The sequence below is a fragment of the Emys orbicularis genome, chromosome 4 (assembly GCF_028017835.1).
Source record: "Emys orbicularis isolate rEmyOrb1 chromosome 4, rEmyOrb1.hap1, whole genome shotgun sequence".
NCBI lineage: Eukaryota > Metazoa > Chordata > Testudines > Emydidae > Emys > Emys orbicularis.
This window is the reverse complement of record NC_088686.1, coordinates 100,076,335-100,220,513: the sequence shown is the minus strand read 5'-3', so window position 1 is coordinate 100,220,513 and position 144,179 is coordinate 100,076,335.

Sequence of the window (144,179 nt, the reverse complement as noted above, 5' to 3'; positions counted from 1 at the left end):
CATAAGCTCATACATTACACTACAGTTACTGACACATCATCTTTCTTTCTCTCTCTCTCCCTTTGTCTCTCTCTTTTAATACAGCAATAATACCAAATGGCGAGGAAATATTTTGTTGTTAGATACATCAATGCAGATCCAGAATAATTCCATTGACTTCACTGGAATTACTCCGGAAGTTCATTGGTTTTTAAAAAGTTTACAATCGTTTGTAATCTTTGGAGTAATTGTTCATGGTAGTATTTAATTTCTCTTTTTAATTAAATGTTTCTGTAGAATACTTGAGATCCATTTTAGGAAATATTTGTTCTAAAAAATAAGACTTGCATTTTCAATATTTGTCATAACAGTTGAAAACATGAAAAAAGTTTGTTGTTGGCTAAACTGTGTTTTACAGGTGAAATTATATTCCGTTATTCTATTGGCCACCTTCTTGTCATTCTCTCCCTAAAATGGCAGAAATGAGTATCCACTGCTTCCTGTTACTTTCAAGAACACATATGGCTTCTACAAGTTCTGATTTGATCTATTAATGGGCTAGCACATCAACTGCAGGAGTAATGATAGAAGACTTTTAACAAAATTAATAATGGGCCTGCCTCTGTCACCCTTACTTATGTTGTCAGTAGCTACCGGTGTGGTGCTCTGCTCTTGTTCGATGATGATAACAGTCGGCTGAGTGCGTGTTCCCTCTGTGTACTGCCCCAGTTCTGCGCAGATAGCTGACACAGCAAACTCCGAGAGAACCCCCAAAGACCACAGACTCTAGTAAGGGATGAAGGAACCCGAGCCAGGTTTATTGTCAAACGAAGCACAGTAATAGTTTCCTATAGACTCTACAAGACATACTACGAATATGTGCCCCCTGGCAATGGACACAGCTCAGTCAGTGGCAGGACACTCCACTACCCCCTAGGCCGGACAAAGATGTGCATTCCGAGACCTACTTTTATACAGTTACAGGACAGATTACTCATCCCTACTGATGTATTGAGGTACAGCCCCTTGACTCATTAGGGTGCTGTCTCCCCCTTTGATCATGTTGTTTCAAACAGATTTATCCATCATGCTGTCCTTTTGACCCTGTCTTTAAGATGCACCTGCCTGTTCCTCGTTATCTCTGTGGAGTGTTCTAATGCCATCTTGGCACAAGTTCCTCTTATTAGCACTTATGTGTGGATGCACCTGCTTCTAGCAGCCCTCTTCTTGCCAACTTCTGTGAGTGGGGCCTGCCTCTGGCTCACAGCCCAGGTTTTGCTTTGCAATGCCTGGAAGTACTTTGGTTCAGGCTTCAGGCCTCAGACTGGGCCTCTGACACAAGAGTTTATGTTTCAGGGCCTCATCTTACTACAACTTATACTGGAGCAGATCCTCAGCTGGTGTAAATTGTCCTGGCTCCACAATGGACTCCACTGAGTGATATCTTACTCTGTGGGTAGTTCCACTAATTTCAATATTTAACACGGCTACCCCATTTACTCGATACTCTGGAAATCATGCCCCTTTCAGATGTCTCATGCTTGGCACCCAGAATCACTAGTCACATTTGAAAATCTTGGCTAATGATTTTAAGTAGAAGGGAATACCTATTCTGAGATACATACAAGTTTTGAAGACACATTTACAGCTATATATAGAAACTTATTTTTTGTGTTTTGAGGCAAGGTACTCTGAGGACATTTATTCTATTACATGGGAATATGGATGTGGGAGCTAAAATAAATAGAATAAGTAGTGGTTTGTTTTAGAACAGTAGGTAGTACACTAGGTTCCACAGAGTAGGTCAACGAGCTGCACTGTAGTTACTGAGTTATTTTCAGGTGAACTTTTGCAGTGTGCTGTAAATAATCTAGCATTAAGGTTAAGCTCTAAGTGTATCAGCACCCGTCAGATTTTCAAAAGTGCTCAGCACCAAACAGCTCTCATTGTGACACCTATAGCCAAATTTTCATGAAAGCTTAGCACCCAGCTGAGCTCTTCTGAAAAGCTGCCCATTTATTTTGTTGCCTAAATGGGAGCTGAGCAATTTTGAAACTCTGTCTCCCACTTATGGGTGCTGACCTTTCTGAAGATTCTGGTCTAAATCCTTTGATAGACCAAGTATGGATCTGATCCTTCTGTGGGTTCAAAACCTCAGGACTAGAAGCACATCCAATAGTACATACAGCAAGGCAAAGTGTGTGAGCAAAGTCATGAGCCAGATTTAGTCATGCATGTGTGGCTTTGGAATGACAGAAAAGGCAGTTGTGAATGTAATGGGACCAGTCATGGAAAATGCAGAGGATGCATCTGCACAGGCAGTGGGGAGCTGGAAAAGAACGTTTGACATGACTGTAAAGAGAGAGAGTCTGGTTGCTCCCAGTGCTGTGCACAAACATGTCTACAGAAGAAACTAAAGAATGCTGCAGGGGCTAGGAATGACATACAAAGTCACCAATTTTAAATGCTCAGTGTATTGTAGGTAGAGTCACTTAGGAATGCAGAGTAGACCGTTTTTCCTTCCAAAGATTCAATGTGTATTGTCAGTTCCCCCCTCCTCCCACCTTCCAATGTGTGTTTTCAGAAGAGGCTGCTGGTGCACTATAGAAAGAGAAAGTAAACTTGGGTGATTCTGAAATTTGGCTACTATGTCTGCTACTTGTGCTTGGAGTAGAGTTCAGTCTTCTTTCTTTCTTCATTTCTTTACCTTAGACTTTCCTCAACCATTGCCGCCAAGCAGCTTAAAGGAAAGTGAATGGTATTTCTTTATTTAAGTGTGGGCTGAAAAAATCCCGCGCGTGGTTGTCCAAGATTTCTCTTGTTTTATTGTAATTTTCGTATTCTGTTACACTTTATGAGGTGGAATTTGAAACTGGGAGGAAGGGCTTTAAGGGTCAGCTTTTCAAAAGGTCTCAGTACCCAGTTTTCTGAGCTCTTTTGAAAATCTGGCCATCGACATCACTCTGGGAACTGAGCACTTTTGGAAACCTAGTTCTTCATTAGGTGCCAAAATGGGACCTGAGCTCTTTGGATAATCTGGTTTCCATTGTGAATACCGAGGAGTTGAAAATCTGGCCCTCAACTCCTTTGAAAATCTAACCCCAAATAACCAGTATACAATGGCTCAGCAGTTTGCATGTGAATCATCTGAGTTCATATGGTCTTCTTAGTGTATGCACAACATGCCTCAGGTTGCATGTGACCAGGATTCATCACCAAATTTGGTCCGCTGGATGGATCATTAGCTTCCCCAGCTTGGGCCGTGTACTGATGGGGAGTGTGATGTGAACGCTGATCCATGCCCTGCATATGGTGAAAAGGAAAGAGGCATTTAGCTGTGACTTTTAGATCTAAATCTGAACTTCGCCATCCCATTGTTTGTATGTAGGATTTTGATTTATTACTTCTGTCTCTAATTTGAAGAGCTCTATGCCAAAATGACTGTTTTGTTAGTAATTAAAAGAATAATTGTAAGCTTCATTAAAGGATACCATTATATGAATACACTGTGGTTCCAATCCGTGGCTTTGGCTGGGGGGACACATAACAGATGGAGGGTAGTGTAAAGATTGGCTTTGTATTCTTCCAGTTCTGGAGAGGCTGAATGTTGAGTTGGTAAGAGCAGGCTATAGGTTACTGAAAATTGCTCCATGTGCAAGTAGCTCCAAGGAGCCAAAATGTTATCTAGGTTTCGCAGGGCGTAGGGAAGCCCTAACCAAACCCTTCTTGATCTGACCACATCCCCTACTTTGGGGGAAGGTATGGAACTATACTGGTTCCATACCACCAGAGAATTCCCCTATGCAGGGATGATCCTCCATGGCCAGATTGCCCTGATAGTGCCGTGCAAAGAAGCTGTACTGGGCACAAAATCTGGCCCTGTATGTAGAGTTCTATACTCTAATAGATATTAAACCTTTTACCCATGTATTTATGAAACAGAGATAAAATAGTGCTGAAGTACAGAGATAAAATAGTGATGAGAAGGTACTACAATAATTATTCAGGTCCTTTTAAATAGCGATTCATCAGTACAAATACAAAATTCCAAATATGATCTGACAGGGGGAAATAAATTAATTTACTGTATGAGCAGTTAAGTGTCCAAAGAGAAACATATTTGGCATCTGGCCAAATTGCTAGTAGCAGATTAGCTTTCCTAACACTTTGTACTCAAAACAAAACTGATTTTTCTTGTTACAGATGGCAAAGGAAAATAAATTATGTATGTGTGTGTGTGTCAGTGTGTGTGTAATATGCTTTTTATTTTATGAAAATTGAAAGGGACATAGGATTTGCTCTATAGCCAGCTACAGGTTGAAACATATTTATACCTTCAAAAACAGAAAATCTTGAGATAGAAAATCCTTGGTAGTGTTCTACTGCTGTCTGTGTTGACTACTTCCTGAGAAATTAGGGTAGGAACTATGGTCCTATAGTAAAGTAATGGGACCTGGAAGCTGGGAGATCTGGATTTTTGTCCACGCTCAGCTACAGCTATGTGACCGAGAAGTAGTGACTTAATTTTTCTGTGCCTTGGTTACCCAATAGTGTTTTCCAGCTTTACAAATATTATCGGATTAAACCAAATAGACCCTTGGCAAATTCCTTCATAGTCTCAAAAGGAAAATACTATCAAAATATCTGAGATTATTTGATAGATAACTGTGAAGTATAAATCATCATCATCATTGTGTGTTAGACTTCTAGAATTCACTACTTTGTGCCAAGCTCAAATATATCACATAAGATTTTTGTGAACTATTCAAGAAATTAAAACTGAGGAAAATTTTGATTTTATTGTCAAAATGCTTTTCGGTTTACATTTTTTCAGTTTTCTGACAAAAATTCGATTTCTTTTTCTGAGAAAAGCAGACACTTTCTGCAAACATTTTCATTTCGTCCAAAGTCCAATTCTTCATCAAAATGTGTTTTTTTTTTAATGGAAAATTTTTGATCAGCTGCAGTTAGTAAGTACCTGTGACCTTTTGGGGACCACCTAAGATGGTACAGGGCTCTGTCACTACCTGCCCTGTAACTTCAGGGCCCCTTTGTGCTATGTAGCTACGGTTCAGATCCCTGACACTAGTAGCCAGCCCACAAGAATAAGGTCTCACCTTGGCTCTCACTAATCTATTATTCCTTGCAGGGTGACATCAACTTCTGAGTCATCCCAAATCCATCCTCTACAAGTTCTTAAGCAGCAGACACTCAGACCATTCCCTTCTGGTTTGTTGTTACCCCCAAAAGCGTGAAACCAGTCCCCCAGAGAGCAGCTTACTTTTACACTTACACGCCGTGCAGTTTGCACAACAGGGACCTGCTTGAGATAAAAATAAACAAAAAGTTTATTTAATAGAAAAATCACAGATTCAAAGATAAAATAGTAAGGGGAAAGCCTACATATACAAGTTACACAGAAAGCAAACATAAAGACACAACCTCAGGCTTTATGCTTCCATATTAGATAAAACCCTTTTGTAATACAAGTTACCTATTGACATTGAACACTACCCCAAGCATACCGCCTAGCTATAGGGCGGATCCAGCGTTCAGGGACAGCTTCCCGCCTGGAGACTGTCCCTCAGTTTCTGGATGACAAACCTCAGTTCCAACCTTGGTTTTCTTTTGTTCCCTCTCCTGGCATAGTGATTCATGATTCTCTCTTGGCTTGATAACCAGGATGTCACAATGTCTTCCCATTAACTCTAATGGTTCATCATTGTCTTTTTCTGAGCCGGACAATGGATGGATACTTGGAGCCAGTTTCATGTAAACACCTGGCATAGGAGGTGCCTCTCCCTGCTGTGAGGCATAGTTGAAGTTGTAGTACACATTATGAGCACAGTTTTCTATATACATAAATACACAGATTCATAACCACAGTCTGTATACATATCTCCTAATGACCATCAAGTTCAGAACACTACAAGCTTTCATAAAAGACCATACTCAATATACTGTTATAGTGCAATAATACAGTGTGCAATCAGTTGGTTCAGCTGCTCATTTTGGGAGTTTAAACCTTCTGTTCTCCCTTTGGATGTCTGGACTCTGATTATCACAGCACCCCTTGCTTTCGATGTTGGTGCTAATAAATTATTTTACATATTTAATTAGAGGGGAGGTTTATGCACTAGCCGGTACACTAAGTGGCAGATATTTGGCTTCTTATAAGTCACCCCTGCACTGTTTCAACTGCTATAAGACAGCAGCTGAAGATTCCCCTAACATGGGGGGCCTTGAGCTGGCATAGCCAATCCAGGTCCAGTCTTTCCAAAACCTCCCAGCATAGGGGGCATTTAGGGGTGGGCTGAGGACAGGAAGGGGATATCTCAGGGTTGGGGCTGAGGCAGTATGAACTTGATGATCCTGGGGGAGGCTGGGGGTAGAACAGACCTCCTTGAAGGCCACTATCTGCAGGGGAAAATCAGAACTGCCCCAAGGCTGCTCTAACTTGTTCTATGAGTTTATTCAGCTCCTTGCAGCCCCCAGGGTCAGTGTGAGCAGAAATGTGGTGGAAAGTCACTTATACATTCTCCTTCCCCTAATTGTCTCCCTGCTCCTGGTGTGTTCAACATTGCTATGGTATACCCGAGGATATAGCTCTATGAGCTTGTCAGTTAAGACAAGCTTGGTATATTACTGTATTTGTGTTGTATACTCAATATTATGGTATGTAAAAAATCAAAACCAATGTGTTAAAAGCATGCAATATATATGTTTAACTACTGTAGATTTAATATATATAATGTATTGGGGGGGCAATGACTAATTCAATATCACTAAAATGAAAGTACTAGAAAAAGTTCAGTTCTAATGATATTGTTCAAGTTTCAAATATAGTCAGAGCCAGTTTAGATATTTGAGGCAACAGAGACAGAGCTCTATCTGTTGTTTTAGAGCTTTTTTTCATATTGAATGTGTAAAAATAAAGACGGTAGAGTACTTACATATATATGGAGAGAGAGCTTGTGCCAATGGCTTATAAAAACCCATTAAAATTCTGGTAGCTACGCAATCTATGATTATCATGAATGTATCCCCTGCTGCTTCTGGTCTAAAAATACATAAGGAGTTGTCATAGTTCTTTAAAAAAAAAAAAAAAGTTGTGAGGATTGTTTTTGTAGGACTTCTCTGTTTAAAGAAAGGGTTTGTCCTGATGATGAATTAAATACACCTGACTGGCCAACCCACTAAGAATTCCCATTCAGTGAAATTCACTCTCTATATTCCTCTCCCCCTCTGTAAAGTGGGTATCTGGATTACTGACTATGGCATTCCAATTTAGGGAGATTCATTAGCATTAACAATGGGAAGTAAATGACTGGTAAGGACTTGTCTACACTAGAAATGTTTATTGTTTTAACCAGACCAGTATAGTTTTAGTGGTATAACCCCCTAATGTGGACACTGGTAAACTGGTATAAAGGTGCTTTACACTGTATAGCTATTCCAATATGGGAAGGGGAATAAGCTGTACTGCTATAAGACACTGTTATATTAACTACATCTACACTAGGGATTGTACTAGTACTCTGTTGGTTAGAGTATGATTTTTACCCATAGTTATAACAGTATAACATTTGGTGTGTAGACTAAACCTTCTATCTCTATCTACCTCTTTCTTTTTCTCCTCTTTCCCAGCCTAATTTCCTTCTTTTCTCTATTACTCCTTTTCTCTTTCGCCTGGTGTTGTCTGCTTAACCCTTTTTACAGTGTTGTCATTTTCTCTCCTCCTTCTTAAACTCTTCCACTTTTCCTCTTCTCTTCCATTCTCATTTCTTCTGTACTATTTTCCCCATTCTGTTAAGCTTTTTGGAATTTTCACTAAAGTTATCACCATTAAAAGGCAGCCGTTGCTGCAGTTACCCTAGAGAGATATTTGAGACACAGCAGCATTTCCCTGTACTATGTGATCATGTGCTAACTGTGGGTAAATGTTTAAGTTTTCAGTGATGATTGTTGTACCGCCTGCCAGGCTACTGTGCTGAACAGGTGATGCAAGAAGCTTCCTCTAAGCCCGGGTCTACACTACGAGTTTAGGTCGAAATTAGCAGCGTTAGATCGATTTAACCCTGCACCCATCCACACGACGAAGCCATTTTTGTCGACTTAAAGGGGTCTTAAAATCAATTTCTATACTCCTCCCAGACAAGGGGATTAGTGCTGAAATCGACATCGCCGGGTCGAATTTGGGGGTAGTATGGATGCAATTCGATGGTATTGGCCTCCGGGAGCTATCCCAGAGTGCTCCATTGTGACCGCTCTGGACAGCACTCTCAACTCATATGCACTGGCCAGGTAGACAGGAAAAGCTCCGTGAACTTTTGAATTTTATTTCCTGTTTGGCCAGCGAGGCAAGCTGATCAGCACAGGTGACCATGCAGAGCTCATCAGCAGAGGTGACCAGGGAGTCCGAGAATCGCAAAAGAGCTCCAGCATGGACCGAACGGGAGGTACTGGATCTGATCGCTGTATGGGGAGACGAATCCGTGCTATCTGAACTCCGTTCCAAAAGACGAAATGCCCAAATATTTGAAAAAATCTCCAAGGGCCTGAAGGACAGAGGCTATAACAGGGACCCGCAGCAGTGCCGCGTGAAACTTAAGGAGCTGAGGCAAGCCTACCAAGAAACCAAAGAGGCAAACAGCTGCTTCAGGTCAGACCCCCACACATGCCGCTTCTATCATGAGCTGCATGCAATTCTAGGGGGTGCTCCTACAAATACTTCACCCCTGTACGTGGACTCCTGCAAGGGAGTCTAACGCAACAGGGATGAGGATTTTGGGGATGAGGAAGATGAGGAGGAGGAGGAGGTTGAAGATAGCGCACAGCGGGCAAGCGGAGAAGCCGTTCTCCCTGACAGCCAGGAACTGTTTATCACCCTGGAGACATTACCCTCCCAACCTGGGCTCCCGGACCTTGAAGGCAGAGAAGGCCCCTCTGGTGAGTGCACCTTTGTAAATATAATACATGGTTTAAAAGCAAGTGTGTTTAATGATTAATTTGCCCTGAAGACTTGGAATGTATTCACGGCCAGTAAAGCTACTGGAATGCAGTCAAGCAACATCAGTTCTTTATCTCTCTGTGTTCCTCAGGAGAGTGATATCATTCATGGTCACTTGGTTGAAATAGGGGAATTTTATTAAGGGGACATTCAGAGGTGGCCGTTCCTGCTGGGCTGTGTGCCTGTGGCTGAAAAGAAATCATCCCCGCTGTTAGCCACGTGGTGGGGGGAGGGGTGAAACGATCATCCCAGAGAATTGGGTGTGGGGGGGGTTTAGTTGGGTTTGTGCTGCACGTTAACCCGAAAACCTTAGCCCCTTCTTTTAAATGGCCATTTAATTTTAAATGGTCAACCCAACTCTCCCTTTTTTTCCTCCCGCAGCTGCAAATGTTTCAATGCTACCACTATCATCTCCATCCCAGAGGCTAGTGCAGATAAGAAGGTGAAAAAAACGCACTCGCAATGTTCTCTGAGCTCGTGCAGTCCTCCCGCACTGAAAGAGCCCAGCAGAATGCATGGAGGCAAACAATGTCAGAGTCCAGGAAAGAACAAAATGAATGCGAGGACAGGAGGGACGCGTGAGATGAGAGGTGGTGGGAGCAAGAGGAGCAGTGGCAGCAGTGTGATGAGAGGAGGCAGGAGGCAATGCTGAGGCTACTGGAGGATCAAACTGATATGCTCCGGCGTATGGTTGAGGTGCAGGAAAGGCAGCAGGAGCACAGACCTCCACTGCAGCCCCTGTGTAACCAACCGCCCTCCTCCCCAAGTTCGATAGCCTCCTCTCCCAGATGCCCAAGAATGCAGGGGGGCGAGGGGGCTCTGGGCACCCAGCCACTCCACCCCAGAGGACTGCCCAAGCAACAGAAGGCTGGCATTCAATAAGTTTTGAAGCGCAGTGTGGCCTTGTCCTTCCCTCCTCCCCTCCTTCCCTCCTCCACCACCGCACCTGGTGCTTCCCTCCTCCACCACCCCTCCCAGGCTACCTTAGCAGTTATCCCCCTATTTCTGTGATTAATTAATAAAGAATGCATGAATTTGAAACAATAATGACTTTATTGCCTCTGCAAGTGGTGATTGAAGGGGGAAGGGGAGGGCGGTTGGCTTAAAGGGAAGTAGAGTGAACCAAGGGGACGGGTTTTCATCAAGGAGAAGCAAACAGAACTTTCACACCGTAGCCTGGCCAGTCATGAAACTGGTTTTCAAAGCTTCTCTGATGCGCAGTGCACCCTGCTGTGCTCTTCTAACTGTCCTGGTGTCAGGCTGCGCATAATCAGCGGCCAGGCGATTTGCCTCAGCCTTCCACCCCGCCATAAACGTCTCCCCCTTACTCTCACAGATATTGTGGAGCACACAGCAAGCAGTAATAATGATGGGAATATTGGTTTCGCTTAGGTCTAACCAAGTCAGTAAACTGCGCCAGCGAGCTTTTAAATGTCCAAATGCACATTCTACCACCATTCTACACTTACTCAGCCTATAGTTGAACAGCTCCTGACTACTGTCCAGGGTGCCTGTGTATGGCTTCATGAGCCACGGCATTAAGGTGTAGGCTGGGTCCCCAAGGATAACTATAGGCATTTCAACATCCGCAATGGTTATTTTCTGGTCTGGAAAGTAAATCCCTTGCTGCAGTCGTTCAGACAGACCAGAGTTCCTGAAGATGCGAGCATCATGTACCTTTCCCGGCCATCCCATGTTGATGTTGGTGAAACGTCCTTTGTGATCCACCAGTGCTTGCAGCACCATTGAAAAGTACCCCTTTCGGTTTATGTACTGGCTGCCTTGGTGCTCCGGTCCCAAGATAGGGATATGCGTTCCGTCTATCGCCCCACCACAGTTAGGGAACCTCATTGCAGCAAAGCCATCCACAATGACCTGCACATGACCCCCAGAGTTACTACCCTTGATAGCAGCAGCTCAGTGATTGCGTTGGCTACTTGGATCACAGCAGTCCCCACAGTAGATTTGCCCACTCCAAATTGATTCCCGACTGACCGGTAGCTGTCTGGCATTGCAAGCTTCCAGAGGGCTATCGCCACTCGCTTGTGAACTGTGAGGGCTGCTCTCATTTTGGTATTCTTGCGCTTCAGGGCAGGGGAAAGCAAGTCACAAAGTTCCATGAAAGTGCCCTTACGCACGCGAAAGTTTCGCAGCCACTGGGAATCATCCCAGACCTGCACTTTGCGGTCCCACCAGTCTGTGCTTGTTTCCCGAGCCCAGAATCGGCGTTCCATGGCATGAATCTGCCCCATTACCACTGTGATGTCCAAATTGCCAGGGCCCGTGCTTTGAGAGAAGTCTGTGTCCATGTCCTCATCACTCTTGTCACCGCGCTGCCGTCGCCTCCTCGCCTGCTTTTGCAGGTTCTGGTGCTGCATACACTGCAGGATAATGCGCGAGGAGTTTACAGTGCTCATAACTGCCACGGTGATCTGCGCGGGCTCCATGCTTGCCGTGGTATGGCGTCTGCAGGAGAACAGAGTGGCAGCGGAAGCGAGACGATGGTTTGCAGTCCTACTGCACCGTCTGCTGCCAGAGCAGGAGAGCAGAGTGGCAGCGGAAGCGGTCGTTCGGTCATTCGATGACAATGGTTTGCAGCCCTATTGTACCTTCAGCTGCCAGAGCAGGAGAGCAGAGTGGCAGCGGATGCGTGATGATGGTTTTCAGCCCTATTGTACTGTCAGCTGCCAGATCAGGAGAGCAGAGTGGCAGCGGAAGCGTGACAATGGTTTGCAGCCCTATTGTACTGTCTGCTGCCAGCAGCCAGGGCCGACGAGAGGGGGGGAAGCTGGTGCAAATTACCGGGGCCCGGCGGTCCAGAAGGGGGCCCGGCTTCCCCCCCCTCATCAGCCCTGTTTAGCCGGTCCACCCTTGCTGGGGGGCCCGAAAAAATTTTTTCACCGGGGCCCGAACCCGCTCTTGGCGGCTCTGCCAGCAGCACCCAGGACACAACAGCGGCTGAGCTGAGCAGGCTGCATGCTTGCCATGGTATGGCGTCTGCGCGGAAAAAAGGCGCGAAACGATTGTCTGCCATTGCTCTCACAGAGGGAGGAGCGACTGACGACATGTACCCAAAACCACCCGCGACAATGTTTTTGCCCCATCAGGCAGTGGGAGCTCAACCCAGAATTCCAGTGTGTTGCGGAGACTGCGGGAACTGTGGGCTAGCTACCCACAGTGCAACTCTCTGAAAGTTGACGCTAGCCTCGATACCGTGGACGCACTCTGCCGACTTAATGCAACTTAATGCGCTTAGTGGGGACACACACAATCGACTGTATAAAATCGCTTCCTAAAAAATCGACTTCTATAAATTCAACCTAATTTCGTAGTGTAGACATACCCTCAGAGGATTGACAGGAACTCTGCTGCTGAAGGTGGCTATCAGTGCTGCCAGAGACTGACATATAGCCATATGGGGGTAGTAGGGTGGGAGAAGCCCTTCATCTTAAATATGCTGGGCCTGCTACTGTGTTTTATTTAAATTGGGGTGGGGGTTAAGGAAATGATCACATGAGTACTTCTTGTTCTTCTACAATGTGATAATTTCTTGTTCTAGCTTTTCAGATAATTATAACAAATTGGCCATTCAGGGAGGTCCATCGAGAGGCAATGGCACCAATTCATATATCTCTTGGGTGGGGTAGAGGGGTAAATTCCGGTCTCTTCCTCCCTGTCAGATTCCCCATTCCAGTCCCTACTCACTTCCCACCTCACCAGCCCCACCTCCTGCAGCGACCCCAGGTCTCCCCTGACCTAGGGAGTCTCCCCTCTCTTTTACCCACACAGTGCATGAGAAGTGCTACCAGGAGCTGAGTTCTCAGCAGACTCCCCTCTGCTTCACTGCACAGGATCAGACTCCCCATGTGCTATGTCACAATGCCACTCACTGAAATTTGGCCTGGCCGCACCCCTTCGCTTGTACAGAGGGTGGCTGGGTCAGATTTCACTGATGTTGTGACCATGCAGTTGAGTTGATGCTCCAGACTGCTCTGGCAGCAGCTGTACTGATTTAGTATGTGACCACTGCTTAAGTGGTTGGGCCATTCTCTGCCCCTTGCCCCTGCACTGGCTCTGCAGCCTATGTTACTTTGAACAAGGGCAAAAACCATGGGGGTGGGGGCAGATTTGCCACCTCAACCTCCCGCTAACTGGCACCAGAGAGGTACCTGAAAATGAGATATTATGGAATTAATTGTCAGAATCCCAGTGGCTTCCAAAGAGTGGCAACCATCCATCTCGAAAGACGATGTTGTAAGTGCGAAAGCAATTCAGTTACTGTGTGTCATGCTGCAGCATCATGAATGGCTAAAAAGTCCAATTGTTGAGCAACAGCCCTTGACACAAATAGTGCAGGCGTAAGCTCAGGGCCAGAGAATGAAGCTGATGCTCTACTAGTGCTTGAGGCCTGCTGCACTTTCCTCTCTCTCAATCATCTCTCTTCAGCCTCTTTGATTCCCTGGCATAGATCAGACCTCCCATGTAGCCTATTGCTAGCTATATTTTCCAGTCTTGCAGTGTTGATGTTGAAGTTTTTCAAGTTCCTGTTGAAAACGTCCTTGTAGGTTTGCCCAGTGGCCCTGGAGCATCCTCAAGTTCTCCAGACATGAGCTTCTTTGGAATGCATCATTCATTTGGTGCAGATGACCCAGGCAACTGAAACATCTGTGCTTGAGAATAGTGATTATATATCTCAATTTTGCTTTCTCACTTACGTCAGTGTCAGAAACTCTGGTTTCCCATGGCGAAGAGGGTATGGAAGGTGTTTAGCCTCCTCTCATGCTTGCTGTAGTTGGTCCACATCTTGCCACCATACAGCGGCATGCTCAAAATGCACATCTGGTAGACCTGCATCTTGATGTTCATTATTAGTTCCCTGTTATCTGACATATGCTTGGTCAATAGGTCAAATATGGTAGCTGCCTTTCCAATGCGAGAATTAAGTTAATAATTAAGAGATACTTTACCCAATACAGTTGATTCTAGATAGAAGAACTTGTGTGCACAGCTTCTAGTGTGTTGTTAGTCAGGTGCAGTCAACACACCTTGTGCCATAATAATTGTTTCTTTAGACTGATGTTTAGTCCAAATTCATCACAATCTAGTGCAAAGCTATTGCAAGGTTGCTGAAGCTTCCCTTCACTCTGTGCATTGAGCACTGCATCATTGGCAAAAAGAAATTCTCTTATTAGCAGGTGTTTGACTTTGCTTTTCGCTCTGAGACATTACAACATTGAAGAGTCTTCCATCTGATCTTGTATGGAGATGTACGCCCTCAGTACCACATGAGAAAGCATGACAAAGTAGCAAAGAGATGAACATACGGAAGAGTTCTGGCACCAAAATACATCCCTGTTTGACACCACTGTGGATCTCAAAGCTGTCAGAGTGATCGCCATCATACAGGACTTAGCCTTTGTGACATTATGGAAGGATCAAATCAGACTTAGGAGAATTGGGGGGCAACCAATTCTCTCTAGAAATAGTTCAGGGCTTCCAAACAAATTAGATGGTAAAAGATGTAGGATTTCTGTATTGTGGGATCCTGGGACTGTTTCATACACATCACTGTATTTCCTTCCATTAATTACATTGTGATTTATCGGTGCTGTCCAAAGAAACAGCATGAACACACAATTACTGACCAAGCATAAAAATAGAGAACTAAAAAAATGCTTCCCTGAAAAAAAAAAAAAGTTTGACAGTCTCAGGGATAACCTAGCATTTAGGATAAATAGAGCACACATTTCTGGGCAATAAATTAACATAAATGTACATAGGCAATTCATATTTTATTTTGGAAAACACTATCATAATTATGCAAACTATTGTAAAAAGTAAATAAAAACAGACTTTACTGCAGATTGCACTATACAAATAATTTGCTTGGGCTGCATATAACGTAAATGTACATACACTTCCCCAATACATTTTCAGTGATTAGTTCTAGTAGAATCTTTTTGAATTGCAGGCTGTTAGTGTTAGGATTAATAGTGAAGATCACAGTTTATGGTCACAAATACAAATAGAGATAGGCAATGTGGTCTAGTGCATAGATCACTGGACTATGGTTTAGGAAACCTGGGTTCTACTAGTTAACAGACTGGCTGTGTGACCCTGAGCAAGTCACTCCCCCCCCACCCCTCCCCAAAATCAAGCTAAGCCAAGCAAACTAAAGCGAATAACAGGCTGGAGGCTAAAATTGGATGGATGAGGTGATAAGCCAGACAAATGTTCAGTCCATGCTGAACTCTGTCTACTAATTATAGCTGAGTCATCTCATCAGTACCACCACTAACTTCCTCAGTAGCTCCACTTCCCTTTCTTGCTTCTCTATGTTTTTGAGTTTACTCTTTTTGCTTCCTAACCCCTGCTCTACAATGCAAACTTATGTTGATATAACTGCGTTGCTCAGGGGTGTTATAACTACCTAACCCATGGTGTAGACAGACAGTGCTATGTAGATGGGAAGGCTTCTCCAGTCAACATAGCTACTGCCTCTCAGGGAGGTGGAGTACCTACGCTGATGGGAGAAGCTACGCCGCTGTAGTGCTTTAGTGAAGATGCCCCTATATCGACAGGAGAGCTTCTCCCATCGGCATAGTTAATCCACCTCCCCAGGAGGCAGTAGCTGTGTCAGCAGGAGAAGTTCTCCTACCTACCTAGCTCTGTCTACATGGGGGGTTCGGTCAGTATAACTATGTTGCTCAGAGCTGTGGATTTTTCACACCCCTGAGCAACATAGTTATACTGATATAGATCTGTACTGTAGACCTGGCCTCAGTATTTGGCTATGGGCAAAACCACTCATCAACAGAGACACAGGATACAAGGAATAATGGGTGACAGTAGAGGGGAAAAACTGTGAAAATTAGGGAGTAATAAAGCAGGTTTTTGGCAACAGTCTCAGGCCCTCTCTTTTTTGTGTGATTTTCTTGGTTAGATAGCGCCACCTCTCCTCAGTTCAACTAGTTTCCAAAGTCCATCCAACTCAGTCTGAATCTCTGCCTCTGAGCTGACCTTCCTTCCCTTTCTGTTATCCAGGTACCTGAGCCTTCAAACAAGAGTTGGGGTTTCCAGTTGTCTGGACCCCTGTGCTAGTAACTCTTGAGTGATCTATCCAGACTGCATTGCACATAACTGAGTGCAGTATTCCTGCTATCCGTGTTTGAGAGATGTGATTCGGCACACCTAGATGGCAGGAGAGAGGTGAGTGGGGGACTTACCTAGGGTTAGAGATTCTGAGAAGCCTTTGAACTTCGCTTAACCAAACCTTTTGAATATCATCCATCACAACAACCACAGGAAAAAGGCCTGATAGTATGTCATCTCATTGTGCATATGAACTCAAATGGTTCTCTCACCGTATCTATCCCTGCCTTTATTGCTAACATTTTCCCATTCATCTGCCCTGGGCTTTTATTCTTGCTCTGAAAAATGGTGCTCGCTTTCCTTTATTTGGAGTCAAGTAATCTCTTCCCTTCCTTCACATCTGTGCCATGTCGCTCACTCTTCACTTCCTCTGTCACTCATCCTGGTTCACATCATCCTTTCAATTCTCACTCTCCCCCATCTCTTGTTTTGTGCCTTCATGAGGAAAAATAGATAATTGCTGTGGGGGTTTTTAAGTGAAGTGAAAGCCCGTGAAGGAATAGTTATGTTTTGCCCTGTTTGAGGGCAATATTATAAAACGCTTTGGGTTTGATATTTCTTCTGTTGCCCTCAGACTGGTCCTTCCAACACCTCCTATTGCGACAATGATTGCTGGCATCACCAGAGTAAGATTCACACTGAAACCGAATGGCCAAGCTGAGCTCTTAACCTTCTCTCTCCTGCTGTGATATACCACTCTTAGTTTAACATAACAAAATCAGTTTCCACTAGCAAACCCTTCCACCCAAGCAAACCCTTCCACCCAAGCAAAAGTCATAATCAATGATAAAACGGTGGGTGAAAAATGATTTTCCACTCTAAACACTCCCCATACCTCTCAGCTAGCAAACAAGGTTCCATATGTGTGCCTTATTAGTAACCACTTTTCTTTGCCCAACAGATTATGTGATGAACTGAACTGTTCTGAAGGATCTGTGAAGTGCTCTCAATCATCTCCATTTCCTAACTTTCACAAGTGAGTGTTTTTCTCCTCTTTGTCTGCAACCAGATAGTAATGAGATTTCCATTATGGCCAGAAATCAATCTGTGCCTTTGATTTTCTTCCAACCTACTTCTCTCCCAAATAAACAAGGATTTGATTTGCTGTTTCTGAAATGGGCAGAAAGAAAATGCTTGACTTTTATGCCTACAGTGATCTAGTTATTTCCGTTTGTTATTTCTGACTACTCACAGAGAAAAATAATGGAAGTTTTCTTTTAAATATGAGTTTAATATTTCAGCAGCAGGGTTACAATTCCCTCTGTTACAACTATTTCTGCTATATATTGTGACAGACCCAGACCAGTGGGGTACAGGAGTCTGGTAGAGGGCAAATATACTGGTCACTGGATGAGTAGTTTTCTGTTCCCTGAGTGACCAGAGAAGGGGCTGCACTAGAGTAATCAGGAACCTGCTAGAACCAGTTAAGGCAGGCAGGTTAATTAGGACACCTGGAGCCAATTAAGAAAAAGCTGCTAGAATCAATTAAGGCTTAGGCTAATTAGGGCACCTGGGTTTTAAAAGGAGCTCACTTCAGTTTGTAGTGCGAGTGTGAGGAGCTGTGAGCAAGAGGCACAAGGAGCTGAGAGTGAGAGGGTGTGCTGCTGGAAGACTGAGGAGCACAAGCGTTATCAGACACCAGGAGGAAGGTCCTGTGGTGAGAATAAGGAAGGTGTTTGGAGGAGGCCATGGGGAAGTAGCCCAGGGAATTGTAGCTGTCATGCAGCTGTTACAGGAGGCACTATAGACAGCTGCAGTCCACAGGGCCCTGGGCTGGAACCCGGAGTAGAGGGCAGGCCCGGGTTCCCCCCAAACCTCCCAATTGACCTGGACTGTGGGTTCTCCCAGAGGGGAAGGTCTCTGGGCTGTTCCCCAACCCACATGGTGAATCTCTGAGGCAAGAAAATCCGCCAATAAGCGCAGGACCCATCAAGATAGAGGAGGAACTTTGTCACACTGGTGTCAGAGGTGGGATCTTGGGGTGATTTAAAAAAAAAAAAAAAGGAGAGGGTTTATTTTTTTTCACCACAGTGGATGACGTAGTGCGGGCACTGATACAAGCTACGGCGGCCCAGCAGGAGGCTACCCGTGTTCAGGCAGCCGCCCAACAGGAGGCAGTGTGGCTGCAGCAAGAGAGTAATCGCCTGCTGATGGACCAGGCTGCTCAAGACCGAGCTATGTTGCGGGAACTGGTAAACCAGGTAAAGTCCCTTACAGAGCTGAATCGAGGCCATGATGGGACACAACTCATACGGGCAAGCCATTGGCTGCAGAAAATGACACGGGAGGATGATGTACTGGCATACCTTCTGGCCTTTGAGAGGACAGCCCTACGGTAGGCCTGGCCTCGAGATCAGTGGTCTGGCATCCTTGCCCCATTCCTGTGTGGGGAGGCCCAGAAGGCCTACCACGATCTGCCTGAAGAGGCTGCGGCAGACTACTCCCAGCTGAAAGCAGAGATCCTGGCCAGATCTGGGGTAACGACAGCAGTGCGGGCCCAACAGTATCACTGTTGGAGGTACCAGGAAGACAAAACCCCGCAGTCCCAATTGTATGACCTCATCCATCTCGCACGAAAGTGGTTGCAAACAGAGTCCCAGAGTCCAGAAGAGATACTAGCGGTTCTGGTCATCGACCGATAAATGAGGGGACTACCACCAGACCTTCGTGCCTGGGTAAGCCAGAACGAACCCTCCACCTATGATGAAGTTGTCGCCCTGGTAGAGAGGCGAAGGACAGCGAGGGAGCTGACCTGACCAGTTAAGGAAGAGGCACCCCGGGTTAAACTAGCAGCACCAAGCCCTAAAGTTCGGGTGATTGGGCCACCAGGAGGGCCCAGGTGGAAAAAGAGAGAGGCTGAAGGCCCATCAGAGGCCACAAAGAGTCGGAGCACTGAGGGAGAAGAGGATTGTGATGTTAGACTGCCCAAACCAAGAGACCGGGGAACGCCTAGGGCTCCATACAGATGTTATGCCTGCGGGGAGTGGGGACACATAGCTGCACAGTGTCCCAATGCTGAGGAGCCTATGCAGTGTAACCTGGGGAACTGGGCAGATGCATGCTCCCTAATCCACCTTGTGGGGGTCTCACTAACCCCACATATGTATACCAGACCAGTGAAACTAAATGGGGTAGGGACCATGGCACTGGTTGATTCGGGGAGTGCTATCACGCTTATCTCAGGGAAGCTCGTGAAGCGTAGTCAACTGCTGCAGGCTAAACGTACGGGGATAACATGTGTCCATGGGACAGTTAGTTACTACCCCACCATCCCAGTAAAAATCGAGATCCAAGGGAACACTACTGAGGTAGCAGCAGGTGTAGTCCCTAAACTCCCATACCCGGTGCTCATAGGGAGGGACTTCCCAGGGTTTGGAAACTTACTCCCAGTAGGGGGATTGGAGAAATATGGGAACCCTAAAATTGGTGAGGCATCCACAGCAGACTGTCAACCCCCAATCTTCTCTGAAATATCCCCAGATTTGTTCTCCACTCCCAGACAGGGTAGAAAGACAAAAAGGGAAAGAAGGGCAGCTGAGGCCTTGGGAACCCGAATACTGACCCAAAGCCAGAGGGTCGCTCTTGTAGGTAGGCGGACCCGCACAGCTGAAAAAGAGGCCACGCAGGAGGGAGAAGCACCTGAGTCTGACCCCCACCCTAATGCTTCTGAACCAGTAGAGGCAACAGAGACTGGGCCCCTAGATCTTGGGCAGATTAGCCCCGGGAGAGGAAATTTTGGACGGGACCAGGCAGAAGACCCAAGGTATGACAACATTAGGAAGGAGGTGACTGAAATAGATGGGGTTCCCGTGGAAGGGAAAACCCAGGGACCAGGACACTACTTCATAATGAAGAAGGATCTCTTATACCGGGTTGCACCAGTACAGGGGCAGAAGGTACAGCAGATCCTAGTACCTCAAAAACACCAGAATGCTGTATTAAGTCTTGCTCATAGTCATCTTTTTGGGGGGCATTTGGGGGTAGAGAAGACCCTGGCATGAGTCCTATGACGGTTCTTCTGGCCTGGAGTACATGAAGAAGTGCGGAGGTACTGTGCCTCCTGCCCGGAGTGTCAGCTGCACAGTCCCCGTCCCCACTTGATGGCACCTTTAGTACCCCTTCCCATCATAGAGGTCCCCTTCGAGCGAATAGCCAAGGACCTAGTGGGACCCCTGGAGAAGACGGCTCGGGGCCACCAATATATACTTGTTGTTTTGGACTATGCTACTCACTACCCAGAAGTCGTCCCCCTGCGGAACACGGCCTCTAAAACTATAGCCAAAGAGCTGGTGGGGATCTTTGCCCGAATGGGGCTACCAAAGGAGATATTAACTGACCAAGGAACCCCATTTATGTCGAAGCTAATGAAGGACCTCTGTACACTGCTCCATATACATACCCTGAGAACTTCGGTCTACCATCCGCAGACTGATGGGTTGGTAGAAAGGTTTAACCGAACCCTGAAGGCTATGATAAGGAAGGTGGTAAGTCGGGACGGGAAGGATTGGGACACCCTACTACCCTACCTTATGTTCGCTATCTGGGAGGTACCTCAGGCCTCAACTGGGTTTTCCCCCTTCGAGTTATTATACGGGCGTCACCCCCGTGGCATACTAGATATCGCCAAAGAGATCTGGGAAGAGGAACCCAATGAGGGGAGAAATATAATAGAGCATGTAATGCAGATGCGAGACCGGATAGCCCGGGTTACCCCTATTGTACGGGAACATTTGGAGAAGGCACAGGAGGCCCAGTGAACCCATTACAATCACCAGGCAAAAGTGCGACAGTTCCAACCAGAGGATCGGGTTATGGTGTTGGTACCCACGGCAGAAAGCAAGCTTCTGGCCCAATGGCAGGGGCCCTATGAGGTGGTTGAACCCGTGGGGGAAGTAACCTACAAGGTGCGGCAGCCAGGATGCAGAAAACAAGAACAGATTTATCACGTTAACCTTCTGAAACCCTGGTATGCACAAGAGGCATGCACAACGGTCCAAAAAGACCTAACCCAGGAAAACAAGCCTTCCAAACAGGTGAGAGTGTCTCCCGATTTAACACCAGACCAGAAGAATGAGGTGTCTGAGATGATCTTCCAGAACCAAGATGTGTTCTCGACAAAACCGGGTCGAACAACCGAGACATATCACCACATCGTCACGAACCCTGGGGCCAGAGTAACAATGAGGCCCTATCGGGTGCCAGTGGCAAAAAGGGAGGAAATAAAAGCAGAAGTAAAAAAAATGCTGGCGTTGGGGATCATCGAAGAATCTCACAGTCAGTGGTCCAGCCCAATCGTGCTGGTACCCAAACCTGATGGCACCACAAGATTTTGCAATGACTTCCGGCGACTAAACAAAGTATCCCAGTTCGACGCGTACCCCATACCTCGCATAGATGAGCTAGTGGACCGTCTGGGTAATGCCCGGTACTTGACTACCCTAGACTTGACAAAGGGGTACTGGCAGATTCCCCTTGCAGAAGACGCAAAGGAAAAGACTGCGTTCTCTACACCAGAGGGTCTTTTTCAATATACTGTCCTCCCTTTTGGACTACATGGGGCCCCAGCTACCTTCCAGCGCCTCATGGACAAGCTATTTTGCCCGCATAACAGTTATGCTGCTGCCTACTTGGACGATGTGGTCATTCATACCCCAGACTAGGAAACCCACCTGGAGAAGGTGGAGGCAGTCCTCGGTACCTTCAGGCGAGCTGGCCTTACAGCAAAACCTGCCAAGTGCGCTGTAGGGTTTACAGAGGCCAAATATCTTGGCTACATTGTGGGTAAAGGTCTGGTAAAACCCCAAGTGAACAAGTTAGAGGCCATCCAAAATTGGCCCCGACCAAGTCGCAAGAAACAAGTCCGGGCGTTCCTAGGTGTGGTGGGGTATTACCGACGATTTATCCCCCACTTTGCCACAAGGGCAAGCCCCCTGACAGACCTAGTGAAAGCCCGTGGACCTGATCTGGTGAGATGGTCTGATGCAGCAGAGGAAGCATTCACAGACCTACGGACTGCAGTAACCCTGTACTGATAGCCCCTGATTTCACCAAGGAGTTTATCCTGCAGACGGATGCATTGGAAGTAGGGTTGGGGGCCGTTCTATCACAGATGGTCGGGGAGGAGGAACACCCAATTCTATACCTCAGTCGGAAACTCCTTCCAAGGGAACGAAAATATGCAGTGGTGGAGAGAGAATGCCTCGCTGTAAAATGGGCCATGGAAACATTGCGCTACTACCTGCTCGGGCGCAGATTTGTCCTCATGACCGACCATGCCCCTCTTCAATGGATGCAGTGGAACAAGGAGAAGAACACAAGGGTGACCAGATGGTTCTTATCCCTCCAACCTTTCCAGTTCCGTGTGCAACACAGAGCAGGGAGCCGTCATGGCAACGCCGATGGCTTGTCACGTGTGCATTGTCTGGCGTCCCAAGCTGCCCAACCCCTTGGTGTTGAGCAGGGGGGAGGGATATGTGACAGACCCAGACCAGTGGGGTACAGGAGTCTGGTAGAGGGCAAATATACTGGTCACTGGATGAGTAGTTTTCTGTTCCCTGAGTGACCAGAGAAGGGGCTGCACTAGAGTAATCAGGAACCTGCTAGAACCAGTTAAGGCAGGCAGGTTAATTAGGACACCTGGAGCCAATTAAGAAAAAGCTGCTAGAATCAATTAAGGCTTAGGCTAATTAGGGCACCTGGGTTTTAAAAGGAGCTCACTTCAGTTTGTAGTGCGAGTGTGAGGAGCTGTGAGCAAGAGGCGCAAGGAGCTGAGAGTGAGAGTGTGAGCTGCTGGAGGACTGAGGAGCACAAGCGTTATCAGACACCAGGAGGAAGGTCCTGTGGTGAGAATAAGGAAGGTGTTTGGAGGAGGCCATGGGGAAGTAGCCCAGGGAATTGTAGCTGTCATGCAGCTGTTACAGGAGGCACTATAGACAGCTGCAGTCCACAGGGCCCTGGGCTGGAACCCGGAGTAGAGGGCGGGCCCGGGTTCTCCCCAAACCTCCCAATTGACCTGGACTGTGGGTTCTTCCAGAGGGGAAGGTCTCTGGGCTGTTCCCCAACCCACATGGTGAATCTCTGAGGCAAGAAAATGCGCCAATAAGCGCAGGACCCACCAAGATAGAGGAGGAACTTTGTCACAATATATTTCATATTAAGATCGCATCCACTGTTTCTAATAATGTCTATATTCTGAACTTTGTGGCCTTTACATGTTAGTCGAGATAAATGTTATTATTACTCTTCATGAGGTACACCCAATTTATGTGTAGCACGTACTGATCAAGGTTATCAGGTTCATCCTTCAGTAGATTATTAATGCCTCAGTGATACACAAAAAGACAATTTGTTTGCAGTTGCTAGATTTGGTTAAAGCTACAAAAAGCAAATCCCTCTAATAGCTACACTGGTTGACAGACAAAATGCAATGTATCTCAGGTTTTGATGAGAAAGATGACAGAGATAGGAATTAAAATAAGAAAACAAAACAAACTTTTTGAAAGTTTGAATTCCGAGTCACTGCCATTTGCTGTTAAATTCACATTGTCGTGATTTTAAACGAAGATTTTTTTTTGTACACAACATTTTAACTCTGTTAAAACAAAATATATTCTATAATCCCTGACTTTGGCTTTTCTACTTTCTTTTATTTTCCTCCTTTATTCTTTTATTTATGTACCTATCTGTCCAGAGTTTTCATGTCTGAAAGGGAGCTGCTTCTTTAAGCTACTCTTTGTCTCCGTTATAACAGCAGCAATAATTAATGATAGGCAGTGTATTGCTAGGTGATTATAGCACACTTTGAGTAATATTACAAAAGCATACATCCAAAGGCTGACCGATCTATCATTGCAGAAGCATGGTGATCATTCTGTACTATGCTGCCTGGGTTTTTCTTGCTGGCATTATGAAATTAAATTTCTAAATAAAAATTAGTGATCAGTGAACCTCAGAGGTTTAGTTTGGAGAAACAGACAAAATTTCAGAGTCTTATCCAAAGACTCCAGATAGAGCTGGGTGGGAAATGGTTTTCCTGGCCTATGAGCATTTGAGATTTTGAAAATTGTCCTCATCGCAAATTGCGGGACAAAATGTTGAAATCTCTAAAAAATTTGATGTCAGCCTTTTAAAGAGCCTGATTTGGTTCCTGTGATTTACATGCTTGTGAAAATACGGCCATTTTTGAATTATCTCGGTTGAAAGGGGAAAAAAGTATGGCAGTAACCCATTCTTTATAGCATGAAAAGTATGTGTGGGACGGGAGAGGGAGCTGGGGGGTTCCCCTCAGCCTTGCACAACTCAAGGAGATGAAAGGACACAATTTCTCCCTTTGCTCCCGGTGATGGGGGTGGGGGGTAAGTGATTTACTACAGTGGCTGAGAGGCCACAGATTACTTTCCCCCCTCACACCTAGCTAGTGACTCTGATCAGAGAGTGATGGTAGAAGTGGAGAACAGAGCCAAGATTCCTCCCCACTCCTCACCTCTCTTCATTCTCTCCCCAACTATTTGCTTGCAGTGGGGAGCATGCAAAGAGTCGGGGCTGCAGTCCGCACCAGAGAAGATCAGGAAAGTCTTACTCAGCAGAGCAGGGGGGAATCCTTGAGTGACATGCGGGCACACTCTAACCCTGTGATGCATGTGCTATTCTGCTCACTCATGTAGCCTCTCTGGACCTCAGTTTCTGTAACATCTTTAAATTGGGATATTAATACTTTCCTGCCTAGAGGAGTGCTGTGAAGGTTAATGAATGTTTGTAAAGGCCTTTGCTGATGAACAAAGTTGCCCCTGCAGAGAATTCTGTGATTTCATTAGGCAGGTGCAGCAAGGATGAAAAATGTTCTGGCTTGTTTTGTTGGCAGTCAAAATAATTTTTGCTGCTCAGTAGAGAAAAAGCTGTACATCCTCACTGCCAAAGGGCTGGGCTGTGCCTTTAGGCTGTGAGCAAGGAGGGGCGGGAGGGAGATGATGCATGAACTCCACCACCCCAGGAGTAGTGCTGGGAGGCATAGCACACAAACATACCCCTCTGAGGAACAATTTCTCCCTGGTATTCTGGGGAGGGAGTAGGAATTTGCTCCTGGCCTATATCAGTAGCAATGTATAACCCTGTCTGGTATATTGGAAGGTGGAGACAAGACTTTGTTCAGTCCCTTCTATAGCCCAACTATCTGTTCTGGGAAGGGGGGTTAGGTAGGCAAGTGTGCAGTTCCCACTTACTCCTGCACACCCAGACCCAAAGTCCACATAGCCCAAGCAGGAGCAAAAGGGGATCCTTGCTTCCCTGCATGGATTGTGTAGTCCACACTATAATCCAGCCCAAAGAGATTCACAAATATTTGGGACATATTAGTCATGGAGAAGCTTACGGCTTGGAGGGATGAATTATGTGGATCACTATGCCTAGGTTCCTGTTCTAGACTTTGCTGAGGTAATATCTATGCTGGCCAAGTTAGCACCTCTTCATTTCTTCTTTGCTTTATAAGACCCTTGCACGATCATTGCAAGATATTTCATTTCGTTGCTAAAAACAGACTTGGGAGCTGTACTGCAGGATCCAAAAGGGCCAGGCTTGCTATTGTCAGTACTTCTCTGGAAATATTTGTTATAATTACTCTAGAATACTCCAAACATTGCTATATTATTTATTGTTATATGGATTTCATGCAATATATTTATTACTCTAGTGGGGGGGAGGGGAGTTTTATAAGTGCAAAAAGATAATGTTTTATATTCCAAAATGTGGTATGGCCTTTTTTTAATGGGATCCTTCATGACATCCTATTGTGTATATGTCAATGTTGTTTTCAGACTGACACTTTATTTTAGCATTAGAGTTCATTATGTATTAAACCTTCATGTGCAGAAAGGAGATCAAATAAATCCCTGATTCTCCATTTCATATTTTTGTCATGTGCTTACTTTCTGTGTTAAAGTTATGAGCTCTCTGAATTTAGGAGCTCCCTATCCAACAAAAACCAATTTTAACAAGTTATCTGTAGAATTGCTCTGTTCTAATAAAAAGTATGGGACACGCTCATTCTAGACATTTGCGTTTTTGTGGAGAAAGGTTTCAAAACCTTCCTGCCTGAGAAGTAAATGTCACATTTTGGGTCTTGAAATGGTACCCGAATTACACCTGGGGAATAAAGAAGAAAACCATTAGTATATTGACTTATTGGCATTTATAGAATATTATTAATTATAATCATAATTTCTTTTGACATTTCTGCTTCTGAAATTCTTAGTGAAATCACACAGTGTTCTCAGATATATTAGATAATCTACTGACAGATGTTCAGTTGATATTAAGCTTTTAGAGCAACCTGTTCCTCTGGACTATAGCCTACTTAATCACTGATTAATGGAAATTGCCATTTTGCATGTGAAGTTGGAAGCTGACATTCTTGGCACTATTGAAATATGTAAGTGCCTTGCTCAGATAAAACATGACAGATAACACCTTAGATACCGGCTTTTTGTTCTGCTATCTGGCAGAGCAAGAAAGTTCTGGGCTCCCAGCACTTACAATTACTAGTTTAATTGGAACTAGAAATGAATTGGCGCATACTGTATGCTCAGTTCTTATAATGACACCTACATGAGTCACTCTGTGTGCAGCAGCACTCTGATGTCCTTGTCCAAAAATGTAATCTATTTTGGAATAATGAACTAAGGGCTGTTTAAGGAAATCATTTAAAAAAACCAAATACACATGACTTAAGAATGTAAACACCACTGCCAGTACACACACACACACCCCCTTCCCATAACCTCCCAAATATCCCTCCAGCACCCCTGAAATACCCTCTCCCAGTATACGTGCCCTTTCAGCACCGCCCCCAAATACCCCCTCACGGTACACTCACACACGCCTCCAGCACCCCCCCAAATACCCACTTCAGCACCCACCAACTCTACCCCCCCTCCAGCTCCCACTCTCCCTCCTCCAGCAGTGTCCTGTTTTTGGGAACCTGAAATGTGGTAACCCTACCTTCCAATTAATTCTTTCCTAGAGCTTTGAAAAAGTAGCTTTTGAAGCTGACAGCTGCATCCTGCAACATATCAATTGCTTTATGTAGCAACTTTAATGAAAATTCAGATGAGTGTAAGGTCAGTCACTCTACAATGTGTTCTAATTAGATTTCCACTTTTCTATAAAAAGCAGTTCACATCTGGCCCAAAGACAGAAGCCCATTGTGCCAGACTTGTAATAGAATAGGTGTTATTTTGCGCCTTCCATCTATGAGGGATAATGGCACGGGAAATTCATTCTCTTCTGTTCCTTAGTAATTTTCCCATCTGTTATTGTAGTTGTTTGTGCAATTGGAAACAAAAGCTAATCACAACCCTCTACTTTAAAAGTGCTTCTTTGTTAGCTCCCACGTCAATGTTAACTTGTAAACAATGGAATGTCGCATACAGAGCAGAAGAGTAGATCTCTTGCAATGCAAATGTAGATTATGGCTTAGCTTTGTATACTAAACCAGGTTATTAGCATCACAAGCTAGTTGCTAGGAAGCTTCAGCACTTTTTTATGGTTGTGAAGTATTTCTTTTATTCCATTTGAATCCTCTAGTCACTTGGAGAGCCTTAACCACCCTTGAACAAATGCTAGCTGTACATATATTCATGCAACCTTATAGTCCCTAACTTGGCTCACTGACCTTATTGGCATTCCATCAGGGATGAAACTGACCCATTATGCTTAGGGTGGCAGTGTACTCATTGTAGTAGCTTTGAGCCTAATTCTGCCCTTAGATATATGCATGTGTAATTCCCATCAAAGGGTATCTCTGAATGCAAAGCTGTGCCCTTAAAATTCACAGTCACTGCTGAAATGGGGATGCATATGGGTCTGGGATAAATTCTATCCCAAATGTCACTGCAGGTCTTCCATTGTGGAGTAATATCACATGACTTTGCATACATCAGCAGCTGCTGCAGGGTAATATAGAAATGTCCACATCTACACTTCTCAATAGCGCTGATTAGAAAACAGAATTTCCATTCTATGGGACCCTTCAAATATGTTTTTATTCTGAATCTGAATGAAAGTCAAAAATTGTAAATTTCTCATGGAACAGAAATTTTGAAAATATGTTGATTTGGAAACATTACAATGTTTCATTTTTAACACACTGAAATATTTCATTTGGATAATGTGAAAACATTATAACATAATATAAGTAATAATATAGAAGTCAAAATTAAATGAAAAGTTTTTACCATATTGAACCAGAATGAGAGAGTCAAATGATTCATTTAGACTTTTTCCTGTAAAAATCTATCAAAATAGACACATTCCCATTAAACATTTCAATTTTGACAAATGTCGGAAACTATTCTGTCAATAAAAAATTTCAACCACCTTCATTTCTCAAAGTGGATTTCCATTTCTGAAACCCTTCTGGATTGTTACCTTAACCCTTTTAGGCTGAAAGCAAGAGGAAAAGGGGAGTTTCAGGAAGAAGCGGAAATACTCCACACCCCAGGTCACACTAAAACAGTTCCATGCTTATTTTGGGGAAGAGCATGCTACAGCTAAATTAGGAAGGTGTAACCTGGACTGAGTAACTACTGGGGAAATGTATTAGTGAAGCCTTGCAGAGTGAACCATGTGGACTTGTGTGTATACTAATTTATAGATCCTAGATGCATATTAGATGTGACTATTTTTATTGTTTTAAAGGCAGATGAACTCTGGTAGACCATATTCATATGAAAAACATTCGTGGGGAGGGGTGTTAGCCAAAAACCATGTGCTCTGCAATGTCCAACCCTTTCCTAAACCATTCCGAGGAATAGTAAGTTTAGTTTACTTCTCTAAAGAGACAAACTGCACAGCTAATCACTTTAACTGTAGTTAACTGTCACTTCAATTCAAACAAGGCACTGGGTTGATTTAAATTAAAAGTAAAACAAGTTCATTAACAAAAGGAAATGTGAATTTAAGGGAGATTTTAAGGATAGAGTTAGAAATGGTTACAAGCAAATAAAAGTGAAAAGTGCTTTTTAGAGACTTAACAAAACTACAGTCTTGGTTCAAGGTACCTGTCAGCAAGATGGCTGGCCATTCCCTTGGTCAGGATCTCCCACAAAGTCCAAAGTGCTGGTTCCTTTGTCTTCTTAGGTGGAAGCTCACTAGGATTCTTTGCCCCTCTCTTTTTATAGTCCAGTGAACCTTTGACATGGATTCTTCTGAAGGTTACGTCGTCGTCCCCCCTCACCCAAGTAAAGTTTATTCAAGCAGTGAGGAAGGTGACATGGGGTCTGGTGGTGAAGGAGGTTCCATGCTGGTTTATTTCTCTGCTGGTGTTTGCTAAAATGCAAATTGATCTGTTTCTGCAATCTCCTCCCCATGCTGTGTTGCTGAGTTTTTATCTGCACCCCTTGTTAGCTTGATGGTTTTGTTTGCTTTTTATGTAAATACATTCCCATTTTCTCTTCATGTATTTTGGAAGTACATTCAAGGTGGCATAACCACATTTCTTTGTCTAGGGTGGAGTAACTTCAGCCCTATTTTAAGAACGTAATTCAAAATATGTTTGTAATTTTGTATTTATCCTCCTGTACATACATCATTAAATAATAATGATCAATACGTTATTAGCTTTCTATAGATACCTTACATCAGTAGTTCCCAATGTGGGGCCTGCAGACCTCTGGGGGTCTATCATGGGTTATCCAGGGGTCTGTCCCTTAATCCAGGGCCAGAACGCACTGGGACAGCATGCCAGCATTTTTGTCACATGGAGGATGCCATTTTGTTCTCAAAATGTTGTCCTCTGCACAGTGTGACCTCTCACAAACTGTGTGTGTGAGGTGATGCTGGCAGGGGCATTCTGGTAGTGCTGGAAATGAAAGGGATCTAGGACACTTAGTAAGATGCCAAAGGGGTCGATGGGGAAGAAAGTTTGGGAACCACTGTGTTACATGACACCTTTTTGATGCAGATTATCACATTAGTGAGTTGGCGTACACTGAACTAGTTAGTCCAATTGAGTCTTATTATCAGATACCAGTGAGTCCCTTGCCCTCTTGCATAGGGATGCTCCTCCCACTTACAAAACTGCTGGAGGGTTAGCCAGTGGCTGACCCAGAGGCAGCAGGTCAGAGCCCCCTTTCCTGGACAGAGTGTCTGCCCCCATATTTTCTTTCCCCTTTATACATATGTATAGTCTCCATATCATATTCCCAGTGACCCGAGTAAGGAAATTTTGCTGGTCTTATTTTACACTTAGAGTCTTTTATAGTCAGGCCTGCTTCTTTGAGCTTTGACAACACAATCCCCAAGTGATTTTTGGGAGCAGACAAGAGTTGTCATCTTGGAATTCAGGAGTTTGTGAGCCTTTCCCAGTAGCATGCCATTGAGGAGGTTTGAGTAAGAAGATGGCCATGTTCATGTGAAGTAAGCATTTGTTTTATATGTAGGTAACAGAGAAATCTGTGCTCATTGAGTTCAATGGGAGTTAGGCATCTAACTTCCTTAAACTCATTGCAAATCTGAGTCTTAATCTTTATAGACCTATTCATCTCCTCTTTATTCACGCCCTGTGCCGGACACATTGTGCCATTCTGTAATCTCGGTTTTATGTTCAATTAGTTTGTACAGTAGCAGCTATTTCAACAACAGAACATAATATTTGCCTATAACAAGTTCAGAGTATGAAATTCTGCAGAAAAGTTCTAAATGCTTTGAATTCCTTGGGGTGTATTCTCCTTTCAATATGTGCACGTACTTCCCATTAGTGATCATGGAAATGCTGGGTATGCATTTTGCACACCCCGTTCTTCTATCATTAAACAGCTATCGTATTTTCTTATTTTGCATATTCTGTCTTTTTAATTTATACTTTTTAAAAATGAGCACACTCTCAAGGATTAATGGGGTCTGCAGAATGTGTCGGCTTCATACATTTGCCTTTGAGGCAGCCTGGCTCTGAACCTTTAAGACCGTGTTTCTCAACCAGTGAGTCATGAATCCTGGGAGGGTCATGAAAGGCACTCAGTGAGGCCGCAAGGCACTGGAAATGTTATGACTATCTAAAGCAAATTGCCTGCATACTCTTTACCTGTTGGAATAATTATTATTTATGCAGGATATTACCACAACACTAATTTGACCATAAATTCCGGTATTAAATCTAAAGGCTGAATGGTATTTGTATAGTTCCTCTAAACATGCCTAACAAGTTTAAATAATAAGCAATTTACTATATCCAAACAGTAACAAAACATTTATAAGCATTTAATCAGGTTACTTATAAATGGGCTTAACTCAGGGGTGCTTAGTCCCATATTGGTTGGCTCCAACTTGGTCAGGCAGGTATTAGCAATGAACCCTTTAAGAGTTTACTTTTTTATACCCTTTAACAAACATGTGAAGTCATTGCCAATTATAAGAACTTAGCTAGGCCAGATGAAGCAATTTTTTATAATACATAAAACAAACTTATATAGCCAACTACATATTGTCCCTGGTACCCAATTAAGTGGTTTATTTCTATTACTTCAGCCCAAACCTTAAGTATGATAACACTGGTATTTTGAAGGTCACTACAAGTTTCACACAATTCTTCTTTCTCATGATCTCATTCTTTTTGATCACTTACTTTGGGCCAATTGCTAATATCCCAACTCAATTTTAAAGCAAAGTTCACCCAAATCTAAGGTGGGCCTGTATTCCTACATTATCTTTCAAGGTCAAGTATTCTCAGCCAAGCTCTTGAAACACACACAAATTTATTATATAGGGTTTGGGTGACCAGATAGAAATTGTGACAGTCGGACAGGGCGTGGGGGGTAATAGGTGCCCATATAAGAAAAAAGCCCCGAATATCGGGACTGTCCCTATAAAATTGGGACATCAGGTCACCCTATATAGGGTTATCATTGGTATGTTTTCGTCTTACTTTTTCCGTAAATCAAAGGGGATCATGAAAAATTTTGACTTTGAGGGATCATCAACCTGAAAAGATTAAGAAACGCTGACCGAAGTTATCAATCACTTCTTTTTCTTGTTCTCAGGTTTGACCTTTAAGCAGAAGGGAAACAAGCAGCTAGTCTGTGCTTTTGGCAGTCCCATGGAAGTGCTACAGTGCACATGCTGGAGAGACAATTCATTGATTAATTTTTCCACCTTCCCCCACCCTTCCAAACAAAATTTCTGATTATCTTGTATGTTTGAATGTGATGCTCATTAAAGGAAAGAGCTAATCTACTAATACTGCCCCCATTAACTAATATGTGGGTTCCTCACAAACAATGGATGAATAATGAATTTATCCTCAGAGCGATGTTTGAGAGATGTGTAGGAGAAAAGAAACAATGTATATATGGGGAATTGAAGCACAGAGAGCCTAAGTATCTTGCCCAAGGCAATCCAGGTAATATGTGGCAGAGACACCAACTAATATCTGATCTTGTGCTTTATCTGTTCGGACATTGATCCATAAGCATTCAAGATCATTTTCTTTATTTTATTCTGGGAAGCAGTCACTCAGAAAAGGACTTGGAGGCCATGCTGGATAATAAACTGAACATGAACTTTGAGTGCAATGCTATGGCCAAAAAGGCTAATGTGATCCTCAGATGTATAAATCGGGTAATATTGATTGAGAGTAGGGTGGTTGTAATTCCTTTGTGTTTGGCACTGGTGTGACCACTGCTGGATTATTGTGTCCAGTTTTCATGTCCACAATTCAAGAAGAATGTTGATCAGTTGGAGAGAGTTCAGAGAAGAGACACGAGAATAATTAAAGGATTATAATGATAAAATAAATAGATTGAGCTCATGGAGTGCAACAAAGAGAAAGTTAAGGGTATCTACATGGGGAATAAATATTTGATAATGGGCTCTTCAGTCTAGCAGACAAAGGTATAACAAGATCCAATGGCTGGAAGCTGACAAATTCAGACTATAAATAAGCAGTACATTTTTTAACAGAGAAGGTAATTAACTACTGGAACAGTTTACCAAGGATTGTGGTAGATTCTCCATTACTGGGAATTTTAAAATCAAGATTGGATGTTTTCCTAAAAAAGATGTTCTGGTTCAAACAGGAATTAAAGTTCTATGGCCTAGATTATGGTAGAGGTCAGACTAGATGATCACGATGGTCTCTTCTGGCCTTAGCATCTATGAAATGTAGCTTTGCCAGTGCACCTCATCCCAACCTGAAATACCCAGGCCTTTCCAGATGGGTGGTTTTTTTGACAAGAGACTCGCTATCATATGAGACTTGCTATCATATGGCCCTATGGCTTTGGGAGTGAACTGAGAATACCACCTTTGTCTTCCCTCATGACCTATCACAATTTAAAAGCATGTTTATAGAGACAAATAGCTAATGTATTCACCGACTGTTCCACATAGTCCCCCATCTGGTAGTTGTCTGATCATAATACAGCTGGGCTCAACTATTTACACTTGTTGGAAAAAGGGCCAAGCATTTGACAAATGTAATGGAAAATGGGGTACACTTTATGTATTTCATATGGCTTACACATTAGGTTCTATAAAATATTTACATTCCGGCTACATGGAAATAGTATTGATTGATGTTCAGTAACCCATTCCCACAATTAATGATAACTGAATTGCTAATTATAGGACTGACATTTGCAGTGAGATGCTGCAGTGTTGTCATGAAGTGTATTTTATCCAATTTCCTCAGCCTGTGGTTTGATGCTGTGTAGTTAAAGATAGACTAAGGATTCAATCTCATCTCATAAAAATCTCAGCTAGCCTGTAATGATTGAAAAGCCTCAGGACAAAAGAATTGGACACCACTCCCCAAGCATTAAATCTCTCCTGGCATTTCCCCTCATCAATGAAAATAAATTGTGCTACACAACTGTCTATTGTTACTTGTTTTATTTGCCATGCCAGGTTTCTCAGCCTCTCTGGTTTCTTTTCCTTGGGTAGTGTAGGAAGATTGCAATAAATATTAGTGCTGTTACTAAGGCTGGATATTCAGGAATCTGGCTTGGAAAAAGGATGGATTCAAAATATTACATTTTATAAAGTTAATCCTGGTATCCAGTAGCAATGAAATATTGTTTTTTAAAAACAGTGTCTGGAGTGTATCTTAGCCCTCATACCAAAATGTGGGCCAGATTGTCAGGTGGTATATATTGGCAGTGGATCCAAGAGGCTACACTGATTTACACCAGCTGAGGATCTGGTCCATTATCTGCTGTTTGGGGTAACCCAGTCAGTTGATCTAGCCACATATACTAAGGACAGCATGAATATTCAGCACCCAGATTCATTTTAGCTACTAAAAATGGAGATTATGCAATTCTCAGGATGAGCAAACCTTGTGAGAACTTTAAATTAGACACCAGGCTCTGAAATGTACTGATTAGCCGCGCAAGTAGAGAAGGAGAAAGTAAAAGCAGAAGAACATCGTCTCCTCCACCGTGCAGTAGGCAGGGGTATAACAGCACAGTAAAACTGAAATGGAACCAGGAGCTGCAGGGTGGAGAAAGGCAACTGTGGGATGTTCCCATCATTACATAGCTGCCAATATAATGTCCTTGTTCAGTGCAGGCCTAATCCGAATAGGGTTGCCAGGCGTCTGGTTTCGAAAAGGGACCCTGGCAGCTCCAGTCAGAACTGCTGACCGGGCCATTAAAAGTCCGGTCGGTGGCACAACAGGGCTCTCTGCAGCTCCCAGAAGTGGCCACCATGTCCTGCTCCTAGGCACAGGGTGACCAGGGAGGCTCCGTGCACTTCCCCCGCCCCGCAGCTCCCATTGGCCAGGAACTGCAGCCAATGGGAGTTGTGGGGGCAGCGCCTGCAGGTGTGGGCAGCGCGCACTGCACAAAGGAGCCTGCCTTAGCCCCACTGCACTGCTGACTGGGAACCGCCTGAGGTAAGTGCAGCCCGGCTGGAGCCACTCCCTGAACCCCCTCCTGCACCCCAACCCCCTTCCCCAGGTCGCAACCCCCTCCTGCACCCAAACTCCCTCCTGGAGCCTGTACCCCCTCCCGCACCCCAATCCCCAGCCCTGAGCCACCTCCTGCACCCACACCCCTCATCCCCGGCCCTACCCCAGAGCCTTCACCCCCATATGGAGCCCGGAGCCTCCTCCCACACCCATAACCCCTCATTTCTGGCCCCACCCCAGAGCCCTCACCCCCTTCTGCACCTCAACCCCCTGCCCCAGCCCAGTGAAACTGATTGAGGGTGGGAGAGAGCGAGTGACGGAGGGAGGAGGGATGGAGTGAGTGGGGGGCGGGGTCTCAGAGAAGGGGTGGGGTAGCGATGTTTGGTTTTGTGTGATTAGAAAGTTGGCAACCCTAAACCTGAGGCCCATTTAAGTCAACAGAAGTCGTTTCAGTGCCTTTAGCAGGCTTTACTTCCTGCTTTGTATGGGACAGCTACTTCATGGCTGAAAGGGAAGTACTGCCTGGCACAATGGGTGTCAGAGCCAGGAATCAGCCACTCTCTGTGACATGGCCTGCTCCTCTCCAATGAGTGGATATAACAAACTTACCATAGTGATGCATGAGCTGCTGCTGTTCCAGGCGGTGGTAACTTGTGGCCTACACAGCCCATCCAAGAGATCAGCAGTAGCACAAAGAAGGGCCCTGAAAAAAATAGCAGCATGATATGGGAAGCATCCATGCTTCAGAGCACAGAGAAGGCCAAGATGTACATGGATGTCCTGAGAGCTGCAGAAAAAGGCTCTGGTTTCCCTGCAAATCTTCAGGCACAGCACAACTGGAAGGGCAGGCCTGGCTCTCTGCTGACTGGATCTGCATTCCTCAAATCCCCTCAACACATCCAGCCCACCTCCAAGAAGAAAGCAGGAGGCATATTCCTTCCGCCATTAGTGCTGCAGAGCTGGGACAGCTTCTGGCAGTTGGAAGTTTAGGAACACCCAGAGCATGGGGTTGCTGACCCATCTTGGCCAATAGCCTTGATGGACCTATCCTCCATGAACTTAACTAATTATTTTTTGAACCCAGTTTATACTTTGGGGCTTCACAACATCCATGGCAACGAGTTCCCCAGGCTGACTGTGCGTTGTGTGAAGAAGAACTTCCTTATGTTTGTTTTAAACCTGCTGCCTATTAAATCATTTTGAGAAGTTTGACCCTTTTCGGCAGTCAAACTTTTTCATCTCTAATGCAAAACAGAAAGTTTCCTTCTCTCTTTCATTGAGCTGTGATATCAGACCTGCTGATGGAAAGACAACACTCTTGTACCCGCCAGCAGAAATGCATTCAAAAGGTCACCGCTATATACATTTTTAATGGGAAAATATAAAAATTGTGTGTTCATCTTCCCCCGCTCACACACACCCTTTTTCTAATGTTGTACTTGAAATCTAAAGATTTTGAGCATAGTGAGGCACGTACCACAAAGCAAGAGGAAAGTAATAGACTAATTTAGTTGGTACACAGAGAAGAAGGATTTTACATGAATTTCAGATGAATCCTCTAAATGACTGCATTCTAGCGAATATACGGCTGCCTTCTCATAACCATGGTAGTGTTTATTTTAGAGTGGGTAATAACTTACTGGAAAACCAGAATGTTCTTATCTTTTTGTACCTTTGGGGACAAATTCTATCTTAGTATAAGCATGCTCACATTGCTCTGTTTGCTTCGGGGGTGTGCTCACATATGTGAGGGCCAGATTTGACCCATGGAGTAAATCTGAAATGTACATGAAGTAAACACAGTACCATAATAACACAATTTTGTAAGGGAGGGCACAATAGAGTGAATTTTCCTTTGGTATGTTTGAACTCTTCATAGTAGTTTTTGGGGGGGGTTTCGATTTGTATCATGCACCTATCCACTTCTCCAGGCATATTTCCAATCAAATGTATTTTCAGCTTTGTTCACATACTGTCATTTTGTCTTAGGTAACAAATACCAGAAGTTTAAGGATTTCCAATGAGACATTCATGCTATTTTGGGCCATCGTTAAGGCCAGAGACTCTGTACATCCACAAAATGTACAGTCCCCATCTTCCCTTATTGAGCATCCATGGGAAATGTTGTCTGTGTATTATTTACTCCTCATTTATTCTCTCACAGTGACATGTATGTTGTGATAACATGTTTTCACCATATGGGCATCCGAGTTCCTCATCTGTTTGCCAAATCCCATCCAAAATGGAATAATGTTGTATACAGGAAACACATGGTTCAGCAAGCACACAAATGGAAATGGAAATGTTTGACTGATCATTAATGATTTCATTGTTCCACTACAGGGAATGTTGTTAACTCCAAACCCTTTCAAAATAGAAAAGTCTCTTCAAATATTTATAACACTAGAAACTTCATAATAATATCAGTTAACTGACATCAGTTATCCTTTACTGATCTTCTTCAGAGGATGTATGGCAAGCAGGTTAAGTGCCTTTAGCTTTGCATTGGACATTTAATCCCTTCCTCTGGGAGTACTTAGTTTACTCGCTTTGACAGTTTAAAAGTGAAAAATCTATTAGGACTGGCAAAGGAGTGGTCTCCTTTAGGGCACCCCCTTGTGGCTTTAGGGCAGCCCTACAAGTGGCGCCTTGCCTCAGTTTTCCCTCTTGGTTCCTCAGTAGGAACTTTTTCAAGTCCATTAACAATGGCCCTCCTTAGGGTCTGGTTTATTAACTTAAAGTTCAAAAATAAATGCCAAATTCTTCAGCCCCTAAACTCCTCTACTGTCTCAGGGTTTTCTCTGCTTTAGCAGGCCACTCCCAATCCTTTCTAGCTGGGGCAACTCCTCTGATTTTAGGGTCTTCCCTGCAGGAGCCTTTCTCACTTTTTATAGTTTCCTGAGCTTTCCCCCACACACTGCAGCTTTCTGCTGCCCTTTATAAGGGAACAGCTGATCTCTCTTTGGTGTGCCTTTTCAATAATCGGTGGCAACTGGGCCCAGGCATCTGGCCTACAAAGGGGCAAGCCACCCAGTTAGAGGGACATATACCAGTACCAGAAAACAATGTCTTGCCTTCCCTAGGAGCTACATTCTGCCAGATGTGCACTATGTTTCAATTTTGCATTATATTTATTACCAGCAGAAGAAATGGAAGAATTGTGGTGTTCTGTGAATTGCCTGGATTCAAAAATATTTACACAGCATATACAGTGAGTGACATGTACACCCAGAAACACACAAATAGGGAAGGGGGAGTAATCTGTTAATTAATTCAGAAACTCAGGATGCAAATACCTGGGTGCAGTATTTTCGGGGGCATTCTGTGCTTATGGCTGATCTTAACTTTGGGCCCAGGCTTGCTCCAAATGAAATCCAGTGGAGTAGGATTGCTGGCCTTTAAGATCACAAGTAGGAGGATAACATACTTATGTTTGCTGACTAGAGCCATGGATATTTTTAACCTGATAAACTGATGTGCACTAGCTAAAGCGCAGAGAGGCTCTGCTTTGCTGTGCCTTAATGTTGCTGAATTCACAAAAGCAGTCCAGGCCTGTCAAGGAAATCATCACATTTCTTGTTCATTCTTTTGCAAGAGCAGCATGTCGTTCTTCTAACCCCTGTAGGGTGATAAATATTTTATGGCAGATTAGCTAACATGGCATATCTAATAACTTACTGGAAAACTAGGTCTGTGGCTGGCAATATTTATGCTAAGCACAGGATGGGCTCATGATAATGAAGGCACCCAGTGGTGATGTCCTACTATAAGGAATATTGCTATAAGCTAGTAGGGACTGGCAGGTAGGGGGTGGCTGCTCCTCTGGTAATAGAGCTGATTGCTCAGCCTGAAGACAAGGCATCCCTTCCTCCACTAGTGTGAAGTGTGAGTCTTTACAGCAAGGAAAGGGAGGTATTGTTCTGAGAGTCAGACTAAGGTTCTGCTCTTAGGGCCAGGGACTTTCTCTTTTGAAGTCTGATTCACAGGCAGTTTATTATGGCAACAAAGGGAAAAGGAGAATAGCAGTAATCCAAAAGCCTTTACACAGTAAAATAGTGGCTATTTGCAAAGAGTAAATGTGCATGTAATAGAGATTATCAGTGTTGTTTTTCCAAAACATATATTCATTGAGCTGCACATTTGCATATATTAGTGTACAAAAAACCCTAAGCTTCTAGCCTGATAGGCCTGATTTTCATAAGAGCCAAGCACTCACTATTCTAATTTAAATCAATGGGTGTAATGGACTACTAAACTGTATTACATTGTTCTGCTAGGAGGTGGCACTGTGTGTACAATACCTTATTTAAAGCTAATCTTAGCCATAAAGGATCATATGATGAACATATCTGCTGTGCATAAGCAAGATCTTTGACCAGTCCATATCTGGTATGGGAATATGACATGGTGTCAGAAGTAAACTAGGAACAGAAAGAGAAGGAACAAAGGTTGCAGGATGTCATCAACATGGCACTCTTCAATGTCCCAGATAACTCCAGTTTTAATAAACCTTCAGAATGGACAATCTGGAAACAATATTTTCAAGATTTTGCATTGCTATCCAGCTGCACAAAAAATTGAGATATTACAGTTATTGTTTTAATTTATGCTGTAGGGAAGCAGGTAAAATATATCTTTAAATCCTTGACTTTACTGAAGACAGTCACAAAAATGACTCTGAAAGGGTTCTGCGTATGTTTGATGCATACCTTATACCTCAGAGAAATATGGTTTATGAAAGAGCATATTTCCACCAGAGAATTCAAGAACCAGGGGGAAATGCTGAATGTTTTATAAAAACATTACATACATTGGCTGACAACTGTGATTTTGGGACAGCAAAACTTGAAAATATCAGAGACTGGCTGGTTATTGGTTTGATAGATAACAAAATTTCACAGCAGCTACAACTGAAGAGAGATTTAACCCTAGCCACAGCTGTACAGAGAGCAAAGCAATCTAAGCTGATGAGACAGCAAAACCTAGAGCAATTTGACAAAGTTGAAAAAACTGAAACTGTAAACAGATACTTGAGTATTAAAAGTCATTATCATAAAACCCTGTAGGGAAGGAGAGAGAACTCCCAGGCTAAAAGGGACAAATTCCAGCCTACATGCACAGGGTGTGGAAAAAATTATATCGCAAGAGATGGTGTGTGTCCAGCCAGAGGCACATGGTGTAATAAATGTGTGAAACATGGACATGCACCAAAGCAGTCAGGGAGGTGAGTCAAATTAGAGACAACCAAGAACCATTGTCTCTGGGATGTATCACTTGTGATGACATTGAGCCTGTCTGGAGAGAGAAACTGAATATTCCTGGCAAGACTATTGACTTTAATATTTATTCAGAAGCAGATGTCACAGTCATCTCAGAAGGGACTTACAATCACCTTCAAACCCTCCCAGAGCTGAAGTCACCTGGCACAGCTCTGACTAGGCCTGGATGTATTCTAAACTGCATGAGCCAGTTCACCACAAAGAGAACTTATAAAGACAAAAGCTTATGCATTCAGAATGTATGTGATCAAAGGACTACAGACCAATAGCCTTCTCAGCCACAGTGGCAGCCATGATGGGCCCAGTGAGAAAGATGGAAGAACTCAATGGAATATTTGTTGATATTAGATTTTTGAAAGGACATTCAGTACAACTAACCTTAAGAGACAATGGTGAACCATATAACTTATATACACCTTGCAGGATTCCTATCCCATTACTCCATAAAGTGGAAACTGAGTTAAAGAAAATGGAGTGGGTTGGCATAATTGAGAAAAGCTCTGGGCTAATAGCATGATGTGCCCAGGGGTACTGGTTATAAAGGTTCTTAAAAGATTTAATGAAGCAGTTATGAGAAAAAATATATCCTCTCAACATTGAATGACTTCCTCCCCCAAAGTGAAAGGATTTATGGTATTCTCTAAGCTGGATGCCTCAAGTGGATTCTGGAAAATTCCTTTAGCCAAAGAAAGTGCCAACCTGACAACATTTATCATATCCTTTGGGAGATTTTGCTTTTGAAGATTACCTTTGGGGATTACCAGTGCACCTGCAATTTTCTGAAGAAAAAATGGCTGAACTGTTAATGAACACAAAATAGAGTTGTAGCTTTCATGGAAGATATTCTGATATATGGATCATCAATGGAAGAACACAACAAAACCCTCAACAAAGTCCTAAACCTAATCAGCCAATCTGGACTGAAGCTAAACAAGGAAAAATGCATTTTCCACATACCCCAAATCAAGTTTTTGGAACAGACAATAAACAAAGATGGAATCAGCCTAGCCCTGGGACAGAAAAAGCAATTAGAGAATTGAATGCACCAACTAATGTACCAGAACTGAGACATATACTGGGAATGGCAAATTATCTTTGTCAGTACCTAAAAGACTTTTCTGCAGTGACAAAGCCACTGAATGAACTGTTAATGTCTAACACATCTTGGCTATGGGGGCCAAATAAAGACATTCTCTTCACAAAGGTAAATGAAATGATTTCAATAGCTCCAGTTCTCAAGTACTGTGATGTGAATAACACAATGGTCAATGCAGATGCAAGCAGTCATGTAATTCAGGTCATGTAATTGGAAAACCAGTACAATTCAGAGACACTTAGCAGACTGATACATACTGAAATTCAAATATTGCATGATAGTGTAATATTATAAATGATAGGAAAATAGAACTTAAAGGGGGAGATGTAATGGAATGCTAAACTGTATTATACTGTTCTGCCACTAGGGGGCACTGTGTGTACGAGACCTTATTTAAAGCTGACCTTAGCTATCTTATGATGACCACATCTGATGTGTATAAGCAAGCTTTGTGACTAGTCCATGTTTGGAATAGGAACAGGACAATGGGAGTGGACTGGATGAAAGTGAATTTGGGCTTTATATCTGGAAGGTGGGGTCTCTGATATAAAACAGAATGGCGAATAGGGAGGAACAATAATTTTTTCCACTCTACCTAGAGAGTTTGAATGGGAGAGGTTGGTTTTCCCACCTCATAGTCGATTTGTGAGGGAAAGAGGGATGACATTAGTACTGCACAGTAGATTTATTTAAACAATAAAATACCAATTGAAATTTATTAACTATTTTAGATGTTTTTCTACATTTTCAAATATATTGATTTCAATTATAACACAGAATACAAAGTGTATAGTGCTTACTTTATATTACTATTTTTGATTACAAATATTTGCACTGTAAAAATGACAAAAGAAACAGTATTTTTCAATTCACCTAATACAAGTACTGTAGTGCAATCTCTTTAACGTGAAAGTGCAACTTACAACTGTAGATTTTTTTGGTACATAACTGCACTCAAAAACAAAACAATGTAAAACTTTAGCGCTTACAAATCCACTCAGTCCTACTTCTTGTTCAGCCAATCACTAAAACAAACAAATTTGTTTACATTTATGGGAGATAATCCTGCCTGCTTCTTATTTACAATGTCACCTGAAAGTGAGAACAGGTGTTCGCATGGCACTTTTATAGCTGGCATTGCAAGATATGCTAAACATTCATATGCCCCTTCATACTTAGGCCACCATTGCAGGGGACATGCTTCCATGCTGATGATGCTTGTTAAAAAAATAATGCGTTAATTAAATTTTGACTGAACTCCTTGGGGGAGAATTGTATGTCTCCTGCTCTGTTTTACCTTCATTCTGCATATATTTCATGTTGTAGCAGTCTTGGATGATGACCCAGCACATGTTCATTTTAAGAACACTTTCACTGCAGATTTCACAAAATGCAAAGAAGGTACCAATGTGAGATTTCTAAAGATGGCTACAGCACTCAACCCAAGGTTTAAGAATCTGAAGTGCCTTCCAAAACCTGAGAGGGATGAGGTGTGGAGCAAGCTTTCAGAAGGCTTAAAAGAGCAACACTCCAATGCGGAAACTACAGAACCCGAACCACCAAAAAAGAAAACCAACCTTCTGCTGGTGGCATCTGACTCAGATGATAAAAATGAACATGTGTCAGTCCGCACTGCTTTGGATCATTACTGAGTAGAACCCGTCATCAGCATAGATGTATGTCCTCTATAATGGTGGTTGAAGCATGAAGGGACATATGAATCTTTAGCGCATCTGGCACATAAATATCTTGCGGCGCCTGCTACAACAATGCCATCAGAACACCTGTTCTCACTTTCAGGTGACAATGTAAACAAAAAGCAGGCAGCATTATCTCCTGAAAATGCAAACAAACTTGTTTTCTTAGCGATTGGCTGAACAAGAAGTAGGACTGAGTGGACTTGTAGATTCTAAAGTTTTACATTGTTTTATTTTTGAATGCAGTTATTTTTGTACATAATTCTACTTTTGTAAGTTCAACTTTCATGATAAAGAGATTGCTCTATAGTACTTGTATTAGGTGAATTGAAAAACACTATTTCTTTTGTTTTTTACAGTGCAAATATTTGTAATAAAAATAAATATAAAGTAAGCACTGTACACTTTGTATTCTGTGTTGTAACTGAAATCAATATATTTGAAAATGTAGAAAACATCCAAAAATATTTAAATAAATGGTATTCTCTTATTGTTTAATAGCGCAATTAATTATGTGATTAATTATGGTTAATTTTTTTAATCGCTTGACAGCCCTAATTAATACCCTAGTGAATAGATTTATTCCTGTATCCATTACTGAAAGGGATTTCATTATATACTGTATGTAGTAGAAGAGTATAGAGAGAGAGACCACATGCTAAAAAATGTAACACTAAAAGATGTATTCATTTAGCAGGGAGTTTTGGGGGTGTATTTTTAAAATAGTTCTTACTAGATTTTACCATTTCACCCCTGGTTCATTTCATTTGCCTAACAGGTTTATTCAGTTTTCATTTAACAGGTTTGCACGGTATAGCTTTGAAATGCACTGACTCAAGCACAGGAAAGATTTTAGCAGTTCTTTTCTTACAGTGTAAGTGGTATTTTTTTTTATGGATATTCCTTTCACTAATATATTATGACACCCTTTTCATGAGCTCTGTTTACATAACAAGACTAATAGTTCAAGTGCTCAAACTACATTGTTTAGTTACCAGAGGCAACCTCTGCTTTCAGTTACATGGGTACAACTACCACTGATGGGAATAGGAGTTGCACCTATGTAAATAAGGGTATGTCTACACTACCCGCCAGATCAGCGGGCAGCAATCGATCCAGCAGGGATCGATTCATCATGTCTAGTCTAGACACAATAAATCGACCCCTGAGCGCTCGCCCATCGAGTCCTGTACTCCAGCGCCGCGAGAGGTGCAGGCAGAGTCGACGGGGGAGCGGCAGCAGTCGACTCACCGCGGTGAAGACTGCACGGTAAGACTATCTAAGTACGCCGACTTCAGCTACGTTATTCATGTAGCTGAAGTTGCGTAACTTAGATTGAGCCCATCCCCCAGGGTAAACCAGGGCTGACAGCAGACTCATGTCTGTAAGCTTTCCTTATGGCCTGATTCAGCAAAACACATAAGCATGTGCTTATGTCTATCTCTATTCAGCAAAGCACTTAAGCATGTGCTTAACTTTGAACACATGCTTAAATCTCATTTAAATCAGTAGAATTTAAGTCTGTGGTCAAGGATTTGTTGAATCAGAGCTTAGACAGCCATTCAATTCTGAAGTCATTGGGTGACTTTTCTGATTTGTGCTAAAGATTTATAGAACACAGAGCTCCCACAGTAAAATTCAGACTGGCTTTTGAAAAATCAAATTACAATGTCATGTTTATAAATAGAAAACTGAGAAGACTTCAGACTTGTGAAATTAATTATAAGAGTATAGAGCTGTATTTCCACCTTCCCTTACATAAAAGTGTTAGGACCCATATATAGCAAAAGTGCTTTGGGAGTAGAAAGAACCTATTGACTGAATATAAATGCAAACACCTTTGGCACCCTGTATGTACATACAGACTTTCAAAAAGTGGAGCGACAACTTATTCAGAGGAAATTTATTTTATAATTCCCAATTTAGTGATTAGCCAGGTCATTTAGCATTTTTAAAGAATCATGATGCAAATAATATCTAGAGTTGACCGAAAAACAGAATTTTTGTCCTGTGGGGAATTCCAATCTTTCAACGTTTGTTTTCATCTTGAATCTAGACAAAAGATCAAAATATCAAAGATTTTCACAGAATGAAAAGTTCAGAAAAAATTTCAATTTGAAAATGTTAAAATGTTTAGTTTTGACATTTTTGATTGAAACAAATCATTTGGACATTCCTGAACTGAAATGTTTTGAGCTGGCATTAATTTCTGTGTCAGCCTCTGTGCAGTGCATGGGAGTTGTAGTTCTGGGCCCCTCGTGCCACTATTCGCCCCTGGGACTTTGCTCAGAGCTGAACTATGTCATAGACTACATAGGTAGCCCTGGATACACCGTGGTAAATTAGACAGAGCATCCCTTGGTTCATTTCGACCTCTTAAACCATCCAGAATCCAGGCAGCACAAAGGTGGCTTAAAGCTCTAGATTCTCAGGAGGCACAGTGCAGAATCTTCCCCTAAATGTCCTTTCATTATATACACACTGAACTGTTTCTCAACAAACTGAAACAGTAAAAACAACCAAAAGCTTTTATATTATTCTGGTATTTTACAAAGGGACATGATTTCAAGCTATACATGTAACTGACTTTGGCAAAGAAGAGTTTTAATAGGATTTTCCAGGAGTCTAGTCTGAACTCTGTATAAAAGCCTTATTTATTCCACTAGAAGATTTATAACACCAAACAAACAAATACAGTGGATGATGGTTGAATTTCTTATAACTTGAAATTGGCACACATTGTTCTTAATGTTGCTGAATTGCCTGAATATATCATAACTATTTTATAAATGAATTGACTTTACAGTGAAAAATTGAAATGGGAAATATTTCTGTCTTGGCTGTATTAGGGGATAAATAAAATGGGAGAGAATTTAAGTGGCTTTCTGATTTGGGATAAATCTATCTTCAACGCCCTCACAGGAGTAGGACAAAACTATGGCACTTCTAAGAGAAGGAGGAGGGTCCTGTGGTGAGAGCAGTAGCCTGTAGCCTGGGTTAAGTTGCCTCCTCTGCTTCAGACTTCCTGTATAGCCATTGGCAAGTCACTTTATCTCCCTGTGCCTCTGTTCCTCATCTGTACAATGGAGGCATTACCACATCCAGGGCCATCCTGAAGATTTATGGGGCCCTACACAGTATTATTAAACTGGCGACCCTATGCCCAACAGCAGCCCGGGCTCGCAGCCGCCCGGCCCTCCTCACAGCGACGGAGAGTCACAGTTCCCCACAGAGACCCCCATACCCTCTCCTTCACGCAGAATGCGCAGCACCGGCGCATTCGGCTCTGTGAATACGGCCCCTGCCTAAGGAGACTGCAGCGCGCGCTGGTTGTGCGGGAGCCAACCCGCTCTTACCTGCTGTCATGGGTGCTGGGTGAAGCTACCGCTTGGGGAGGCTAGCTCCTCTTCTGCCTGTGGCCCTGCTCATACTCCACCCCTGCTCCGCCCCAGGCCCCACCCCCACTCTGCCCAGGCCCTGCCCTCTCCCCACTGTCTCCCTCCCCTCTCCCTGCTCACCCCCTTCCAACCAAATTCCTGGACTCAAATGAAGCAAATGACATTTGAAAAAAACCACTCTTCTGCACTTCTTTCTAAAGAAAATGGAGCATGTTTTCCACTGCATGCCAGATGGTGAAGACTGGACATGCAGAAGGTCTCTAATTAAAAGCACTAAACTTGGAAATAAAAAAATGTCAGTCTCAGGTTTTTTGATATGCCCTGAAGTTTGTCAGAGATTTATTTGCAAAAACTTTGTAGTAAGGGCAAGTCAGCTGTCTTGCTGAATACAACATTAAATATTATGGAATACATGATGCAGCTCTTCTCTGTTTTACATTTTCTTAATCAGTATTTCTAAGCTGATTTTATATTTTAAATGTACTCTTAAGCCTTCATAAAGTAATCATTCCAGATTACTACATATTTAAGTCACTGAAACAAAGATATTATTTTAAATTAATCAGTCACATAGGTTTAGTGTGTTCATAACAATGTTCATTGCTTTTAGAAAAAGGTAACACTAATTTACTTTGTGTGATCTCCATAACAATAGACACGTTTATGAAATTTCACCAACTTTAAAAAATATGTTTCCAAAGATTTTAGACATAACAAAAGATTTTATATCTTACTGAGGTACTGATTTTGCTGGAGGGTTCTCTTAAAACTAGTTCATCAAATAGTCAAAAGTAAAGAAAGGGAAACTCATTTGTCCAGCTATCTGGAAGGAAAGGGGTGTTGTCCCTTTAAGGGCTCTCTTCAATGGGAGGGTTGGGGGAGAAAGTGATGGCCAGAAAGGACAGGAAGAAGCAAGTTTTTTGCACTATAGTAATTAAAATTAAAATGTGTATTTTAGATAAGGGTGGTCTTTTGAAGGATTTATTTAAAAAACTACATGTCTGAAGATCCAAGCATTTAAGGCTAAAGATGAATACTCAGATTGTGCATCTAAAAATCTATGCAAGGATTTTTTTAGAGATGTGATTTTATTATCTTCAGCCGCACACTAATGAAATATTTTTAAAGCAAATTTTAAACTAAGGTCATGTAGACTAACATGTTCTGAGTAAATATGACAGTAATGCACAACTGTTTTTGTTAGTAAAGTCAGAAACTGACAGTATATACCTTGGGGTTGGCAAATGCCTGTTAAATGGCTTCATTATCACTTGAATGGCTCTTTAACAGTTTCAATGTTGTGCTAATAGATCTGGCAGGCTGGAGGCTTTTTCACTTTTAAGTTACTAGATCCCCTCTGGAGGAAGACTCACTAGGCTGCAGCAGCCAGCTGTGGGAGCCTGCAGGAAGGGTCAGAACAGGGATAGGGAGAGGCAGGAGGATGGACACCAAGACCCAGGGGTGCCCCAAATTTTCGGGTGCCCTACACAGCTACGTATGCTGTGTATGCCTAAGGATGGCCCTGACCACATCCCTGCTTCATAAAGTTGATGATAAATACATTGAGAATTGTGAGGTGCGCAGATATTATGGTAATAGAGGACATATAAGTATCTGTGATAGCTGTAACTTAGAGACCTTTTGCCTGTGCCTCACCATGTCAGCGGTGATTGATGATGAGACTGGGCTGTGGGGTTCAGGGTGTAGTCATCACAGGGCCCTTTGAGAACTTCATTCCTGCCCCAAATCAGGCTTAGCGCAAGTATTGCCACCATTAGGGGACAATACTCAGCTCTAGGGGATTCTAATAACTTCCAGAGTGATAGACAAACTGGGCAACTTTGAACAGTACACCACACTCAGGCCCCAATTCCGGGGTGTGCCTATCAACAGGCACAGCCTGATGGAGAAGGGGATCAAAGGTGGCTCTGTGCCACTTTAGCACCTCTGGGGTTCTGTAGCTGCCTCTTGGGCCCCTGGTTTGATCTAGAGCACTCAGAGATGTTCTAATTTATGCCTGTCTGAAACAGTCTCCAAGGTTCTGTCTTGCAGAATAGCTGAAGCACAGTAGGTCCTGGCCACATACCTTCCCCTCAACCTAAGACATCTCCTTTCAACATCAGGCCCACCTTGCAACTAGGGGCTGCCCAAGGGGAATTTCTGGGTGGGAAAATCCAGCTGCTTTCTGGGCCGTGGATACAAAAAGGGGCCAAATGTGGGGCCCCAGCACAGAGCGAGAACAGGTGCAGTCATACCTCTTTTCTCAGAGGGAGCAAGCCAACAATACACTGAGGTGAGGAGGCATCATGGGCTCTTATATTTTACTGTTCTAGAGAATCCACTGCAGGAATGATCAGTTCTGAAAATCTATAGACAGTTACGCATATTGAAGTGGGATACAGGTGGCTAAATGAGGTTTTCCTCAGTGTCATGTGATGTGCAGCATGTCTATATAATTATCTATATGCACACAGACAGCTGGCTTGCAGAATTTCCAGTTAATATATATTGCTGGAAAAATTGCAGTTTGCTGCCTCCTATCTTTCCCTGCCACACCAGTTTTTGTAACCTGGTGATAGGCCAGGATTCAGAATACATTTGCTGCAAATTGCCAGTGCTTTATCTGGCAAAGATAATAGTAACATTCCCCAGAAGTAATCACAGAATTCTCTTGCCAACACCTTGGTGCCAGCAGTCCACACTACTGAGAGCTGCTGCATTCTGCATCCAAAGGTACAGTCTGAAAATCTTGCCCCTTGTTCCAGAAACAAAGGAATCATTTCTTCATGGAAGGCCCAATTTCTTAAATTCCCTGGTTTAAATATATCCATTGATCTATCCCTGCCATAGCAAGCTGGACCACTTAGTCTGTGTATATCCTGCTTGCAAAGTGGCTATAATTGCATGAAAGTTGTAGGCAATTCATTAGTAATTCCATTGTAATTACACAGATGAAACACACACAAATATTATTTGGTTACATTTTTAGAATTATAGTCATCTAATTATGGGCTAGCCAGGTGGTCTAGTGGCAACAACACAATCCACTGGCATCTAGGGATTCAAGCTCAAGTCATGAGCTCATCTATTGCTTCCTGGATGGAGGCAGCACATCTCCCTGCAAAGAAGGGGAGAATGCTGTGTTAGCCTTGTCTGCATGGGGAATTTCCCAACTATAGCAGAATAACTATTCCACTATTACTATTCTGGTACAACTCTCCCATGTGAACACTCTATTCTGGAATCAAAGTGATTCCTAAGCAGAGTAATTGGCAGTCACCACCAGCAGCAAATAGTCTCTTTCAAACACTACTCATATAGTCATGGAATGATGTTCAGTAATTTAATTCCATGCAGCTCTATCCTATGGAGTAAGAAAACAGTGCATGGTTTATAGTTATCTAGACAATTACACAAAGGGGCCTGGTATTTCAATGACTATCATAACAAGAACAAACTTGTAATTAAATGAATGTATTGATTACCCCCTCTGCAAAGCTCCCTTTTTTGCTGAGGAGAGTCCAGTTCAAGCACCTTTGTAAATCTTTGCATGTCACAGGGTAAAAAGGCTGTCCCTCAGGTATGTAGACTCAGTGCCACTGGGGGTTTATAGCTCACTACTAACACCTTAAACTCCCCCTAGGAAACCCACAGGCAGTCAGTGCCGATCATGGAGCACTGGATGAAGATATTTGTGGTGAGGCACTCTACATATCCACATTCTGCACTAGTTTTAGCTTGCAAATGGATTTAAGTTGTAGCCCCAAGTAATGCACATTATAGTAGCCTTGTCTTGAGGGGACAAAGTCATGGATTACAGTGGGGAGGGGAGTTTAAAAACCTGGGGTGAAATTCTGACTCCATTGAAGTTAATAGAGGTTTTACCATTGACTTCAATGAAGCTATGATTTCACCACAGCTATTGTTAATGAAGCTATGATTTCATTGCATGGCTATTGTTGACGTATTTTTTCTGTCAAAAAATATGATTTCAGTCTTCAGAGCTATTAACCTGCAACCTGCCTCAGCACTGAAGTCACTTTTAAAGAAAAAAACAAAACAAGGGTTTTGGTGGAGTTTTTTTTTAGTAACAAGCAGAAAGTGTGCCCTTTTATACAGATTTATCTTCCAGAGTCTTGGGTGTTCTTCTTTAATCTTCCTTGGAGATAATTCTTTAATGTGACTTCAAAGAGGAGTCCCCGTTGTGTATACATTCCCCAGCAGCTTTTTCTGTCTCTCAAGCCATCTAAATGTTTGTTGTTGTCAAGTGGCCTTTTTTCCAGTCCTGAACAAACAACTAGAGTTAAGTATTTGCTCACACGCTTTTTAAGATACGCTTGGCCCCTGATACTATCCTCTGTGTGACTATATATATAGAGAGAGAGACAGATCAAACATCCATTCCTATTTATGTGCATATATCATTCTTGGCCTATTGAATATGATTCATTCTAAGTCATCTCTCTAGGGTGCTTTGAAATTTGTTCAAAGATGTAGATCCATCCCCTTCAGAATTATTCAGCTACAATCATATAATACAAGACCTTTGTGTGCACTGTTTACATCTTAATAGTACAGTAAATTCAATAGGACATAAGTTTTCCTTGACTGACCAATCTGTTCTTTGTACATCTATTTTAGATTGTATTTTCTCAGAGGACACAGCAGTTCTCTATTATAATATGTTCACAAGTCAGTGGTGGAACTATACCTCCCAAAGCTTGTGACATATCAGGGATACAGTCCAGACTAGTGAGGGGCTGTGTCACCCCTGCCCTGCGATCTTAGATGCCTTATAATGTCTTGCTGTAGTAAATCCCACCTTGGACATTCACAAACAGCCTTCCAGAATGCAAGCCACACCCTGAGCATCTTTGCGTAACTGCAGACTGCCAGTTACATCCTGGCTCTCACCAGCCTTGGTTATATTGCAGGGTGACCCCAACACACTCCCAGTCCTGGATCTTCCCCCAGAAATGTATGTCATGTGCTGCCCAACCCTCTCCTGGAAAGTACAAATATATTAAGCCTGTTATTCTTTTAAGGGAATAATATGACAGTTTATTACCTGAAATAGTTACCCAGATACTTCAGTTTGAACACACTGGATTAGATAAAACAGTAAAACAAGTTTAACAACTACAAAGCGAGATTTTAAATGAATACAAGTAATGAGGCATAAGAGTCAGAAAGGGTTACAAGAAAAATAAAGATAAAATGCTTAATAGTACCTAACTCAACAAACTATATCACATTAAAGCAAGATTTCTCACCACATGTTTCCAGCAAGGTTACTGTCCAAACTTTTCAGGTCAGGACCCCTCCTGCAGAGTCCAATGACTGTCTCCTTTTGTCTTCTCAGGTGCGGCGAATGAGGTGGACAGGGGAAAAAGGGGGGTATCTTAGGATGTCTGCCCCTTCTTCTTATAGTCCTGTCCCCCTTTGGTTTTGAGTAGCATTTCCAGCTGGGAGCAAGGCGCCAGGCAGTCTGTGTGGAAGGGAACTTCATGCTATTTCTTTGCTAAGATGTAGATTTTTGCCCCGGAACCCATTTCTACCAAAGAATAGCCACTTAGCAGGTAATGGTCAATCTTGTTTACACCTGGCTAAGGTGTCAGCTTGCCCTTTGTCTCTGAGCAACTGGTTTGGCTACTCCCCAGACTTATCTGGAAAACACTTTTAGTGATGATCTCTGCTTATGTTTATAACTTCACAAATAACACTGCTACATGCATTTTGCGAGGACATTATTGATCAGCAAAGTATGAGTTTTTAAATAATACCTCACAAGGAGACCTTGTACAAACATTATTACAATGGTGTGTAGGGTATGGACACAGTGGTATAGTCTGTCAGAGCGTTACAGCTAAATATGAGAGGTGATAGGCTTTACTCAGGAGCTCTTGTTTCTCAAGTATGCATTTTAAATATAAATCTTTCCATTATTTAATTGGGTGTTTCATTTTCATTCCAGTTTTCTCTTTGGTTTATGGTTTGTATGGATACTCAGGAATGCTCTTTTATTTTGTGTTTTGATAGTCTGTAAGCTGACATTTTCCCTCCTAGAGGACCATTCTATATTTCTCTAAGGAAATGAGCCATTTTAGTGCTGGGTAATATGTTTAGTTTTGTGAACTTTTGCTATGCTAGAATACAGCACTTGCTGCAGATATTGCTCAAATATTGTTTTTCTCGTATGACTGATTTCAATTAAATGGTTTCCAGTGCAGTGCAGTTATATGTTTTCATAGCAAAGAACTGGCTGATGTCTATGAAGAAGATATTGTTTATAAAATAAAACTGTTCTGTCTCTTTGTCTGTTTCTCCATGCTATATCCCAGCTGGGCTTTTTGGGGCTAACAGTTTCCATATTTATATAAGATTATAATATGAGAGCTGAGTTTAAAAACATATATCCAAACTCCTAGGCAAAAGAAAGCTGTTAGAATAGAATGTAGCACTTAAAGTGCCTGGAAAAAGATGGGGCCAAATTGTTTAAAACGGGGTAAAGTAGTTTGCACTGAATTTTTAAGGTAAAAATGTTATGTCCTAAGTTGATGAATGAATCTGATATTTCATCTTTACATAATAACTGATTTATTAAAGCCTAGCAGTCGATGTCCCCGTTTTGTGCCATCTCACATGAGGAATGATTCACCTCTATATCTCTTTCTTGCAGGAACTCTTTCTGTTTTCATAGACTAATAGATACTAAGAGAAGGGATCTTTCTGAGCTCCTGTATAAGACAAGCCTTAGAATTCCACCCAGTTACCCCTATGTTAAACCCAATAATTTATGTTTAACTAAAGCTTATCTTCCAGAAAGGCACCGAGTCTTGATCTGAAGACAGCAGGAGATGGAGAATCCACCACTTCCCTTGGTAATTTGTTCCAATTGTTAATCACCCTCACTGTTAAAAAAAAAAGGTGCTTGATTCCTAATTTGAATTTGTCTGGCTTCAGTTGACAGCCATTGCTTCTTGTTATGCTGTTCACTGCTAGATTAAATATCCCTTTTGTACCTGGTATTTCCTCTCTGTGATTGTACTTAAACACTGTAATCAAGTCATCTCTCAATCTTTTCTTTGATAAACAAAGAAAATTGAACTCTTTTAGTGTCTCACTGTAAGGCATTTTCTCCAGCTTTGAATAATTTTTGTGGCTTCTTTCTGTGCTCTCTCTAAAATTTAAAGATCCCAGAATTTTGGCTGCATCCTTTACAGTTGTCCTGCAATTAGAGCCCAGGAATTTCAATGCCATAAACCAAGGCCATATCCCTAGACCACGAGGCTTGCTGTGTGCAGACCATATGAACAAACAGCAAAGGGCTGAAGTTGAGTTCAGAATGACCCTTTAGGCCAGGTCATTCCAATAGGGCACAGGCTCATTGGTACCAGGTTCGATGTTGCTGAAATTCCTTTTTCTCCCTCCCTGGCAGCTGTAGCAGGTACACTGTGAAACAAGCTGTAATCAACATTTTCTTCGTATTTTAGAAAATGACGGTTATATTTTTCAACCCTGTTGGATCAAAGATTTCAAAGTTCAGTTGGCCTATCGAACACTGAACTGTAGAAAGGACAGACAACGCGCCTTTGCAATGAATGTTCCCGTGTATAGCTCAGCTGTATTACTGAACAGCTCGAGTCATGTTCTTGGAATGTTAGACAGCTAGAGTGGCCTCTGGAGCGCCCTAGTTACTGTCCTTTAGAGGAGGACTGGCTAGATAAGTATTTTTGTAGCACATTTTAAGAATAAAGCGGGTTCAGTGATGTTTTGATATTTGAGCATTATAAACTTGAAACATAGAACATAAAAAATTGTAACGTAGAACATAAAACAGGCGACTAGCAGAACTACAGGTACAGACAAAATTAACTGAAAGTGAGAGAGGTGCTGAAATTTGAAGCGATGTTAACAGCAGCAATTTCCACTCACTGAGACAGTCACAGAGATGACATGAGAGAGGAGCAAGGGGAATTCCCTCTCTGGGCTGGGCCTGGTGAAGACAGGCTGAAAAGAACTACAGGGAGTAAGTTAGGCTCCTGTGAGAGGCCCTGAGATAGCTCCTGTAAGAACCAGTGAGGTCCTGGCGAGAAGCTGCCAGAGTCCCCAAGGAGTGGAAGGCAGTGGGGAAGACTGCTGGGAAGAAGGGCCTATGAGGAAAAGGATCAGCTTAAGGATCGAAGGAAGAACTCTGCAGTGCCCAGGTGTAGAGCAGGAAACTTCAGCTTAGCCCAAGACAGGGAGAAGGATCATTTGTTTTGTCATGGATTCTTTAGTGGGACTTTTTTGTTACTGTGGAAGGGGAGTGAACTTGGCTGGAGGGTCAGGCCGCAGAAGATGTAAACAGAGGCAGGCCATCACGGGGGCCAAAATAGCCAGAGGGTGCTAATGAGGATCCCTGTAAGATCATGAGTGACACCAGGTGGTGCAGCAGTGAATGGAACCACTTACACTGAAGTACCAGCTTGAAGAAAAGTGATCTTTTTAGAGGCTCCATTCAGATCAGACAGAGGGGATGTTAGTTAGCTGGCATAAGCACCCACACTAGAGATTGTTCCACTATAACTCTATGGGCAAAACATCACACCCCTAACCAATATAGTTATGCCAATATAACTTTCAGATGAAGACCAGGTCATAAGTAACACGGGGTATCTTTTCAGAAATTGTCCCGCGGTGAATTAATTTCATTGCTATAAGGAGAAAAAGTGCAGAGCTTGAACTGAATTTATTTGTACACTTGAATTTCTTAGATGGTGTGTGGCCGCTTGTCACATGAAGGCAAGTATTCAAATAGCATTTCGCAACTAGCTCTCAAATACAGGGCTCATAATATGGGAATCTCAAATACTTTGCTGCTAGCACATTTCTAATTCATTTGTATGTTTTAAATGTGAGGCTTGAGTCTGTCTTCAGTCAGTTATGGATCATTCCTGTAGTGCAGGAAATGAATTGTATTACTCCACTGGCCACTGATTTGCATTATGTATTTATTTTTCAATTCAAACAAGTTAGACTGGGGTCAAGGAGAGTATCACTATATGATCAAAATAGCTTTTTAAATTGTATTAATCTTTTGGTTCAAGACCGCAGTATTTCATTTTCCAGGAACATCTTAAAATTTGCACTTCTGTAGTAAAAGGAAAGGAGCCTAGATAGATTTAAAATATGACACTAGCATTTTGTAGAGTTATGATATTAATGCTCTGAATACCTTGATTTGCATATTGCTGGGAAGATACTAACTTTACTGCTTCTGTCATCTGTTACCTTAAAGTTGAAAATCATTGTTTTTTTTATGTCAAAGCTATTATAAACTTCTATAACATTACATTTTTAATCAGCAGCGCTTTGGATGATACCATAGCTAGGCTGTTTCAGCTCGCTTTGGCTCAACCGATATTTTCCCAAAGTGTATATTAATGTGTCTGCTTATTCAACGTCACTGTCACACTAAGTAGCATAATTATAGGTTGCATGGAAACTCTTGATAAGAAAATAGGAAAAAATATATCAGCAAAATCAAAGAATCACCTGAAGTTAATTCTAAATTAGCACTGAAGTATAGTTAGCAAAATGCTTTAATTATTTCTGGAGGTTAAAAAAAATACAGCATGTTCTTGAACGTTTGGTTAATTTTAAACCAAAGTGCATTTTAAAATATTCATTTATACCTAAGATAACTGATAGATGAGTGATTACTAGCTTAAGAAAAAGTGACTAAAGATGTAATTTGTCAAAGGTTACCTCTGCATGTGAAGGTTAGATATTTTAGTTACTCTTCACATCATCCAAGCCTTTTGTATTCCTACGTGAAGATGATTGCCGAAACCCCATTAAAGAATGTAATGTAAGATGGATGCACAAAACACAATTATACCATTATACTTATCTGCTTTTAATGTGAGTGTTCCCAAGCTGAGTTCAAGGAGGTACCTATTATCGAGTTATTGCACCTGCATTTCAGAGCTCTTGGTGAGAAATGGTTGTAGAAAGACGACAAAGCACTTTAGTGAGCAGATGTTGTATACTTATGAAATACCTCTGAGATTAGTGGTCTCCACTTGGACTTTACACTCATAAAGATTGTATTGTGTAACATATGAAGAAGGCCCTGATTCCCCAATGAGCAATATGCAGATGCAGCAGTCCTCCCATGCATTGTACGTACATTGCAGGATTGGTGTTTAAATTATTAGATATGCTTTAGGTCAAGGGCTAGGACCTGCTCTCTGATACATAGGCATCCAAGCTGGTATAGTTGAAAAGCCACTTGTTTTATAAAGACTCATGTTAATGGGCACCTGCATACTGAAGTGCAAAGTCTGCCTTCAAATTCACAAGAGCAATAACATTCACAATTAGGAAAAAAAACAGAGGCTGACACTTTGTCCATAAGTGATGCCATTATACAAAAAAGGTCATGTAGGGTGAAGTGTTATATCCAAGGTTTCAGCTTTGAAATTTAACATACTGGGAAATGTGTGTGTGTGTGTAATTCATAACTTCTCATTGCCTACATATTTTAAAACTTCCATTTTCTTGCATTTTCAAAAGGTTTCAATAAATATTTCTGTGCTCAGGCTGTATGAATTATGCACTAAGAATAATTTAGCTGATAAACTTAGCCCTTTTTTTGCTCATGAATTATCTGCAAACAGGTTGGGATTAAATGTAGTTGAAAATTTTTTGATGGAACAGTTTTCCATTTAAAAAAAAATGCAGTTTTGTTGAAATTGAAACCTTTTGCAGGAATGTGTTAATTTCAACAATTTCTACAGGAAGAAGTTGAAATATTTCATTTTCACAATGTCAAAGTATTTAAATTAATTTCATTGTGTTATATTAAAATATTAATTTTACTATATTTATATATTAATGTAGTATACAAGTAAAAATGAATTGAAACATTAAAGGCGAAATTAAACATATTGACACTATCAAAATGGAATTTTCATTTTGTGGGAAATTTTGAAATTTTGGCTTTTCATTCACCTTTGTATTTATTGCTTGATTTTTTTTAAATGTCAGAATTTCCCACAGAACAGAAACTCTAGTTCCCAATCCATTCTAGTTTTGATTATTTTTTTTAACTAATTTGTAGAGCTGGTAAGAAGAAGAAAAAAGAGCCCTTCAAGATTTGAAATTTCAGTGAAAATTTTTGTTTACTGTCCTAACTTTTAGTAAATGAAATATGTTGATATCAAATGTTGAAATGGTTAACATTTTCAATAAAAATGCCATGGAAAATGGGTTTGCTTACAATCTGATGAAATAGAAATAAATTGGATATTTTGAAAATATTCACAAGTTTTAATATCACAAGTTTTTTCCTGCTCTGTGCCCAAAAAAGCAAGTTTTTTGAGAAAATGGTATGGAGATTAGGAAGAAAGAGTTGAATCCAAGTTTGATGTGAAAATAAATGAGAGCTAGAGTTCCTGAACTAGAATTTTTAACTTATTGGCAAGATTTTAGGCCTCCTAAATTAGCCAGAAGAAATTGTATGGCATGCAATTAGCATTTTACACTAGTAACATAAGAGAAACATGTAAACTGATTTACAACATTCAATGGATTGGAAACATTCAGCTATGAAAATCAGGAAACTCTGAAGCAGGCAGATGTATCTGTCCTTCAGTGTAGGGTAAGAGGTGACTAATATTTCAAGAACATCAGTTAGTTAACCATTATTGATTCACTGCATTGTCCCCCTTCAGTAAATGTTGTTTGGCTCATCTGATCTGTTTAAATGAGAACATTATGGGAGAAAAAAAATTCAATAAAATCTATCTCATCCCCACTAAGAAACATTTCCAGGACTTGGGTAATTGCATTTCTCACTGCTTCACCAATTTTGCTTTTGCTTTGATGCTCATATCACAGAATGGATTTGGAACAGGTAACACTTTCTAGCTAATACTGTTTATTTAATACTTGGCACACAAATCCCATGTAATTTCTAGAGACATTTCCCTGTGTTTTCATATGCAAGAGCTGTAAGTGTAGGAGTTCTTGTGCTGGAAAGTGATTACCCTCGTGTAATCTTCTGTTTCTTTTTGGATAACTTTTTATCAGCCCTAAATATTTACCTCCTGACTATTATAAAGCTTGCTTACTTCCTTGGAAAGATCAGCTGTAGCTGCAAGTAAACTGTCGCCTAGTATATCCTGATAAAAGGGAGAGGCCTGGACAACATGACAGCTCATTGCTCTTCAGTTGCAGGCAGTAAGTGCTCTGGAGTGCTTTGTAAGTGTCTTCAGAAGCAATGTATTTAAACTATTCCTATGCTAGCCAACAATACCATGTACCATTGGCATTTAGCTACACACAGTGAATCATTAATGGAGGTTCATAAGAGCATAGCATGTTTTAAAAAGAAATTCTCTGGCCTAACATACCTGTTCTTTTCTAGTTAATCTATCTAAGGCCCTGTCTACACTGGCAATTTTCTGCGCAGTAAAGCAGCTTTCTGTGCTGTAACTCTTGAGGTGTACATACTGCCAAGCCACTTAGTGCGCAGAAACTGTGCAGTTGTAGCACTTTAAAAAAACCACCCCAACGAGAGGTGTACAGCTTTCTGTGCTACAGCGCTGTGGTGCCAGTGTAGACACTGTGGTCGATTATAGCACTGCGATTGACCTCTGGGAGGTGTCCCACAATGCCTGTTCTCGCCTCTCTGGTCATCGGTTTGAACTCTACTGCCCTGCCCTCAGGTCATCCTCGCCCCATAAATTCCTTTGGAAATTTGAAAGTCCCCTTCCTGTTTGCTTGGTGATGCATGCAGTTATCTCAGCACGTCTTTCCAGGTGGCAATGCCTGCTCCACACATCAGGTGATCCCCTGCTTGGAGCAATGCTGAGCTGCTGGACCTCATCAGTATTTGTGGAGAGGAGACTGCCCAGTCCCAGCTGTGCTCCAGCCGTAGGAATTATGATACCTACAGACAGACTTCACAATGCATGACAGAAAGGGGCCATGATCGGGACCAGTGGTGCAAGTAGGGTGGTACTCTCCAGTATGCAGTACCGGCAAGACATTTTTAGGGGGTATGGGGTACCGGAAAGACTTGGGGCTGTGCTCTGCTCCTTAAAGGAGCAGAACGCAGCTAGGGAGGGCATTCAGTCTTTATATGGCTTTAACAGCACAATGCATATGTTAACAAACTTAAACAAAGGCTTTGTTTAAGTTTGTTAGCATATATATTGTTCTGTTAAATTGTTCAGGAGTCCTCAAGAGGGGAGGGGGATGGTGGAAGGTGTTTAAACAGTGTTTTTTATTCTGTTTCTCCCCATTGGTCTGAATTATCTATGACATTCATACTGCATCACATCAAGTCCAAATCATTAGAGGAATGCCTCTGCTTGTACTGACCAGAGGATGTTTGGATTCTGGTGTCAGTCCAGTTCTGCAGCCTGACAGGTATCAGATGTTGTCCCCAGTGTACATAGAATTCTTCTTTGTAGCCAAACTAGTCTAACATGCATTTTCTAACTGGAACTGGAGCAGCAAAATAAAGAAAACAAATGCCTCATTTTCCAGCTTTGTGGGTGAGAGAACTATAAGTGAAGATTATAATGCCGGACACTGATGACCTTAAACCAGCTGCCTCAGGAATCTGTCAAGAACTTTGCTGAAACTGTGTTCCTCATCTTAGCAACGGAGCTAAGACTTATCACACATCTGCCCACCTTTATTCGAATGACGCTCCTTCTGATCCGACATCTCAGGCCTTGTCAGTTTCATCTAGAACAATTTACAAACTTGGAACCTAATCCTGTAAACCCTTAATCATTTGATCAATCCCATTAAAGACAATGGGACTATTTGCATGTCTATGGACCACTTTTGTGGTAAGAGTTTTAGGAGTCTGTTCCTATAAAGGAAGTTGAATCTCCCATTGAAATGCAATATTTGGGTACAATACCTTAATGCAGTTTAGGATACTGTTCTACTTAAAATTTGTCTTTTAATAAGTCATACATATGCTGAAATGGCTCCTCACCCAACTCCCATATTCCATATAAACAGACTGAAATACTACATATTTTGGGGGAAAGTGAGTAGTTAAGCATGTTGATGTTTGTATATACAAACACCCATTTCATCACTGTACTGGAAAATATAGCTGAATTTAATTTTCTATGGAATTTGAAGTTTAACAGCCCCAATTGTTTTCTGTGTTAATCAGTATGAATGAAAAAATTACATGCCTTCTAAGAAAAAAGAATCAGTCCACACTTACTGAAAAAAAATTTCCTTCCAACTGGTGTTCAGAAGAGTACTACAGGACACACACATAACCTCATGAGCAGAGGGCGGAGAGGATACCCTCCCACATTATGACCAGCAAAAGAAAATAATATAAAATGTCAAAGGCCCTGGCCTGGAAACATATCCATTTTGCCTCTTTCCTGCTCCGGCCTCTTTCCTGCTCCAACCTGTGGACTCTGAACATATACTAATGGGAGCATTCTAAGCAAGGGACTGAGGACTTTAAGGTAATCTGGAGCCTTCATATTTCCTTGATCCCTTGCAGATGGACTTATGAGTTGGATATGACTATTCCAGCCTCATTGATTGCTGATTTCTCCCTTGCAATGGACAAAGATCAGATGTCTGCTGACTTTCTCACATGAGTCAGCAGCCTTTGATACCTGTGGTATAAGCAACATAGCCCTTGCTTGAGTGGTTTTGTTCTTTCCTCTCCAAATGTCAAAGCCTGTTCCCATTGAACTCAATTGCAAAACTCCTTTTGATCTCAATAGGAACAGGATTTGGCCCCATGAGATCAGAGAATGTGATTTTGATCAATTGCTTATCTGTCCAGAGACAGTTCTCATGCATGTTCTGCCAGGCTGATTTTGATTGCCCCTCCTTTATGTCATGCTGAGGAAAATAATAAAACAATTTAAGCTGTAGTTCTATCAAGATGTACGTGGCACACACAGCTCTATGACTCTTTTTGATCAAACCTAGATGGCACAGCATCTTTGCTTTCCTAGTGCCTAGTGGACGGATGCAGTTGTAAAATTTTAGACAGGTAAAGGGGGTGTTGGAGGGGACTAGGAGAGTGTGGGAGCCCCGGGCTGGGGACGGGGTAGGGAGGAGTCACATGGACGGTCACATGGGGAGGTCACATGCCCTCCCTTGTGTCCCTCCCAGGAGTGCAGTGCCAGCAAGAAATGATTTCTACTTGCACCACTGACACATTGCAGTTCAGGGTAGAAGTGAAGGAGCTGCGAAACACTTACCACAAGGTGCGGGAGGCAAACCGCCGCTCCGGTGCTGCGCCCATGAGCTGCCACTTCTATAAAGAGCTGGATGCAATACTCAGTGGCGACCTCCACTGTGAAGACCACTGTGGATACTTTGGTGGCTCACGTGCCAATCAAGAGTGGACCAAGCCAGGAGGAGGAAATCTTGGAGGAGGATGTGGAGGGGGAGGGGGACCCAGAGGCAGAGGACGACTCAGAGGTCAGAGATGCATGCAGCCAGGAGTTCTTTTCTACCCGGGAGGAGACTAGCCAGTCACAGCTGGTGGATGTTGGCGAAGTACAAACAGGAGAGGAGGCCCCTGGTAAGTGGATTTGATTTTGGGAATTGCTGAAGTGAGTTTTTGGGGGAAGGAGGGTTGCAGAAAGCAGGCTTGTCTCCCACCACATGCCTAGTCTGAGTGGCGGAACAGGCTGTTGATTGACTCCCTCACTTCACGGGAATCTCCCGCAGAGCTCTCCAGGAAATTCTCGTGCAGATACTGGGCAATCCGCTGCCACAGGTTCTTTGGCAGAGCTGCTTTGTTTCTTGCCCCATTAAGGGTAACTTTCCTGTGCCACTGTGCTGTCACGGGGGCGGTGGGGGAGGGATACCATTGCTGCACACAGGTTAGCCACATATGAGCCAGGGCGGAAGCCGCAGTCTTGGAGAAGACCCTTCCTTGATTCCCTGCTCACCCTCAGCAGCGAGATATCTTCCATAATGAACACAGCCTGTGGAAATTAACTCTCCCCTGCATGATTTCCCACCTCAAACTGGGTAAACTTGGTAGATTTGGCTGAGTTTCAATTGTTTCAGGATAAATGCTCAAGAACTTGGATTTAAATTCACACTTCCTACATTAGCAAAATTAGGCTGGAAAACTCTTGAGAAAGGACTTTCTTGTAGTGTGTTTTATCTCACAAGCATTTTGAGTACCTTTATAGATTATCTATTTTATTATTGATTTGTTACTGCTGTCTTTTTACAGCTTTAGCTTGCACCAGAAAATGTCTTGCTTTAATATCTCAGCCATACAGAGGTGGCTATCCATCTGAAATAAAACTTGCTAGCAAGATTTATAAATCCTTCCTGTGCCATCAGCTGTGTCATAGGGCATGAACAAGACTCCACCATGCCTGTCTATGGCCATTCTTTGCATGTCCTCTTTGTTGTTAAGTCCCATAAGTTTTCCCTCTCTGAGTAGTGTTTGACACAAGGATTCTTTTTGTTGGCCCCTTTAGTGTATTTCTGCCGATGCCCAAAGGCATGCCTGCCATGGCAGATGTCCTGGTTTCATTTTTAACCCATGTCCCAAATATTTCTCTCTCTTTTTCTGCATAATATTAGAGAGAGGGGGGTGTTGAATTCTCTGAATCTCTGTATTTGTTATAAATTCATTCCATTTAATAAGTAGTATTTCTCTATGGCATTTGCTTTCAAAGGCATTTAGAAGTGTCTGTACCTTTGTGGATTTAATTTAATAAAATTATAAAAACAGAATTTGGGTGTGGGATGAAATACAGTACAGTATTTTTGGCCCATTTGTAAATATCAGGAACAGTTCCCACATTCCCACAGAGAAAGTGGTCTTGAATTTTAAGGATTTACCTAATCATCAAGTTTGGATAGAAATTCCACAAGAATTCACTTATATAGAGGGCCTTTTAGCTTAGCATTGCCAAGCAATTTACAGACATTGAATAAATAAGCCTGTCTTATGACACCTCTCTGAAACAGATGTGGTATATTTTGCTATATAGCTATTGTGTCTTTTGTTTTCTATGTGCTGCATCTCTAAATGTTAGCCTTTAAAGATATGCAAAGTATAACATAATATGCTGAGATGTAAAAGACTTATTACAATGGACTGCAGGTATTAAAAGGAAAGAGACTATTTTTGGATAAACCACGCAGCATTCACTGGCATCCAATTGGAAATGAAGCTGCCAAATGATAATGGAGTGAATGTCCTGGCTCTTACAATGTCAGTTCTCAGACAGAGCTGCTGAACTGTTTTCTAGTATTTTAGTACATCTGTCAAATAATTAGGCAGGCAGATTTGCTCCTCCTTGTCTTGTACAATGCATGCACTGAAAGCTGATGAGCAACAATCAATAACATGTTTGTTAGCACAAATGCTCTTATGGTAATTGCTTTGGAGGGGTAGAGGGGTTTTGTTTGTTTTTAAGAGTATCATCTTTAGTAGCATAGCTGTTTAAAAGGCACAGTAGTGAGTATGAAGGATGCTGATCTGGCATGAATATAGTTCAATGGGCGATTTGTTTTTAGTAACTTTTTCCAACAATTTACTACTCATGCTCCTCCTCATTGTTTGTCTCCTGTCATACAAAGGTGAACACATTCATTTAAACTGGTGGATAAGCAGTAGTTTCTTTCTCCCTTTCAGGGCCCAGTACATCCAGGTTTTGTTATTATATAGCAATGTATGGCTCCTAGGAGCCACAGTAATACAAGTAATAAATAATAATGTACAGTTTTGGCCGGTCAGGAATTAAATTAAGGCAGGGGGTTGTGGACAGTTCTCTCTCCTTTACTAAAAGCAGAGAGAGAGGTCCTCCTCCTCTCCCTGGCTTGGGGAAGAAGAGCCCCATCCTCCACTTCTCCTTCTTCATCCTGGGATGATGTGGTGACAGCTCCCCTTTTTATTTCAATGTGCATTAATCAGTATGGCTTTCAGCTAGAGAATGGTGCTGATGGCCCAGGGCCGGCTCCAGCTTTTTTGCCGCCCCAAGTGGCAAAGACAAAAAAAAGGGAAAAAAATAAAAAAGGAAAACCCGATTAGGTTGCCGCCGAAGAGGAAGATGGAGAGAAGGACCCGCCGCCGAAGATTAGAGTGGAGTGCTGGAGCTGCCGCTGAAGTGCCGCCAAAGACCCGGATGTGCTGCCCAATGATGGACGGAGTGCCACCCCTTTCTATTGGCCACCCCAGGCACCTGCTTCCTTCGCTGGTGCCTGGAGCCGGCCCTGCTGATGGCATTGAGCTAGAGTTGTTGTAACAAGCTGCATCGAGGAAGCTGTTTGTAGGGGGGAAAACAAGAAGTTTTACTGGTCCTCCAAAACCCAGGTGCGACGCTGGCAGCTCTTGCCCAGTCTGCAGGCATTAGCTAGGAACTGAAAACCTCATAGCTGGAGACCTGACCACGTCACCTGTATGTTAGTTTTGCTCAAAACAGGCATTAGTCTTATAAGAATGTATTTAGTGTTTAGGACTCTATTAAATGTTTGTATGTTGCTGCATGTGTAATGCCGACAGACGCCAGGTGTCGGCAGTTGGGATCGAACCTGGGACCTCTGAAGCTTAGTGCATGAGCCTCTACCGCATGAGCTAAAAGCCAACTGGGTGTTAGCTAAGACTGTAGAGCAGACTCATTTTATCTCTCTCAGTGGTCTCGGTGCCACTAGATGGGAGAGACCACCACACCCAGGAGGTGTGTGGGTTACACGTGCACTAATCTCACCTGTAATGTCTGTATTCCATGCTATAAGGTAATATTTAAGTATTTGCTCTGAAACTGTAAACTCCATAGTCAGGAGAGAAGTATTACCAAGTGAAATACTACACCTCTACCCCTATATAACGCTGTCCTCGGGAGCCAAAAAATCATACCGCATTATAGGTGAAACTGCGTTATATCGAACTTGCTTTGATCCGCCGGAGTGCGCAGCCCCACCCCCCGGAGCGCTGCTTTACCGCGTTATATCTGAATTTGTGTTATATCGGGTTGCGTTATATCGGGGTAGAGGTGTAGTTTGTTATCTCCTGCCCAACAAAAGAAGGCCGATAGACACCAGAAAAACCATTGTGGAACATCAGAGGACAAAAGACAAAAGTTCTGAAAAAATGTAAACAAAAAACAATGTTTTGAAATGGGAATAATTGACATTTTTGACTTTCTAAGATCTTAAAATGCCAATTCAAAATAAAACATTTTCCTTCAAAATTTACTGTAATTTTCTTTTATTTCAACAAAACCCCATATTTTATTGGGAAAATGTTACAGCTGAAATTTTTTGAAGAGTTACATAGTTAAGCTATAACCAAAACAAATGGGAAACTAGTTAACTTTTTAAAATAGCCTTTTACATTAGCAATTAAACATATGCTTGCAGCTTTAACAATTTGCTTAAGGGGCTTCAGAGAGGGTTAGCAAGCCAAGTGTGTTCCCATGGTCTCATACTTCCTGGGCTGCAGTGTCTTCACTGTTACCCGTGCTAGATGGATTCAAGTTAGGTCAGATATAGCTTTGCTGTGTAAACATATCTTAAGTGTTTTTCTGAACTGGGGCCTGAGAGAAAGTATAGACTTTTGGTTAAGGTACTGGATAGAGACTTGATTTGGGTTCAATTTCTATCTCTTCTAAAGTCTGTGTGACCTGAGGCAAGTCACTCAGGGCCTGCTCCAAAGCCCACTGATTCATAGAATATCTGGGTTGGAAAGGACCTCAGGCGATCATCTAGTCCAACCCCCTGGCTCAAAGCAGGACCAATCCCCCGACAGATTTTTGCCCCAGATCCCTAAGTGGCCCCCTCAAGGATTGAGCTCACAACCATGGGTTTAGCAGGCCATTGCTCAAACTACTGAGCTAGCCCTCCTGGAAAGACTCCCATTGGCTATAATGAACTTTGGACCAGGTTCTTAAACTTTGTGCCTCAGTTCCACATCTGTAAACTATCTCTCTCCTACTCTTTGCCTGTTTTGTCTATTTAGACTATAAGCTCTTCAGTGTGGAGATTGCCTTGCTAGGTATACGACCAGCAACTAGCCCAATGGGGCTGAATCTCGGTTGTGGTGTCTAGGTGCTAACATAATACAAATAAATAATAATAATCAATGGAAAGTACAACAGTGTTAATTCAGAGAACCATGTTCAGAATCTGATCAGTTTGAACAGAGCTTCTGAATTACCATCTCTAAATGAGTGCAAGTAACTAGTCTGAATTACTGTCTTCCTGTTGTACTCTTAAGCACCATTGTTTGGACCAAAAAGTGATGTAACTCACAATAGCACCTTGGATATACCTCTGATGTAGACAGAGAAGGTTTAATACAGTATGTGAAGATCTACTCATTGATACTTATAAATTGTGTGAAAGGTTTTTAAAAAACTAAGGCCCTAACAAATACATTCAGATTACTTTACACTAATTGTAGAGCTGCTCTGTTTCTAATTAACCCAGATCTATGAAGAAGATTTAAAATTCCTTTTAATTTCAGAGCTGCTGTGTGGATTCCTTTGAACCTTACCGTATGGTGTCACCAGAGAAATTTTAATTGCAAGCTAATAGTGATTGGAACTGATTTTGAATTCTGGACATCACATCACAAACAAGATCCAAATGTTTGCTTGAAAAACATTAATTCCTCTTCCTAAAAAATGTATGAAATTAGCTCATTCTCTTTGTAAGATCAAATATGATGTAACATCTGGGGCCATATTATATCATCCATTTTAAACAATCATTGGGGAGTTTTGTTTAAAATGAATGGCATGATATGACCCCTGGTTTTTTATCATGTTCTTGTTTTCACCCAGTCTTTCAGCTGGGCTGAAGGAGGCACAAGAAGGCAATGGTTCACCCAAGGTCACCCCAGTGAGACAGTAGTTCACTGACATTAGATACTTCTTGTTGCAGGGCTTTTGCACACTTCTACCTTCAGCCTCAGAATAATTTTTTCTATCAACATCTTTGACTTCAAGGTTAATACATCCTGGGATGAATATTCCTTGCAATCAAGTAACATCCAAAATGTGTTATTATATTAATGAAGGTGAGGGATGATGGACTAAATATGGGTGTAAATTGATTGACAGCAGCATGATGAAGGACAGATGAGAAGTACAGCCCCCTGAAAATCAGAAACTCTACAATTGAAATTTTACAAAAGTCTAGGGGCAGGTAAATGAAAATTGTTCAAATTGAAGATTTGTAAAATTCCTGTTTTACAAACCTACAATAATGTCCTATTGGTTTGGGTTCTGTCTCCTCCTGAATTCAAATGATGCACAGCAGATGCAGTTAAAGAACATTAGTAGAGTGAGCAGATGTAGAAAACAACATTGCGCATTCCATGAAAGCCTCATGTCCCCTGGAGAAGACAACAATCCATAATGTGAGACAGAAGGAATCACTCTAGGAATGGGTAATGAGAAACGTCAAAACATAATCCATTTACATTTAGGGTGAAATCCATACCCTCAGCAAAAGAAGGTTAGATGGGTTTGCAGGGAAGACAAAACAGGCACCTCTGCAGACTCTGTGATTACTATTCACAAGAGATCCCCTATGCAGGGTCTGAGGCTAGTAGGCTCTGGCCTAGAGTTCAGCCCTATGATGCACTGGGGGCTGCAATGTCTTTGTTCATGGTCTCAACTCTTAATTCACTTCACCCATCTTTAAAAAAGGGAAGAAGGAGGATCCGGGGAACTACAGGCCAGTCAGCCTCACCTCAGTCCCTGGAAAAATCATGGAACAGGTCCTCAAGGAATCAATTATGAAACACTTAGAGGAGAGGAAAGTGATCAGGAACAGTCAGCATGGATTCACCAAAGGGAAGTCGTGCCTGACTAACCTAATTGCCTTCTATGATGAGATAACTGGCTCTGTGGATGAGGGGAAAGCAGTGGATGTGTTATTCCTTGACTTTAGCAAAGCTTTTGATACAGTCTCCCACAGTATTCTTGCCGCCAAGTTAAAGAAATATGGGCTGGATGAATGGACTGTAAGGTGGATAGAAAGCTGGCTAGATCGTCGGGCTCAACGGGTAGTGATCAATGGCTCCATGTCTAGTTGGCAGCCGGTTTCAAGCGGAGTGCCCCAAGGGTCGGTCCTGGGGCCAGTTTTGTTTAATATCTTTATTAATGATCTGGAGGATGGTGTGGACTGCACTCTCAGCAAGTTTGCAGATGACACTAAACTAGGAGGCGTGGTAGATACACTAGAGGGTAGGGATCGGATACAGAGGGACCTAGACAAATTAGAGGATTGGGCCAAAAAAAACCTGATGAGGTTCAACAAGGATAAGTGCAGAGTCCTGCACTTAGGACGGAAGAATCCCATGCACTGCTACAGACTAGGGACCGAATGGCTAGGTAGCAGTTCTGCAGAAAAGGACCTAGGGGTCACAGTGGACGAGAAGCTGGATATGAGTCAACAGTGTGCTCTTGTTGCCAAGAAGGCTAACGGCATTTTGGGCTGTATAAGTAGGGGCATTGCCAGCAGATCGAGGAACGTGATCGTTCCCCTTTATTCGACATTGGTGAGGCCTCATCTGGAATACTGTGTCCAATTTTGGGCCCCACACTACAAGAAGGATGTGGAAAAATTGGAAAGAGTCCAGCGGAGGGCAACAAAAATGATTAGGGGTCTGGAGCACATGACTTATGAGGAGAGGCTGAGGGAACTGGGATTGTTTAGTCTCCAGAAGAGAAGAATGAGGGGGGATTTGATAGCAGCCTTCAACTACCTGAAGGGGGGTTCCAAAGAGGATGGAGCTCGGCTGTTCTCAGTGGTGGCAGATGACAGAACAAGGAGCAATGGTCTCAAGTTGCAGTGGGGGAGGTCCAGGTTGGATATTAGGAAACACTATTTCACTAGGAGGGTGGTGAAGCACTGGAATGCGTTACCTAGGGAGGTGGTGGAGTCTCCTTCCTTGGAGGTTTTTAAGGCCCGGCTTGACAAAGCCCTGGCTGGGATGATTTAGTTGGGAATTGGTCCTGCTTTGAGCAGGGGGTTGGACTAGATGACCTCTTGAGGTCCCTTCCAACCCTGATATTCTATGATTCTATGATTCACCCTGGGTAAAATTCATTCCTGTGCAGCACAAGGCTGGTGCATTTCCAGGTGTTTTTTTTTTTTTACCGTGCAGGAGTAAAAATCCAAATAAATTAGTAAATTGTTATTTTGAGATCTTGAGTGATGTGCAGTCTTTGTGTTGGACTTCTGAACAGGGGTGCATTTTGCTCACTGTGTGCCACACAACCATAGCATGTCCATAGAATTTTTAGTCCTTCCGCAGTTGCAGGGCTGGCCAATGGATTTCACTCTGAACAGAATTCTCTAATCCTAATCTGTTCTAACAGTCTAGCAAGAACACACATGCACGCTGTTCTCTTTCATTTAGCACATTCCACATTTTTCCTTTTGATGCACTAAAACCCAATAATTTCTGTCTGGGGAGAGCAGTCCTAAAGTCTGGAAAATTACTCCTTTGGCCCAGTGTAAACATACCACCACAGTTTTAATATTGCGTGCTGCTCACAAATCCTAAGGTCCTCTACAGTGTCCACTGGCCCCACACAACTCCAAGAGATGAACTGATTCCTAGAAGGCTTTTCCACATTGGGAGCTCCTGATTTATTTTTGAGTCAATTACAGTAGAGGTCAGGTATTTATTAAGTTACTTGCATTTTCTTATGAAAATTATAGACAGTAAGGCTCAAATCATTAGGCTGTTGAAGACTAAAGACCTTAGCGATCATTTGCACTGGCTTCATTCAGATTGGTAGCACAACCCATTAAATACTGTGCAACAGCACAGATCTGACTGCTTCTTGCTACTGTCTATAAAATATTTAACAAATTATCAATTGCGTTCCAAACAGCATATACAGCTGTCACTGTTGAAATAATAATTAGAATTTGTATGTCTTAACAATAGCTTCCTTGAATTTGGAAAGCCTGTGTCAGTCTGAATAGCTCTGAATAGCTCATAAAGCAAAAAGAATGGGACAAATTAACCTTGCCTATTATTACACTTGTTCATTCAACCCTTAACACTAAGTACAGTTACATAGCTATTAGCCTTTTGGGACTAATGTTTATAGCTGCTAGCTAAGTACCTTCAGGATTTCCAAAGTTTGGTTTAAAATTTCAAACAAGTCTATATCTGAGCCCTGATTAAAATAAAAGATGACTTTTCTTTGGACACCAATTTTAAAGCATAATATGGTTTAAGCTGGTTCATCGAGTTCTGACTTATACCAGTTCACCCGAGACTACCTACCCCAGTTCCCTCTATTTCACGTTATGAATCAGAGCTACATCACATAGGCTGAACACACAGCTATTCCTGGAACTAAAAAAAAAAAAAAAAATCACTGTGAATTGCTTTTGAATAAACTGGAAAGAAGAAACTACTTACTGATAATTGACTACAGTGGATAATTAATGCATCCTCAGACTAAGCTAATGACACTTTTCTAACACTACAAAGTAATTAGATAACTCTTAGGATATGGCAAAATAGCAATAACCACTCTAATCCCATAACTATTATCACTAGTTTAATACTTGTATGGGTCACTTATTAAAACAACCCCTATAATATGCTGAAATCTTATAAAAACAAAATAATTTTGAAACTGATTTCTACTGGCACAAAGCTGTACCTTTTCAGTAATAGAAAGAAATATGTACAGTGTTGTAATGTTGGTGAAAATCCAGGAAGACCACATTAAAACAAACCACTATCAACTGAAGTTTATGATGTCTGTCTTGTCTGTTTAGATTGTAAACCCTTCCTGGGCAGGGACTGTGTACAATGCTTTGCATTTTTGATTGGACCCTGGGCACTACCATAATAAACATGTTTAATGAAAATAATAATGGTAGCAAGCTTTTGATGTAATTAAATGAAGTGGTGGTGCTAAGGTTACAGCCTCCAAATGAAAACATGCTAATGCAGCCCTACAAAGCAGCAATAAACTTGCAAGGTAAAAAAAAGTGAAGCAGTGAAAGTGACTGTACAGTGTACTACTGTCAAAACTAGAGAAAAAATTCAGATCAGGTTCTCAGCTCCCCCAGAGTTCTAGGAAGTTCTGGTGATTGTAGTTTGGATTCATCCTGGAGAGAGGCTAAGTCCATGAATTCAATCTGCAACTGAAAGTCTGAGAGATTTCAGATAACATTGCAACCATAGTGTTTAGATAGGGAAGTGGTATTGCCTATGGGATAGAGCTAGAGGGACTTAGGTAGCCTGAGTTCTAATCCTGGCTCTACCACTGCACTTGCCTCCCTCTGCTTCAGTTTCCCCACCCCTAAAATGAGGTTAATGATACTTACCTTTGTAAAGTGCTGTGAGATTTACTGATCAACAGTGCTAGAGAAGTTATTAAAATTATGGCCTGAACAGTGAAATTTGGATCCATAACTCAAATTTCCCAAAGTCCACAACCTTATCAGCTAAAAAACTAGTCAGGATTGACTAGATATTGTCATTGTAAGACATTAGGGGAAAATAACCTGTGGTTAGAGCATCTCATTTTTTAATGGGTGTATGGTAATTCCGGTCCATATAACAATAATTAAAAGTTATTCCCATTTTCTATTGAAGAGTGTTCCCCATTCTCACCATTTTAACATAAGTCTTGCAATATTTGGCATTTTTTGTTAAGTCCCAGCTCTGGGAATCAAGGGATTGAGATTTTCACATACTTTTTTTTAAAAATGAAAGCTAAATTTCTAGCCCTCATTGTTGTGGCTAAAAGCCTTTAAACATCCATCAAATGCCCCCTGAAGGCTCAAAAATATAAAGCAAATAGAAATGAAAAATTTAGTAATTTTTAAAATCTCATTATTTTGGGGGGGGCCTGACCCAATTTTTGAATACTTGGGGTTGACAATACTGATAGTTATTTTTGCAGTTAAAGGTCTTCTGAGAAGAATTATTATTTATTTTATTATTTCTGTTTTGATTGTTTGAAAAAGTAAAAGAAGGTCAACTAGTGCCCTGTGGAAAGGTTAAAGGCCTTGCCCACGTGCTTTTGTGCCTATACTGCTGATTTAGAGGATTAACATACGTAAGTAAAGGGACAGGCCAGGAAGGTGCTGAGTGCCGTCCAATCCAGAGGGAGCCTTTAGGAGTGCAGAGCACTGTGCAGCCCCTAGAAGCACTCGGCACTAGAGCTGGCTGAAATTTGGGATTTCCAGACGGCAAGATATTTTGATTTTTAAAATTTGGTTTCCTTGTCATGAGGAAGGATTATAAGGGAGCAAAAGTGATTGATATCCTTCCCCCCTCTCTCTGAATTGTGCTGCACTTTAGGTACCTTGAGAAAGAGGCATCACTTGCTCCTGATCATTTGTTTTCTAGTAGGTAGAGCCAAATATAAGGACTTCAGCCAGAATGGGTATTTCTACACAGCAACTAGATACCTGCAGCTGGCCTGTGCCAGCCAGCTCGGGCTTGCGGGGTGGGACGGTCCTAGAGCTCGGACTGTGGCCCGAGCCTGGATGTCTACCCAGCCTTGCAGCCTGAGCCCCATTCAGCTGGCATGACCCAGCCGTCGGTTTTTCTTTGCTGTGTAGGCATATCCAATGTGGCTGACTACCTATTTGTGTTTGGATTTTGGTACAGTCTGATTCAGGAGATGCCACTTAGTATGTCACACGAAAAATCAAGAAAGACTGGGTGTGATGAAATTTTTAGTCCTTTCATGTGACAACTTTGGTTAATATTAATCTATAGAACCCTTTCTTTTTCAGAGATATGCTTTGCTATCATTGCTGAATGCACCGCAGAGGAATCCTAATTAGCAATCCAACTGAGCAGTCCAAAAAGGAATCATTATTAAGCTCAGTGCTCCTAATGGTGATCAAGCAGTTTTCTTTTCAAGACGTTGCCAAAATTATATCTTTAAAAGCTTCTTTTAAATTGATTTTAGGAGGAAATGTCAATTGGGTCTTAAGTCAAAACCCACCAAATCTTCAAAGACCTTCCTCCATATAATGACCAAGATAGGAACTAATAGTCAAAAACCAACAAGATAGGAAGAGACAAACTTCAAGTTTTTGTTCACTTTTTAGAGCCTTTTATAGTCAAATGTGGAGGGAGCATAAAATGAAATGGAGGCGTGGGGGAGAGGGGAAAGTGCTGCAGAAATCGAGAACCTAGGCAAGCCAGACTCTGATGTTTTAACATAATTATTTTGGAATGCCCGTCGCCCTAGGAACCTCAACACACATTGGAAAGTAACTGAGTATTCCACTGAAAGCCGTGTGCTGTTGGGGTAAATCCATCCATTGGTCAGTACACACAGGTGAATGGACACATGGGATGGATTTAAACAGCAGACTGCAACTTTGTTTAATACTGGAAGGGGCATTGTGTTCCCTGCCTCTCACTCTCACACCAGGAGAGAAAGAGAGAGAGAGTCACAGACACAGAGGGAGCTGAGAGAAACATAGTTGTCCTTATCCACATTGGAGACTGGCCATAAATTGCAACAAACTAAAACAGTTTTTCTTTTACTAATGTCAAGCCTTTTAAAATCATAATGCTATAACCTACCTACACCTCCACAATGATGCAAGGAAAGCCAAAAAAACCCTCACTAGACCGTCTGAAAATCCCTGATCTGGCTCTGAATCCAAACACTTTGGCTGGTCCTGATTTTTCTCTAATCAAGTGAACCAAAATCCTGGATCTAAAACAATTCACCTAGATGGTGTTTTGTGTTCAGTTGTTTGCGCATAATTCTTGTGTGATATTAGGTATGTCCCTAATAGGGAATATTTTAATGGCACTCTTTGCAAATTGTAAAGCCTTTGTCATACAGTAGAGGATTTAATGATTTAAAAAACTTCTGCCAAAAATAAAATAAGAACGAACTCTTAAAGTTTGAATGGTTTTACCAGTGGAAGTATATAGTAAGTGGGATTGCAAAATGAAATACATCACAGCATTTACTATCCTATCAGAAAACTACAATATCCTTTAAAGGCTGCTGTTTTGATCTTGGCATAGTTTCTTGGAATTACAGCTCAGCTGTGCTGTATTTATATTTGAAATAATTAGAGATTGGTTATAGTTATTCAGGGCTGACATTTTTTCATTTTTCAAGTGAATCATAAATCCTTTCACTTTTAAATGTTGCATGTGAAATCTTTTCTGACACTATCTAGCTCCTGTTTGCGATGCTCCCCAGGGGTACTCAGCAGTGTAAGGAAGCTTGCCACTAACTGCCCTTAGCACAAAGCAGTCTTGTCTATGCCTGCTGGGCTTTAGTTCCCTGAAACCAACAGCCTCTGGCCCTAAAAGCACTGCCTTCCAGGTCTCTGCAGACCTCACCTTCTCTTGTGCAGGCTAGTGACAGACACATACCAACTCTGAGCCCCGCTGCTAGCAGTCCTTCTCTGGAGTACCCAGCCCCTGTCACTGGACACTCACAGAAATAACCTGTAAGCTATCTGCAAAGAGAGAGTGTCCACACAGCTTGACTGGTACAACTCAGGATCAGGTCCTTTATAACAACCGAGCACTGGAATCTGCTTGTAGTGAAAACAAATATAAGTTTATTAACAAAGCTTATGATTTAAGAAATAGCGAGTAAGGATCATAAGAACAACATGTAACATGTAAAACACAAGGTATAACACGCCTCTTAGAGTCTAAACTTGACTCCAACAGGCTCAAATCACTCTAAAGCAATTTCTCACATTAAGCAACCTCTTAGTGTCAGTAGCCCACATGGCCAGGATGCACGTGTCATGAATATATGTCATATCTTGCACGTCTCTGGTTTTGGGTTCAAAACTCAGCTTGGGATAAGCACATGAAATGATGAGCCTATTACCCATCCTACTTTCAAAAAGGTATGCTCTGCATCGATCATAAGTTACAGAAATTGAGGCAGGAATTATTGGGTGAATGTAACAGGGTGCTGGTGCAAAAGCACCTAATTACCCCTGCTCAGCCAGCTCCAATCAAGAGAAATAGATTGGGGCTGGTGAAACAGACCTGATGCCTGGCCTGCGGATTGGCTCCACTTGCGGGCCTGACAAGCCAGCAGTCATAAGGGCTGGGAGCCAGCACAAAAGCCCACTAGGGAAAGGTCAGTCTCCTAGCTGTGGGCTGACTGCAGGAAAAGAGGGAACTAACCCTGCAAGCCTTGTATATAGCTCAACACTGGTGGTGGGAGAACTGTTTGTGTAAATAAAGCCATGGGTGCTGCATAACTGGAGGCCTCTCTGCACTTTATTGGGACAGCCAGCGGGCCCAGGAAGAAGGGTGGGGCAGTGGACCTGTCACAGTGAAATTCTTTAGCCTGTATCAGGTAGGAGGCCTGATTACATGATCATAATAGTTCTCTCTGGCCATAAAATCCATGAATCTGTTGCCATTTTTACTCCAAGCTGGTCTAAGATTTGTTTATTAGCTTATATATCTGTTTGTTAGCAGAAATGGTCTCAAGCCTCACACTTCAGGTGTGGATATGAAGTTTGAACACTGCAAAGTTTGGTTTTTTGGGGGCGGGTGTTCAGATCTGTACTTTGATAAAGGTCACTTGCAAATTTCAGGTCCAGCACTGGGTTCAGACCGAAGCAGGAAAAGACTCCAGCAGCAGGACACTACACCGCTAAATACAGCAGGCTAGATGGGGGAGGTACTGCTTGGGTGAATAGAGAACTGTGTAGGGTACATACATACCCTAATGTTCTGGTAAATCTGCACTCCACTAGCCTAAGCAGTGCCTCATCATCTACACTGCTATTTATACCTGTGCGTATATACTCTACATGCTGCCATAAGGAGTGTGCAGTGTAGGGTACCCTTAGTTGTATCCTACAATATCTGGAAGAAAACAACTAAGAGCAAACACATTTGATATAAAAAAAATTTGGCCTACTAAAAAGTGCTGTGTTTAGGGGCAACTATGGAATTGTTGTACAACTTAAAAAGTTTAATAAGCAAGCTCTCTATGCCATTTTAGCTGAGATGAGACAGTTGGGGAAGATGATGATATAGGGTAGGCTAGAATTGGGGCAGCTGAGCCAGAAGTGAAAGAGAAGCAGCAGTGTGGGATACGGTATTTGGGATATGGATTTCAGAGGGCAAGAATTAAGGGAACCAATATAAAATGTAGGGACAATTTCAGAAGATGAGATTTGAGTTGATGAGTGCAATTAAGGGATAGAAGGATAGTAAAGGGTGAAGAGGTGATAAAACAGCAGAGGCATGGTAATATTACTTTAAAATTAAATTCATCCTTACCCCCAATGACCTCTGTATGCATAATTCCCACTGAAGTCAATGGGAATCTGGTGTGTAGAAAGACTTCAGTATTGGGCTTCTATTGTGGGATGCTAATGCCTTATGAAATGAATGTTTTAGTGCATCAAGCTTTCTGTATTTCATCAGAATCCATTTTGACAAAACTCATGATAGAGCAGAATATGACATCTGACAGGAGATTATGTATGTCATGATACCTACTTCCAGAGCTTTCTTTTTAATCATATCAGACAAGGCACATTAAACACTTTTTTTCTTTTGCAAAGAGCTGTGATTTGTTGTGAGTTTGGTTAGGAAAACAACTTGCTCAGATTTAGGGATAAGTCAGTGAGTTCAGTAATGTTTGGGTAGGTCCCAACATGGGGAAACTGCCTGCAAATGGGGGGCAAAGTATTTTGCATTGCCTTTCACTCTCCAGTCAATGGTTTTTCTCTGGATTTTACACTGGTGTAAGTGTCCTTGGCCAGAGAAGCTTAGAGTCTAGGCACTATCCACAATTTACTGCATCTTTACATGTATTTGAGTTCTGACTTGGTGTCACATTTTAGAGGGTTCCAATTGTTGGGCCATGAAGGTTGGAGTTTTGCACAAAGGGGCGAACAGAGGTCAAAAGTCATTTGAACTTACAAACATGTCATGAAAAATTGTTGTTGGAAGTAAGATGTTTTTCCCAAAGCTAAGGCCCAAGAGTGGCTAAGTGAGGCCTGCATTCAGCAAGCTGTTTATATTTATGCATCACTTTAGGCACACAGGTTGTCCCACTGAAGTCAGCTAAAGTCCTTTTTGAATCGGGGCTCAAACCATGTGCTGTGTCTGTGATTTTCTAGCAACTGAACTACAAGCACCAGAGGCAGAAGCTGCAGAGTCTTTTGCTTCCCTCTCTCTCTTTCTCTTTCCTTTCGCTCGATGGGCATTGGATTTGTTTTGTCTTAAGAAGAAAGAACATCAGATTTTAACAACAAAATTTCAAAACTACCCTCTGAAATTGACTTTCTTTTTCCCAGAATGGGAATTTGATGTCACTCAAAATGCTGGCAAGCAAATAGAGGGAGAGGAGATAAAGGAAATTGGTGAAATGGAGAAAAAATGCAGGGGGGCAAGGGTGTTTGATTGGTTTTTGGAGATTTTCTAATTCTCTCTTTTCATATGTCTATTGAAGTAGAAAATAATTTTTAACTTTAAATCAAAGACCCTGACAACAGAAACTTGAACCCAGATTGTTGTTGTTGCTCTGGCAGTACAAAACAATGTTAAAATTTTTTAGCATCCTAATAGACCTTTCTCGTCTTACAACACGCCATCTCACCTTAGGCCAGTGCTTCCCAACGAACTAGCTGGGGAGCTCAAACAGACCTCTCCTTTGCTCTCCAGAGTCTCAGCTTTCATAAAAATAAATGAGTCTTTAGCTGTTATGGTTGCAGAGAAAACCTTCAAAATGTCAAGCAAGTGTAATTGTGGCAGTGACCTCTACCTGAGTTTGCAGAAGCCTAAATCAACAGCTTTGAGGTATAAAGTGCCCCACTTATTTCAGTGGTGCTAATTCAGATGCCAGTGATGATATTGTAAATGTCAACGTTAACTGTTTCACTGTTCATCAAAGCATGTAAGAAAGGAAAGAATGAATCATGAAGCTTGTGAAGAGATTGTGAGAGATCTTGGGTCTCAGACAACCCCATAGCTCACTGGTACCAGCAGGCCATGTGATTGGTGGATCCTAGCCCACAAAGCTCCTGATTGGAGAAGGCATCCAGCCTCTCTGATTAGCTCAAATTCCCTATTTAAGCCAGAAGGAGGGCCAGGAAGTTGTCTGAGGCTTGGTCTTCACTACCCGCCGATCCGGCGGGTAGCAATCGGTTTATCGGGGATCGACTTACCGCGTCTAGTGAAGACGCGGTAAAATCGATCCCTGATTGCTCTGCCGTCGACTCCGGAAATCCACCTCGGCAGGAGGCGGCAGCGGAGTCGGCGGCAGCGCGGTAGCGGTCGACTTTCCCGCGTCCTCACCGCTAGGTAAGCCGACCTAAAATACGCAACTTCAGCTACGGTATTCACGTAGCTGAAGTTGCGTATCTTAGGTCGGACCCCCGCTGTAGTGTAGACCTAGCCTGAGAAATTAGGTGGCTTCCTGACTGGAAGCTACAATGGACTCTGCCTGACTCTTGATTCCTGCCTTCCTTTCCTGTTCCTGCCCTCCTGCCTTGTTCCAGGTCCCTACTTCTACACCCCATCACTGACTACAGACTCTGTCTCTGACCCTCGGCTTGACTCCAGCTCTGACCACCTTTGTCCCAGGCCACGACAAAGATCTACATCAGCATTCCCCAAGCTCTGTGTGTGTGTGTGTGGGGGGGTGGTGTGTGTGTAGGGGGGTGTAAGTCTTCAGTAATGTATAGTGGGGTTGCAAGGCAACTAGAATGTAGAACTCAATCTCTTCCTTTATATGAACCTCAGCTCCACCCTTCCTCCTTTTCCATGTCACCTGCAAACTTTCTTTTTATAATGTCTTTTTTCTAGTATAATCTCTGTCATCCTCATAATCTATAACCCTTTCCTTTGCAGGCTCTGTCTCCCATTTGGTCTTTTCTGTGTTTGCAGTTCTGTCAAGGAGTTATTATACTGTTGTCGTTGATTGGTCTATGGCCTCATAATGTCTTTCTTATGATGGTGCTGTTCAGTACTCCCATTGCTTTGGAAGGTGGTGTTTTATAAAGAAAATTATGGTTAGATTAAAATAATGTAAGGCCCTTTTATTTCAGTCATAATAAGATGGGAATGAGCTCACTGAGTTGTAGGCCTGAAGCTGGAAAAGAACACCTGAAAAACTGTGCTTTTCTTTATTCTCTCATTGTCCCCTTCCCTATTCCCTGCTCTTCTCTCCCTGTCTTCTCGCCAAAGCATGTGCTGAGCTGAAAGCACATCAGGAGTGGACCTGACAATTTGGACCATGTGGAACTTACAGCAGGATTTAGGGCTGTACCAACAAAACCAAGTGACATGTAGGTTGCCCCACAGAATCTGAGACACTTGATGGATATGTTAATGGATCAGAGTAAGAATGGTTCAAGTACTGAGTCTTCTACCGAGGCTGATACACATTCTGTTAATGCTATTACATATTGACAACTATCCCTTCTATTCAGTGTCCAATACTGAGAATGATTTCACCAAATAATTTGGCAGTTGGTTGGCTAGCTAGCTAGCAAATACTGGCTGAAACACCTCTGTGTCTGACTCAATATGCACACAGTATATATGCTATCACTGCTGACCAGTGAGAGAGAGAGAATACAGTACAGATAAGAAGCTTTCCCCCTTCTCACTGCTTTGATTTTCTTGCCTCTCCCTCTGATCCATCTGTTGTCTTTTCTCCTACTTTAAATGGCACTGGCACTGAATGCTGATGAGACAACGACTTTGGTGCAACTTCACTCATTTTTCAAGTAATTTCTTTGGAAACCTGACACTAGGCCTGAACTTTTGGAGGCACAAAGCACAGTGGTACTGAGTGCTGTTCCCATGGGCCCCACCAAAATATCTATAGCATCATTATCTTGCAGAGTAGAGCACTGTATTTCCTGTGCAACACATGCAGACTCTGTAAACATATGCCCAATGAGATGTCTGTATAGCTGAAAACCCTTAAATCAACTGATGACAGCTAACCATTCAGTTTCAGTCATACTCTGCATACGTCTTATATACTTTCAAGTTGGTTATCGCTCATTTTTATGCATTACCCAAGCCATAAATGCACCTTCTGATTTGTCGGGAGGGTTGGCAGTTAATATTCTGGTTTACCTATGAGAGACATTTTCATAAGCAAGTATTTACAGCATGGCCTATATTCTGCTATGTCTTGAAATACAGATATTTCCTATACAGTATTTGTTTAACTGCTCTTTAGAATACCCTAACTGGGGAACCAATAAGAGATTTTAAAAATGCAGCAGGGGAGAATAAAGGAAGAAAACAGCAAAACATGACAGTTTTACCCAGCTCTAGCTATTGCAATTTTAAAAATGGAAAATAGATTCACTTAATGAAAGAAACTGCATTTCCTTCCATGAAATATAGGGGCAGGAGAGGGTGTGTGTGTGTGTGTGTTTATTCTTTATGGTCTGGTGTATGCAGCTATGAAACTAAGGGTATGTCTACACTGCAATTAAAAACCCATGGCTGGCCTGTGCCAGCTGACTTGGGCTAAAGGGCTGTTTAATTGTAGGGTAGAGGTTTGGACTTGGGCTGCAGCCTGAGCTCTGGGACCCTCCCACCTCGCAGGGTCCTAGAACTTGGTCTCCAGCCTGAGCTTAGACATCTACACCGCAATGAAACAGCCCCTTAGCCTGAGTCAACTGGCACAGGCCAGCTGCTGTTTTTTTTTAATTGCAGTGTAGACATACCTAAAATGCCTTTGTTTTTGTCTATTGCACTTTCAAGAGCTGCTCCTATGTGCAAAGAAAATAGCCATTTTGTGGTCAGAGTTGCTGCATGTGGCTTTACGTGAAAAGTAAAATCTCTTGTTGTTTTCCTTAATCCAAATATATGTCATTTTAGACTAAAATAATAATGAAAAAAAGATTGCTCTTTGTGTGTATGGAGAAACCATACATCTCCATGGTAATAAAGTAGCATCCAATTAGTAATATTAGTTGACTGTCAACACAAGACTTGATTGCCTTTGTAGGCCTCCTAGACACAAACCCAAGAGTATCCCGAAAATATCAGAAACATCTGAGAGGCCCCACACCTCATCTCCTGGTTTGCTTTGCTTTGCCTTGCCCTACCTTTTGGGCTCAGCTTTAGGCATTGAGAGACTCTGGTGCAAGTGAGAGTGCAGGGGAGAGAACTGGGGGCTAGGTGCAGAGCAGCCAGGGGAGAGGAGGTAGAGTCCTAGGCTGGGGGGGGGGAGAGGAGGGGACAGGAGAGAGCTATGCCCCTACTTGCCCCAAAGTTTGCCAGTTGCCACTGAGTCGCCACTCACTCACCCTGAATTTTATGGGCCCCTGGAAGATGGGTTCCAAGGGTGATAAACTCCTAGAGGGCTTTTGGTATTTTGTTTTCTCTTTGCATCCAAACCTACCGAACCTACCCTAGGGTTGCTGACACAGAGTGCCCGAGGAAAGCAACAGCGGGGTTCGTTGCCCGGTGTGCTTCGCGCCAATGAACACACCAGGGTGGAGAAGCAATCAAAGTTTATTTGAGATCTCAAAGCGGTGCAAGGAGACTGGCACGTCTCAGATCAAGCACACCATCATAAGCAGCTTTTCTCTTTTTATACATTTTGCAGCTAAGCTTTTCCCTTCTTCCCCCCCCCTTCCCCCTCCCTCTTCTATAGCAGTTACATCATCTTGGCGGCTATAAGTCTAGCTTGTTAGTAACTTCTCTTTGAATTATTATCTTGTCCCTTTCCTTTGATTTGTTATTTTGCCTTTCAGCCAGAAGTATGCAGGCCTCAGGAAAGCAACTGATAACTGGCTGTTACACATTCCAATTTCTGCACCTGGCTTTTGAGGTCGATTAGAGTTTAAACATGGAGGGACTTTGGTTCATTTAGACCTAGTGCAGGAAGGCTTCATCGACACTCGTGGTCTTCCACCCTCCCGAGTTACCTAGGGTTATGCCTAATGACACCAACAACTCCCTCCTTTAAGAATACTCAACAAGCTTTTGGCTGAGTTTTCTCATATTCTGTGGACAAGATACGATTGAGTGCCATGGAGCTGGGGTTATAAATGAGAGGGCATGTCAGAACTTTTGGGGAATGGGGGGCACAAAGCTTACGGAGGAGCATTTTAAAACAAGCGATCAGGAGGAGGGTGACCAGGCACAGTACCACACCTGTGAGGAGGAGACGCACAATTCCATCCCCCAGTCCTCCCAGGTCGGGCAACCAACTCCAAAGGGAATCGAAAACCGTGGGTTCCCTTTCCTGGGCCTTCCACTGCTCAAAAGCCTGTTCGGCCGACAGGACGTGCTTGTTAATGTCCTGTGAGTTTTCCGGGACATAAGTACAACATTCACTCCCAATAAGGGCACACACCCCGCCCTGGGAGGTTAAAACATAATCTAAGGCCTGTCTGTTTTGCAGGGACAGGAACCAGAGCTGGTAAAGCTCTGAGTTAAGGCTTTTCTCTATGGCCAAGGTTTCATTGGCGAACTTGGTGAGAAACATAGAGAGCCTTCGATAAAGTTGAGCCAGCCGTCCCACCCCATAGGATGGGAGGAGGATCATACCCAACCTGTCTCCTTCCGTAATGGGCTCAGGGGTGGCATACAAAGATCTATGCTGTCTGGGGCGGCCAGGGGGCAGTTTAGGGAGGACACGAAGGGGAGGGGCAAGATATCCTAGATAGCAGCTTCCATACCACCGATGCGGTAGCCACTTATAGGCAGAGGTACCGCAAATGTAAAAGGAGTGGCTATTCCCTACCAAGTCATTATAACCGCTACTCCACCTACTTGTTTGGGTGTCACTAAACGCTCCGAACTGGGCGGTAGAGTCGGATCTGCCGTTAACATAGACAGGGATGGAAGCGTCACTGTCAGGGGATAGATAATACTGACAGGTGCTATTTCCAGCGGGCCAGGTGTGATTGCTAGACTTGAACTGTCGATAGCACACCAACCCGGGGGGCACTGACCGCAGCCTAATAGGGGAAGGGAGATGTGTTGAGATGGCCTGCGGCTTCCAGGGGTCGTCCCTTAATGCATACTGGGATTCAATGGTACAGTTTTGCGACAAGGAGGTACCCGAGGTATTTTTTCCCCTACTGAACCATCCCCAGCAGATATCTGACCAATTTTGGGGGACCACCCTCCAAGGTAACCCTGCCGCGTGGTGCGGGATTTGGGAGCATACCCAGCAGTTAGAGAGGTTAAACTCTTGGGCAAAGCAAACCTTCAGGGTCTCATACGTATTTGTTTCTAAGTTGATAGGGATTTTTCTCCATCCCGCATGTGCCTGGGGGGGAAACGGGAGTCAATGAGAGGAGTGTCCCTATGGCAAAGAGTAACACAGTGGCAGACCCTGGACCTGATTCCATTTTGGGCAGGTGACCCTGGGGTCTAACAATTACAATTCCCCAAATACCCACAAAATAACAATTACCAATAGCAGGCAGACTAAAAATAAAAGGGACCAGGCCACCAGGTTAGGCCGGCCCTGTGAAAATAAACACAACCAATGCTCAGAGTTTTCACGGGGAGTGTGCTGCGACTGTCCAAAGAGGTCACAGGGCATTCCCAGCAGACCTTATTGTCTTTTGAATAACAGTTTAAGTCCCAGGTCGTCGCTGGCAGTCTTTTCCGTAGGCTGGACGGTCCACCGTTCAGGAGCGGGCGCTGCTTTTAGACGAGAGTGATGGATCCAGTTTTTGTGTCCCTCGACCTTTGCTGCTGTGTGCTAGACCAGCAGGACGGTGTGGGGTCCCTTCCACTTCTCTTGGAGAGGCTCGTCCTTCCAGGTATGAACGAGAACGGAGTCACCTGGTTGCAGGGAGTGGACAGGGGCATCCAGCGGGAGAGGCTGCAAATCTTTGGTATACCTGTGGAGAGAACAGAGAACAGCAGACAGAGAGCACATGTACTGAGATAAAAAGCCACAGCCTACCTCCCACTCCCCTAACAGAACTGGTGTACCGTTCAAAGGCCATGCCCTTCCAAACATAATCTCGAAGGGACTGAGCCCTAATCTGCCCTTTGGGAGAGCACGAACTCGGAGCAAAACAAGGGGTAAGGCATCAGGCCACCGTAGGGAAGCCTCCTGGCAGAACTTTGAGAGATGTCGCTTGAATGTCTGATTTGTATGCTCCACTACCCCACTGGCCTGCGGTCGCCATGGAGTGTGGAGCTTCCAGGAGATTTGCGGGGAATCCGATATCTTCTGAACGACTTGAGATGTGAAGTGTGTTCCGTTGTCAGATTCCATCCACTGGGGGAGTCCGAAGCGGGGAATGATTTCCTTGACAAATTTAAAAGCCACCGTTTTGGCAGTGTTGTTTCGGCATGGGAAGGCTTCAGGCCATCCGCTGAATCGATCCACCAAGACGAGGAGGTATCTGAACCCTTGGGTTCGGGGGAACTCAGTAAAATCTATTTGCCAAACCAATTCCGGGCCTGGAGTAGGTTCCAGAGTGGCTGGTGGCACTGACACTCCCGGTCGAGGGTTATACTTTTGGCAGATCAGACATTCAGCCTGTATCTGGGATGCTATGAGTCTAAGTCCAGAGGTTAGAAAATATTTACTCAGAAGCTGGGTAAGAGCCTCTCTGCCGGCGTATAATTGTTTCTTCACCAGGGTCAGTTCTTAATGTCTTTTGTAGTCAGGAATTCCTGGACTTTGTGGTTTCAATGAAGCAAGTGTTCCTTCTTTTCTTTTCCTGAAACAGTGTGGTTCAGCATCATACAAGGGAGAGGTTACTAGCACATTACCCTGTAATGGTTTTGCTTCTTTTAGAAAAATCCAAAGGCACAGTAGGTCTGTCAGTGGACAAGGGAGAGGTTACTAGCACTTCACCTTGTCCTTTTTTTTTTTTTTTTCCTGCTGTCCAGAAGGCACAGCAGAGCTAGAAGGAGAAATAGGCTTATCATCAGTCGGAGAGTTCTCCCGAGGGGGAGGGGTCTTTTTACAGTGAGAAGCATGGGTCCAGGTAGGCAGTCCTTGGCACTTCACAGCAGTGTTGGTGGTTAACAGGACTTAGAAAGGGCCTTTCCAGTGTGGAGCCAAAGTAGTCTTTCGTTGATGGACTTTACGTAGACTCAGTCTCCTTGTTTCAATGAATGGCAGGGCTGCTAGGGTCTTTGGTTAGCACTTCTTTTATCTGTGAGAAAAGAAACCTAACACATTTCATTAATGCCTGGCAGTGTTTTGCAGATCTCATAGTTGCTTGGGCACATTCAGGCCCCCCTTTTCTTGGTTGTCAGCCAAGTCTTAGCTGTGAACAATGTCCTTGGATGGGGCCAGCATCTTATCTTTGGACTGAGCTTGCTAGCTATATTTTCCAGTTAACTCGTTCTGTTCTTTTTCCTGGAGCCCAAGTGTGTCGGCCAGGTTCCTCTCTTCGTGAGAGTACTGAGGGGCCGGGAGCTCCCCCACTGATGGGATGAGGGCATGCATATGGGCATCCTCAGCTTCCCATGGTTCCAGGGTAGCAGCTCGCTTGGCCTCCCTGTCCGCCCTGGCATTACCCCTAGCCACATCTTGATCTTCCCTTTGATGAACCTTGCAGTGCACCACTGCTACCACTGAGGGGAGCTGTACCGCTTCTAAAAGCCAGAGAATTTGAAGCCCGTGCTTGACCGGAGAGCCTTGGGCTGTTAGCATTCCTCTCTGCTTCCACAGACCTGCATGAGCATGTAGCACTCCAAGAGCATATCTAGAATCAGTAAAAATGTTAACTCTTTTTCCTTTTGACAGTTCAGGTGCATGGGTTAAGGCTATCAATTCAGCCAGTTGGGCTGATGTCCCAGCAGGTAAACCCTCTGCTTCCACGGTTTCGTGGAGAGTTACAACAGCATAGCCCGCCTTCCTTTGTCCGTTTGTAACAGTACTACTGCCGTCGGTGTACCACTCACAGTCTGCATTAGGGAGCAGTTGATCTTTTAAGTCCGGGCGGCTGGAGTATTGGGCATCTATGACCTCCAAACAGTCGTGTTCCTGCTCCTCTGTTTCTGGCAGCATGGTGGCTGGGTTAAGGGAGGGGCAGGTCTGTAGGGTAAATTCAGGATTTTCTAAAAGTTTAGCCTGATACCGAGCTATCCGAGCCTGTGTAAGCCAGAGACCACCCTTAGTATCCAGCAGGGCTTGGACCATGTGGGGAGTATACACTTGCACAATTCCCCCCAGTGTCAGTTTCTCGGCTTCCCCAAGCACTAGGGCAGCTGCTGCGACCGCCCGTAAACATGCCGGCCACCCCTTGGCAACTTGATCCAGTTGTTTAGAGAAATATGCCACGGGACGTTTCCAGGTGCCTAATAACTGAGTAAGCACTCCCAGGGCCACCCCTTTCCTTTCATGCACATACAGTTGGAACGGCTTAGTGAGGTCCAGCAGACCCAGGGCTGGGGCTTCCATCAGTTTCCTTTTTAAAACTGTAAATGCCTTGTCGGCTTCTGAGGACCAGTGAAAGGGGTCGTGATCCGCTCCCTTAACGCATTCGTACAAGGGTTTAGCCCACAGTCCAAACTCTGGGATCCATATTCTGCAGAAGCCTGCCATGCCCAGAAACACCCTGAGCTGTTTACGATTGCTTGGGATAGGAATTTGACAGATAGCTTCTTTCCTTTCGTTTGAAAGCTGACGCTCCCCCTGCTTTATGTGAAACCCTAAGTACTGTACTTCTGGGAGGGCAATCTGAGCCTTACTCTTTGCTACCCGATATCCTCGGAGTCCAACAAAGTTCAGGAGGCTCACAGTGGCTTTAAGGCAAGGGGTTAGACCCACAGCGGCAATTAACAAGTCATCTACATATTGCAGGAGGAGGACCTTGTCCTCATTGTCCCACTCCTCCAAATCTCTGGCCAGGGCCTGGCCGAAAAGGGTGGGGGAATTTTTAAATCCCTGGGCCAACACTGTCCAGCAAAGCTGCTTTTTAACCCTCCTTTTGTCCTTCCACTGGCTCCACTCTGGGGCTTGCATGGCTGAGGGCTCAATTGCAAGGGTCATTATCCAGGCATTCTTGGGGGGTAAGGTAAGGGTTACTTCATCTTCTTTGACCTCCTTAGATGGTCTCTGCCAAATTGGCTTGATATTGTTCATAAGCTCCCAATCCCACTTTTTTTAACCTTTTTAGTTTTTGGCTTTTTTTCCTCTTCCTTATCCTCAACAGCAGGGTCCTCATGAGGATATTACAGTCATCCCAGTCAGGCTTGTGGCTGGCCAGACACCCTTCAAAAACTGAGATAAACTTGCTTGGGTTCGTGGAGAATTCCCCTGCCTGTGCCTTAAAGGCTGCTAGGTCGACTGGGTTAAAAGGCACATGGGTGTAAACCTGCATAGTAGTGGCCTGATTCCTATCCGAGCCATGTCTGGACACCACGGTCTCGGTGATCAATGGATAAAATTCCACCGAGGGGGCAATCTCTGGGACCTGTGGCACCTTGTCTTTATATGGTGGGGGTGTTGGAGCCGAAGGGGACACCGGCTCCACCATCACAACCGGGGAGGGGTTCGAGGGACTAACATTAGCCACTGCCGATCCTGTCGGGGTTAAATTACACCTCTGCAAAAGATCTGACCTATCTCTTAGCAACATAAACAACTGTACATACATATGTTCATTCCATTTACCCATTCGCTGACAAAACATAAGTAATTGAAGGATCGTATTATAATTAAGTGATCCTTCCGGTGGCCACCTTTCCTGGTCCTCCAGCTGGTACTGAGGCCAGTCTACTGTACAGAACCTTTTCAGTTTACTTTTAGTCAATGGATCCGATTCAAACACTTTCCAGTTCACCAGAATGCATTCTAAGGGCGTACACCTTGCCCTGCCTGTAGTCTCTGTCCCTGCCCCATACTCTAGGGAGACACTGGGCATCCCCAGGTCAAAACAGGTAAAGTCCCCACTGGACTGTTCCTACCTTATCCAAGGGTCCGGTTTCGCACCGTCGCCCTATCCACGGAACCGGTTCCCCACCGTCGTCCGCAGCTGCTTCTCCACTGTACGAGCGCGTTGCACCATTGTGACCTCCGGGGTCGACCAAACCGCGTCTCCGCCGAGGCCCCCGATGAAGCAACCAGTGCACGCTGGGCGTCGGGCGTCGCCGCAATCCGTCGACCTCCGAGAGGGGTCCGGGCAAGGCTAAATTTTAGCCTCGAGCCCACCCAGGGACGCCAAGACTGTTGCCGACACAGAGTGCCCAAGGAAAGCAACAGCGGGGTTTGTTGCCCGGTGTGCTTTGCGCCAATGAACACACCAGGGTGGAGAAGCAATCAAAGTTTATTTGAGATCTCAAAGCGGTGCAAGGAGACTGGCACGTCTCAGATCAAGCACACCATTATAAGCAGCTTTTCTCTTTTTATACATTTTGCAGCTAAGCTTTTCCCTTCTTCCCCCCCCCTTCCCCCTCCCTCTTCTATAGCAGTTACATCATCTTGGCGGCTATAAGTCTAGCTTGTTAGTAACTTCTCTTTGAATTATTATCTTGTCCCTTTCCTTTGATTTGTTATTTTGCCTTTCAGCCAGAAGTATGCAGGCCTCAGGAAAGCAACTGATAACTGGCTGTTACACATTCCGATTTCTGTACCTGGCTTTTGAGGTCGATTAGAGTTTAAACATGGAGGGACTTTGGTTCATTTAGGCCTAGTGCAGGAAGGCTTCGACACTCGTGGTCTTCCACCCTCCTGAGCTACCTAGGGTTATGCCTAATGACACCAACACTAGCACCATATGTGACTCCCTGGCAGCCTGCTTCCCAGAGGAGCTGAGTGGCTATTGGCCACCCTGTAGAGCCTGTGCTATGCCCACTGGGAGGGGGCAGCGTGGAGGTGAGTTGATGCTGCATCTAGCAATGGTACTTCCCATTGGTTTAGTTGGGTGTACAGTGGTTGCCCCTAAAATTTTTTCAGTTGCCTCTGTGCTAGATAACATTAGCTCACTGTTTGCAACATTCCTCACACAATCCTTATACTAAAACTGACACTTATCTTTTAAAGGCACAGCTCTTTTCAAAACACCTCCAAAGGGGAGACTTTCACATAAACTCTATAACCCTGCAAGCAGCACCAGACTTCCAGTGGAGGCAATGGAGCTGCACCATAGGCGTGCGCACGGGGAGTGCCAGGTGTGCCCGGGCACACCCTAATGCCCATGGGCCGGATCCGGATCTGGCCCCTCAGGGCTTTGGATCCGGCCCGCGGGATTGGCCCCCCGTGGTGCCGCAGGCCCCGCGCTGCTTTCAGAAGCAGCCATCAGGGCACCATGTCTCTGGGGCCGGGGGGGTTGCTCCAGGCACTGCCTCCCACAGCTCCCATTGGCCGGGAACAGGGAACCGCGGCCAATGGGAGCTTCAGGGGAGGTACCTGGAGGCGTGGCAAGGGCAGCGTGCAGAGCCCTGTGCCGCCCCTCTCCTCCCCCAGGGCTGCGTGGGGACGTGGTGAGCGGCGCGGTATGGGGCCCTGGCAGGCAGGGAGCGTGCCGCTGCAGGTAACTAGAGCCCGAACCCCTCCTGCACCCCCCCTCCCTGCCTTGAGCCCCCGGCCTGCACCCTGTTGAGCCGGGCTTCCCTTCCCCAGGGCCGGGCTGGCTGCTTTAACAGCCCCATGTGCTCCCCGGCAGACTCCCACCCGGCAGCACCAACACAGCCGCTTAAGGTGGCCCGTGGGGGTGCTGCCACAGCCCCCCCCCCCAAGGCAGCTGCCCCCCTCCAGCGCCCAGGGCCCCAAACCCGCCTGCGGCTCCCCTCGCTGGCCGGGGGCCCGGGCACCACCCGGGGGGGTCAGGCCGCCCCTGAGCCCAGCCCACTTTAAGTGGGGCTCGGGAGCCAGCAGGCCTGGGGCAGGGGGGGCGAGCCCGGCCCACAGGCCCCCCCCGCAGCCCGGCTGCGAGCTCAGCTCCCCGGCGCTGTTCGGGGGCTCCGGCCCAGCACCCTTGGCCTTGAGTCCAGCCCTGGGAGCAGCCCGGCCCCTCTGCGATCCACCCCAGCTGCCTCTGCCTGGCCTGGCCCCAAGCGCCCAGCCCAGTCCCCTCTGCCCGGCCCCCGAACCTGCCTGCCAGGACGGGGGAGCCCAGATCCCCAGCCCCGGGCCTGCCTGCAAACAGCCTACCCTCCTGCACCCCAACTCCCTGCCCTGAGCCCCCTTCCTGCATCTTGCACCCCAACCCCCTGCCCTGAGCCCCCTGCCTGCACCTCTCACCCCAACTCCCTGCCCTGAGCCCCCTTCCTGCCCCCCAACTCCCTGCCCTGAGCCCCCTGCCTGCACCTCGCACCCCTGCCCTGAGCCCCCTGCCTGCACCTCTCACCCCAACTCCCTGCCCTGAGCCCCCTGCCTGCACCTCGCACCCCAACCCCCTACACCCCAGCTCCCTTTCCTGAGCCCCCTGCCTGCACCTCTCACCCCAACCCCCTGCCCTGAGCTCCCTCCTGCCCCCCAACTCCCTGCCCTGAGCCCTCTGCCTGCACCTCGCACCCCAACCCCCTGCCCCACAACTCCCTGCCCTGAGTCCCCTGCCTGCACCTTGCCCCTCAACCCCCTGCCCTGAGCCCCCTCCTGTACCCCAACTCCCTGTCCTGAGCCCCCTGCCTGCATCTTGCACCCCAACCCCCCTACCCTGAGCCCCCTGCCTCCCAACCCCCTGCCCTGAGCCCCCTGCCTTCACCCTTATCCCTCCTCTGTCCCAATCCCTTGCCCTGAGCCCCTTCCTGCACACTGCACCCCTCCTGAACCTGAGCCCCCTGCCGCACCCCGCACCCCTCCTGCACCCCAACCCCCTTCCCTGAGCCCCCTCATACACTCCACACCCCTCCTCTGCCCCAATCCCTTGTCTTGAGCCCCTTCCTGCACACAGCACCCCCTCCCACACCCCGCCCTTTATGATGTTCGCCTTTAAAAAAAACAATTCCCTGGGTGCACACCCTAATGAAATGTGCTGCGCACGCCTATGAGCTGCACGTAGACGCAGGGGTCCAATTACAAGGAGCAGTCTGAAGGAATGGGGCCAAAATGGCTGCTCCTTCCCCTGTCCATCCCTTGCACAAGCTCTGGAGCTCCACTGGGCTGCCTGGGAGTTGGGGTGGGAGGAGGAAGAAGGGCATGTTGCATTGGATCCTCTCCCTCTGTACTGAATATCTGAGTGCCTTTGCATCTCACTTTACTTTTATTTGATCCCCTCTACATATCATAGCAGGGTGGAGCAAGGGGCTCATTATTGTGTTTGCTTTTTATTTAATTTTGTTATGCACAACTGTACAGATTTCAAAGGGATTAGTTGAAAAAGCTCTCGGTGTTGTAAAGGTAGACCTGGCAAGCACGTCAGCTCTGATTTCTCAAGCGTAGCGCTGTGCCAAACAGGCTCAGGTGAAACACCCAGAGATATTCATGAGATGATGCTTTCATGAAAGGATCAAGGCTTCTGGTCACGATCAGTGAAAAGTTATTTTATGACTTTTGATTAATAAAAACAAATGTGTCTCTTCAAAACTGACTGACATAGCTGTACCTCCATGTAGTGACTTATGATTCTCAGGGCTTTTATAAAAAAACTTATTTTAGAAGTTGGTAATTAAATTTACTGTACTGAAGCAATTGCATCATGGCAACAACTTAAGAAGCCAATTAAATTAAATTAAAAATGAGATATCTGGCCATACTATCTATGAGATATTTCAATTATTCTACTGATTCACTTCCCTTTATATGATGATCCTATTTACTCATGGCCAAGTCCTATTTATTATTTACTTGGCAAAACTCCCATTGATTTCAACAAGGACAGGACTCAGTGAACACTAAATGTCATAATATATGGAGCTAAAGTCCTCTTTACAGAACAAGAATTTATTAGGGAGAACAGCAGCAATAAACTACTGCTTTTCATCTTTGTCTATTCCTACAGATCCTCTCCTGAACCCTTTGGGACCCTCAGGACAACACAGAGACCTGTACGGGCCAAATGACATATATTTGCAGTTATGTCAACATTAGGATCCTACAGGCACGTCTACACTGGGAGCCGGGGTGTGATTTCCAGCTCAAGAAGACATACTCGCACAAGCTCAGATTGCGCTAACATGCTAAACATAGAATGTAGCTGTGGCAGTGTGAGCAGCAGGAAGGGCTAGCTACCCCAAGTATGTACCTGTCAGAGACCATAGGCATGTACTCAGGGTGGCTGGCCAGTCCCGCCACTCATGCCACCATGGCTACACGCTATTTCTAGCAAGCTAGGGCAAATATGTTTCCTCAAGCTGGGAGTCATACCTCCAGCTCCAAGGGTAGACATACCCTATGATTCTCAGACAGGTTCAGTGTAGCTACATGAATTTATTCTTCATATTGTAATCCTTGAGTTTAATAATTTCTTCCATGCCACTGGCATCATGTCAACATGTCATTTAGCCAGAAAATGAGTGAACAGAACTTAAGCCACCCAGAGCAGTGGGAGGGCCAACTCCACCATAAAGATAGGACAGGTGGCAGGCTATGGCAGCAAAACACTGGGGACAGGGCCGGCTCCAGGCACCAGCTTAACAAGCAGGTGCTTGGGGCGGCCAAGGGAGAGGGGCGGCACCTGCGGCAATTCGGGGGCGGCAGGTCCCTCGCTCCCTCTAGGAGCAAAGGACCTGCCGCTGAACTGCCGCCGCCGATCGCAGCTTTTTTTTTTTTTCCAATTGCTGCCGCCGATCGCGGCTTTTTTTTTTTTTTTTGCTTGGGGCGGCAGAAATGCTGGAGCCGGCCCTGACTGGGGACAGCAGGCTATTCAGTGGCTACCATTTGGTAAGGAACAGATGTTTTCTGGTTTGCCTAGGGCAGCAGAATCTCCAGACCTGACCTTTCCCCTTCCAATTTGGCCAAGGTTTTCATATCCAAAAAACACTAGAGGTTTTCTCAGTTTGTGAGTATCTAGCTTGAACTAGCTTAAGGCCCTTGCTTTTTAGAAGGTGCTAAGCACTCAGCCTTTGAAAATCAGACCCCTTTAAGGAGTCTGACAGGCCTAAGAACATATCTCCATTTGGATTTCTTCCTGCTTAGCTCACTCAGCTGGTTAGTCATTACTCATGCATGTAACCCCGGAAATTCCAACATACACTCATGGGGTGACCCTATTAGGAACAGTTTCTACATAGGAGAAGGAGACGACTGAAGAGTCACTTTAGGGACTGGAGGCATTGGCTACTATGGGTTCTACACTCATGAGTAAAGTCTACTTATGGGAGTTCTGGGTTGCAGGAACAGGTCACATACAACATGGCTGAAATCATACTATCTCTTAGGACCACATGAATTCTGGCATCTTTCTCTTGGTAACATTGCTAAAGTCTCCCTAGTTCTGTAACATTTTTTAACTTTGACTCTAAATATGGAATTGTAATAAAAAGCTGTGATGTATTTAACTACAGCTGACATTAAATGGTAACATTAATTAAGATTTCTCTCTTCCACTTGTTATCAAGTCATATTTCAAAGGTCACATTTACCTTCAAGCAGTATTTTACTAGGCTAAATGGCTGGAGCCTGGAAATAAATTAAAATATTGATTAATTTTTAATATGCTCCCAAAATCTCTAGGTCTTATATAAATCAATATGCCCCTGGAAGGACTATATTCAATATCTGAGAAGTATCCCAGTAATTACTCTCAGGTTTATATCACTGCAGAAACAGACCTACTTCTAGAATAATATCAAATAGAATCTCACTTCTTATTTAAAGTAGCTAGCCTCCTAAATACATCCGTGTGCAGAGCAAAAAGCAAAGTACACCACATGGAAAATTTCATTAGACAGTTCTGTGTCAGCCGTGTACAAAGCTCTGTCAAATCTTTACCATCTCTCAACACCTCATGGTTCTGATTTTATGTCCCTGTCTTAATATCAATGTTCACTTTAAACTCTGACCTATTTTTCTGGATTAAGTAAAGAGCACTTATTTCAAAATCAGCCCAAGGTGGCAAGAGCATATCTGTATTTTTGAAGTATCTTTTATGCACATTAATTAATAATAAATATATGGAGATATACCTATCTCATAGAGCTGGAAGGGACCCTGAAAGGTCATCAAGTCCAGCCCCCTGCCTTCACTAGCAGGACCAAGTACTGATTTTGTCCCAGATCCCTAAGTGGCCCCCTTAAGGATTGAACTCACAACCCTGGGTTTAGCAGGCCAATGCTTAAACCACTGAGCTATCCCTCCCCAAATTATAGAAGGGCTTTTAGAGAGTGGGAAAAATAAATTACCTTTATATATACTTAATGTATATAATATGACATATATGGGATATATAGATATAGATATATATGAAAATAATGTGACATTAATTTGTGCCACAATTAGTGACAAAAGAAATTAATATTCTATTTTCTTGCTACAGAGTAGTGGCATCTCTTCTGAGTGTCCTGATTTAGGTGGATTTCCTTCTGAAATGTATCTGAATCTCTTAGGTCTGGAAAATTTGGGCTTAATCCTATAAGGTGCTGACCCCCTGCAGTTCCTGTTAATTGCAGCGAGTGCTGAGGGTGCTCAGCATGCTGTACGATTGGGTCCTTTGGACAAGAAGAGGTTTTCTTATGACATTTCTGGTGTTTCCTGTTTCCACCGTGAGAAAACTTTCTTATGTCATTTAGTCATTTCTAAATGACTGCACTGGAACTGGAAGATGCAGAGGCACTTGAAAAGGACAGTCTGTGCATAGGAAGGGTCCATTGTAGGAATATTAGCATATTCCTGTATGATGGACTGAAGGTACAGTAAACATAGCTGTCATATATCTCTGCATTTGGTATCCAGCTGCTTTGTGTCTGGCTCCTTATTATCTACCCTTAGTGGCCAATCCTACCCCTTCTTTCACAACCTTGGGGGGACCCCAGCAGTGAAACTAGTGTGGTTCTGCTGTGCAAGGGAATGGCAGAATTGGAAAGGGACGGTGCATGAGGGTACACCTCTGCATTATATAAAGCCTGCTGCATTGGTCCTTCCTCTGTAGCAGTATGTAGGAGTGGGCCATTGGCAGAGCAGGTGCCAGAGGATCTGCTGCTTCCTCATTCTCCATTACTTGCCCTTCTTAGAATCTTGAAAATAATATGTTTTTTCTCACCAATTTTCCCTGTTTCTACTTGTAAAGGACATGGATGATGACTGTAATATTTATGACTGTTATATCTGCATCTGATTGTTATTGTGATATATGAGTAAAAGGGTTAATTCAGGCCTGGGTTAGATTGAATGAACACAGGAAAGCAGACAAGCACTTCTGTTAGCTACCTATTTACTGATAATTAAAGGACAACTAGAGAACCAACTGCTTGGAAATCTGTCTCTGACCTCCCCTGGAGGGCTGCATAAACCAGTTTGGCCAGGTTCAGGAGACTCGGAACTGAGAAATTGTTAAAAGGTCTGCCCTGCATAGAGTGGAAGAGAGACACAGGAACTGTGGATAAGCAAACTAACCCCCAATTCCCAGAAGAGGGGATGTCTGGGTAAGCTAGGCCTCCCTAAGCTTTGGTTAAAACGTGTGTGTGTGTGTGTGTGTGTGTGTGTGTGTGTGTGTGTGTGAAAAATTCTTTATTTTTGTTATGCTTTATTCCTGTTTTTTGAGATTAAATACTATTTTGTTTTGATCACAAATGGGTCACAGTTCCCACAGGCAAGATTAGCAGGGCTTGAATTCAGTCAGATCTCAGGACTCTTGGTTGGCACACAGTGTACTGTATCCTAAGACCCAGTCTGTGAGTGGGAGAATCACAGGATTCCACCCAAGGACAGGTGAAGGTGAGAGGCCTAACACTTGAGGAGGTTGCAATCAGAGAGACATAAAAGGGCAAAAGATGGAGATAGCCCTGAACTGTGACACTACTTTTCCCCTTTTTCTTCTGCAGCCCAAGGCAACACAGTTTTGCACTGCTCACTTCCCTGTGTGGATAGCATGATTGCAACTCCACTGGCGGTCTCCCTGTTGCCTCTGTCTGTACTGCCAAATGTGTGCACACGCAATAGCAGATTTAACAAGATGTATGGAAATGTGTATTGGAGGGCAAGAAAAGGATGCTGGTGTAAAAATAGTCCTGTACACTATTTATTATGCTACTGTGGAGAATGGAAAATAGGTATAAGTATATACCATACTACTATGCAATTCCCTTCATGTCTCTCATTCTATTTTTGTAAGGTGGTGTCCCTCTTCTGCTCCTGCTCCATTTTGCAAGGTATACTCATAGAGTAGATAGCCTTAGAAAGGATGCAAAATATGCAACACACCCTCCTCAAACTCCTGCAAAGTTAAAACTCTCCCACTCTAACTCCATTACAGATAACTTTTGCAGTGTGACCTGAAAGTCAACAAAATCAGACTTGGCTAGAAAAGTGAAAGAAGCAAATTCCAAAAGTTGAGGACACTTGCTCTGAAAATACCCTGCCTCTATCCTCTCTCATTTAAACCAGGAAGATTTTAGCTCAAGCACCTCAGCTGATCTCAACTGTTGAGTTATCATCTAGGGAGTTTACCACTCCAGTTTCTAAGAGTATGGTTTTACTTCTCATACCCTGGTACGTAAATACCTCCATTTATATCTGGAAAGCGTAAAAGGAAGATGTCTGCTCTCCCAAGTGAGTTGAGAGTCTTGATAAAAGATGCATGTGTTATGTTAGCCATTTCCAATGTTATTTGCTATGTAGCTTTTTAAATATCAGGCACACCACAAGCAAGATAGTGTTACTAACATGGCAAAATCATGAGTTTAGATATAGCACTTGGAAAGTGTGTGAAATAAAAAAAAAATAAGGAAAGCAAATATAGTTTCGGAAGACGGAGGGTCACATCTCTTCAGAGGAGGAGCTGCTTGAATTGGGAAAAGGCAAGGGGATGAATTTGAAAATGTGTATTTATTTTAAAGTAAAAACTTCTAAGCCACAGTCTGTGATGAAGAGGGTGCATTCATATCAGCCTAGCCTGACATTGGCTGTTATGGTAATGCTGATCCATACAAGAATCTCCATTGTGATAGTTCAGTTTGATCACAATGTTGCCTTTTCTGTTGTCCCAAGTTTCTGTTTTGTCTAGACCAGTAGCTGTTACCTTCCTTAGCAGTATTCACTCAGACTGCCTCATGTACTTAAAATATTAGGAGGTCACTTAAAATAGCATCTGTAAACAGAGTACCCTGATACCGTACACTCTAATAAGGAAAGAGTGCATTCAGTTACTAGATCAGCGTCCTCATTAGAATCATCAATGTTGTCTCTAGAAGCTGTTCATGTCCAACTTTTAATCAAACTATTCCCTTCCTTCATTATCATCACAGTCCTGGAGAGGCAGAAATCCAATGTTATGCTATGAAATATTGGCATCATTGACTTATATTTAGCTTGTACCATTTGCCTTAATTCAAATGTCTGACATTATACTGTTTGCAAATAAAAGCTAGTGTTTAAGGGCAAAGTTATTTTATTGAAAACATAAGTTGACTGGAAGTATCACTCATGGCCGGCTCCAGGCACCGGCTAAGGAAGCAGGCGCTTAGGGCGGCCAATAGAAAGGGACGGCACTCCGTTCCTGATCGGGGTGGCATGTCGGGGTCTTTGGCGGCAATTCGGCAGCAGGTCCCTCAGTCCCTCTCTTCCTCTTTGAGCTGCCGCCAAAGAGGAAGAGAGGGATTGAAGGACCCGCCACCGAATTGCCGCAGAAGACTGAAGCGGACCGATTCAGCTGCCGCCGAAGTGCCGCTGATTGGTTTGTTTGTTTGTTTGTTTTGTTTTCCCCACTGCTTGGGGCGGCAAAAAAGCTGGAGCCGACCCTGGTATCACTGACCTGTTGACTGACACCTTCCTTTATCTTAGCTTCACTTAACCTTGGAAATTTTCCACGGAGGTACTTGAAAGCTGCTTGTGTTTTGTCAATGGCCTTGACAAAGTTCTTCATCAGACCCAGCTTGATGTGTAAGGGTGGTAACAAAATCTTCCTTGATTCAACAAGTGGTGGATGCTGAACACTTTTCCTCCCAGGCTCCAATGACTGTCGGAGTGGCCAATCTTTCTTGATGGAGTGGGAATCTCTTGCACGACTATCCCATTCGCAGAGAAAACAGCAGTACTTTGTGTATCCAGTCTGCAGACCAAGCAAGAGAGCAACAACCTTCAAATCGCCACAAAGCTGCCACTGATGTTGGTCATAGTTTATGCACCTCAAAAGTTGTTTCATGTTGTCATAGGTTTCCTTCATATGGACTGCATGACCAACTGGAATTGATGGCAAAACATTGCCATTATGCAGTAAAACAGCTTTAAGACTCGTCTTCGATGAATCAATGAACAGTCTCCACTCATCTGGATCGTGAACGATGTTGAGGGCTGCCATCACTCCATCGATGTTGTTGCAGGCTACAAGATCACCTTCCATGAAGAAGAATGGGACAAGATCCTTTGGACGGTCACGGAACATGGAAACCCTAACATCACCTGCCAGGAGATTCCACTGCTGTAGTCTGGAGCCCAACAGCTCTGCCTTACTCTTGGGTAGTTCCAAAGCCCTGACAAGGTCATTCAGTTCACCTTGTGTTTTGAGGTGTGGTTTAGAGGAGGAGGATGGGAGAAAATGTGGGTCCTGTGACATTGATGGTTCAGGACCAGAAGTTTCATCCTCTTCCTCTTCCTCGTCTGACTCAAGTGAGAATGATTCTGGTGCATCAGGAACCAGCAGTCCTTCTCCGTGGGGTACTGGGCATATAGCTGACGGAATGTTTGGATAATGCACAGTCCACTTTTTCTTTTTTGACACACCTTTCCCAACTGGAGGCACCATGCGGAAGTAACAATTGCTGGTATGATCTGTTGGCTCTCTCCAAATCATTGGCACGGCAAAAGGCATAGATTTCCTTTTCCTGTTCAACCACTGGCGAAGATTTGTTGCACAAGTGTTGCAGCAGCATATGTGTGGGGCCCACCTCTTGTCCTGATCTCCAATTTTGCAGCCAAAATAAAGGTGATAGGCTTTCTTAACCATAGTGGTTATACTGCGCTTTTGTGATGCAAAAGTCACTTCACCACAAACATAGCAGAAGTTATCTGCACTGTTCACACAAGTACGAGGCATCTCTGCTCACTTTGGCTAAACAGAAATGTGTCCCTTTGCAAAATCAAACACTGACAAATAAGAGAGCACGACACTGTATGATTTCTAGAGCTGATATAGGGCAATTTGTTCAGCAGAGTGATGTAAGCTTCGTTATGATTGCATCATCCATGACTTCTAGGAATAACATGATGCAATTCATATCATGTATGACGCAATACCAGCTTCAGATTGCATCATTCATTGTTTTGCCTAAAAAGCAAGCACTGTCCAAACCCAGTCATAGATTTATTCATAGATCCAGTCAAAGATGTATTTTAGTCATTTCTGGTTTAAATTGAGATCCCTTCCCTTTATAACTCACTTATCCTCCGCCATTCCCAAGTCAAGGGTCGTATATACTGACCCAATAGCATATCTTGAAAACTAGAGCCAATCAACAATTTTAAGCATCATTTTCATTCTCAGTGACCCAGAATTAGTAAAGTTTGACTACATTTATTTCAGAAGCATTTTGGCTGTAGAGCAGTGTTATTCTTGCATTATGTGTGAGAGTGAATATTCTTATCTTACCATGGATAAGTTGCTAGACTGGCTTTTGTGCTACCAGGAAAGGTTGTTTTTTTCTAATCATAATTATTATGCTTGTCCTTGAATAAAGGATTTATAGTTTTCCTATTTTAATGTACTAATTCCAAGCTAGGTGCATATTAATTCAACTAATAGTCAGATGCAGCTATCAGTCTATCTCCCCTTCCTTCCTTGAACATGACTTGTATTTTTTGTTTTTCAGTCTTCCGACATCTGCTTACTTTCAAAACCCCTTTTTGTAGTTAGATTTTGATTAATGCACACCTGGTTTATTCCTTTTTGGAGAAGCAATTGCTCTGCAGCTTCTGTCTCTGTTAGACTACACTGGTATTTCTGCCCACTGGAACATCATGAACAGAGACATATGAGATAAGGCAACATCTATGTGTGTGTATCTTTATGCTGACAATAAAAAATAAGTGAAAGATAATTTCATTCTGGATCTTGCTTTCCAAGTTACTTTACAGAAGCCATCCAGCTTCAGACTTATGCGTTCAGTAAGAAAGTTATTGGAGAGCTCCTTGTATAGTATATTGTTGACCTTCCAATGCAGATGCTGATCCCCCATATATCCCATTATGTTTTCACAGATCTAAAAGCATTTATTGTTAGATTTGTTTAAAGATTTTTCTCCCAGACCATAAGCCTACCAGGATAGGGACTGCTTCTTACTCTGTGTACATTGAGTGCCCAGCACAATGGGAGCCCAAATCTGATTGGGGCCGCTCTGCATTACAATACAAATAATAATTGAAGAACAGATACTGCAGACTTCCCTCCTCCCCCCACCCCCAACATCTGTCTCTAATACTAATCTTTCTTGGTTCTTTGGAGATTGTTTTTTCATGTGCAAACAAATCTCTCAACATATACAATTTCAAATACCCTTTACCCTGTAGAGAAATAGTCTACTGCATAATATCTGCAGGAGACATGTGATTTTTATTTTCTAGCATTGCTATGATAATGGGCTGAAACATGGTGGTTTTCTCCCACCCCCCTCCCCCTTTCATTTCTCTTTAAGTCTGTTCCTTTGTCTGTTAGCTGCCAGCCGGATGAACTAGAAAGAACAAAAGAACATCACTAACTAGAAGAGATACCTGGCTAGATATCATGGTGCAGGCGCTTAAATGGTCAGAACTCCATTGACTTTAATGGAGCTCTGACAATTATCAGCTGAGGATCTGCCCCACTATACATACGCTAGATATCATTAACAGCAGTGACCCACAGTCCGTAGAATCAGCTCTGCAGGGTAAAAATTTGCCCTGTGTGGTGGGGCAGCACAATGCCTATGTGTCACTTAATTCCCACTTCAGTGATATAGGGGTCACTTGAGATTTGAGTGATGCATCAGCTTTATGCAGGCTATCTGTACACATGTGAATGTCACCACTAGTGAGCCAAAATCCTCATCTTGTCATATGAGCCATTGAAGAAAGCAGAATAAATATCTAGGATATGTGCCAGATTTAGGTGCAAACTGTTTAAGATTTCTCAGCAGATCATGGCAACAGCACAGGGAAAAAAAAGTGTGTGTGGGGGGGAAGGTGTGTGGGCAGCAGGGTAGGAGAGGCAGTAATTCATGCTGTTCTGGGGTGTCTCTGCTAGGAATGCTGTTTTACAATTTCTCTTCAACTTTTGTATTTTTAAAAATCAATTAAGATAAAGGCTGGGTCTAGTGATCTCTTCCATCTGCTGTATCATATGAATATCACTTGGTTTCATTTTTATGTTCCTTGCCACAGGTCAGGGTAGCTCAGTCATACTCTGTAATTTATACTTGTATTGTAAAAATGATGAGAGTGTTACAGTATTCAAATGCTTATTAATGCTGATCTCTGTGCACTGTATATAGAATATTATCCAGACCCAGGCGTAGAACCAGTATGAGCATTGGGAGGTTTGTGTATCTCCAAACACCCTCCAGTTTTACTCAATGCATTGAATCGGATCTTCAGGAGACACCTAAAGTATACAAATCTGAGTCCATCCCACTTCTGTGTGGGGTTACATTGTCCTAACACCCAATGGATTAAGAATGGATTGAAGTTAATGGCAGATGAAGGTGCCAAGTAACTTCCAGGCAATGCTCAGCACCGCACAAGATTGGACCCATGGTAACAGCATGAAAAGGTACCAAAGGACACTCAAGATACAAACATTTAAGATCAGAACACTTTAAAGCTTGAGGATACTCCACTTAGGAAGGAACAATCAGTTGCACACACATACAAACTGGGAAATGACTGCCAAAGAAGGAGTACTGCCGAAAGGGATCTGGGGGTTATAGTGGATCAGAAGCAAAATATGAGTCAACAGTGTCAGACTCTTGCAAAAAAAGCAAACATCATTCTGGGTTGTATTAGCAGCAGTGTTGTAAGCAAGACACAGGAAGTAATTCTTCCACTCTACTTCACGCTGATATGGCCTCAACTGGAATACTGTGTCCAGTTCTCGGTGCCACGTTTCAGGAAAGATGTGGACAAAATGGAGAAAGTCCAGAGAAGAGCAACAAAAACAATTAAAGGTCTAGAAAACATGTCCTACGAGGGAAGATTGAAAAAATTGGGTTTGTTTAGTCTGGAGAAGAGAAGACTGAGGAGGGACATAACAGGTTTCAAGTACATAAAAGGCTGTTATAAGGAGAAGGGGGGGGGGGATGTTCTCTTTAACCTCTGAGAAGCAAAGGGCTTAAATTGCAGCAAGGGCAATTTAGATTTTACATTAGTTAAACTTTGGAATAAATTGCCTATGGAGGTTGTGGAATCTCCATCATTGGAGATTTTTAAGAGCAGGTTAGACAAACACCTTTCAAAGATAATCTAGATAATATTTAGTCCTTTAAATCTCTTTAGTTGCGCACTGTTCCTGCCACCCCTGATCCTGCAGCAGACCAATCACTGGGCTGGTCTCTGGCATACAACAGAGCAGCCTCATGGCTGTTCTCTTTTATGCTAGTTGCTAGTGGCTCCCAACATGCAGGGATTGCTGGTATGTAAAAGACACTTTGTGCCACAATGGGGAACCTGGTGAGGGTACAACCGCTCCTATGCTCCCTGAAGATTCCCTCGTGCAGGAGAGATCCTTGGGGGATGGACTCACTGGCTTTCAGGTTTATTTGTGCCACCCGAGCAGAATCTCTCCCTTGATCTTTTGTGACGGCGACAAATGGCTAAATGAAAACACAGTAATTAACCACACTACGTGTGGTAAAGTAATGGAAGGGTATTATTTCTATACTATGGACGCTAGAGAACAATGGTCAAAATTCTCTCTAAGCACATTCATAGTTAAGGAATATGGTGATTACTATCTGCTATGATTAGATATGTCTTACTGTAATAGCCAGTAGTATAATTACAGTATGGGACCACATTCAGCAGTGATATAACTGGTGCTATAAGATATACTTTTCTTATTATTGGCAATTATACCTTGCTACAGGCAAATGATACAGGCCATCTCTCACCTGTCTCTCACTGCCCTCCCCTCCCGCCTGCCCCCTCCCCACAGCTTTCCACAGTTGAACAATTTCTTTTCATCTCAATCATCATTCTCTCCAGTTCCCCATTTTAAAAACCACTATTTTCAATTTTTGCTAAACTGTCTTCTGTATATTCCTTGACAAGTGCATTTTAATTTAATCAACCAATGCTCGCTAGACCCTAGATTTTCCCCTAACGTTCATCCTATTTATCACACCCTGTACATTCTCCAGGACTGAATCCAATATAACGTCTCATCTTTTTGATTGCTCAACAAATTGTGCAGGAGAACAGTTCTATATTACATTTAGAAACTTGAGCTCAAGACATTCCACAGTTCTCACTTGAGTCAGTTTCAGGGCAATTGAAATTCCCTGTGATCAATGTTATAGCCTCTTTAAAAACCTCTGTTATCTGCATAAACATTGGCAGATTTGCGTTTTCATCATGCCCTGGAGATCTGTAATGACTTCTCATTATCTTTTTGACCATTTCTATCTGTAACCTTAATCCAAATTATCTGTTGCAGTAGCTAATTTACATATGCCACCTTTTTCGTCACATATTAATGCCCTCCCTCACTTATACTGCTACTTTCTCTTTTTTCAGCCAATCCTATTTTTAGATAATATATAATGAAACTGGAATATCCTGGCCAGTTTTCCAATTTTGGATTCAATTGTGGAAGTTTTGCCCCTACAGGTAGGGCCCTTAATGAGTCAGCAATGATTTTAAAAACAAGTCCTTTATGTGTCCAGTGTTGTCAATTCCCCCCACCCCATTCCACAAAAGATTATTCTCAATTATTGCAAATATACTATGTTCACACGTTTTATCTGCTTTCTGTACTCAGCTGTGTCTATGCTTGAAACCCTGCAATCCTCTTATTATGCTTCCTTATTTGTAAAACCTTCCTTTTTGGATAAAAAGTGTTCTATAAATGCAAAACTAGTGGGGGGGAAATGAATCCGCTGGCACTTTCTGTTCCCACCCCAATCTGGGGTGGTTCTAATAACTGTTGGGCTTGAGTTGTGGACTGAGATTGTTTAAAAGAATAAACAAACAATGGCCTATATAGAAAATCTGGTGATTTTGACAGTTCTTAATCCCTGATCATTTTATAAACAAAATCCCCAAAGGGGCTGAGCACCTCCACCTCTTGACCCCCGTGCAAGGCTGAATCAATGCTGCTAGTAATCTCAGAAGAGAGGCCAAGAACTGAGTGGACCTGAAGAATGAGAGCCTAGTCTTAGTCCCAGTAAGCCAGTGGCAAAACTCTCTTTGGTTACATGGGAGTAGGATTGGGTCCTGAACTATCATCTCATCCCTAGATGTGGTCCCTCCAGTTCAGAGTTGAGGCACATTAGCAGGACCATATGGGGAAACTTGCACTGCTGCTACTCACAGACTCATAGACTTTAAGGCCAGAAGGGACCATTATGATCATCTAGTTTGACCTGCCATACAATGCAGGCCACAGAACATTGTCCACCCATTCCTGTAATACATCCATAACCTCTGGTTGAGTTACTGAAGTCTTCAAATCATAATTTAAAGACTTCAAGTTACAGAGAGTCCACCATTTACTCTAGTTTAAACCTGCAAGTGGCCCGTGCCCCATGCCGCAAAGGAAGGCAAAACAAAAACAACCCTGGATCTCTGCCAATCTGACTTGGGGGAAAGTTCCTTCCTGACCCAAATATGGTGGTCAGTTGGACCCTGAGCATTTTGGCAAGACCCACTAGCCAGACACCTAGGAATGCTTTCTCTGTAATAATGGAGAGCCCCCCCATCTAGTGTCCCATCACCGACTGTTGAGGATATTTGCTAATAGCACCCACAGATGGACCATATGCCATTATAGGCAGTTTCATCATACCATCCCTTCCATAAACTTATTAAACTCAGACTTGAAGCCAGTTAGGTTTTCTGTCCCCACTGCTCCTCTGAAAGGCTGTTCCAGAGCTTTACTCCTCTTATGGTTAGAAACCTTTGTCTAATTTCAAGCCTAAACTTGCTGATGGTCAGTTTATATCCATTTGTTCTTGTGTCCACATTGGCCCTTAACTTAAATAACTCCTCTCCCCTCAGTGGTATTGAGCCCTCTGATGTATTTACAATCAGACCACCTCTCAGCCTTCATTTGGTTAAGGTAAACAAGTCAAGCTCTTTGAGTCTCCTCTTATAAGGTAGGTTTTACGTTCCTCTGATCATCCTAGTAGTCCTTCTTTGCACCGGTTACAGTTTGAATTCATCTTTCTTAAACATGGGAGACCAGAATTGCATACAGTATTCCAGATGAGATCTCACCAGTGCCTTGTATAATAGTACTAACACTTCCCTATCTCTATTGAAAATACCTGGCTCGATGCACCCTAGGATTGTGTTAGCCTTTTTCATGTCCGCATCATATTGATGGCTCATAGTCATCCTGTAATCAACCAATACACCCAGGTCTTTCTCCTTTGTTGCTTCCAACTGATAAGTCCCCACTTTATAGCAAAAATTCTTGGTTTAAGTCACATGACTGCACTATTAAATTTCATTCCATTTCTATTGGTCCAGTTTTCAAGGTAGTCCAAATCTTGTGTGATATTCCGGTCCTCCTCAGCATTGACAATGCCTCCCAACTTTGTGTCATCTGCAAATTTTATTAGCACACTCCCACTTTTTGTGCCAAGGTTATTAATGAAAATGTTAAATAAGATTGGTCCCAAGACTGATCCCAGAGGAAGCTCCACTAGTAACCTTCCTCCAGCCTGACAGTTCACATTTCAGTATGACCTGTTGTAGTCTCCCCTTTAACCAGTTCCTTATCCACCTTTCAATTCTCATATAAATCCCCATCTTCTCCAATTTAACTGATAATTTCCCATGTGGAATAGTATCAGATGCCTTATTGAAATCCAGGTAGATTAAATCTACTGCATTTCCTTTGTCTAAAAAATCAGCTACCATCTCAACAAAGGAGATTAAGTTGATCTGGCATGATCTACATTTTGTAAATCCATGTTGTATTTTATCCCAATTACCTTTATGGCCTTAACTACTTTCTCTTTCAAAATTTGCTATATTTGTTCAGAGGAGAATGGTGTTATGTTTCAGTGCTGTCAATCAAAGAACTATTATGAGTACCATATAATTTTGTTTAATTGTCTGGGTGCCCAGGATAAAGTCTTTCCCCCATCACTATTACGTTAGAGGAATTCACCATTTGTGTGTGTGTGTGTGTGTGTGTGTGTGTGTGTGTGTGTGTGTGCGTGTGTGTGTGTGTGTGTGTAGAGGGCTCACTGATAGCATCAAACTCTATACAATTAACTTCCTTAAGTACATTTGATAGCAGCCCAGAATGATGTGCCCAGAAACATTGGGTTTTTTTACCCAAACAATGGCACTTCTATCAAACTTCTGCTTCCCTTCTATCCTTCACCATCTTGTTAGCCACTTTTAGTCTATAACTCACAGCCTGCAACTGGGACTGGCTACATTCCCAAAAAAACATCGGTTTGCTCCTTTGTTTTGCTTTCTAAAATAAAGTGTCTGAACCTTTGAAATGCTGGCTCTGCTCTCTCTGGTGTCATTTATACCCACAAGATCTGTATGTGGCTAATGTGCAAAATATACATCCAGTACAAAATCAATTAGAAGCTGATTCTGGAGAGGAGAGTTTGGACACAGAATCATAAGCAGTGCTAAATCTTTTATGAAGTTCTTCATCTTGTGTTGTGTGAAATGCACCTTCTACCAATGCGAACAGAAATAATGCATGTTGTGGTGTATTTTAAACAAAGTTTAAGATATATATTTTTCTGACTCTAAACTATTGCAATTCCTATACTAGTATTTTAATCTGTTTATTTATGTGTGGTGACAAATATCAAACCACCAGTCAATTGAGTAGGACTTCAAAATAACTCTTAAATCATATCATTATCATGACCTGGATTACCTTTTCCCCTGGGAAGGGAGGCTTTGGGTTGGAAAACCCCATAAGGATCATCTTGATGAGTTTCCCTAGTATGTTCTAGTGGGGTAGTAGGATGGACCTCACATATGGAGCTGCTAGTGATTCTGCCTGCAGAAGCTGTGAATCCCCTGACCCTCCAGGCTGGCTAAGGGACTCACTTGAAGTGTATTATTTAGCCAGTAGATGTCTCTGTGTGCTGCATAGAGTTCAGGACAGGGTACAGTCCCTGGTAAACAAGGGAGATAAAGCTGGAACTCAAGCTGTGTGGAAACTTGCTTGCTGGTATCCATAGTTTGTGGTGGTTTTCTTTAATAATCACCTCTTATTTGTCAGACTGTGTTTTCATATAATGACAGAGACTCTCTGCTCCTTCTGGTTCCTTGATAGTGAGGCTGTTTTGTCAGGGCATCTCTCTAGCCACTGCTTTGAGGAGGGCTTTCCTATTTCCAAGAGTGGTTGTGGAAGAGTTAACACATAATATCTGAGGGGCCACACTTGTCCACTCACTCTCTAGCTGAGGATTCTTGACTTTAGAGGCCCCAGACAGGGGACAATAATGCTATGAAGATAGCTGACCTCTCACCCTCAAGTGGAAAGGAATGAAAGTGGAGAAGAAGTGTATCCACACAGAGGGAACTCTCGATGAAGGTTTTACTAGGCAGATGATCTGGGCTACTATGCTTAAGGAGCGGTGAAAGCTGAAGGACCATATCTCAGAAAAGTGAATTAAGAAATTAAAGGGAATTAAAATGGCCCTGTTAATATGTGCCCACCCTGAATGGGTGGGACCACCTCAAATACAGATAATGGGGGGATGGGCTATAGATTGAACATAAATATAAGGTCATTTCAGAGTAAAAGCTCTCCCTCCAGTTGCTGAACACATTTCATTCATCCCTCACATTAGTGGCAATAGGCTAGTCAGCTGATAGGTATCCTCTTTGTTAACTGTTTGCACTTGGAAGTCAAAGCAATGCCTGAATAAACTGCAGAAAAGGCCAGAGGAGGAGTGGAAGCATCCAGAATGAATGAGAACTTAACATAGCTTCAGATCTTTTTAAAAAAAAAACACCTCCCACTCAACTATATGTCTTTATAAACATGTTTATATATCTTTTTGTTTTCAATTCCTGTGTCCATTTATCGGTTGTATTACTGTCTGGGGAAAAACAGACAATATTTCACCAAAGCAGACAATAGAGTGACTCATTGGGTTATTACTACATTTATCCCCACACACAAGAAACTGAAGAATCTAATACATTAAATAGTGATTTCATTTCAAGTGCCAGCAAAATGCCAAAACTCCAAGGGGGGCTGTGAAGCTTGGCAGCCAATAAGGCTCCAATTGCATCTGGAGCTCCCAACTCCCACAAAAAGCTGTCCCCTCCCGCCCCCCATATAAAATCATTCTCTATCTATCTTTTGAGTATAATCAGCAGCCTTATGGTGCATGAAGTATTTGGACTGATTTAAATATTTTTCAGAATGGCACAGAGAAATAATGAAATAAATAGAGCAGTTCTATTCACCCAACTAAATAATTTAGGAAAAACAAACCGTGACTACTGTGTAAGGTGCCTACCACCCAACTGGGGAGGAGCTGAGCTTGGGACATGAACTTCCAGTTTCCTGGCAGAATTCTGTGATGCTGTGCAGTAATCCATTTGCATGCTAGGGGAAGAGCATGGCCAAATATATCCAAGGCCAGAGGTGTCACACATCCAGCACGTACTTATGCATTTATACAGTTTGCATGGCAAATGCAAAACTTAACATTCCATTAAATTAAAATAAAGTTTCTAGCCCTTGCAAAGTTCCCCTTTCAAATGTGAACAGAATATAACTAATGCAGCATAGTCTTCTGGATTCTGCGGACAGTCTGAAATAATGGATCAGAGAGAAGTAGATACCCCTGCTCCCCATTAATCTCATTGGACTGTTAACTCTAAAACCGATTGAGGACATATGACATGCCATCAGCTATTTTATCACTGATGGTTTTATCAAATGGGCTGGGAACTGGGCTTCCAGCAAAGCCCATGGGTGGAGAATTGCTGCAGTGAAGGAAATGCATAAGAACGGCCATACTGGATCAGACCAAAGGTCCATCTAGCCCAATATCTTCTGACAATGGCCAATGCCAGGTGCCCTAGAGGAAATGAACAGAACAGGTAATCATCAAGTGATCCATTCCCTGGGGCTCATTCCCAGCTTCTGGCAAACAGACTAGGGACACCATCCCTGCCCATCCTGGCTAATAGCCATTGATGGACCTATCCTCCATGAATTTAACTAGTTCTTTTTTGAAACCTGTTATAGTCTTGGCCTTCACAACATCCTCTGGCAAAGAGTTCCACAGGTTGACTATGTGTTGTGTGTGAAGAAATACTTCCTTTTGTTTGTTTTAAACCTGCTGCCTATTAATTTCATTTGGTGACCCTTAGGTCTTGTGTTATGAGAAGAAGTAAATAACACTTCCTTATTTACTTTCTCCATACCAGTCATGATTTTATAGACCTCAATCATATCCCCCCTTAGTCGTCTCTTTTCCAAGCCAAAAAGTCCCAGTCTTATTAATCTCTCCTCATACGGAAGCTGTTCCATACCCCTAATAATTTTTGTTGCCCTTTTCTGAACCTTTTTCAATTCCACTATATCTTTTTTGAGATGGGGCAACCACATCTGCACACAGTATTCAAGATGTGGGCGTACCATGGATTTATATAGAGGTAACATGATATTTTCTGTTTTATTATCTATCCCTTTCCTTATGATGCCCAACATTCTGTTTGCTTTTTTGACTGCCGCTGCACATTGAGTGGATGTTTTCAGAGAACTATCAACAATGACTCCAAGATCTCTTTCTTGAGTGGTAATAGCTAATTTAGACCCCATCATTTTATATGTATAGTTTGGATTATATTTTCAAATGTGCATTACTTCGCATTTATCAACACTGAATTTCATCTGCCACTTTGTTGCCCAGTCACCTAGTTTTGAGAGAACCTTTTGTAGCTCTTCACAGTCTGCCTGGGACTTAACTATCTTGAGTAGTTTTGTATCATCTGAAAATGTTGTCACCTCACTGTTTACCCCTTTTTTCAGATCATTTATGAATATGTTGAATAGGACTGGTCCCAGTACAGACCCCTGGGGGACACCAGTATTTACCTCTCTCCATTCTGAAAACTGATCATTTAGTCATACCTTTTGTTTCCTATCTTTTAAACAGTTACCAATCCATGAGAGGACCTTCCCTCTTATCCCATGACAGCTTACTTTGCTTAAGAGCCTTTGGTAAGGGGTCTTGTCAAAGGCTTTCTGAAAATCTAAGTACACTATATCCACTGGATACCCCTTGTCAACACGCTTGTTGACCCCCTCAAAGAATTCTCGTAGATTGGTGAGGCATGATTTCCCTTTACAAAAAACATGTTGACTCTTCCCCAAATACAATCCACAGGAGTTTTGGGTATGGGGGAATAAGGGATAACATTTATCTGGGATCAGAAGCCTAGACTTGCCTGATTAACCCACCCTATGCATCTGGGGAAAGAGGTGGAATTTAATTAGCTGACCCTTCTAAAAAAAGAGTTCAGTAGGAATGCAGGGGAGGATTGCAACATCCTTCAGGAAGTGGAGATGCCTGGGTGGTGCTCCCAATGAACTGTCACTGGATTTACCGCTGTGAGGAACTGTTTCAAAAAACCAAATAGACAAGAGGGAAGATTGTTTGGGGAGCATTTGAGGGCTGAGGCTCTGAGGTAAGAGTCAGGACATCTTGTTGGGAATTACTGGTGCAAGAGACTGATTTTGGGGAAGGGACTCCTATGCTTGCACAGACTTTGAAGTAAGAGTCTGCAATGGGGGGAAGGGGGATTATGTCTTAGTAAGAAGGCTTAATTGAAGAAACTACCCCAGCTGAAGATAATTTCCCTTGATTCCTTGAGAAGCACAGACAAAGGTTAACCTAGGTTGCTAGATGGCCAGGCAGAATAAAGCTGGGTCTGACTGGAGGCAGGACATGTTAGATTAGGCCTTTCTATTACAGAACCACAGGAATGCAGGATCTCTAGACCAAAGTGGTGTGTGCTTCAGCTCATTCAATGAAGCCTAAGCCTAACTCAAGGGGCCCTATCCATAGGGAACCTAAAACTAGGGCTGGGAGCCCTACCCATAGCAAACATAACCCTAGAGCTGGCGGCCTTACGCATAGGACCCCTAACCATAACTCCAAGGGACCTACCCATAAGAACCCTAACCCTAGGGCAGGCAGTCCTACCCATAGGACCCCTAACTTTAAATCCAAGGGCCCTATCCATAGGAACTGTAACCCTAGGGCAGGGAGCTCTACCCATAGCAACCCTAACCCTAGGGTGTGGGGCCCTGCCCATAAAAACCCTAATCCTAGGGACGGGTTGTGGGTGGCTCAGCTTTTGTGGCCTGCATCATGCGGGAGGTCAGACTAGATGACCATATTGGTCCCTTCTGACCTTAAAGTCTATGAGTCTATGAGTCTATGAGTCTACCCATAGGAACCCTATCCCGAACTACAAGGGTCCTACTGATACAAACCCTAACCTTAGGAACCTTAACCCTAACTTAAAGGGCCCTATCCATAGGAATCGTAACCCTAGGTTGGGGAGCGCTACCCATAGCAACCATAACCCTAGGGCGGGCAGCCTTACACATACCTATAACTCCAAGGGACCTATCCATAGGAACCCTATCCCTAACTCCAAGGGCCCAACTTATAGGAACCCTAACCTTAGGGCTAGGAGTGCTACCCAAAGGAACCCTAACACTAGGGCAGGGAGCGCTACCCATAGGAACCCCCACCGTAACCCCAAGGGCCCTCCCCATAGGAACCCTAACCCTAGGGGGGGAAGCCCTACCCATAGGAACCCTAACTCTGGGGCTGGGAGCCCTACGAATAGGAACCCTAACCCTAGGGCAGGCGGCCCTACCCATAGGACCCCTAACAGTAATTTCAAGGGCCCTACCCATAGGAACCCCCGCCCTAATTCCATGGGCCCTATCCAGAAGACTCCTAACTCTAGGGCGGGTATCCCTACCCAATGGAGCCCTAAACTTAGGGCAGGAGGCCTGCCTATAGCAACCCTAACCCTAGGCTGGGGCACCCCACCCATAGAATCCCTAACCCTAACTCCAAGGGACCTACTCATAGGAACCATAACCCTAGGGTGGGGAGCCATACCCATAGGAACCCTAACCCTAAATCCAAGGGCCCTACCCATAGGAACCATAACCCTAGGGCTCTGAGTCCTACCCATAGGAAACTTAACCATAGGTTGGGAAGTCCTAGACTTAGGAACCCAAATCCTAATTTAAAGGACCCTATCCATAGGAACCCTAACTCTAGGGATGGGAGCCCTGCCCATAGGAACCCTAACCCTAACTCCTAGAGCCCTACCCATTGGAATGCTAACAGTAGGGCAGGGAACCCTATCCATAGGAGTTAGTGTTAGGGTTCCTCTGTGTATGGCACTTGGTGTTAGGGTTAGGGTTCTTCTGGGCAGAGCTCTCTGCCCTACGGTTAGAGTTCCTATGGGTAGGACCCTTGGAGTTAGGGTTAGAGTTCCTATGGATAGGTTTCTCTCCCACCCCCCAGGATTAGGTTTCCTATGGGTAGGGCCTATTATTGCCATATAATCTTCAAATAATTCTTCTCTTGCTTGTTTGAAGCAGCTCATTATTTGTCCTTGATGCTTGAATTCTGAGTTGTTGGATATATGTCACACGGTACGTTTTTGCACCAAGTGGCAAGTAATATAGCAGGCCAGTTTTAGCTCTGCTTGGTGCATTGTCGGTGAAGGTTTTGATACTGTAAATCCAACATCTATCAGCACACAGAAGAAAATGGTGTTGCATTTGTTTTATGTTTGTCAGTCCCTGCATGTTTCACAAGATCTGCATGATATGCATTAATCTGGGTTTTACATCATCATCACCGACCACAGGCTTTATCCACTTTATTTTCTTTTTTCTCTCTCGTTTTTGTATTTTTTTTTATTTTATTTTGCATATTTTGCCCATTTTGTTGGCGGCATACTGTTCTTGATTTGGCTTAGGCTGAAAATGGCATTTAAACATGGCTTAACTGGAACATATGTGTGTTTAATTGGGTGTGTTTTCTTATTTGAACAGAAGTGGGGACAGGAGGATTCTAAAATTCTAATGATGTGCTGTCATAACTATAAAGGGAAGGGTAACAGCTCTCCTGTGTACAGTACTATAAAATCCCTCCTGGCCAGAGACTCCAAAATCCTTTTACCTGTAAAGGGTTAAGAAGCTCAGGTAACCTGGCTGACACCTGACCCAAAGGACCAATAAGGGGACAAGATACTTTCAAATCTGGGGGGGGAGGGGGGAAGGCTTTTGTTTGTGCTCTTTGTTTTGGGGGTTGTTCGCTCTTGGGACTAAGAGGGACCAGACATCAATCCAGGCTCTCCACATTTTCTGAACAAGTCTCTCATATTTCAAACTTGTAAGTAAAGAGCCAGGCAAGGCGTGTTAGTTTACCTTTGTTTTCTCAACTTGTAAATGTACCTTTTACTAGAGTGTTTATCTCTGTTTGCTGTACTTTGAACCTAAGGCTAGAGGGGGGTCCTCTGAGCTCTTTAAGTTTGATTACCCTGTAAAGTTATTTTCCATCCTGATTTTACAGAGATGATTTTTACCTTTTTCTTTCATTAAAAGCCTTCTTTTTAAGAACCTGATTGATTTTTCCTTGTTTTTAGATCCAAGGGGGTTGGATCTTGATCCACCAGGAGTTGGTCGGAGGAAGGAGGGGGGATGGTTAATTTCTCCTTGTTTTAAGATCCAAGGGATTTGGATCTGTATTCACCAGGGAATTGGTGAAGAGTTTCTCAAGGCTTCCCAGGGAAGGGAATTAGCTTTGGGAATGGTGGCAGCGGACCAGATCTAAGCTGGTAGTTAAGCTTAGAAGTTTTCATGCAGGCCCCTACATTTGTATCCTACAGTTCAGAGTGGGGAAGCAGCCTTGACATGTGCATATTTTCCCTGAGATGTACACACCTGCTGTCTTCTCTCCCTCCAAAATGCAAAAAGACAGTTTCACAAAATGAAAGGGCTGTATTTTCAAAGGTGCCTCAGTGTAGCCTCTAAATTTACACCTACAATCTTGTGTGAAAAATCATTTAGGTAGCAACTTTTAGAAAGACAGTGTCCCATTTAAGATTAAAACCCCCAAATATTATGCCTTTTGTGCTCCAACTGATTGTGAGTACAAAATTACAGGCTCAAACTTAGAGGGAGCTTTTGGAAAACATGGCACAAAAATCATACATTTTAAACCCTTTCTTAAATGTCAAGCTCCAAATATCTCCTATCAACATGATTTTCAAGAGAGAGCTCTTCTTACTACTCCCCAACCTATTGTGCAGCTTTCCATCTCCAAGGCCTGTCTTTTACGGTGCACCTCATAGAATAGTTCTGCACCTATCCTCAACAAATGGAAAAATTATGACCCAATCACATGCGATGTTACATACCATAAATAACTGCAGCTTTTCATTGGCCAGAAAAATATTTTCTTTCCTATGGCTTGGATTCTGCAACTCTTACTCAAACTGAGTAGAAACTTACTCAACCTCCAAGCTACATGCAGGGTAAGAAGCTATTCAACATGAATAAAGGTGGCAGACCCTGGCCTTGTGATTTACAGAACCATTATAATGTGTCTGGAATGATCTGTTTCAGGAACTCTGCTATTTTTCCAGTGGTTCTCAAACTTTTGTACTGGTGACCACTTTCACACAGCAAGCCTCTGAGTGCAGCCCCCCTTATACATTAAAAACACATTTTTATATAATTAACACCATTATAAATGCTGGAGGCAAAGCATGGTTTGGAGTGGAGGCTGACAGCTCGCAACCCCCCCATGTAATAATCTCGTGACCTCCTGAGGGGTCCCGACCCCCAGTTTGAGAACCCCTGCTTTATGTGAAGGGGGAATACCATAATCTCTCTTTTGGGTGTGCTTTGTTGTGGAGATGAGGGGTTTGAGAAAATGAAATCTTTTTAGGTGAGGTAGCTGCAGCTCTTAATAGGAAAGTAAGTTATTGCAATTCTTAGCGGGGAGGCCTGGCACTTGAGAAATAATCTCTTATTAGAATGGTAGATTTCTTCTCTACTTACACATGCATCACAGATAAGATTTTAAAAAATCTTTACTCTTTTCTCAACACTTACCCACAACCTACAACATATTCACTTGTTTACAGTGTATGTGGATATTTCCATTGAAACTGCATTAATTTTCATGGAGCTTTGTTCTGTTATTTTCTGACTCATTTTGAGACATCCTTATTTGCATCTAAATACTACAAGCCATGTGTGACGTTCCCCTCTGGCGTTATCTGGGCCGGTGGTGATCTGCTAGGTCACTCCAATGCTTGACTCTGGGAGCCAGTCTTACTCTGCTCTACTGTGAGAACCCCCACTCCTGGGCTGTTCAGGCACAGCCTCTGGCATTTAAGCTGCTCCTTGGATTGTGCAACTGAATGACACTAGCCAATATCTCCGGTCCCAGATGCAATCCTATGAACCTCCATCTTGCAGTGTCCAGTTATGCCCGCTGGACACTGCAAGCTTATATGAGTTCATCAGTTTAACAAAGAAATTGATATGTACCAGGCTTGTTATCCTAAGAGGAGCCTCTGACACGCTTCAACCAAATGCACTGCTTCAGGTAGGACAAACAAACAGATTTATTAACTACAAAGATAGATTTTAAGTGATTATAAGTCAAAGCATAACAAGTCATATTTGGTCAAATGAAATAAAAGCAAAATGCATTCTAAGCTGATCTTAACACTTTCAGTGCCCTTACAAACTTAGATGCTTCTCACCACAGGCTGGCTGGTTGCTCTTCAGCCAGGCTCTCCCCTTTGATCAGCGCTTCAGTCGCTTGGTGTGGTGTTGGTAGATGTAGGTGGAAGAGAGAGGAATTGCATGGCAAACATCTCTGCCTTTTATCATGTTATTTCTTCCCTCTTGGCTTTGCCCCCCCCTTCAGAGTCAGGTGAGCATTACCTCATCGCAGTCCCAAACTGTCCAAAGGAAGGGGGGTGACTCACTCGAGAGTCCAACAGATCCTTTTGTTGCTGCTTAGGCCAGTGTCCTTTGTTCCTGTGAGGCTGGGCTGGGTTTGTCCCGTACATGCCCTGATGAGGTGTGAACTGCCTCTCTGCTCTTGGAGAGTTTTTGCCTGGGCCAGTTTTAAGCCATGAAGACACATCCTCAGCCTCATAACTATACAATGCTCAGTGCATCATGAGCCTTCCAAAGACGCCCAACATGACAAACTTTGCACTGGATACCACACAATCATTTTACAAGGATGAACATGGGGGTGCTGGGTGTTCCCCCGAGGTACAGAGCATCACACCATGATGCATGAGGACTTCAGTGAGATGACATGTGGAACAATTCAGTGTCAGTCAGGGTATCAGAATTTGGTCCTATATGAACAACAGTCAAAAAGTAGTGGCCTGGGGAGATTAGTGGTGCAGCACGAAGCTTGCAACCCACTGGAAAGGAGGACTGTGGTGGTTTTAGGCCACCTTTTGTGCCCTTCTGACCCTGGGATGCTCTGTGGTCTCCTGGGAGCCTGCCTAAATTATGACAGTCTTCCTTGGCTGCCCTATGGCCACATTTACCACCTACAATCTCCACAGTGTGTGGGCCCCACCCCTGAAATACCCCTCCCACCCACAGTCTGACCCCAAACACATCCTCTACCCCAGGGCTTTTGAGGGAGTGGTCAGAAGTCAGTCTTACAGATGTCTTCTGTGGTGTCTGCACTGGAGGAATTCTCCCCTGGCCAGAGATGGAGCTTTTAGGGCCTCTTTATACTGGTCTCACCCTCTTATGCAGCATAAAAGAACCAGAGCAGAGCTGAGGATCTCACATCTGATTTTTAGAGATGCTGAGCATACACAGCCTCAGCTGAATGGAAACTGTGAGGGTTCAGCACTTAAAAAAATCAGGACTTAAATTATGGCATTTCTCACTTTAATGAAGGCAGCAACATTGTAAAGACGAATAAAGGATTATTTCACTCGGTTTTAAAATACTCTCTGTGTATTTCAATACCTATCTCTAACATTGTGTGAAGCAGGAATTCACAGGTTAAAAATTCAGTTGTCTGCAGCTCAGGAGCCATAAAAAGCCGATTCTATAATTGGAGTTAAAGGAATGTAGGCAGATGTATTAGCACAGAGAGTGAGAAAGAGAATCGAGATTTAGCTTGCAATTTATTCAGTCCCTGTGTTCACTATCACTATTAGTTATGTCAGAGAGTTAGAAGAAAGCTGATACTGTCTGTGGCCTTTTAGAAATTGGTCATCCTAACTGGGGTTCATTCAGTAAAAGTACAGAAATGGTGACAGTACTGCATTTCCATCCACTTAAAAATGGGACCCATAGGGAAATCTGAAGGTGCCGGCCAGGATGAATTTCATTCTGTTGGAAATATTTCATGTTTTTAAAATCCCCAGATTTGGATAAGATCAGCAAAAGTATTTTGGCAACTTTCAAAGTGCATGTTTCTTAGTCTGGTTTAAAATATTTTTTTAAAAACACATAAGAGAATTTCACACACACAATTAAAAACAAAATTTAAGGAGGTGGATTAAATCATGACAATTCAGAGCTGAGACTGAATATCCTTGGTTTACCTCTGGAGTATTACTGCAGTTTGATGCAGCCCTCCATAAATTGTGCTGCGTGACTATTTCCTCAGCTCTGTTACTAACAAGGTAACACTCTATTAATTCAAAAAAGCATGGATTTGGGTTCTTCATCATATAATTTTAAAAACTGCAGATAAATCATGGAATTAGTTTCCTGTTTGGGTAATCCCTCTCTCCAGAAAAAGTGTGTGTGTTGTACAGTATCAGAAAAAAGGGGGCAATAGCAGATATTGTTGGACAAAAGTACAAAGAAAAAATACAGCAAAAATCAGTATGACCCACCCATGTCTTAAATTATCAAAAATAAAGCAGCGAGAAACAGAAATTATGAACACCTTAGGTTTGTTATTTTTCTCAGCAATTGTGGAACTTCAAGCCCATCCTGCTGTCTCTATGCAGTCCCCTTTGGACATATGAAGTTTTGCCCAAGTGGAGAGTACAGCGTCTGCTATTCTCAGCATTTGGAGATTTTCCTGGCTGCTATTTCACTTTAAGTGGTAGAGAACAAAATGCTCCATTAAAGTGGATGATTGTGCACTCAGAGGAAGGCCAGCAGATAATGACATCTTGTTTTGCAGCTGCTTCTATAAAATGTGGCTTGACAGTTAGTACAAATCCTCACTCTTTGAAAAGCTATGCAGGCCAAACAAGCAATATGATTTTTTATATTCAGTAAAACACTGAGCTTAGTGACAAAATGCATTTACCTTGGTAACAATACTCTTAATAGATTACAGTGTTATGTCACATATCCAAATGGCCAGTTAGCTGTCTAAGCGAACATTTACATGCACAATTTTTGCAACTGCCCTTTCAGCAATTGTGTGCACAAACTAAGTGCACATGTTTTACACATACAATAGCCCTCAAGCCATTCTCAAAATCTGGGCCTTTGGAACCCTGATAATGAGTCAGATGTCATAGTTGTCTAGACAGTGTGTGTCCCCTAAAAGTAAATTATTATCTCCTGGCAGAAAAGATTCACAGTCTGTTACTGCTTCAAATAACAACAGTTACTGAGGTCAAAATGTTCACAAATGCCTTCTCAATATTTGGGTGCCTCGGTTGAGATACTTTTTATCTGATTTTCAGAAATGAGCACCCATAACTCCAAATGGAGTCAGTGAGAGCTGCAAGTACTGATCAGCTCTGAAAATCGTGCCCAAGATGTCTCAAACTGGGCACTCAATAAATAAAATGCTCCTGTATTAACTTGGACCATGAAGGGATCATGTGAAAAATCTGGTAATGCTAATATGATCATCACAAAATGAATACATGTAAACACTGTAGTTATAGTCTAGTATCAGCTTAAGTAGATATTACTGTACCTAACACATTGCTTATGTGGTATGCTATTGCACATTACAAAGAAATGCTATTAAATTCATTTCAATTAGTATACTGGAAGAATTACTTAGCAGGGATTTAGATGCTGCAGTTGAAACTAGCTTCATTACATGGAACAAATATCTGGAAAGAACATTGTAAGGCAAATAATACCAGGTCTGCTCATATTCAGGGGAAGGAATCCCAATCTTGCAGACTGGGGTGTGACACCAAGGCTGATCTCTCAACACCCCTTTACCATCTATGTCAGTGCTGCCAGAAAGCTGGAAACTGTGTTCTAAGAGTGGAAGCACTAGTAGGAAAGAGAGTCTAACACATTAAGTACATTCAGGAGTTTGTCAATGCACTTGCCTCCTCGTCCACTGATTGAAATTCCAGGACCAGACTCAAAAGGCTACTCTGGCTGGTCCAAAGTTGCCACAACTATGCACTGGCTAGGCCTGTTTTCTTCCCCTGCTGTGACTGTGCGGCATTGTTGTGGACAACTCATAGTGGAAGAGTATCCAATCTGCCATCTGGAGGGCATCTTACAATGCCTAGCCTCCCTTGAAACAGAGGCTTTCCTCTGGTTATGGAACATGGACACTGAGCTCTGATGTCTGCATGCAAGATGAGAATTATTTATTTGTATTACTGCTGTGCCTAGAGTCCTCAACCAGGATCAAGACTCCATGGCAGTTGTCACTGTACATACATGTACTAAGAGACAGCCCCTCCTGAGAAGAGTTTACAATCTAAACAGGTAAAATAGATGAAAGATGGGAGAAAGAGAGGTTTATTATCTCCATTTTAGCTGTGGAAAATAGGCCAAGATTAGGAGGATCCCCTTCCTCAAATTAGTGAGTGGTTATTCTCCCAAGTCATCACAGTAATGCTAGTGGGATTATTTGGGTGCTCACCAAAGAGGTGAAGAGTCTGGTACAGAGAGATTACAAGGTCACAGAAGTCTGTGGCAGTCAGGAATTTAACTCTGTTCTAATTCCTGACCCAATGCATTAACCACAAGCTCGTCTTTGAGCTATGAAATATCCCAGCTATGAACTATACCTGATGTCTATATAACGTGCAGCATTGTTCAGTGCTGGTGCAGCTATACTGCTGCAAGCATAGACAAGTCCTGTGACACACAGGCCCATTGGTGGCAACTGGCAAAGGGTTCTCTACTCAGTCAGCAACTCCTAACGGACTAGACAAACTCAATACAACTAACATGACTTTCATAGTCTTAGCTATAAAGAATAAGTAAGGCACCTAATAAAAGCTTATGTCATACTGATCTTCATATTCATTGCAAGATGAATGTATAAATATTTAGAGAATTGTGTGTATGTACTAAAAATATGTTTTGGAGACTGTATCCTAGGCAGAGCTGACAAACAAGTTTCTTCAAGACAGATGATAAGATGTGTATCTCTTTGTCAAATGTAGATTAAGTGTTGTAAACCAAAACAATGGAAGCCCAATTTACAGACTAGTCAATGGGGGATGGGAACTCAACAGGAAGAGAAGAGGGAAAAGAGCTTTGCCTAGAGGAGCACTTCAAAGATTTATTGAACAATAATTGGGGGACAAGTAAAAAACTTTGTCATCCATTCATGAGGAAACCGCTTGAAGGGTGTCGGGTGTTTATGAAAGCTTAAAAACCAGCAGCTCTGTCAAAGACTGAATCCTTGAGGGGAAAACTACTTTATTAAATAGGAAATGTAACTGTTGATAAGTGAAGACCTAGGACTGCAGTTTGTTTTGTTTTATATGTGTAGCCATTTCTGTTTCCATTTATTATCCTTACTCACTGTCTTTTAAAATTTAACCTTTGATAATAAACATATGATAGGTCCACAATACATATATTTCAGTGCAGTAATATTATAAAGGACCTGATCCTGAATTGTATCAGTCAAGTTGTGTGTACACAGTCTCTTCGGGAACAACTTACCTGGTACTTTCTCTGAGTGTCCAGTGATGGGATGGATGCTACAGGGGATGCTTTCCAAGAGGCCTTGGGAGTGGGGTGTACATATTGTTAACTTGCAAGGCAAAGTAAGGACTGGCAGAGCTCCACAGTGGTGTCAGGTGTCAGTTAAGCACAAGCAAGCCTCTCACTCACTGAGGCAGGGGGTAACACGGTGGATCACAAACCTGGGCACCCCAAGGTAGCCTCACATACTCTCTCATTTGTTGATCTCAATTATCACATCATGTACCCATTGAGGTCATAAACCCAGCACACTTTGGGCACTGAATGAATAAATAACGAATTAATAGCAATTTCTACAAATATTTGCAAACATTCAAGGAATTCCAATAAAGTACAACCTGTAAGATCCAGTACTAAAGGGTAGCTGGTGTTTCAAAATATGAACATGCATAATGAATATTTACAATCTGCAGCAGAGGGTTTGGGGAAGATTATTATAACCTGGCAGCGATGGCCTCCACTGTCATTTGGATTTCAATATATGAATAAGTGATTTTTAAATATCTGTAAAAATCTCATCTACTAAAAATTTGGACAGTTGCATTTTCCTGTGGTGTGCAACAGCAGCATTTTAATAAGCTTAATTTCCCTGGTTCTGCACCCAATTGACTTCTGTGGAGTTCCACTGGGGTTGTATTTGGCCTAATATCTGCTTTAGTTGGTAATTGTTACCTTGCTCAAATGAGAAGCAATGTAATGAAATTATTGACTACTTCTGCTGGTCATTTTAAAATATGGACAAGCACTGTTGTCCTCTTTTTTTCAGAAGGGTAAGCATGCTCAAATCTTGGGCTAATGCCTTGGAAAATTACAAATATATTTTCAAATGTTTTAAATTGATATTCCTGATATTTCTTAGCACAGCTGTGATCTGCTTCCGCAAGGCTTATGCAAATAGTCATATTGAATTCAATGGTCATGTGCGTAATGACTGCCAGCATGAAAAAAGATTGCAGGATTGGGATGTAGTAGTAAACTGCAAGTGGCCTGGTCAAATTCTTTCAGGTTCATACACTGCCCTCCAGTGGAACTCTCATTAACATTGGTCAGGTTTCCAAGTATGCATCAAAAGCAGTGAATGACCCTAAAATCAGTCTATATGCTGCACTCCTCTCATTTGCTCAAAACAGTCACATTTTTACTGCTGACTTCCTTCTCCCAGAGCTGCCATTTTTAATGCATGTTCAAACTTCATTTAAAAACCTCTGGAGAATTTAAAGTATGGTTGAACAAAACTCACCTCTAAGTTACAACCCAGAGTATGGTGGGGGTTTTTCATGATATAGTCTTGGGACTTGTCTGTTTTCTGGATATCATAGCTTCTCAATTCGCTAAAATGCCCAAATGTATGAAACAAGTCTTTAATATTGTGACAAACTCAAAGTGAGGGATGCTGCAAAAACAGTAGGTGGTGGAGATTCGAATGATGTGGGCTTCCTCTTTAAATAATGTATGAAGTTTTCTATAATCTCAGTTTCATGATTCAGCACATACTAACATGACATACATTTATAATCCTAAACAGTGAGATAATTGAAGGAGTGTAAAGGACAAAGATAATTTGAGTCTAAAATGGAGTGAAGCATATACTTTAATCAATGAGGATTTGTAGGCTGTCATGGCTTGTGGTCTTAGTGGAATTCTTGTGCATGCAGATAATGTAGTATTGATATTTATCTATTGAACTAGCTATTTTCTAATAGTAAGATGGGTATAAGAAACCTCTGAGTCATTTATTGAGTAATTTGGGTTTATTGAATCACACTGTGTAAAGAAGAAAAAGTCTCCTTTACCATAATCTAAAATTACTGATGGCAGCCTGTTTCCAAATCATTATTCTGGTTTGTGTTTAGTTAAATATTTAAGTTATTAGATTGAATGCGGGGCTAAACTTTGTAGGACAAGGTAGTGAATTATGATAGAAACATTATTAATCTCCTCTTTGGTTGCTATTTTTTGTTTGTTTTATAATTAAAACATTGGAATGTGATAATGGGAACATTATTACTAATGCACTCAGCTGAAAAACTCTATAAAATACTCCTGGGGGAATTCTGCACCACTGTCCAATGCAGAATTAATGTTATGCGCAGGATTTCCTTCTCTCCTCCCCAGAAATGGGCTGCAGAGCTGCTGGCCGCCACTAGGGGGTGCTGGACCCAGAAGAACCCAGCTCACAAATAGAAGACATGCCCGGGGTGGGGAGGAGGAGCTGGAGGGCTTTCAGCTGTGGCAGTACCCAGCATGCCCTGAATGAAAGAGGCAGTGTGCAGGAAATTCCATGCAAGCCTGGGACTCAGCATCAGGCTGTTTCTCCCTCTGGATCCTGGGCGCTGGGCTCTGGGGAGTAGGGGGTGCGGGTGACTGGGCTGGGGGGGGGGGGCTGCAGCTGGGCTCTGGGGGGTAGGGTGTGCCTGCAAGTGTCTGAGCTGTGGGAGCACAGCTAGGCTCTGGGGGGGTAGGTGGTACATGTGAGTGTCTGGGCTGGGGCGGCGCAGTTGGGCTCTGGGCAGTAGTGGGTGTGAGCATCTGGGCTGGGGGAACCCTGCAGCTGGGCTTTGGGGGATAGAAGGTGCAGGTGTCTGGGATGGGGATGCCCCACAGCTGGACTCTGGGGGGAAAGGATGTGGGTGTCTGGCCCCCCTGCTGGGCTCTCGGGGGAGGGGGCAGAGAAACAGGAACTCGGTTGTCGCCGGAGTTTCTTTAACTCGCCACTCCTGGGGGAATTTTTTTGTCTGTATTGTTACAGGCATAGTTGTTGATAGGTATTCTGAAATAAATGACTAAAATAATTAAAACTGGTGTGTTTATGTAGTGCTATTTTGACAAATAAAATATGCAGAATTTTGCAGATTTTTAAAATATTGTGTCCAGAATTTTTAATTTTTTGGTGCAGAATTCCCCCAGGAGTAATAAGAACAAGGCACATTATTTCAACCAACTCTTCTCCTGGTTATGGCCCTGATTCAGAAAGTGTGTTTAAGCACATGTTTAACTTTCAGCACATTGTGGTAGGGTATATATCCAGTCCTGACTCTGAAAGAATTAACGTGGGCCTGTGAGGCCTAATTAAACCTATATGATTGCACCTGGAGGGTGGGCCAGGCCTAATTAAAGATGAAGCCCATCTGGGGAAGAAGCTGGGTGGTGATTGTAAAGAAAGGAAGTTCAGATTAGAAGGGGTTGCAGGGAAAAGATCTGTAGTTATTCTCTGGGATTAAAGAGTGGAGAGTCTAGAAAGATCAAAGAGGAAGATAGGGGGAGAGTTGGCCTTGGGATTTTCTCCTAAATAGAGAAATCTGACAGGAGGCCAGAAGAGAGACATAGCAGCTGCAGGTTATGGAGCAGGCTCTGGTGGTGAAGAACCTTGATAATAGGGCGGGCTCTGAACTTCCAGGGAGAGAGTCTTGGGAGAAGTTCATTTGAGGAACAGATGGATGAAGGTCAAGTCTGAGGCGGGTGGAAGTGGGTTGATGTTTGCACTTTCAGTTTGGCATTTTGTTAGGGGATTCTAGGGGACAGCTTGCAAGTCTTGGCCCTGAAAGAAGGGTGAACCTAGTGGACTGTGAGAGAGGCCTACCTGACAGTCTGTGATAGGAAGTCCAGGGAAACAGCACTAAGAATATTGATGGGACAGACCTTAGCTGCTGGTTATAGGCTCCCTGAACTGGAATCCAGTATCGAGGGTGGGCCTGGGTCCTGCTACAAGCCACTGGGTAAGTGGCAAGAATGATCAAAAACCCTCAGCAAAGGGGTGTGAAGATCACAGGGCCCAGAGTAGAGGCCAAAGTCTCTTTGTAAGAACTTTGGACTACTATTTGTTGTTACCTTGGAAGGGGTGGGACCAGGGCCTGCTCTAGGCACCAGCGTAGCAAGCAGGTGCCTGGGGTGGCCAAAGAAGAGGGGGGCGGCACGTCCGGCCGTTTGGCAGCAATTCGGCGGCGGGGCCGTCGCTCCCTCTTGGAGCGAAGGAGCTGCCGCCAAATTGCCGCCGTAGAATGAAGCGGCGGTAGAGCTGCCGCCGACCGCGATCACGGCTTTTTTTTTTTTTTCCTGCTTGGGGCAGCAAAAACACTAGAGCTGGCCCCGGGTGGGACTGAAGTGTGACCTGTCCAGAAGGCTGAGTTGTGCGAACAAAGATTACCACCAGACTGGAGTTACCATTGACAAGGAGCACTAGAATAGAAAGAGCTATTATGCCACACGCAGTCACAAGGAGACATGGCAGCAATGAGTCTACTTTTCCACAACATGCTTATGGTGCTTTTCTGACTCAGGGCTCGTGTGTCTATGGATTGTAGGGCCAGATTCAAAGCTCTCTGAAGTCACTGGGAGTCTTCCCAATTGACTTCAATGGGCTTTGCATCAAGCCCCTTTAGAGAAGGATGTATTACAATTTTCGAAGAAGTCTTGTCTAATAGATAGAGCACTGGACTGGGACTCCAAGCACCTGGTTCTATTGTGCAGATCTGCTGGGTGACCTTGAACAAGTCACTTGCCTCCTCTGTGCCTCTATTTCCCCATAAGTAAGCACTACATAAGAGCTAGGCATTATTTATTATTTTATTATCATCCTTTACATCTGTCTACAATGGAGAATTTTATCATTCTCATCAGCACTTCCCTGCTTCTGGTGCTCCAGGGGGAATTTATTTGGTGAAATTCCTTATTGTATATGTGGCCTTTGAATAATGCATATCACTATCGCCTGATCTCCATTCTTGTCTATGTTCATGAGTGGGTTGCGTGGTCTCAGAAGAGAGATGTACCAGCAATGTCAGGTATATATTTTTAGGAATATGGATTGCAGCAGGCCCACTGAACTGTCAAACATGTTATATTCAAATAGGATTTGAATTACACTCTGTTGAAGATTTAAAACTGACATAGTCTAGAATTAAAACAAATTACGGGCATAATGCCTCTCGTTGCAAGGTTCAACAAATGTTCATTTGTTTGCTTGCTTAGAACAGTTGGAAGCTTTTGCTATTTTAAGCTGGAAATGAAACAATGATTCGTGACGGGAGGCTACAGTAATTGTTTTAATTGATGTTACTGTGCTATTTTGGCTTATTATTTGACCAGGTAATACTTGGAAATGGGTTTTAAGCTTAATTAACTTGCTCTGTTAACAAATAAATGACTTGAGCAATATAAATTATTTTTATTTATATAGCTTTCAAAGCCAGCCCCAATGATAATGTATGCAACAAGATTCAGCCCTTTGCCATTTGAAATAATTAAGGGTGGAATTTTCAAAAGCACTCAGTATTGGCCTAAATCTGCTCCCATTGAAGCCACTATAAGTTTTACAATGGACTTCAATCAGAACAGAGTTAGGCCAACATCCAGTGCTGTTGAAAATCCCATTATATGTTACAAAGCCTCTGAATAGTGGAGATTATATAGAAATTGGTGACATTCTCTTTCTGCCTACCTGGCATTAGTATGCACTGAACAAAGTTGCTGGTGGGTTTCAAGTTGACTGGCTGGCAAGTCAAGACACAGAGTTAAAGGACATTTTAAAGTGTGAAACATGGGACAGTATTAAGGCAAGTGGAAAATTTAATCTCTGCAGCAGCCAAGTGATTCTGGCACCAAAACTGGCAGGATTCACAGTAGGGAAATCAGGGACTGAGCTGTGGCTTGCTGGCAGGTCTGCTGACTGCACAAGGCACATTTCCTCTGGAAGAATAGGGCCCCGTGTGGTTGCAAGAGCTGAAAGTGCTACTAACTATACTTGCATTATGGTAGGAGGCTGAGAAGAAGTGAGACAGGGGTGAAAGTAACTTAAAGGATTTACCGGTATGCCGGGGCCTCAACTGGAAGAGGCGGGGCCTTTAGAGCCCCAGGCCCTTTAAATCGAGATTTAAAGGGCCTGGGGCTCTGGCTGTGGTAGCAGCAGCTGGGAGCCACGGGCCCTTTAAATCACCACCAGAGCTACCAGCTGCGGAGGCGACTGGAAGCCCCAGAGCTCGGGGGCCATTTAAAGGGCTGGGGCTCTGGCCGGCGCTACCGCAGCAGAGCCCTGGGCCCTTTAAATCGCTGCCTGAGCCCCGCTACCAGAGCCCTGGGGTAGCAGTGGCAACCAAGAGCTACCGCAGCGGAGCCCCGGGCCCTTTAAATTGCCAAAGGAGCCCCAGGGGCTCCCGGCTGCCGCCGCTACCCCAGGGCTTCGGCAGCGGGGCTTGGGCGGTGATTTAAAGGGCCCCGCTGCCAGAGCCGTCGGCGATTTAAAGGGCCCGGGGCTCTGCTGCAGTAAAAGCAAAGGAATTATCTTTATTTTCTTTTAGCACCCCTGCAGGGTTTCTATAGGTATCAGGCAGCTGATTTTTCACCAGAACCTGTGCAACTGGCTATTGCTTCCTTGTCATGCTCCAACTTTTACCTGCTTGACAAACCACTGAGAAACTGAGGGAGAATTTGTCTTTAGAATGTTCCATAGGAAATCTTGATTTTTCTGCTGGGGGAAAATTGAAACATTTTATTTTGTTGAATGGACATGAAATGTTTTGGTTTTGAATCTGTTTAATAAAACACTAAACTGTATTTCTTGTCAGCATATCACTTTATGGGAGTTTAGTTCAGGCCCCCGTGCTCTCCTATGGCTGAGCCCCCTGAATTTTGAATTTTCCTCTGATCCAGCTCTGTGGGGTGCATCTTGGGAGTCATCTGACTTTGGGTGGATCATGGGAGATGCAGTCCAGCCAGGGAGCCTGGTTCACTGGTGGGAATGAGGGCATCAGGCTCCTGAAATTCAACTCCCATGAGGCAATGTGTCACAATGGAAGAATGCAGTTTAATGTTGAACTGGCTCAAAGTGAAGTATTCCTGGTCAGTTCCAAAGGAAATATTTCAATCTTGGTATAGCAAAATGTTGCATTTTGATTGAAAATGTCAGGATAAAATGTTTCAACATTTCCAAACAGAATTTTTTGGGGAATTTTCATTCTGCAAAAATTTTTCAAATTTTCAGTGTTTTGTCCCAATTTCAAACAAAAACAAATGTTGCAATGTTGGAACTACCTGTGGGCTGGTAAGTCCAAATTTCGCTCATCTTTAAATACTTAATGAAGCAGATGTGTAAGCAAGGGTTTCAAAAACGACTAGTGATTCTGGTTACCTTAATTTTTAGGTGACTGGCTTGAAACACCATATGGGCCTGACTTTCAGAAAGTTCTGAACCCCTATGCCCTGAAAATCAGAACCCTTTAAGGTGTCTCAGTTTGGACACTCAAAATCACTAATCACTTTTGAAAACTTCAGTCGTAGACATTGACATCCCACATTACTTTAAGGCCAGAAGGGACCATCATGATCACTGACTTCCTGTACATTGCAGGCCACAGAACCTCACTCAGCCACTATAATCATGGTTTCCCATGGATGTGAAGAGGGTGGGAATTTGTCACATCACCACTGTGGCTGCAAGGAAGTCTGTCACCAACTTTTTAAAACATCTTATTTTTTTAATTTAAGGGGCACTTTCACCCTATAGCAAACTTGAAGGAAAAGGGGGCGGGGGCAGGGAAGGAGATAATTCTTATGAGGAAAAAATGGAGTTGGCCAGTCTTTTTTTTTTTTTTTTTTAAATTGGATGGCCTTTTCTACTGAAGGTATTTGAGGGGAAAATCTCTTATTGACATAGTACAGTTCATTCTTCAGTCCTGCAACTCAATTTTTTGTTAAAAGCATGCCCTGAAGACCTAATCCATCAAAAGCTACATTCTCAAGGAAGGGCAGAATGCATGTGCCTGCAAAACTACTTTAATCTCTTTTTTTCAAGTATTTGTAGGGGCAAATCAGTAACGATGTATTTGCCTAGGTAATGACACGCATGACACGGTGTACAGATTTGGGTGTTGTGGTTGCCTGTGTCTACTCCCACAGGGTCTAAGAACCTGCGAGAAGTATATTCACTGATGTGGCATAGTGCCATCTTGTGGACTGTGCAGATATCTAACAGGAAGTACAGGGGTGTTGGAACAATTTGTATAGTGGGGCTGCTGAGAGCCATTGAATCAAACTGCATATGATGGAAACCACTTCAAACCAGAGGGTACTGCTGCACCCCCAGCACCCGTAGTTCCAGCACCTATGAGGAGGTAAGCTCAAGAGACATGGAGACTGACAGTTTAGGCGCATTCTGATTAAGACATTGAATTTGGTCTCATCCACGAAGCTGCTAATGCAGCAGTTAAATAAAGGTCGTTTAATGAAACCTGAGACACTCTGCTTCATCAAGAATGCTACAAGTGACATGACTAGAATCTGTCACTTTACCACTTTTTGTGGTGACGAAACACAAAGGCAAGTTAGAACTACACATCTTGGTACCTTGGACAGTTCACCTTACATGGTTGCATGAATGGCCAGTAAAAGATCAATATTTTTAAACACCCCCCATATTCACTGCTTTACTTATTTTTAAGTAACATGGATTTTATTTGCTGGCAAGCTTGTTTTGTTGGTTTATTTAAGGTTTAACTCACAACCCAGTGACTAACTCTTTATCGCCAAGAATAGTATATAAAAGCCCCCATCTCATCTGCCTCTCTCTGTCCCCTAACCCTCTTTTCACATGAATTCTGCCACCCTAATTCACTAGTAGTCCCATTGAAACCAGTGCGGACAACCGTGGAGGAAGGTACTATTCAACACTAGTAAGATGGCAGAGATGGGGACTAAATTACCCATGGAATGGTTAACAGAAGGGGCTTTTTTCCTTAATCCAGAGGTTCTATACACAGTCTAATCTACAGAAGGGCAACACATTTAGGAAGGAACAGTGGAAGTTTTGAAAAATCTCTGAACACTCTGTGATGCAGGCACTGTGGAAGACAGCTGTAAGATTTCCTCAGGAGTCCCAGTGTAGGAGGAATGCTGGTGGCAGGACTGGGCATGGCATTGCTGTCAGCAAGGCTGTTATACTCAAGTACCCACCCAAAATCAGAAGCCACCTTAATCCCCACAACCTCTGGGTTGGATTTTTGTGTGTGTTGCAATTCTTAATGGTGCAGCACAGAATCCCATCCTAGATATAATAAAGTGTGTGTCTGTTTGTTTTTCTAAAGGAATTCTTATGAGAGAACTCCCACATGTATCAGACTGAGACACAAACAAATGTACTTGTCTCATGATTCCTAGAATTTGAATATCCTTTTCAGATGGGATATTTTGGGCATCTTAGATTTTTGTAATGTCTTTCATTGGTGATCCAGGTCCTGTATTCCAGAGATACACAGCGGGAAATAAACTATTTGAGAGAAAAGACTTCATGCTTAACCAAGCTTATAGTATTTTTAAGCCTGTGGTGAATTTTGGGAGATTAAGTCTGTTCAATCCAATAGGCAGGCACCATTTCATGGCTTTTTCAATGTAAAGTATGGGGAAAGGCCTTCAATTAAGTGATTTACCTCTCCTAAGGGTTGCATGATAAAATATCTAGTACAAAAAAAATTAAATACTTTGGGGCATAATAAAAATCTAGAACTTCAGCTATTAAAAGCTTCGGTGCAATTAAAACAAATTTACTGCTTATGATAGGACACATAAGTCTATTATAATGCCAGTTGCTTGGAATGATGTTTTTTCCCCCTTCAGTTAAAAGCACCCAGTATTAGTGTGACAAGTGAAGATCTGTTAAAATGTGATTGATGCCATAACTTTTTAATACAAGTGAGAATTTGAGTATCTAGTTTCTGCACCATCGATACTGTGAACAAAATTGCATAAAACAGCATGCCCATTGCCACAGGACTACAGTCCATCCACTTCTGGAAAGTTGCAGAAGTGTATAATGTACATTATAAATCAAGCTATGGACAGATTCTGAACATATTATAATAACACTGCTCTACAGCCAAAATGCTTCTGAAATAAATGTAGTCAAACTTTACTAATTCTGGGTCACTGAGAACGAAAATGATGCTTAAAATTGTTGATTGGCTCTAGTTTTCAAGATATGCTATTGGGTCAGTATATACGACCCTTGACTTGGGAATGGCGGAGGATAAGTGAGTTATAAAGGGAAGGGATCTCAATTTAAACCAGAAATGACTAAAATACATCTTTGACTGGATCTATGAATAAATCTATGACTGGGTTTGGACAGTACTTGCTTTTTAGGCAAAACAATGAATGATGCAATCAGAAGCTGGTATTGCATCATACATGATATGAATTGCATCATGTTATTCCTGGAAGTCATGGATGATGCAATCATAATGAAGCTTACATCACTCTGCTGAACAAATTGCCCTATATCAGCTCTAGAAATCATACAGTGTCGTGCTCTCTTATTTGTCAGTGTTTGATTTTGCAAAGGGACACATTTCTGTTTAGCCAAAGTGAGCAGAGATGCCTCGTACTTGTGTGAACAGTGCAGATAACTTCTGCTATGTTTGTGGTGAAGTGACTTTTGCATCACAAAAGCGCAGTATAACCACTATGGTTAAGAAAGCCTATCACCTTTATTTTGGCTGCAAAATTGGAGATCAGGACAAGAGGTGGGCCCCACACATGTGCTGCAACACTTGTGCAACAAAACTTCGCCAGTGGTTGAACAGGAAAAGGAAATCTATGCCTTTTGCAGTGCCAATGATTTGGAGAGAGCCAACAGATCATACCAGCAATTGTTACTTCTGCATGGTGCCTCCAGTTGGGAATGGTGTGTCAAAGAAGAAAAAGTGGACTGTGCATTATCCAAACATTCCATCAGCTATTCGCCCAGTACCCCACGGAGAAGGACTGCCGGTTCCTGATGCACCAGAATCATTCTCACTTGAGTCAGACGAGGAAGAGGAAGAGGATGAAACTTCTGGTCCTGAACCATCAATGTCACAGGACCCACATTTTCTCCCATCCTCCTCCTCTGAACCACACCTCATAACACAAGGTGAACTGAATGACCTTGTCAGGGCTTTGGAACTACCCAAGAGTAAGGCAGAGCTGTTGGGCTCCAGACTACAGCAGTGGAATCTCCTGGCAGGGGATGTTAGGGTTTCCATGTTCTGTGACCGTCAAAAGGATCTTGTCCCATTCTTCTTCATGGAAGGTGATCTTGTAGCCTGCAACAACATCGATGGTGTGATGGCAGCCCTCAACATCGTTCACGATCCAGATTAGTGGAGACTGTTCATTGATTCATCGAAGACGAGTCTTAAAGCTGTTTTACTGCATAATGGCAATGTTTTGCCATCAATTCCAGTTGGTCATGCAGTCCATATGAAGGAAACCTATGACAACATGAAACAACTTTTGAGGTGCATAAACTATGACCAACATCAGTGGCAGCTTTGTGGCGATTTGAAGGTTGTTGCTCTCTTGCTTGGTCTGCAGACTGGATACACAAAGTACTGCTGTTTTCTCTGCGAATGGGATAGTCGTGCAAGAGATTCCCACTCCATCAAGAAAGATTGGCCACTCCGACAGTCATTGGAGCCTGGGAGGAAAAGTGTTCAGCATCCACCACTTGTTGAATCAAGGAAGATTTTGTTACCACCTTACACATCAAGCTGGGTCTGATGAAGAACTTTGTCAAGGCCATTGACAAAACACAAGCAGCTTTCAAGTACCTCCGTGGAAAATTTCCAAGGTTAAGTGAAGCTAAGATAAAGGAAGGTGTCTTTGTTGGTCCTCAGATTCGTGAACTTCTTCGAGATGATGCATTTGACCATGCACTGCGTGGCAAGGAAAAGACGGCGTGGAAAGCCTTCCAGTTAGTGGCAATAAATTTTCTCGGAAACAACAAGGCAGACAACTACAGGTTGTTGGTGGAAAACCTCCTCAAGGCATACAAAAGCCTTGGTTGCAACATGTCACTAAAGATACATTTTTTGCACTCTCATCTAGATTTTTTTCCACCGAACTGCGGAGCAGTGAGCGACGAGCATGGCGAGCGATTTCACCAGGACATTGCAACAGTGGAGAAACGCTATCAGGACAAATGGAGCCCATCAATGCTTGCAGACTATTGCTGGACAGTGACAAGAGATGCTCCATTTAGTGAATACAAGAGACAAGCCAAGAAGCGCCGAGTAGACACTGAATAAGACTAAACTATGTACATAATAGTTTTTTGCCTTTTGTTTCATAATAAATTTTATTTATATAACCCTTTTGCTGATTTTTAAAGTGTTACATAAACAGGACAGGTGAAATATTATCATGTAAAGCAACCATAAACACATGAAAAGACCTAGGTTTACAATTTATGATTAAAACTCTACTATCTACACAATATACATAGACATAAAATGTAAAACTTAAATATCTTAGAAACAGTAGCCAATCAGTTGTTTTAATTGTCATATTTGAATTCAGCACATCAAAATACATAATAAATAGCACATTTTATCTCTGAAGCAGACGACTTCTCAAAAATTGTAGACCAGTGAGAGGGGAAAGAATCTAATATAGAGACTTAATATAAAATCCCAAATTTTAATGCTTGATCCATAAATAATTAAAGATTACAAGTAGATGTCAATAAAAATAAAATGGCCAGGGACTTACCTCATCACTTTTTGAGAGCTGGAAATATGTATCATGAAATTTGTCTAATACCTTCGGTCATCAGATATGTTTCTTCTTCTGTACTCTGTAGAGGGAAACTAACATCTCCCTTTTCTTACTGGGTCCTTTTCTACATTATAATATTGGCAGAGGTACTTTTAGATTGGGCAGTAGAGGTAATGCAGGTTTCCATGTTATTCAGGATTGGTCCCAAAGTGAGGAGACTATAGTACCTTAATATCCACTGTTTTCACTCATTAAAACTAATGTAGGAATCTTATTAAACACATACAGAAACATCCTAGGTATGAGTCTCTATAAGTAGGCAATTTATATACTTCAGCTGAGTTTGAACTTCAATTTCCTGTAGCCTTAAAAATCAAATTCTACCCTTGTAAAAGCCTGGAAAACTCTGTCTCCTGTTGGACTACCTTCTGACCTTAATTAGGTTAGTGCAGTCCCTATGAAATCACAGGCACTGCAGTGATGTGACTGAGAGCGAAATTGGATCCATTAACTTGAACAGAAGTTACAAGCCCTTCTCCAAGGACAGCATTTGGCCTATTGTCCGCAACTATGAGAGTGAGAGAGGAACTGGCTAAAGAAAACCATTAGGCTCCAGAATCTTATTTTATACTCTGGGCCAGATTCTGGCACCCTTACTCATACTGAGTAGTACCGTACTCGACAAGTAGTCATGTGGAGTAAGATACTACTCAATATAAGATTGGCAGAATCTGTCCTTCAATCTGTTCTTTGAGTTAGAATTCCATAGGCTCTGGAAAAAACCCTGAAAACCTTAGGCTAATTGTTCTGGTGATTCCATAATCTGGAGCTGCAATATTTTAAATCTCCTAGGGGTTCCATAGCATTTAGGTGTGTACAATGCCTAAGGAAACTGAAACCAATCATACTGCCTTAACCTTCTTTACTGGTATTTTAAATTTTCATATCAGGCACATAAGCAGAGACTAAGCTTTCCAGGACATCACTTACAGTTTTAAAAACAGTAGCACTGCAGTCCCCAAATACAATCCCATAAACATGCAATTGATATTTCCTGGTCTTGTTTGTTATGGTGTGAAATGTAAATATGAATCCCCAAATCTAGCTATCCAAAGGGCACGCTTGGCAACTGCATGACCCAGATATCTTCCGAGCTTCATTTTCCAAGTGTAGCATCTGCATTTTGGCTGCTCAGTGAAAAATAGTAACATTTTCTGTTGCCTGAATTTTAATTGAACTGTTGTCTGGAGGCTTATAATTATCATCATCTGATGTTTTGCTTGTGGGGCATATACAGCCACAGATTGTTATGTTAAGAAGGGATAAAACTCTACATTATTTTGAACATTTTACAATGATAAAATGCATAATATCATCAATATAAAATGTAATATTCAGCAGAAGGATTTTCCTGTTTTGGTCAAAACATATAAAGGGATAGCACAACTTGATGCCAACTATATATTTTAAATGGCCTTTGGCAACAATGATGAAGATTCTACTGGTGTGCAATGTACTGAAACTGACTGGTATCATGGCATGAGCGCTGCTGATAGCCTGGATGGCATTTATGAGCCCCTAAATGCTGAGATTATAATACATGGATCCTTAGATTAATCTGATCCATTGCTTAAGTCCACATCCTGCAACTTTAATATCTTTCTTGCCAGGCTGTAGTAGCCAGACACAATTGGGAAAAATTTCTCCCTTGATATATATGTAAACAAATAACAGTGGATTGGCATGGATTACTTGCTCTGGCAAACCTAGCAATTTAAAGCTGTGTAGCGTGCTAGCTCTTTACGAGCAGGTCTCTCATGTGGCTATGCAAAAAAGTGCCTGAGTTTTGACTGTAATTTGTTTTTGCTTTGTTTTTGTTTTTAAACAAACACATTGATTGTGTAAACAGTAATTTTCCAAAGTCTGACACGTCTTGTACCTTTGTAGTTCATCAGAATTTAATATGAATAGCTCTGATATTACTATGTGAATTGAAGCCACTGAAGTGTGCATTGCCTTTCATGTAGCCTGAGCAGGTAATTAAGGAAACATGTGAATCTTCCTGTATCTTGCAGAAAACTCAGTGTTTTTGTTCTTAAATAACAGTAGGTAGTTTCAGAAAGGCAAATTCTTCTAATTCTAGGAAATTTGAGATATTGTTATTCATCAACTCATTTGATCCGCTTTCAGTTCACATTACTCACTTTTACTAAATAAAAGACATTTTGAACATTCTTGTTAAGAAAAATACCATTATCATATATCCTTGATGTTACCGACATGTTAAAAATGCATACAACGGATATAAAAGCTCATTTACTATTGTTAACGCTGGCTAAACAAACCAGTTATGATGGCATGGAGGAATCCAATGGAACCACACAGCCTGCATGGTTTACTATGATCACAATAAACTGTGTCATGGAGTAAGTCTGAGCAAAGGCAACACAGAATTCAGAGCAGTGCAAAAGAAATGATGACGCAACAGTTAACTATTTCACACTAGAGACGTAAAATCACCCCAATCCTATACTCTGACCCCATGTGATTTTTACATATACTGCAACACATAGGTTTAAATCTGGTAATAAAAATGAAATTGTGTTAATGCATATTTTGGTAAATTTAAATTTAAAAAAAGCTTGGAAGAAAAAAAATCAGATCAAATGCTGGAAGAGTGAACTGAAAAATTTTCTTTTCAGTGTAGATTCATCATCTTGTTTAAAGCCAGATGTGACTTGCTACGTGCCTGCACAGGAAAGTAAGGGTCTTCGTGATCTTGTGAGATATGTAGCTATAAAAACAGAAAACTATTATTTACATGGAGATATTAGAGCTATAACAACAACAATATCCGATCACATAGCAAAATAAAACCATTTAGTCCTGGAACCGAGCATTCAAAAGCTAAAACCAGACAACTCTGTAGGAGAATTATTAGCTTGATAATCAGTAGAGGAGCACAGAGTTGTACAAAATATGGAGACCATCAGTTTCAGTTAACAGACTGAGCTGCCAAGGAACCTTGAAATTTTCAGAAAGGGAGAGGGGAAATGGGTGGATAAGGATAGGGACAAAAGTGTATGGCTCACCTCCACCTCTGACAGAAAATCTCTGAGCCTGATAATGAACTTGACTGTTTCTAGGACACTGAGACAGAATGAAATTGTTGCAGAAGTTCTGTGCAGAGAAAAGACCAAAAGCTTTTTAACCAACTTCAAAAAACTGGATAGGCTATAATAACACCAGAATCCACTGTCTCTTATAACCCCCAAATGCAATACCTTTCTAACAGACTTTAAATCTGGAGATTTTAGAAAATTCCTCTGCAGTGACCCTTATAGAGAGAAAAGTCAGACCTATAGTACCTTTATAAAACAGAAATATTGAAGGAGGATTTACCCTGTGGCAGTTTGATTTAAAACTGCAATATCCAGTGAGAAAGAATATAGAAATTAGAGACGGAAAAGACCTACTGGGTCATCTGCTCTGTCCTCTAAATATAGATCAAATAATGGACGTTATTAGACAGCGCTGCAGAGCACCATGTTGTCTGTCATACGCAGATCTTGTTGGTACCATGAGTTTAGTTTCCTAGGATGCTTTGATGGCACAAAGCAGCTTAATTGATTACTTCCTTGATCGAGAAATCCTATATAGGGGAATCCTTGAATAGCATAGAACTGCCATACCAGCTCCTACACCCTCCTCCAACCTTGTGAGTCCCCAATGCAAGGGGCAGGACCAGGAGAAAGGCAGCATGGTAGTGTTCAGGGAGCTCTAACTTGTACCTGAAAGTGGACTGGTGCCATGACTGGGGCAATGAAATCAATGGGAGTGACGTGCCTGGGTCTTTGTCTCCTATAGGCACCACTTTTGCACACACTTTCTCTCCCCACCACTCCCCCGAGCTGTACCTTCTGCATTTCATCTTTCAGGAGAAAGCGCATAATCTACCGATGGCCCACAAGAGAACCATTGACCTTTATCCTCTTGGAAATGTACAGCTATAATCAACTACAGAGAGTGAGTGATTTGCAAAGAAAAACTCTATTATATATTTTTGTATTGGTAGTAACATATCTACTACTATCACGTCCTTAATCTCCTACTTGTTAATAGTGGGGCGTCTCTGGTGTTAGGCATGGGCAGTATGTAATTTCCTTCTTAGAAACATTATACTTTGCTTACTAAAGTTACAGAAAGAAAGAGAAATCCATATAGTAGTTCGCGATTTGGGCAAGTCTAAATTCCACTCACTTGCTATTGTAAGTCCATGAAAGGGAGGGTTTTTTCCCCCTTTAAAAGGCTATGGGAAAACTTCCCTCTATTCCTGCATGGAAATGGTTGGTCCATCTACCAAGCAAATTTTATGAGCCAGGCCCTAATATTTCTTGTTAAACAAATTTGTATAACCAGGATTTCAGGCTTGATGAATTTTCAGATTTGTAGATTTACTATTATAAGGTATTTTTTTGATTTTGAGCATTTTTTAAATGTTCTTAATTTGTTTTTAAATGAAATGGAAGGAAATTACTAAAGTAATTTTGAACTGAAAAACAACACTTTGTTTCGAAAATATCAAAATGGAACATGTTGACTACCTCAGAATTTTTTTGGGGGAGGGGGCAGCTTAACATCAACAATTCCGTATAACTAAGGGTACGTCTACACTACCTGCCGGATCAGCAGGTAGTGATCGATCTATCAGGGATCGATTTATCATGTCTAGTGTAGACGCAGATAAATCGATCCCCGATCACTCTGCCATTGACTCTGGAACTCCACCACGGCGAGAGGCGGAAGCGGAGTTGACGGGGGGTGGTGGCCATCGATCCCGTGCCGCGAGGACGCGAAGTAAGTGATTCTAAGTCGATCTAAGATATGTGGACTTCAGCTACGCTATTCTCATAACTGAAGTTGCGTATCTTAAATCAATCCCCCCCCAGTGTAGACCAGGCCTGAGACAAATTCGTGAAATGCTTTGTTGTCACTGAATCTGCCTTTTTTGCACTTCAGCTGAAATATTTCACCCAGCTCTGCCAGGCACCAACCAATGTTCAGTTATCACAGGCACAGATCATTCTAAACTGTCTTGTCTGATTTAAGGTAGTATTAATAGTACATTTGTAGCTCTTGGATAATTGCTCAAATTGCTGTGCTCAAAGGATAATTTTACTTTGCTAATTCATTCGTTTATTTGTGCTCCTACAGGCATTATTTTATAGCACTCAAAAGTATGCTAGATACTTCATAGATTTATCTAAGATTAAATTATGATGATTCAATAACTCTAACTCCCATGGCACGTGAGAGATTAAACAATCAAGCTGTATAAGCATAAAGTTCAAACACTGTACATGACCAGTAGAGATTAGGGGAAAAACTGGAATGTTTTCTATAAGAAATCATGCACCATTTCATTCTGGACACCTTTGCACATCCCAAATGGTACTTTCCTGAAAAACTTGGTGAAATGGCTGCTTTTTGCTTCAAAAACATCACCCTTTGTATTTCAAAGCTATCTTTTGCTCAGAATGTGCTTGATTTCACTCAGAAATAGATGTATTTTAAGTGGGAAAAGGGGCAGTTTTTGAGTAGAAATTGAACAATGAATCCATTTTTGAGTTCACGATAACATGTAAGAACTAGACTGTCAATGTGAACATTACTCAGCTGTAATAGCCAGTCTGCGACACAATGGAAAGCCACCTCTAAAGAGGTAAGTGGTAAAATTTCATCTTCTTTTGTACAGTTTATTACAGACCTTCTGTACAATTAGAATTTGAACTTGTGCACTGTTTTATAGGATCCTGTTCTGTGAGTACCGTAATGTACCTGAGCTCATTTCCATTGACAAGCACCTGCACAAAGACTACACGATAGTATAAAAATACCAATGTATGTATGGTTTGTGATGTAATATGGGTGTATACACTTACAGATATATAGAAGAAAAAGATGTTTGGTTTATAATTCTGTTTGACCTTTCAGTACATAAAAAAGAACCAAAGCAAGACTGCTTGGTCTAATACCATCAAAATCATATGCTTGCCTTCACTTTTTGGTACCCACAAAAGGGTTAATCAGATGTTAGAAGTTTCAATGTAACTGTATCACGCTCTCAGGTTACATTCAGCCAGTTGGGGAGTTCTGCTTCCATCCTTGCCTGAGTGTGTTGTCACCAGTGGCGGAGCCAGCTTCTGCAACCAGTGGTGGCAATGGGTCATTGCCAGAGAACGAGCCCACCCACACTCACCCAAGAGCAGTTGGTCCTGCCCCTGAGGTTAGGCCCAGCTCCCCGCTCCGAGTGTTGCGACCTGGTGCATGGGGTTGCAGCACCATTCAGGCTTGGCTCAGCCCCCCACCCCTCCATCATGAGTCAATGGCTTTGCAACATGGCCCACGTGATCCAGTGCCCAGAGCAGGAAGCTGGGCTGAGTTCTGCTCTGCAGGACAGGAGCTGCCACTGCCAGGTGAGTGTGTGGCGGGCTCATTCTCCAGCCCCGTGTGAAAAGTCACATCATACACCTCCTTTCGTCAATGGTATCATATGCTTGAAAAGGCACCACACATACACTTAAAGACCCGGAAGAGGGGGGCAGACCCCCTCCTTCCCATTAGCTCCACCACTGGTTGTCACTCAGTAGCCCTGGGACAGTTGTGTGGGTGGAGATCTGGAGTTAACCAGAAGATTCCAGCTCCTTCATTTATGTTATTGAATTTATTGCCTGATAAACAGAGCTGTTTCTAATTTGCCTCTGGACTCTCTAGTTCCAAACACAATGACTGATTATACTGGTCTTCCAACATGTTAGACTAAATGAGCTAAATACACAGAGCATGGCTAGAAGATGACTGATTACAAAACCCCCAAAATGTGAAGGACTAATATCCAGGAATTAGTGTGTGTATGTGGGGGGAGGTATTCAGAAGAGAAATTATTGACCTTCAGAAGTAAAACCAAAATCTAATGGCAAGGTAGTTTGTCTTTCACTGGGGTATACAGTGAAACTCTGCGTGACAGGCACTCACAAACACAAACACACACACACACACACACACACACACACTCCTGGTGCTCTGATGGAAGAGGAACACATTTTTGATAATCTGGTTAGAATGAGTGATTTGAAACTGTAAAATGTTAATTATATTTTACATGATGTTGTAGTAACGTTGGAAGATGCAGAAAAATATCACAAATAAATCCATGTGATAGGGAATCAAACCTGAATGAAGGAACTGATTAAAATTTTCAGAATGATTATACAGAGAATTACAGCTATTTATTCTGGACATAAAGCCCTGAAAATGACAAGGGTCACCATGAGAGGGAATTCTGTTGCTAAGTAACTAACTTCAAGGTAGCCTATAGAGTTTAATATATCCTCTTTTATTAGAAATGAAAAAATGTTGATTAATGACTATACTTAATAGATAGCAAACAAAGGTGTCAAGGCATCTACGTTATCTCAAAGGCTGGATGAAATATTTAATGTATATCTTGAAATCCATTGTGAAATGAAAATCTTCAAGATGAACCCAGCCATAAGGAACCAAATGCCTGCAGAGGCTTAGAAGTACACAGGCAAGTGCTCCCAGCTTATAAATGATGACGGAATCAAAGAATAATATACAGGTACTGACAGAGAGATTAAAGATTTCTATAGCTGTTGTATAAGACTGGTGGTAAAACCAGCTAAAACTGTCAGGAAACGGATGACTTGGGCAACCTCATATTGATTAAATAATCTGGTTAATAAAATAGGAATTATCATATTGAATCAGACTTGCAATCCATCTAGTCCAGTATCCTGTCTCTGAGAGTGGAGAGCAGCAGATACTTTTGAAGAAGGTGCAAGAAATCCTCCAGCAGGTGGTTACAGAATAACCTGTCCACAGGGAATGTTTTTTACCTAACCTCCATTGGTTAGAGGATGTATTATTATTCTATCCCTTCCAAAACTGTTTTTTTTAAACTTACTTTTATAACTCTGAGTATCTAATTTATAATGAGTTTGCATGAAGACCAGAAAACTTCAAAATGGCCTTTGCAAAGAAGAGATATGGCAGTGTCAAAAGGAACTGTTTCTTTGAACAGCAGAAGACCGTTTCATTGCTTGTTCCAAGTCTCTTTCATCTAGTACTCTACCCACCCCCATCCTTCTTCCAAAAAACCTCCCTGTAGACTTTTCTCAAGGCCTCACTCCCAGTGCTTGTTCAGGCTATGTCCTTGACTTTCTCTTCCTTCTGTATCTGTTTCTCTGGTGCTTCTTGCTGCCCTACTAAAACAATACTCAGTGAAACTCTTGTGCCCACATGTGCCTTTGTTTTGGGCCATGACATGTTACTGCCTTTTGGGTGGAGGCTCCTATTGTTTGAACGACCTTGTTTCATAAAGAAGCGTAGAGGCTTTTTACAACTATCTTAAATGAAGGGTGGCAGTTACATCCAAGTCATAACAAAACAGTTCCTTGTCAGCAACTGAGTTACCCCACCTGGAGCTGTGGTGGTCATGGAAGCGACCTGTGAATACCATAGGGAGCTGGAAATCGAAATAGGAGCATTAGAAAAAGAAACTTGCTGCTGCTTGTTGTGATGAGACATGTACTTGGGTGAAAGGGACAAAGTTTTGTTTTGTCTATTAATATTATGTAAATAAATTGGAGTAAAAAAAAAGATTGCTTGAAATAGGGGAAAAAACTGTAATCAAGATTTTTGGACTTAATCCAAAGTCTACCAAAGTAAATGGAAAGACTCCCACTGACTTTAAAGGGCTTTGGATGAGATGTGATGACTTCGGAATCTGTTGTACAATTTATGAATTCTGCGTGAGATTATGAGATCTAGATAACTTTACCAGGCTGCAAACTCCATTCTGAATGTGCAACCTTTTTCCTTCTCTGTTGTCCGTTTGCCTCCACACAGAGCTGAAATTCCACAGGCTGGTGGCAAAAGAATAACAAAACAGGGCTGTTGAAGTTAAGTGTTCTTCCATTGAAAGGGAGTAGCTTTAAACAATTGCCTTCTATGATGAGATAATTGGCTCTGTGGATGGGGAAAGCGGTGGATGTGATATACCTTGACTTTAGCAAAGCTTTTGATACGGTCTCCCACAGTATTCTTGCCAGCAAGTTAAAGAAGTATGGATTGGATGAATGGACAATAAGGTGGATAGAAAGCTGGCTCAACAGGTAGTGATCAATGGCTCAGTGTCGTGCTGGCAGCCAGTATCAAGTGGAGTACCCAGGGCTCGGTCCTGGGACCGGTTTTGTTCAACATCTTCCTTAATGATCTGGATGATGGGATGGATTGCACCCTCAGCAAATTCGCGGATGACACTAATCTGGGGGGGGGGGAGGGGGACGTAGATTCCCTGGATGGTAGGGATAGGGTCCAGAGTGACCTAGACAAATTGGAGGATTGGGCCAAAAGAAATCTGATGGGGTTCAACAAAGGCAAGTGCTTTTAAGACGGAAGAATCTCATGCACTGCTACAGGCTGGGGACCAACTGGCTAAGTGGCAGTTCTGCAGAAAAGGACCTGAGGATTACAGTTAATGAGAAGCTAGATATGAGTCAACAGTGTGCCTTTGTTGCCAAGAAGGCTAATGGCATATTGGGCTGCATTAGTAGGAGCATTGCCAGCAGATCGAGGAAAGTGATTATTCCCCCCTATTCGGCACTGGAAAGGCTACATCTGGAGTATTGCGTCCAATTTTGCTCCCTTCCCCCGCCCTCTCCTTCTCCCTCCCCCCCCCCACTACAGAAAGGATGTGGACAAATTGGAGAGAGTCCAGCGGAGGGCAACAAAAATGATTAGTGGGCTGGGACACATGTCTTATGAGAAGTTGAGGGAACTGGATTTATTTAATTTGCAGAAGAGAATAGCGAGGGGGGATTTGATAGCAGTCTTCAACTACCTGAAAGGGGATTCCAAAGAGGATGGAGCTAGGCTGTTCTCAGTGGTGGCAGATGACAGAACAAGGAGCAATGGTCTCAAGTTGCAGTGGGGGAGGT